Source organism: Pristis pectinata, chromosome 2 (genome assembly GCF_009764475.1).
Source record: "Pristis pectinata isolate sPriPec2 chromosome 2, sPriPec2.1.pri, whole genome shotgun sequence".
Classification (NCBI taxonomy): Eukaryota; Metazoa; Chordata; class Chondrichthyes; order Rhinopristiformes; family Pristidae; genus Pristis; species Pristis pectinata.
The window spans coordinates 104,937,905-105,059,037 of NC_067406.1; the positions used below are offsets into that span (position 1 = coordinate 104,937,905).

The following is a 121,133-nucleotide window of genomic DNA, read 5'->3' on the forward strand; positions in this document are numbered from 1 at the left end:
CCATGGATAATACCTTAAATGCAATGCCATCATCGATACTCTTTGTCACCTTGAAAAATTCAAACAAGATGGTCAAATAGGATCTTCCCTTAAAGCCAAACTGACAGTCCTTAATTAATACATGCCTCTTCAAGAGCGGATTAACCCTGTCCCTCAGAATTATTTTCAATAATTTTTCTACTTCTTGCAGTTGTGTGGTATATCGCTGCTATCCTTCTGGAATAGAGCTACCACATTTGCTGTCCTCCAGTCGGGCACCTCTTCAGTGGCCAGAGAAGATCTGAAAATATTTGTCAGAGCCACAGCAATCTCTTCCCTTGCCTCGCATAGAAGCTTGGGATACATCTCATCAGGCCCTTAATCCTGCAAGGATAGCTAATACCTTTTCAATGATAGCTTTGTTCTAGACTTCCATCATTCCTCTCCCTGCATTCTGCTATGAGAAACTCCTCCATAGTGAATACAGATGAGAAGTATTCATTTAAGACATCACGTGCACATCCTCGGGCTCCACGCACAGGTTGTCACTTTGGGCCCTATTTTTTCCCTGGTTGCCCTCTTGCCCTTAATATACTTACAAAATGCCAATAGATCTTCCCTAATCTGGCCTAGCAATGCTATTTTATGCCCCCTCTTCATCCTCCTAATTAAATTTTTAAATACCCTCCTGCACTTTCTATACTCCTGTACATCTCTCTTTTCAGTTTTCTAAACTTATCATAACCTATTTTTTTTTCTTTATCCAACCTTCAATATCTCAATATCCAGAGTTTCTTGGGCTTGTTGGCCTTCCCTTTCACCATTATGGCAATATGTTGGCACTGGACTCTCAATTTCATTTTTGAATGGCTCCCACTGGTTATAAGCTAAGATATCTTTAAGAGTCGCATATACATTGAAACACACAGTGAAATGCACCTTTTACGTACAGTGTTCTGGGGGCAGCCTGCAAGTGTCGCCATGCTTCCAGTGCCAACATAGCATGCCCACAACTTCCTGACCCATACATCTTTGAAATGTGGGAGGAAACCGGAGCACCCAAAGGAAACCCATGCAGACACGGGGAAACATACAAACTCCTTGCAGACAGCAGCCGAAATTGAACCCAGATTGCTGGCGCTGTAATAGTGTTATGCTAACTGGTACACCACTGTGCCTGCCCTACCACCATTGCATGAAGACTTGGCTACAAGTAGCTGTTTCCTGACCACTTTTGTTGGATCCTGTCTTGTCATTTTGAAATCAACTTTCCCCCAATTCTGGTCTATCCTTGTGCTTCTCCTTAACACTTACAGAGTTATAGTTACTATTTCTGAGATGTTCTTCCACTGACAGTCCCTCCATTTGCCCTGCTATATTCTCAAAAATTAGGTCTGGTACCTACCCCCTTCTCTAGAAGGGCTATCTACATGTTGGCTCAAAATCTTTTGGACACGCTTGGAAAAAATGGGAAAAATTCTGTCTGCTCGGAGCCATTCACATTGAGGTGAAACCAGTTAATATTGTGGAAGTTGAAATCTTCTACTACCATCAGCCTATTATTTGTATACTTCTCTTTGATTTGCCTACATATCTGCTCCTCTATCTCCCACTGAGTGGAGGCCTGTATTTTAGCGCCAGAAAAATGATTGCCCTGTCTTGTTCCTATGTTTCTCCCACACTTGAAGAACTTTCTCAAATATCCTCCCTCATTACTGCAGTAATAGCCTCCTTGCTTAGTATTGCAATGCCACCTCCTCTTCTACACTCACCCCACTATCATGCCTGAAGATTATATACCCTGGAATGTTGAGGTACCAGTCCTGCCCACCTTTCAACTATGTTTCTGTGATAGCACTGAAATCATGTTCCAATGTGTTTAATCCACACCTTTAGTTCATCTGCCTTACTTGTCAGATTTCTTGTTTTAAAATAGATAAGATATTTTTATTAGTCACCTGTACATTGAAACACAGAGTGAACTGAATCTTTTTGCATAGAGTGTTCTTAGGGCAGCCCGCAAGTGTCACCATGCTTCTGGTGCCAACATAGCATGCCCACAACTTCCTAACCCGTATGTCTTTGGAACATGGGAGGAAACCAGAACACCCAGTGGAAACCCACGCAATCACAGGGAGAATGTACAAACTCCTTACAGACAGCGGCCGGAATTAAACCCAGATCACTGGCACTGTAATAGCGTTATAATGCAATCCAGCCTTGTGTTCTTTCCCTGTGCCTTTTCAAATCATGTCTGCCTACTGGACTGACCAAGTTTTCCTCTGATATTTGAAGTTCCTTATCCTCCGCTGTACTACTCTTGTGTTCCATTTGCCTGCCAAATTAGTTTAACCCTTCAACCACAAAGATATCAGCCATTTTCTGGTTCAGGTATAACCTGTCCAGCTTGTACAGGTCCCACCTTCCCCAGAAATTGTCCCAGCAAACCAGAAATCTAAAACTCTCCCTGCTGCATCATCTCTTCAGCTACATAATTATCTAACTTATCGTCCTACTCCTATACTCACTGGCACATGGCACTGGAAGTAATCTAAGGCAGTGATTCCAGCCTTAGAGATCCTGCTTGTTAATCTGCTACCTCATTCCTTAACTTCAAATGGCAGGACCTCATTCCTCATTTTACCATTGTCGACCATGACCTCTGATTGATTATTCTCTCCCTTTAGAATGTAATACAATCAATCTCTGCCATCCTTGACCCTGGCACCAAGGAGGCAATGCCCCAATCTAGATTAACATCTACAGCCACAGAAGTGCCTACCAATTCCCCCACTATCAAGTCTCCTAACACTATAACCTTTGGACGCTTGCCCCTCCCTCTGAATAATTCATAGTGCCATTATCTTAGCTGTAGCTGCGCTCTTCAGAGGAACATTCACCTCCAACATCTTCCAACATGGATAAAAATGGTTCTGGAGCGAGATTCTTTGAGTCTTTCCTGACTACCTGCCTGCCTCCCTCTGCCTGGTGGTCAAACATTCCCTCTCTGACTGCATTTTCTTAAGCTTCTGGATGACCAAAAAACATGCCATCCATGCAAGTTTCAGCCTTGCAAGATACACCACAGTGCTTCCAGCTCACACTCAGCCTCTGAAATCCAGCACTCAAGCTGGTCAAACCAGTGTTACTTCCTGTTTAATTTCTTGTTGAAACCTTTTAAGGTTTTCTGTTTCACCATATGTGCCAATAATTTGTTCCAGATAATTGCTGTTCTTACTCTATGCCCTTACTGCTATATTTCCTATTTTGTTTCTCATTGTTAAATTTGATCCTTTCTGCTCTAATGTATATTTTGTTTTTGAAAATGTAAGAGTGAAAGTTATATCTGAAACGTTAATCTAGTTTCCCTTTTCAGGATAATCTGGTGTACACTTTCAGCATTTCATTGGTATTATCAAAGTTTATTTTTGGTATTATGTTCATCAAGAAACTATCAGTTGTGCAATCTTCACGAACTTCCATGCAAATGACCATGTTCAGCAGTTAAATTGTATCTTGGCCTCTGGTTTTGCAATATTTTGCCTAATTCCAAAGTGGTTAAATAATTGCATTGGATATTTACATAAAATTGTCACTCAGGTTCTCAAAAGTCATTACAAATTATTTTCTATCTTGTATTGATACAAAGATAAGTGCAAAATATGTAATCATGGATTATGGCCATAGCATGCAGTGACCTTATTTTGATCATGCTACTGTGGATCATGTGCCATCTGGTAACCAGAGTATTGGAAGCAACAAGTCTTTATTTAATATGAGTTCAAGCAGACAAGTAAGAGAGGTCAGGAGGGATAGTCTCCCAGAGAAGCAAGTTATATTGTGTGTTATATTCTTTGGATAAAATGATAACGTGAACAGGTGATTGACAACCCATTGAATGGGACTATGACAATTTTTGCTGATGTTGGTTTTCGGGTAACTTATCTGCGACCTCCCATTGTCCAATGCATAAATTTGAGACGATGGACCCCTCTTGATATTTGCATGTTACGTCTTAATTCTGAAATGTATTGTGTCCCTAATGCTTAGTCTATTCATATCTTGTCTGCTTCAATGCTTGTCTGTTCTTAGCCATGTGGTAAATTCCACACCTTTCCAGAACATTCATCAATTATTCTCCTTATCCATATCTCATCAGTGTGCCCTGGCTCAGAGTTTTGAGATATTTCTTAACGTGCAGGTGCAGATTCCTGTTAATGCAGACCTTTGTCTCATCCTTTGACTGACTATGTTTTGTGAATCTTTGGCCAAATACCCCAGAAGGTCTCACGACTATTTGTCCCTATTCTGCACAAATACATAACTACATAGGTTATACCAAGGTGCATGTATACATATCAGCATCTGTATGCGTGTTGTGGTTGGTCTGGAGGATCCATTATGTTATGTCACAGAGTCATACAGTCATAAAGCAGGGAAACAGGCCCTTTGGCCCAACCCGTCCATGCCAATCAAGTTGTCTACGTAAGTCTCCCACTTGCCTGTGTTTGGCCCATATCCCTCTGAACCATTCCTATCCATGTACCTGTCCCAATGTCTTTTAAACGTTGTAATTGTACCTACCTCAACCACTTCCTCTCACATCTCGTTCCATATACCTGCTACCCTCTGTGTGAAAAAAATGCCCCTTAGGTCCCTTTTAAATCTTTCCCTTCTCACCTTAAACCAATGCCCTCTGGTTTCAGACTTCCCTACCCTGGGAAAAAGACAGTGACTATTCACCTTATCTATATCCCTGATGATTTTATATACCTCTGCAAGGTCGCCCCTCAGCCTTCAATGCTCCAAGGGAAAGCGTTCCAGCCTATCCAGCGTCTCCGTATAACTCAAGTCCTCCAGTCCCAGTAACGTCCTTGTGAATCTTTTCTGCATTCTTTCCAGCCTAATGACATCCTTCCTATAGCTGGGCAACCAGAACTACACACAATATTCCAAGTGTGGTCTCACCAATGACTTGTACGGTTGTAACATGATGTCCCAACTCCTGTACTCAATGACCTTGTCGATGAAGATAAGCATGCGGAACACATTCTTGACCACCCTGTCTACCTGTGTTGTCACTTTCAGAATGATTTAACTGTAGTCCTAGGTCTCTCTCTTCTACAACACTCTCCAGGACCCTGCTATTTACTCTGTAAGTCCTGCCCTGACTTAACTTACCAAAGTGGAACACTTTGCACTTGTCCGAATTAAATTCCATCAGCCATTTTTTGGCCCACTTTCCCAGTTGATCTGGATCCTGTTGTAACCCTCTTCACTGTCCACTATGCCATCAATTTTGGTGTTATCTGCAAACTTACTAACAATGCCAACTATTGTTAATATAGATGACGAGCAACAGTGCCAATCCCGGCAGCACACCACTAGTCGCAGGCTTTCAATCTGAAAAACAACCATCCACTACCACCCTCTGACTCCTTCCATCACCAATCTTGATCCAATTGGCTAGCTCACCCTAGATACCATGTGATCTAATCTTACAAACTAACCAACCATGTGGGACCTTGTCAAAGGCCTTGCTAAAGTCCATGTAGACAACAACCACCACCCTGCCCACATCAATCCTCTTCATCACTTCTTCAAAAACTTAATCAAATTTGTGAGACATGATTTCCCACACGCAAAACCATGCTGACCATCCCTATTCCCTCCCTGTCTTTCCAAAAGCTGATGGATCCTGTCCCTCAGAATCCCCTCCAGTAACTTTCCTACCACTGATATGTAAAGATATCCCAGTTAGTTTCAGAAACTGATTGCATTAAGTAGCTAGGTAGTGTAGCGGTTAGCGTAACGCTATTACAGCGCCAGCAACCCGGGTTCAATTCCCGCCGCTGTCTGTAAGGAGTTTGTACGTTCTCCCCATGTGTCTGCATGGGTTTCCTCCAGGTGCCCCAGTTTCCTCCCACATTCCAAAGTCGTACAGGTTAGGAGCTGTGGGCACGCTATGTTGGCACCAGAAGAGTTACGACACTTGCGGGCTGCCCCCAGCACATTCTTAGTAACGCAGAAAGATGCATTTCACTGTGTGTTTCACTGGACATGTGACTAAAAAATAAATATCTTATCTTATAGAGTCTTTGTAAATGTCACGTAGCTGCTATTTTAGTCAAGAGCGATCTGGTTATTCTAATTGCCACTTATGCTTGCAATGTCAATAAAAGACTGGGAGCTCTATGGTATCAATATGGATACAATAGAAATAAGTTGCTGATTGTCAATGGTTGCTCTTAATCTTGCCCTCTGAATCTCTGTCTCTTTGTGTGTGTGTCTCCTTCTTTCTCTCTGCTCTCTCTCTGTCACACAACCCTGATAGCTGTCTTATCTACTCCTATAACCAAAAGAAACAGAAGTTGCATTTTTATAATTTTTGGCCTTTATGCTATTTGAAACAGATTGAAAGAAAGGTTTCTTCCTGCTCAAAAATGATACAGCCTCCTCTAGAATGTTCAAATTTCCCTGGTGACCTGGAAGTCACTGGGTACTGTCCCATGTCATTGTAAACAAAACATACTATAACTGACATGTCTTCAGGCTGCAGCTCATTAATTTAAATTAGGCCAATTTCGGCCCACAGTGGGAGCTTCCTCAACCTTCACAATCAGTGAAGATGAGCTGTGGGAATTGTGCAGCCTCAGAGTACTAATTGACTTGAGCCTGGCCCACCACTTTGGGCAGAACATCCCAATTTTTTTTATTCACGAGGATAAAAGTAAAAAGCAGGTTCTACTGGTTGGTAAATCAGTGACCAAAATATAATCACATGAGAGTTGCGCAATGCAGTTTCTCCCACAGCTTTCAGAACACGACCAACTGGTCGTTGGAAATTATTCAAAAGAGAAATTGAAGAAGTATGCCTTTGTCATCCCTTTTCCAAGGTGTACTGGGAAAAGGATGAAGAATAAAACTAAAGTATCTCCAGTTCAATATGAGGCAAATGGCCATGGCCTAAGCTGTAAATTCTATGCTTCGGAACAAGGCTGGTACATGGAGGTGCTATTCCACAGAAAAGAAACATGGCAGTTATCTAGGATAGCTTTTTCTGAGGTTAGGAAGTATAAGGAATCTAAGCTGAGAATATTGGGCTCATTTCAGGTGCAGCATAGTCTATTTTATTTTTATCTATTTACACCTCCTGATCTTACACTGGGTCAGAAAGGAGCATGATGAAATGACACGCAGTGGAATTTGTACCACATGCAGATATCTTCATGCTAGACTGCTTACGTGCTTGCATTCCTTTGGTTGATTTTTATTAAATGTAATATATAGACAGCAGTTGGCCATTCAGGTTTTTGAGCCTATTGAGCCATTCAATTAGATGATCATGGTTGAAATCCTTTACATGACAGAAAATAAGTCAGTTTCAGTCTTGAAACTGGCAATTGCTCTACCATTAAACCTTTCTGTGAGACCATTCCAGATTTCCATGACCTTCATAGGCTCCTGATTTCACTTCTGAATGGCTTATCTCTAATTGTATGATTGTTTTGAACTTGTAGTGCTGTATTCTGTGTCCCTGTGAAATGGCACCACTTTGTATCAATATGCCAATTTAAAGAAAGTTCTATTACCTGATAGTTTTTCTGCTTGGGAATCACTTCATTACCATCCTTCCTGTCATATTATTCTGATAAATATAATTAAATCATATCCTTCCCAAAGTAGGGAAGTCATGTTGCAGGTGTATAAAACTTTGGTTAGGCCACATTTGGAGTATTGAGTACAGTTCTGGTCTCCGCGTTACAGGAAGGTTGTGGAGGCTTTGGAGCGGATACAGAAGAGTTAAAAAAAAAGCAAGGAGAATTATCCACTCAATTTACCAACTCATCCACTTGTTTTGCATTTTCTCTCTGATCACTCTGCCCACCTACTTATGTTCCTGTGTTTATGTGAAAACAGACTAAGGGAAGATTAATTCTGAATGTTTTCTTCAAGCAGTGAAGACTACATGGGAAGCAAGAGGTTATAGTACCAGTTGTTTGAATGTCATAAGGTATTCTGTATGTCTCATCAAATAAATAACCCAAAACCCTCCGCAGCTGCAAACTAGTAATTTCAACATCCTTTGATTTGAATGAAAATGTAGGTGGGCTTATTCATAAGTTTGTAGATGACACAAAAATTGATGGAATTGTGGACAGTGAAGAAGGTTGTCGAAGGATTCAGCAGGACATAGACCAGTTGGAAATGTGGGCAGAGGAATGGCAGATGGAGGTTAATCCAGACAAGTGTGAGGTGTTGCACTTTGGGAGAGAGCATTAATGTATGGAGGGATATTGGGGTGCAAGTCCATAGCTCCCTGAAAGTAGAAAAGCAAGTAGCTAGGGTAGTAAAGAAAGTGTACGGCATACTTGCCTTCATCAATTGGGGTGTTGAGAATAAAAGTAGAGAAGTCATATTGCAGGTGTATAAAACTTTGGTTAGTCCACATTTGGAGTATTGCATACAGTTCTGGTCACCGCATTACAGGAAGTTTGTGGAGGCTTTGGAGATGATACAGGAGAGTTCACCAGGGTGTTGCCTGGAATATAGAGTATTAACTATAAGGAGAAGTTGAACAAACTTGGATTGTTTTCTCTGGAATGTCAGAAGTTGAGGGCAACCTGATATAAGTATATAAAATTATGAAAGGCATAGATAGGATGGATAGTCAGAGTATTTTTCCCAGGGTAGAAATGTCAAATACTAGAAGGTATAGCTTTAAGATGAGAGGGAAAAAATTTAAAGGAGATTTATGTGGCACGTACGTAGAGTGTGGTAGGTCCTCAGAACATTCTGCCAGGGGAGGTGGTGAAAGCAGATACAATAGTAATATTGAAGAGACATTTGGACAGGCACATGAACAAGCAGGGAATAGATGGATATGGGCCTCGTGCAGGCAGATGGGATTATTTAGATTGGCATGGTTGGCACAGAGATAGTAGGCCAAATGGCCTGTTCCTGTGCTGTACTGTTCTATGTTCTGTGTTCTCCAAAACCATTGGCCTGGAAATTGTTCAACACCTGGAAAAGCGCAGCAACCATGCAGCACGTTTCAGGCCAAGAAACATTTCTTTCAAGTTTGTTGCTGCAAAATTCTGTTGTAAACAAGAGCCAAGGCATTGCATTATAGAAGAGGTCTTGCACACTTAATAACCAAAAGACCTTTTAGAACATCAATGATGGGAAGATCCAGACCTTGAGACTCTTGTTGAGTAATTGGGGGATGAGGTATTCCAATTGCTGCAGCAATTAGAATATGGGGTGGGGGTTATGTTAGGGTCACAACTGGGATTACTTAAAAAGACCTCCCTAAGACAGACTCTCAAAGTCAGACTCAATGATCTGGAGCACGCTCAGGCAGGTCCTTACATTTTGCCAAAGCTGGCCTTGTGTTTGCGTGAAGGCCTTCTTCTGTACGACTGGCCCTTACCATCATACACTAAGAATGCATGATGATAAATCACCGCAGTACTGTCCAAGCTTGAGATGCATGCCCTTGTCCGCACTCTTCCGTACGTTGGTAAATTAGATGAATGGAGGATCGGAAAGAAAAATCATAGTCCATTTGTTCCACTTGGTATGTCCATGATTTTCCTTAAGGAATACTTATTAATAGAAATTCAAAGCTATAGGGTTAATGCTACATGGTCGAACTTCTAGTCTCATGAGAGTGTAGTTGACTCTGAAATTGCTGCCCATCTTTTCCAGGGTGTGTTTGTGTCTCTGTGACAGGCTGCCACGCCTGCATAGTACTGGAAAAGCTCTTATCATCTTCACAAATAACACCCTGAGTGTCTGGCAGTGGCAAGCTATCTATTCCCATCCTTCTTGACCAGTCTACAGTCTTTGACATTGTTTATCATGCTATTTTCCTTCAAAGCCTCTCCACTATTATACAGCTGGGTGTATAAGAATGGTTATCACAGAATGGTTGCAGCAGGCCATTAGGGCTGTTGTGTCTCTACTAGTCCTATATAAAATCAATCCAGTTAGTTACTTTCTCTTACCTTCCCAATACCCCTGCAAATCCTTTCTGGTACTTATCCAACTCTCAACTGAATGCTGCCATTGAATCTGCCTCCATTACTACACCTGTCAGTGCATTCCAGACCCTAAAGCCCTGCTATATAGAAATACAGTATTTTTCCTCTTGTCACTTTTGATCCTTTTACCAATCAGATTCATTCTATGTTGCTTGGTTGTTAAGCCTTGTACCAATGGGAAGAGTTCCTTTCATTCTCCTCCGTCTATAACATTTCATGTTATTAAATACCACCATCAGGTCCCTCACAACTTCCACTTTTCCAAGGAGGACAATTACAGCTTCTCCAGTCTATCCACATAACTAGTTCATCTCCAGAATCATTTAATAAATCCTTTCTGTACCTTCTCTAAAGTCTTCAAATCTTTCTTTAAGTGTGCTGCTCAAACCTGGAAACAATACTGTGAGATCGAACCAGTCTGTTATTGTGACTCATTTGCTCTTCTGCTCTATGCCTCAATTTATAAAGCTCAGTAGTCCATATGTTTTTTTAAATCTGCTCTACAACTTTCAATATATCTCTCTGTTTGTGTACTCCCGAAACAAGTGTGCTTTCTATTGCCTTTTCTCATTCTTCCCACCAAATGTAACATTTTGCATTTCTCAACATTAAATTTCACTTGCCATATATCCACCCATTACCCCAGCCTGCCGATGTCTCCCTGAAGTTTACAACATTTCCAAGTTTTGTGTCACTCACCTGGTTTCATTACTATTAATCCATTGAAACACAAGAATCACGAGCACTGGCTTCTCTTTGCTTTTCCACAGTGTTACATCTGATGTGCCTCAAGTATTGACCCTTGGCCCTCTTCTATTTCATACCTACATGCAGTCCTTCATCCTGACCAGTGGAAATCCACTCATGTGTACTGCCTACATTTCAACTCTGCCATCTCAACTCTACTGCTGTCTCTAAATTGCCAGCCTGTTTAACACTCTGCAGGGTGATCAGAAATTTCCTCCAACTAAATAATGGGAAGACCAAAGTCATGGTCAGAGCTTGCAGGTGCATCATGTGCCCTTCTACCTTATCTCTTCCCACTATCTGGGACCTAAACTCTCCTTGCAGATGAAACAGAGATCACTTGCTCTTCTTTTAACTTAGTGTACTGCATTCAGTATGTACGATGTTGTGGTCTCTACATTTAAGAATATAAAGACAGACTGGGTGATTGCTTTGCAGAACTGTCCAAGCTGCAAAGGTGACCCTGAGTTTCCAGTCGCCTGTCACTTTAATTCTCCATCCCACTCCCACCTGGACCTTTCTGTCTTTGCCCTCTTACACTGTTCCAATGTAGCTAATGTAAGCTTGAGAAACAACATATCTAGCTTCTGGAGGCTCAGCATTGAATTCAACAATGTCAGGTAACCAGCCTTTTCAGTTTGTGTCAGAAGTGGAGCTTTAGGGGCAGGAGCAGAGAATGCTTGCTGCTGCTGATGGCAGCTGTTGGGAGGGAGGTTGGGTTGGTGTTTTGGCTCGATCACTTTTCATGATGGGAGGTGTTGACCCCGAATGTTGACTCTGTTTCTTCCTCCATGGAAGCTGCCTGACCTGCTGAAGGTCCCCATTGTTTTCTGTTCCTGTTTCAGGTTTCTAGCATCTGCAATTACTTTACTTTTCAATTCCGGGGCCAGTTCTGATGTGACTCAGTGTTTTGCTCTCCATTGATGTGGCCTGACCTACAGTGTACTGAAGTAAGAACAGAAAGCACAGACAGAGAGAGAAAATGAGGGTTAATATTTCAGGTCCTTCATCAGATGCTGCTTGGCCTACTGAGTACTTCCAGCATTTTCTGTTTCTCTTTCAGATTTCCAACAACCGCAGTGTTTTACATCTCACCATTCTTTATTGTTTCGCTCTCCTCTGTTCCTGCTCTATTTACACTTCCTCAACTCAGATTGGCTGTTCTTATATAACCCTGACCACCCTCTCTCAATCAACATCAATCTGCCGCATCCTTTTTTCTTGGTCAGACCAAGAGAAAAGGATGCCACAGATTGGTGTTTGGCCCACCCCCCTCTCCCCCTTCTCCGCAATGGAAATTTCTAAAGTTATCCAATTATGATGAAAGGTCCTTAACCTGAAGTGTTAAATCTTTCTCTTTCTCTCTTGTTAGAAGTTCACTGAGCTGCTGAGCATTTCTACTTCCTGTTTTTATTCCCTATATGGGGAATCTGAAAGGAAAATTCTGGACTTTCTGTTCCATGTGGTAAGCCACCATTTTTTTTGTCCTCAACATTTCTTACAGAAATTAAACTGCATAACATGTTGGCATTGTGCAGGGTGGTAGAATCTCTATGCCCGTGATTGTGTAATTTCCCCCAAAATTAGTGCCCATCATTCTCAGAACTCCTCGTCTGAATCCCTCCAACCAGCTTCCTACAGCTCTTGAACAGCACTAATCACCACTATTCTTCATGACTGTAATGTGTATTTGGTCCTTCTCCTGCTCCTTGGCAACTGCCTGGGACTGGGCTGCAACTTTGGCGTCACAATTGGCACTAACATGAGTTTATAATCATGTAACAGAATTAAAATTGTATATTTCCAGCTCCATAACACTGCCTCTGCCTCAGTTTATCTGCTGCTGAAGCCTTTGTCCATTCCTCTGCTACTCCTAGACAACCATTCCTACTCATTCATGTAAATCCTCCTTCATTCTACTCCCCATAATCCTGAACTCACCCAAAGCTTTGAGGTTCATGTCCTAATTCACGTAAAGTCCTCTGCTGCTGTCACACAATGCTCATTTGTTTATGTTGACACTTGGTTAAATTGCACATTGATGATAAAATTCTAATCCTCCCTTTCAAATCCAATCATGGTCTTGTGTCTCTCTATCATTCTTATTTCATCCAACCCTACAACCTATTGAGATATCTGTGGTCCTCCAATTCTGATGTCTTGAGTATTTCTGATTTTAATCACTCCACCACTAACATCTGTGTCGTCAGCTGCCAAGGCCCTAGCTCAGGAATTTCCTTCTCAACCCTCTCCTTCACCTCCATCCTGCGTTAAGGTGCTCCTCCTTAATCAAGCTTTCAATCATCTACTCTAATAGTTTATTGTCTTATCTTATTGGATACTACTCCTGTGCAGTGACTTTGTACTATTTAATTTGTTAAAGGCACTTCATAAATGAAAGTTCGTGTGCATTTATGTAGGCCAGTCTACGCATTCTGCCACTTTTATATGGATTTCAGCAATTTAACAATACATTTTAAAGTAATTTTGCATTTATTTTTTGAGCTTGATTTTTACAGGCATGTTGCAATCAAGCAGTCTCCTTGACTTAATGCCTGTGCTCACTCAAAAAGGATGCTCATCTGGAATTGAGATCCAGTTTTTGCCTTTCAACGTTAACTGTAGTGTGCTTTTAAATTTCAGTATTTAGTCGGAACAGGGTGGGCGTCAGCTAATATAGGTGGCATGATTAGTAAGTTTGCAGATGACACTAAAATTAGTGGTATAGTGGACAGTGAAGAAAGTTGTCCAAGGTTCCAACAGGATCTAGATCAAGTGGGAGAGTGAGCAACGGAATGACTGATGGAATTTAACTCAGACAAGTACAAAGTGATGCATTTGGGGAAGTTAAACCATGGCAGAACATGCACTGTGAATGACACGGCCCTGGAGACTGTTACTGAACAGTGAGACCTTGGGATACAAGTACATAGTTCCCTGAAAGTGGAGAAACAGGTAGGCAGTGGTGAAGAAGGGATATAACATGTTGCCTTCATTGGCCAAGCCATTGAGTATAGGAGTTGGGACATTGTGTTACAATTGTACAAATCATTGGTTAGGCCACACTTGGAGTATTGTATCCAGTTTTTAGTTGCCAGGGTATAGGAAGGATGTGATTAAGCTAGAGAAGGTGCAACAATGTTGCCTGGACCGGAGAGCTTGAGTTTTAAGGAGCAATTGGATAACCTGGGACTGTTTTCCTTGGAGCAAAGGAAGCTGGGGCATGACCTTACAGAAGTTTATAAAATTATGAGGGGTATGGATAGGATAGATAATCACAGTCTTTTTCCCAAGGTAACTAGAGGGCATAGGTTTGAGGTGAGAGGGGAAAAATTTAAAAAGGATCTGAAGGGCAAGTTTTTCACATAGAGGATGGTGGGTATTAGAAACGAGCTGCCAGAGGAAGTGGTGGAGTCATGTACAATTACAATGTTTAAAAGACATTTGGGTAGGTACATGGATAGGAAACATTTCTGGGGGTATAAACCAAACACAGGAAAATGGGATTAGTATAGATGGGCATTGTGGTTGGCATAGACGAGATGGGCCAAAGGGCCTGTTTCCATGCTGTATAACTCCAGGAATCTATGAATCTAACCCTAACAGTAAATTGGTAAATTGATAAATTGGTTTATTATTCTCACATGTAACAAGGTACAGTGAAAAACTTTGTTTTGCATGCCATCCGTACAGATCATTTCATCACATCAGTGCATTGAGGTAGTACAAGAGAAAGCAACAATAGAATGCAGAATAGAGTGTTATAGTTGCAGAGAAAGTGCAGTGCAGGTAGACAATAAGGTGCAAAGCCATAACAAGGTAGATTGTGAGGTCAGGAGTCATCTTATCGTATTAGGGGAACATTCAATAGTCTTATAACAGTGAGATAGAAGTTGTCCTTGAGCCTGATGGTACATGCTTTTAAGTTCTTGTATCTTCTGTCTGATGTGAGGGGGGAGAAGAGTGAATGTCCAGGGTGGGTGGGGTCTCTGATTATGTTGGCTGCTTTACCGAGGCAGTGAGGAGTGTAGACAGAGTCCATGGAGGGGAGGCTGGTTTCAGTGATGTGCTGAGCTGTGTCCACATCTCTCTGCAGTTTTTTGCAGTCTCGGGCAGAGCAATTACCATACCAAGCCGTGATGCATCCGGATAGGATGCTTTCTATGGTGCATCTGTAAAAATTGGCGAGGGTCAAAGGGAACGTGTCAAATTTCTTTAACCTCCTGAGGAAGTAGAGGTGCTGGTGAGCCTTCTTAGCCATGTAATCCATCACTCTATGCTGTTCAAATGTCCTACAAGAGCAATAATCATAGAAGGACAAGACTTAGTCGTGGCAAGCCTATGGGGCATGTATTCTGATTCTTTGTAACAAATCTGTTCTTTTTCAATTCTTTTATTGCTGAGAATTCCCGGAATCCAAAGAGAAAGGAAAGCTTGTATCACGGGGCTTCCCAAAGGGCTTTAAAACCAATGACTTTTTTTTTAATGTGCAGACACTGTGATGTCGAAAATAGGACAGAAAAATTGCACAGAGCAAGTTCTCACAAAGGACAATATGCTAATCAGTTTATTAGCCACATATAGATGGATACTCGATAAGCAAGGAGATGAAAGATTACCACTGCTAGATAGGAATGCAGAGTTGAGGCCGGTCAGATCAGCTTTGATCTCATTAAACGGCAGAGCAGCCTCAAGGGGCTGTGTGGCCCACATCCACTCCTAATTCGTATTTTGTATGTTCACATTAGATGAAACTTACATCAAATTTGGCTTTTAATTAAAACAATATTAATAAGTAACTAGAGCCTGCAGCTGACAGATCAATTCCTAGCAGGCAGTTTCACTAGGCGACATGTTGCAAACAAAGGTTATACTTCTCAACCCACAGCACAATTAGCACACTGCAGCCCATGTGACGGGCTGATAAAAGAAAACGATTGCAGGAAGACTGTTGAAATGTGAAGTGGTTTACACAACCATTACACTTAGATAACTGCATTAATTTGTAGTTTGAAGAGAAAATGACTTGGTATGGATTTGGAAAGTATTGCAGGTGCAAAGGTAGACGTAGGAAATAAACATTGCGCTTAGGCTGCAGAAAGTATAACTGAAAAAATTGCTGTCACTGAAAAAGACGAGAAGCACTTTATTGTATCTTGTGGCTGTAAGTCGTGTGGTTGCAGACCACATAACACATTGGGCCAGATCTGCCCAGGGCCCGCCAGCAGTTAGAAATAACAGGCTTATTGGAAGGCAGCCTGTTGGCAAGGTGCCTGTCAGCCTACCTTCTGGTGAAGATCCCATTGATTCATCAGTGACTTTTCCTGTGAAATCTCCCTGCATTTGCAGTGGTGGGTAGCCTCTGCTATCGGCAAACTCAGCATCATTGCCATGATGGCACACCAGGACTGCTGAGTAAGTAAAGGAACATCCTTGCCTGCTGACTATTGGCCCAGGCTAGCCTAGGCCCAGAGAAGAACTGGCCCACACTGAACTACTAATATAAAAGATCCTGGTATTTGTTACCTGGCATTTATCTTCGAAAGGAACTGACAGATGAACGCCAAATAAATTCTTCCTATTTTTCAGATCTAGTCACATTGATTTGAGAACTTAAGCTAATGCAGAGACTACTATAAGAAATTCTGCTTCTGAAAAAGAGATGATAAGGTTTACCTTTGCTAACTCAAACAGTAAGGGCCTTAAGAGATGGGGTTACACAGCATCTCAGTGCTGCATTGAGTAACAACTCTACATCCATTCAGAAAAAACCAGCAAAATTAATTTGTAGACAAAGCTGTGTTGGATAAGACTTAGTGATATTTTGGTAGTGTTCTGTGACACTTTCAAATATCCTTTTTCGATACCTGTGAATGACTTCTGTTTGGTCAGTAACTTTATTACTTTTTGTTTCCTGACATTATTTCTGTTTTCATTTTAACTCATTTTGAACTTCTTGTTCAGCAGCTGCAGCCTGGATACAGCAAAGTTCAAAATCACAGTACTAAATTATGGGGCCATCCTCTTCTAGCCAGAAAGATTCTGCGCTGGTGGAGGCTTTGGGCGCGCAGTGGAGCAGCTATTAGAGCCACCGCCTCAAAGCCCCAGTGACTCAGGTTCAATCCTGACCTTGTGTGCAATCCATGTGGAGTTTGCACTTTCTCCCTGTGACCGTGTAGGTTTCCTTTGGGTGCTCTGGTTTCCTCCCACATCCCAAAGACATGCAGGTTAATCATCCACTCTAAATTGCCTCTTGTGTATAAAGGAGTGGTACCATCGGGAGGAGTTGATGAGAATGTTGGGAGAATAAAATAAATAGGATTAATGTAGGATTAGTACAAATGGGTGTCAGCACTCAATGGGCCAAAGAGCCTTTTTCCCATGCTGTACCTCTCTATGACTCTATGCGTTGCCATCAACTCAGAGCCTGCAGCTTATTGGGACACTTCATCTGGGAGCACAATGGAAGAAAGAACATACTCCCTAAGGTGAGAGACATCAAAATGTCGAGCCCATTGAGAGCTGCTAATGTGGTCTACTATTGGCAAATGGGTTCAGAACCACTCGCTTAAGTTGAGTGGTCATTTTCCCAGCCAATAGTACCTATAGTTTTATGTTAAATCATATTTCTTCTCTCACAAAGAACTCTCATGATTTGTTTGTGAGAGAAATCAGTTTAGAATTATAGTATTAGGAAACCAAGACCTTAGCAGGCACAGTAGTGTAATGGTTAGTGTAATGCTATTACAGCACCAGCAACCTGGGTTCAATTCCAGCACCTGTCTGTAAGGAGCTTGTACGTTCTTCCTGTGTCTGCCTGGGTTTCCTCTGGGTGCTCCAGTTTCCTCCCACATTCCAAGGACATACAGGTTAGGAGGTTAGGAAGTTGTGGGCATGCTATGTTGGTGCCAGAAGTGTTGCTACACTTGCGAGCTGCCTCTAGGACACTATACTCAAAAGATGCATTTCACTGTGTGTTTCGATATCTTATCTTATCTTACCTTAAAGCCACCCAAACAAGAACCACAATCAGAAATTGAATGCAGTTCCAATGATCCCAAATATTTAGCAGGTTTATCATGGGTCAGACGATTGGCATTTCCAAAGCTGATTTCTGTTGCCGGGTACATCCTACCAGTATCTCCAAGATATCATTGACTCCGGCACCTTAAAATTTCATCCTCCAAAAATATCTGACTGCTGAGAAGAAAACCACATTTGAAGGAATCAGATGATGACTTTGAGAACAGCAATATATCAGACTCACTTGGAGAAAATATTCTTCCATGTGACTGATCTACTCAATTATCTAACAGACATGCCCATATATGCACTGCCCAGTGGCTCAAAACATCATCCATAACATTATTATCGGCAATACTCTGAAACTATCCAAGCCCATCTTTAGATATTGTTGTCTTATTTTGCATCATGTCCATTGTACATTCACTGAACTATTCCGATGCTTCTACTGTTCTTTGGCAGAAGCAGTAGGAGAAGGGTGAGTCAGTTAGTTTCTTTTGACAGTCTTTTGACTTAGGTGGCTATTTATGCTTCCAGCTGGGCATGAGGTAGTTCAGCTTCTGGTTCTGCTTGGTTTCCAGCATATCTGCTAACGTTTAAGATTTGGCTTAGATGGATCAGAGACAGTATGACCCTAAGAGTTTGTGGCTCTGCCTTGTCATGGGCTCCACGCACCAGCTATATTTCTGCTCTCAAATATTCTCTCAGCAATAATATTCATGGGAGTAGTAATACTGAGGTGATGAAACCAGGTGCTCATTCAGCACTTCAAGCCAAGAAAGAAACAGATCTATGGGCAGAATCCAAAAGTCTCTTCGGGATTAGAAAGTACCCCCACTGCCACCAGGATGAAAAAGTAGCTTTTGATCTGTTCTAAAATGTGGCAAGAGAAGGGGATGGGTTTAGAATGAAAGTTCTGCAGAGAAATAGCAAAATACTTGAAGATTTTACCACAATTGATAGGGTAAAAGCCAGATGTCAAATACAGAACTGGCTACAAATGAAGAATAAAACAGTGTTGAATAGGTTACAAGGCAGTAGGAGGTTGTAGAGATAAGATGGGGTTATGTCACCGAGCAATTCAATACTAAATTAAGTATGAAAGGGGACAGATAGTCAGTATAGCAAAGTGGATTGGATGTAATGGGTGGCAAGAGCTTAGATTTAAAATCCTGGGGACACAGTGTGAGTGAGATGGAAACTATAATCAGTCTTTCTTTAGAAAAATATGTGGAGGAGGAATAAAATGCAGTACAATGTTCTTGTGGCCTGGTAGAAACAATGTTGGCTTGCAGCACCCCTTCTGTGCAAGATAATATGCCTGTAGAAAGAGCAGCATGGAGAATGAATACTGCAAATACAGTAGTTCATTATTTAACAAATAATTACTCACTATGTCTTGCTTTGTGTGAGAATATTTTTTAAGAGGCTTTGTCTGGACACAGACAGGTTAATAATCAGTTAATAGTTTATAATTGAATATTCCTAACAATTGCTGACATTTGCTTTGTCTTGAATTGCCATGCTCTGCTCGTTATTGTATAGATAACTAACAAAAACAATAAGTATATACTGGCAACAACTGATAGGAATATTCAATTATAAGACATCGACTGATAATTAACTTGTCAACGTCCAGACAGATCAGTTTGGTGCAATATATGACGAACTGAACACAGATCTACCATGGTGGATATCCATTGCATTCCATCCAGTCTAATCCAACTCAACCTAATCTGCATCTCCCTGCTTTAATCACTGCTCCACATTCGGGAGGCAGAACCTTGGCCTTGTATTGACAGAATATATAGCAAGTCACCATTTTACCTTCTTTGGCTGAGGACACAAAAAATATTGTTGCAAAAAATGATGAACTTTAAGCTTATTGTTTTGAAGTTAGTGATGGAAAAGGATATAAAAACAAAGTAACTTGCACATTAATGTTGGCAGAAGAAAGTACATGATATATCATTACTCTTCGAACCTTCCTTAGAACTCTGTGAGAGAACATTTTTAAGAAGCAACTACATTGCACAATGAATAATTCAACATTATGTTCATAGAATAAACTAACAAACTAGTAACCTACATCAGACTCTTGTTTATTGACTGTAACTCTGTATTCAGCACCCTATTTCCAAACAAACTCATCTCCAAACTCCTTGACCTAGGACTCAGCACCTACCCCTCCTCCCCCGCAACTGGATTCTTGACTTCCTAACCAACAGACTGCAATCGGTAAGGATAGGCGACAACACCTCTGCCACAATTATCCTCAACAGTGGTGGCCCAGAAGTTTGTATTCTCAGCCCCTCACTTTATGCCCAATACACTCATGAATGTGTGGCCAAATTTTGCTCTAATTCCATTTACAAGTTTGCGGATGACATCACCATAGTGGGCCAGATTTCAAACAACGACGAGGCGGAGTACATTAAGATAGAGTGCCTAGTGGCATGGTGTCAAGGCAACAATGTCTCCCTCAATGTCAGCCAAATGAAGGAACTGGTCATCAACTTGAGGAAGCAGGGTGGAGTACATGCCCCCATCTGTATCAATGGTGCTGAGGTGGATGTGGTTGAGAGCTTCAAGTTCCTAGGTATAAATATCACCAACAATTTGTCCTAAAGTACACCAACAGCTCTACTTCCTCAGGATGCTAAGAAAATTCAGCATTCTTCTCTTAGTGAATGTTGAAGCAGGTTTGAGGGGCTGTATGGCCTCTTCCTACTACTATTTCTTCTGTTATGTTCTAGTTGTCAGGCAAGATAGTTAATACATGCATAGAAATGTTCCCAAAGAATCTGTGCTGTTATTATTCTTATTACAGAGTGGGTTTTACTGTAGGCAGAAGCATAAGCTGGATTCTTTGGGAACATCTCTGTCTCTGTGGAGAATTCTTGTCCATTGATTTTCTGTTCAGCATGTTCTCTTTATTTATCCTACGCACCAGTTTGATTGATGTACAACCCTCATTAAATTAAAACTTCCTGCCCAGAATATTTCAATGTGGCTGTAGGAAGGAAAAGTCCTAGCCTACAAAAGTAGCTGGCTGAGTCAATCCTTCCTAAGTGTTGTTTACAGCGGTGATGTATACTGCCAACTTAAATGCAAAACTAGCAGCAGTATGGTACAATAGGAAGTGGAAATGTTGACATCAGCATGTCAATGTTTCTCCTCCCAGCTAACAAAATTTCCATCTATTTCCTACTGTAATAAAATTGAATAGTCATGCTTAAAAGTGCATTTGTAATTTTGCTCACTGGTGTACAATGCTCTAGAAAGATAAGAGGATATTTTTGACCAACAGATTATCAGTATGCGGGGCATTCCATTGACAGCTTAATGTGTGTAAAATGAGTTAATTCTCCAAACTGCTTCAATAATCAAGAATCAGTCCAGTGTTACTTAAATCTGACCTCATAAGAGCCATTCACCTGTACCAATGAGAATTCCTCCACTTCCCACAGTAAACCATTCTGACTGATTTGCTGTGTAATAGTGAATATACTTTCATGTTAAGTTAGTACCCAAGAAGCAATTGCAAGAAGGTTAGATTTGTCAAAATATAATAAAATGAAAAGTGCCAGAGACATGTAGTGAGTCAGGCATCAACTGTTGAGAGAAAGCAGAAATAGTTCTCCAATTATCGCAAGGTGAAGCAATTGAGAGAAGGAGAAACAAACTTACAGCTTGGAAGCCTAGAAACTCCAGGAACGTAGAGGTCCTGCCAAATGGAACAACAGGAGCTTATTGAAATGTCTCTGTGCCAATGGTCAGATTGATGGCCTGGGTGATTTTTGGGCAGGAAAACCTGTCAAACAATGCTTGCTGCAGTAGGGAACAGCTGGATGATCACCAGCAATAAGGATGTGATGGGTGCCACCTGGGAGAAAGAAGAAGGGAAGGAGGAAACGATTGTGATATTGTGGAACTTAGAGAATCACTCACATGGGGCTCTTCTCAGATCAAACAAATGCATATTCGTTCGATCGATCTTTCACCTGCAGGAGGGAGAGAGAAGCCCATTCACCTTACTGGTGTGGTCCACACTCTGTATCCAATTGTATAAAGTATGGAACTTTATGCACTTTTAGAGATAAGGGTAGAGCATCTTAACCAATTTAGAGACATTCAGCTATAATTTCATGACCAATCCAATTCAGGAATGCTCAAATTCCGTCACTGTGACATGATCTTCCCTGAACGACCATCATGTGTCTTACAGACCCCTCCCTTTGGTTGGTGTCTGATGGACTCTTGCCTAAAGAATCTTTGTTCAATTAAGACCTTCATTACTATGGTGAAGTTCTTCCTCCAGGGACTTTCTGTAACTCTTGTGCTGTGTTAATTAACTATCCTTATCACCTGCACTAACTTGTGTTGTCATGATATATTTCCATTATTATCTATGTCAGTGGGTTCTCTCCTAACTCAGACACCTAGATGCCATAGAGACAGCAATGGGGGCTATTCAGGAGCTATCACCACTCACAGAGACAATCCTGGAACTACCTCAATTATCTCTATATGCATTAATACAAAGACTGCCATGGTCTTGGAGTTATTTCTAAGAGGGTATTCCAGTAGGCTGCTTCCCCTGTACTGTTCGCAAACCTTATCTAACTTTTAGGTGGGTTTAAAATATATTCTGTCCTACTAGATGATTTATTATACATTATGCCAGTTAGTCCTACAGACAATTTTCTTTTCCCTGATGCCACAAGTGTAACACTTCAATGGGTAGTTCTTAAGTTTGCAGCAAAAAATTTTCATGCAGGGCGGGCACGGTAGTGTAGCGGTTAGCGTAATGCTATTCCAGCGCCAGCGACCCCGGTTCAATTCTGGCCACTGTCTGTAAGGAGTTTGTACGTTCTCCCCGTGTCTGCGTGGGTTTGCTCTGGGTGCTCCAGTTTCCTCCCACATTCCAAAGAAGTACGGGTTAGGAAGTTGTGGGCAAGCTATGTTGGTGCCGGAAGTGTGGCAACACTTGTGGGCTGGCCCTAGCACACTCTACACAAAAGATGCATTTCACTGTGTGTTTCGATGTACATGTGACTAATAAAGATATCTTATCTTATCTTATATTATCATGTGAGATAAGATATCTTTATTAGTCACATGTACATCGAAACACACAGTGAAATGCATCTTTTGTGTAGAGTATTCTGGGGACAGCCCGCAAGTGTTGCCACACTTCCGGCACCAACATAGCTTGCCCACAACTTCCTAACCCGTACATCTTTTTTGGAATGTGGGAGGAAACTGGAGAACCCGGAGAAAACCCACGCAGACACGGGGAGGACGTACAAACTCCTTACAGACAGCGGCCGGGATTGAACCTGGGTCGCTGGCATTGAAATAGTGTTACACTAACCAAATTCATTAAAATAATGTAAACACTGTTCTACTTCTCCAGAATGAGTTACTCAAAGACTCAAATCCACTGCACCTAAACCAAAGGAAGACATATTTGTGGCAATTTGATGTTGGGTTAGTAATCTTTATCCTCACCCAAATGTTGTCAGGAGCTTAATTCCCACCTCCCCCAAATTTCAAGTTTATAACGTTCCATCAGAACCTCAAAAAATGAGTGTTGCCATTGCTGGGAGCACAGGAACCTTTAAATAAATTTTCTTGGCACCTTTGCAGGCAAAGCACAAAATTCCAATGTCTTAAATATATTTGGAGCCCCCATGGATGCCTCTTAAGAAAAAAAATTCATAGAAATAAAAACAAATCCTAAGCAGTAAATGGAGTGGTTTTAGGGGACACAACCATGGGTTAGGTCACACAGGCAGACTTTTCTCAACTTCTGAAGAGAAAGAAGTTAGCAATGCATTATGGAATGCGGTACTAAGATGACTGAGGATGCGGTGAGGGTGAGGAAATAAACTTGAGCTTTTTGGGCAGAAGATGCTTGTTGTGTATCTGCAATTATCATTCAGACCTTCTCTGGACCCACCTTGTATTTCTTTACTTGTCCATTTTTCTATATTTTTGCCTTGCACCAGTTCTACTTGTATAATCTTCCCTACCTTCCACCAAATCACAGCCTTTGCCTTCTAGACTTTCCACTGCCCATCCTGTCCCCATCCCTTCTCCTGCTCTGTGCTGGCTTAAAGATTGTTACGACATTTTTTTGTGTGTATTCTGAATTGGAGGCATCTAAGAGAAATTTTAATCTGAATGCGCATGTAAGGTAAAACTGATGCAAATATCAGTACGTGGGAAAGCCAGTATCAGCCTGTCAATCACACACATTAGGCTGCTTCTTCACAATCTCTGCAAGTTGTGTTGAATTCACTGCCGCTCATCATTGCTCAGTTAGCACAGGATTACAACTGGCACTCAATGGCTTCCCCAATTTCCTGAAAACACAAGAGACTGCAGATGCTGGAAGCAGATGCAGGGTTTCGACCGGAAACGTCGACATTTCTTTCTTCCCACAGATGCTGCTCGACCCGCTGAGTTCCTCCAGCAGATTGTTTGTTGCTCCCAAGTCCCTGAAGCTGGTCAGTAAATGAAGGCAAGAACACAATGACAATTAGACACATTACAGCCTTCCAAGCTCAACACTGAGTTCAACAGTTTCAGAAAATGATTCCGCAATACTATTTACACCTCCTCTGAACCTTCTTCTTGCATTATCATCCCCCTTTGCATTGCTGTACTTTTCTTATTGACATGTTATCCTGCCTGCCGACTACTCAATCACAGATCTTCTCTGTTGAGTTCAGATTCTCTTCAGGTGGCTTGAGGACAAGGTGCTGAAGGTGGAGGAGGATGATGAGGACAATGGTCAATCAAATAATATCATTATACCTATAACGCCAGTGATGCCCTGTTTGTATAGTTGTGTGAATGGATCAGTATCTCAAGTAGATTCAACATTCACTCTTCCTGTGCCCTTGGCCTTCTGCCCACTGTCTCTGACCCAAAGCCAACAATCCTTTGATCACTCATTGCTTCCCTTCAATTTACATCGTCCCACTCAAACACATTAAAGGACAATTTGCCACCTAGCAATCATGAACAGACAAGGAAGGAAAATGGTAAAAAGAATAATATTTATGTGACCTAGCTCTATAATGGAAACATAAATCCCTTTGCATTCCCTTGTGAAAATGCAGCCTTTTACTCTTCCTCTGTCTACTCTTCCTCTGTGCTCCACCCCTGTGACTTCAGCAGAGGTAGAGGCAGGCTGCTTAGATTCTTACTCAGATGGATGAGGTCTTTTGAGACAATATCCTCTGGATTTTGGACAGAGCTTATGAAAATCGCGCCAAAGACTACTCCATTTGCACCTTGTGCCCTTTGAAAGACAAGAGTCTTCACCTTTATGCCTGCTTCCAACATCATCTATCTCATGCCCAAGTACAGTTCAGTGATAATACTCTGGATGTGATCTCCATCATGGAGATTATAGAGGCATTGTTAGGTTCAAGTTCTGGTTCTGACATCCTATACATCCTGAATCTAGGCATGTTTGGGCTCAGTTCATTACCATTTTTGATGATCCATAGAGCTGGCAACTTATTCACTCACCAACTTTTATCGGTGCACCATAGAAAGCATCCTATCTGGATGCATCACGGCTTGGTATGGCAACTGCTCTGCCTGGGACTCCAAGAAACTGCAGAGAGTTGTGGACACAGCCCAGCACATCACGGAAACCAGCCTGCCCTCCATGGACTCTGACCATACCTCTCGCTGCTTTGGTGAAGCAGCCAGCATAATCAAAGACACCACCCACCCGGGTCATTCTCTCTTCTCCTCTCTCCCATCAGGCAGAAGATACAGGAGCCTGAGGGCACATACCACCAGGCTCAAGGACAGCTTCTATCCCACTGTGATAAGACTATTGAACAGTTCCCTTATACGATGAGATGGACTCTTGACCTCACGATCTACCTTGTTTGACCTTGCACCTTATTGTCTACCTGCAATGACCTTCCCTGTGGCTGTGACACTTCACTCTGTATTCTGTTATTTGTTTTTACCCTGTACTACCTCAATGCACTCTGTACTACCTCAGTGCACCGTGTAATGAATTGATCTGTACGAACGGTATGCAAGACAAGTTTTTCACTGTACATCGGTACAAGTGACAATAATGAACCAATAACCGATATGCCATGCAAGAAGATATTAATACATTGTGCCTTGGAATCAACCCATTCTCAAGGCAGAAGTTAACTGTCCTCAGTTATAATCAATGTATATGGCAGTAAACCATCCATGCATTCCACATTGTCTGCTGGTTCTTCTTTGCATTGACCATCACCAAAACACAACTGCATGTAAATATGCAGTTATCTGACCATCTGGTCCCAGAGAAGAGGTGCAGAGTGTGCACGAATCCTGTGCCAACAACTTCTCATTAATGCCCAGTTTAAAGCTGCCATCTACTCTCCTTGGTTTGCAGTGCTGCACAACCGGATGGAGGGTCTTTCAGTGTGAAGACGAGGTTTGTCTCCACAAAGTTGTGCACTGATCTCTTCTATCAGTGGTGACATGGACATGCATCTGCCAAAGGTAAATTGGTAAGGACAAGGTCAAGTATGTTCATCCCTTCTGTTGGTTCACTCAGTAGAGGAAAACTCGATAATCCAGCACGTTCCAGACTTTAGTGATGCCAGAATAGCAGGTTTTCCAGACTATTGGCTGTTATTTCTATTAATACCCCAACACACTTTTAATTCTCATTTTTAAATGTTAGGTAGTATTATAATAAACTTTACAGATAATCTGGTAGCTTTGAAGAGAGTATAGGAACTGGGACCTGAGTAACTGGAAAGGGAGCTTGGGAACTGGGGCCCCAGTGAGTGGAAATGTAGAAGGGAAAGGGAGCCCTGAGGAATGGGAAGGGAGCACAGGAACCATTGCCCAGATGTGTGGAAAGGGACTGGGGCAAACATTACCTGGTTAGCTCGATGCCAAAACTATCAGGATTTCCAAATAGCAAGATAGCGGGTTCATGGATTTTTTTCCGTGTCTGCCACAGGCTTAGTCTGGCAGAGATGTCTGTCAGGACTTAGCCAGCTCAGTCAATGGTGATGCTACAATACCATGGACATTGAAGGACCCTGCACAGAATACATTTTGTATTTATTACTTGCATCACTTCTTCCAAGTGTTGTTCAACACAGAGGAACACTGATTCATTAGCTGAAGGAAGAGCTTGCCTTCCCCATGTTTGATCTGATGCCATCAGACTTCATAGGGTCTGCAGCCAATGTTGAGGATGACAAGGGCTCCCATCCCCTACTTGTAAATTGCTGTGCCTCCATCTCTGATGAGTTCTGCCCTACCAATGGGATAAGATACCCAGAGATTGTGATGAAGGAGTTTGAGACATTGCCTGTAAGTATGGTTCTGTGTGAATGATTGTGTCAGGCTATTGCTTGACTCATCGGTGGGACAGCTCTCCCAATTTAGACACCAGTCTCCAGATGATTGCGTGAAAGATCTTGCAAGGCTGAATGGGCTGGGAGCAACTTTTCCGTGTTTGGATTCAGTGAGTGAGTCGATCCCAGATGATCTATCTGGTTTTAATTCTTTACTGTTTGAATAACATAATAATGATACAGCTGTGTGGCTTGTTCACCCAGTGCCAGTCGCTTCAAGGGTTTTTAAGAACATAAAAACATAAGAAATAGGAGCTGGAGTAGGCCATCTGGCCCATCGAGCCTGTTCAGCCATTCAATAAGATTGTGGCTGATCTGGCTGTGGACTCAGATCCACCTACCTGCCTTTTTCCCCATAACCCTTAATTCTACTACTATGCAAAAATCTATATAACTGTGTCTTAAATAAATGTAATGAGGTAACCTCCACTACTTCCTTGGGCAGAGAATTCCACAGATTCACTACTCTCTGGGAAAATTTCTCCTCATCTCTGTCCTAAATCTATTCCCCCGAATCTTGAGGCTATGTCCCTTGATTCAAGTCTCATCGACCAGTGGAAACAACTTTCCTGCCTCTACCTTATCTATCCCTTTCATAATTCTATATGTTTCTGTAAGATCCCCTCTCATTCTTCTGAATTCCAGTGAGGGTCAATCTCTCCTCATAGTCTAACCCCCTCATCTCTGGAATCAACCTGGTGAACCTCCTCTGCACTGCCTCCAAAGCCAGTATATCTTTCCTCAAGTAAGGAGACCAGAACTGCACGCAGTACTCCAGGTGAGGCCTCACCAGTACCCTGTACAGTTGCAGCATCACCTCCCTGCTCTTAAAGTCAATTCCTCCAACAATGAAGGCCAACATTCCATTTGCCTTCTTGATAACCTGTTGCACCTGCAAACCACCCTTTTGTGATTCATGCTCCCAAGTCCCTCTGCACAACAGCATGCTGCAATCTTTCACCATTTAAATAATAATCTGATCTTCTATTTTTCCTCCAAAGCGGATGGCCTCGCATTTACCAACATTGTACTTCATCTGCCAGACCCTCACCCACTCATTTAACCTATCTATATCTCCCTGCAGACTTTCTGCATCCTCTGCACAAGTTGCTTTTCCACTCAATTTAGTGTCATCAGCAAACTTAGATCCACTACATTTGGTCCCGTCTTCTAAATCATTAATGTATATGGTGAACAGTTGTGGGCCCAGCACCAACCCCTGCAGCACCCCGCTCACCACTGATTGCCAACTAGAGAAACACCCATTTATCCCAACTTTCTGCCTTCTGTTGGTTAACCAATCCTCTGTCCATGCTAATACTTTACCCCTAACTCTTATGGATAAGTCTTTTATGCAGCATCTTAGCGAACACCATCTGGAAATCCACGTATATAACATCTACCTGTTCCCCTCTATCTGCTGTACTCATTATATCCTCAAGGAACTGCAATAAGTTTGTCAAACAGGATCTGCCCTTCCTGAATCCACATTGTGTCTGCCTGATGAAACCACCTCTATCTGGATGTCTCACTATTTCTTCCTTAATGATAGCTCCAAGCATTTTCCCGACTACAGACGTTAAGCTAACTGGCCTATAGTTACCTGCCTTTTGCCTACATCCTTTTTTAAACAGTGGTGTGACACTGCTGACTTCCAATCCGCCAGGACCTGCCCAGAGTCCAGAGAATTTTGGTAAATTATCAAAAATTCCTCTACTATAACTTCCACCATTTCTTTCAGTATCCTGGGATGCATCCCACCAGGAACAGGGGACTTGTCTACGTTTAGGCCCACTAGTTTGCTCATCACTACCTCTTTAGTGACAGCAATTGTATCAAGGTCCTCACCTCCACTTGCATCCATAACATCTCTATCTGGCATGTTAGACATGTCCTCCACTGTGAAGACCGACACAAAGTAGTCATTCAAGGCTTCGGCTGTTTCCTCACTACCCAATATTAATTCCCCCTTCTCATCTTTCAAGGGACCTACATTCACTTTAGTAACTCTTTTCCTCTTTATATAATTATAAAAACTTTCACCATCTGTTTTTATATTTTGTGCTGGTTTACTTTCATAGTCTATCTTGCCTTTCCTTATTGCTTGCTTAGTGGTTCTTTGTTGCTTTTTAAAGTTTTCCCAGTCTTCCAGTTTCCCACTACTCTTGACGACTTTGTATGCATGAGCTTTTAGCCTGATGCCTTCTTTTATTTCCTTAGTTATCCAAGGCTGGCTCTCCCCACCCTTACTGTCCTTGCTTTCAACTGAAATATACTTCTGTTGAGCACCATGAAAAATCTCTTTGAAAGTCTTCCACTGTTCCTCAACTGTCCCACCGGTTGGGACAGCCTGTGTTTCCAGTCTACGCCAGCCAACTCCTCCCTCATCCTGGTGTAGTCTCCCTTGTTTAGTCATAATACACTGGTTTTAGATTGAACTATTCCATTTGTATGAGAAGTTCAATCATACTATGGTCACTCTTTCCAAGAGGATCCCTAACTATAAAATTGTTAATTTTATCTGTCTCATTGCACAGGACCAGATCTAAGATAGCATTTTCCCTTAACATTTTATGAGTCAATCACTTGCCATAGAGTCGAAGAGGCATACAGCATAGAAACAGGCCCTTCAGCCCACTGAGTCCATGCTGTCCATCAACCACTCATTTGCACTGATCCCATTTTATTCTCCCCACATGCCCATCAATTCCCCTGAGATTCTACCCCTCACCAACACACAAGGGACAATTGACAGTGGTCAATTAACCCACTGACCCACACGTCTTTGGGACATGGGAGGAAACTCGAGCACCCGGGGTAAACCCACATGGTCACAGGGAGAATGTGCAAACTCCACACAGACAGCGCCTAAGGTTGGGATTGAATCTGGGTCACTGGAGCTAGGAGGCAGCAGCTCTACCAGCTACACCACTGTGTTGCTTGTGATGGACCTGAAATCTCACAGAGGCCAAAGCAGGTGGGGATCGCAGATTTCCTCCCATGAAGTATATTAGTGAACCAGATGGGTTTTACAATAATCCAGTAGCTTTCATCATCATAATTATTAAGACTGGTTGCTCAATTTTTTAACCCCAAATGCCAGAATATTAATTGAATTTAAATTCTACAGCTACTGTGGTGGGATTTGAACTCAGATGTTTGGAATGTATGTCCAGATTTCTGGAGTACTCATCCAGTAATTTAACCACTGCTCAAAGACTATTAGAGATGGCCAATGAATGCTGGCTTTGCCAAATTACCCAGATCCCAAAAATGAATAAAGAAAGAGCAACGTATATGCCATCAGTGACATCGACCAGGTAAATTATGTGTCTGTAGGTCCATGTAGAGATTCAGAAAGGGTTAAAGGGAGAAATGGTCACTGAGCTGAGTGATAATAATTCATCACAGCATCTTAGATAGGAGCTGGTCAATGCTGTGGAGAATAAGGAGGTTGAAGAAGGACTTTTTCAACAGCTGGTGATGTTTGTGGCTTTATAAGAGTGGACAATTAAAGTAGAGAAAGGGAAATTATTGACAATGTCTAAAAGCATGGCTGAAGGGAAATGGTTTTCTTTATCAGCTGTTGGGTGAGGAGGAAACACGGGGGACTGGTCACACAGAGGATATTAGAAGGGAAGGAGGAGAAGCTATAGAATCATATGGTAGAGGCAGTGCTATTGGGGAACAAGAAGAAACATGAGGCAAGGAGGGGCCAGAATAAGAAAGGAGAGATTGAATACATTCCCAAAGAAAATCCACCCCCAGATATATGTTGCTCCAAATGAGATTTGTGTGTCTTGCGTTAACTTAAAAGAACATTTTAAAGGCATAATATTCAGTTTAGTCTATCAACCTGAGAAATGTATATGGATAGAATTTTTAATATATTCAACAACACCTCAAAGTAATACAGGTCCTCCTGTATGTTTCAGGCTTGTCTCCAAGGGCCAATTAAACCTCCCAGTGTTATCGGGCCAGTCCTTTCTCAGCAGGTGGGAGCAGCAGAAGGCTGCAGCAACAGTTGCTGATTATACTGTGCTGTTTTTCTTCATAGCAATGAATCAGACATTAGTTAGCAGAATACCACCAAAATTACCATGTTACCATGTCTTTAAGGATGTGGTTAGTGTTTAGAGGAAACCTGAGAGATCATAACCACTGAACATTAGAATGACAGATCAGTCTAGAAACAAGGGAAGGGAGCAAAAAATGTGAATAATGATATGAATTTAGCTATCTTTAACTTCAGTTGTAATTAATACTTCAAAACTGCTTTGAAGAAGATTTTTTCTTCTACCAACATAACAGCCCTATAAAATGTAGCCCATAATACTTCCCAGCTGCATTTTTAAGGTTGGTTGCTACAGGGTTTCAGTTGGACTGACAATGTCCCAACAAATCCAGGCACATTGTGGCTCTGTTATAGTTATCATTCATAGAGCAAATCCAAGACATCACAGAGGATCACTACAATTTGCTTTCAAGTGCTAATGTCTATTAAACCCAGGACCAAAATAATGGGGTTTCTTTTTAACTCCAATGCATCCAGTGCAAGTTTAATGTGAGGTCCATGTGTTTAAGCTCTCGAACTACTTTAGTGATTGTCAGAGCAGCCTCCTCCCTGGTCGTAGAAACATATGTAAGGTAGGCTGACATGTGTAGTCTGTGTGAAACTGCGATGCAAGGAAATGATCTCTGGTGTAAAGTTCGTACTGGGGAGAGGCTTGGAAAGAAATGCTTGAGCTGGAAGGAAGATGCAAAGCTGCAATTGGAAAGGTCTAAGAATTCCTTCCAAGAGGGGCTGTTGCACCTTCTTGCCCAGATGAGTTAAATATAAACCCTCCCCCTGCCCTCCTCTGACCACTCCTGCTGTGGAGTTAAATTTGTTTCTCAGCCCCAGTAATGTCAATAGGTCATGACTTTTGAATGAAAACTTTGAGCTGGATGATCCCTTCATGTCTGTTTTATAACGAGTTATGGTAGGTGGGAACATGGGACAAGTACCCAACCACCATTTTAATGAGGCTATCCTCCCTTTCATCAGGATGGGATAAAATCTACCACAGTAATCTTGAAGTTAGCTTCTGATTGATCTGTTAGCATTAATACCCATTGCTGATACTTTCTTTTTAATTAATTAAAATTATCCCACCAACTGTTTCCTCCTTTGAACCGACCAAACCTTCAGTCACCCAACCTACCAGCTCTACTGTCTTGGTGTGACTTCTTACATTAAAACAGAAAATGCTGCAAATGCTCAGCAGGTCAGACAGCACCTGTGGAAAGAGAAACAGAGCTAATGTTTCAGGTCAGAGGCCCTTGGTCAGAATTGGGAAAGAGAGATAAAAAGGGTAATTTTATGTTACAGAGCAGGTGACAGGAGGAATAGATAGGGCAAAGGGAAAATCTGTGATGGGGTGAGACTTCATCAAATGGGTAGATGGGGCAGTTGGAGGATGATTATGCATCTTTGTCCAGGTTATGTGTTTTTGATTTCCATTTTCTGATGGTCACCTTATCTCATTGCACTTCAGTGAAGCACATGACTTTTTTTTATCGTAAAGGTGTGTTGCTGCCGTTCCTCCCCCTCACTCAATAGATATTGTTCTGTGTGAGCTTAAGGATCGGGTGTCTCAGTCTGCATTCACAAACATAACTAATTGCTTTCTGCAGCAGTTTCTCGTATGTTAAATATGACAAATTCCAAGTAGAATCATACAGAAGGAAAACAGACCCTTCAGCTCACCAAGTCCACACTTACACTAATCGTACACTAATCCCATTTTATACTCCCAACATTCCCATTAATCTTCATACCTGCACTACCGGGCAGGCACGGTAGTCTAGCAGTTAGCATAACGCTGTTATGGCACCAGCGACCCAGGTTCCATTCCGGCCACTGTCTGTAAGGAGTTTGTATGTTCTCCCCGTGTCTGCGTGGGTTTCCTCCAGGTGCTCCGGTTTCCTCCCACATTCCAAAGACGAACGGGTTAGGAAGTTGTGGGCATGCTATATTGGTGCCAGAAGCATGGTGACGCTTGCGGGCTGCCCCCAGAACACTCTACGCAAAAGATGTATTTCACTGTGTGTTTCGATGTATATGTGACTAATAAATATATCCTATCTTATCTAATTCCCTCAAGATTCTTATTCTCAAGACTCACCTGCACATTAGGACCAATGTACAGTGGCCAATTAACTTTTCAACCCACACGCCTTTGGGATGTGAGAGAAAATAGGAACACCCAGTGGAAACACACAGACAGCATTGGAGGTCAGGGTTGAACCAGGGTCACTGGAGCTGTGAGGCAGCAGCTCTGTTAGCTGCATTGCCCAAAGTAGTTCTCTTCATTATTCTCCTCCTTAGTTGAGGCGTATTTGTCACTAATTGAATGCCATCACTATGAAGATGAGTTAATTCAGCATATATGCACCAGATTTCCAATTTCAGTGTTCTCCCCATCTGCTCATCCACAGCTCATACTTTGCAGTCAGTGGTGAAATGGCACACATCAAAAAAAGAGAGCACCCAAAAAATGTGCTGTTTGAGTCAGGCTTCACTTGAAGGGGATTGGCTGCTGCGATGTCATCAAGCTGGCTGAGCAGCCAATCACATTGAAAAATCAGAATCAGACATGAAATTTGTTGTTTTGAGGCAGCAGCACAGTGCAAAGACATAAAAATTACTATAAATCACAAAAATAAATAGTGCAAAAAAAAGCAATAACAAGGTAAAGTTCATTAGTTCATGGACCATTCAGAAATCTGATGGTGGAGGTGAAGAAGCTGTTCCTGAATCATTGAGTGTGGGGCCTCAGGCTCCTGTACCTCCTCCCTGATGGTAGTAATGAGAAGAGGGTGTGTCGCGGATGTTGAGGTCCTTAGTGATGGATGCTGCCTTCTTGAGGCACTACCTCTTGAAGATGTCCTCGATGGTGGGGAGGGTTGTGCCCGTGATGGAGCTGGCTGAGTCTATAACCCTGTGATTATAGCCTTGAAGTCCTGTTCACTCAGACTATAATTGCTTGTATAAAGTAAAGTTGTTGTCATTTATAGCAGTTGTAATATCATTCAGATTCCCTTTTTGTGACACTTTAGGAGAAATCCATTCTCTCTGTGCTGGTTTTGCATTTACAGGCAGAAGAGATTTAGTTTAATTTGGGATCGTGTTCGGCACAGACATCGTGGGCTAAAGAACATGTTCCTGTGCGGTACTGTTCTATGTAAGCAGAACTCTTATTAGTTTTTTTTAATGTTTAACAATATGTAGCCTTTCTTCTGGCACAAACTCTTTAAAAGAACAGCTGCATGACAAATGACTGCTGGTACATCTGTAAAACTGATTTGCAGTCACATGATGCTGCCCCTGTTTCAGGAACAGAGCTTTGGGATTTGTCCTTTGACTGTAGACTAATGTAACATTTGGTGAAGAATGGAGTCCCCTGGCATTCTTGAATACCATCTCCATGGAAGTTCCAGTTCTGCAAGCTGAGCCATATGTGAGACTTTTTGTGCCTGAAGCTTCAACTAAATTCTCACTTTTCTTAGAGTTGCAGTATCTTGATAGGTCTTTCAGTACGATAAAATGATCGATCACTGCTTACCCCATTGTGCCTGACCCTTCTTTATTTTCTCATCAAAATAGTGTTGCCATGCTCTAGTTTCATGTGTCTTTGGACCTTACACAAAGAGAGCAAAAATATAGCTTAGTGTGTCATTAGAATCACAGATTTCACAGAACAAGGTATTAAATATTTTCAGGATATTTTGCAAAGAGACTGATTTGTAAATAGATGTCTGTATTTATCAACTGATTTCAATAGATTCCTTTAGAACAGTCTGCCAACACTTTGCTATTGTTACAACTGCAAAATCTCCATCAAAATTTCTGAACTGGTGATGTCATTGACTTGTGGCAATGTTCACTTTCAGTATGATGGTGAGCACATGATATTCTGGGAAGATATACTGTAAGTAAATCGGAAAATTCTGGAAATATTCAGCAGGTCAAGCAGCATCTGTGGAAAGAAAAAAGAAGTTAATGTTTCAGTAAACGAACTTTCCGAAGTGTCGTGGACCTGGAATTTAATTCTTTTTCTGCCTTTATAGTTGTTACTAAGTATTTCAAGCACTTTCTGCTTTATTTCAGATTTCCAATGTGTATTGTATTTTGCTTTAGGATGCACAATAAATTTGTTTGTATTTGAACATCTCATCAAAGTTCTGGTTCTCAACCATGCAGTAATCTAATAGTTTCAGGATGCAATATCCAAGTTGATATAAAATATATGAATGCCTGTTCATTCAAAGAAGACAAACATTTGGAGACAGAGCGACTGAGGATCATTTTCATTTGCATGACCAAATTCAGCTGAAGAATATACTGATCGCGATCTGAGCCACTGGGAATTCTCTTCCTATATATGGCTGAGGTTTTGAGGCAAAGTATCAGAGCAACTTAACAACAGCAAGAGCCTATTTAATACATCTATTGAAATAATTGAAGGCTTATGTCTTTGATGTAACTCCATACTATACCTTGCTGCACAGCAAATAATAAATGGATCAGTTGTCAGTTATCCTTTTCCAACATATTTCTTTACAGAATAAAGCACGGTAGCGTAGCGGTTAGCGTGACACTATTACAGCGCCAGCGATTGGGTTTCGATTCCTGTCACTGTCTGTAAGGAGTTTGTACGTTCTCCCGTGTCTGTGTGGGTTTCCTCTGGGTGCTCCGGTTTCTTCCCAGATTGCAAAGACGTACAGGTAGGTTAATTTGGGTTTAAAATGGGTGGCACAGACTCATTGGGCTGGAAGGGCCTATTACCACGCTGTAAATAAATTTTTTTTTAAAAATTTAAATTTATGAAATTGGACTGTTAATTTTTCATCTGATCTCAGGTACTGAGTTTCTTCAATTTTGTCTAATTTGAGGAGAATAGACACATGTTAGTAACAATGAATGTTTTTTACACTCATTCTGTGGGAGATGCAAACATCTGGAAGCTCAGATCCAGTTCAACTATATAGTAAGTATAAGTTTTACAAGTAGCACTGAAATATTTTTTCAGTAGAAGGAAATATTTTCACAAAGACAAGCACAGATGAGGAGCCTTTGAACCACCCAAGTTATTCTTCAGTTACCAATTTAATGACTTCTGATTTTGCCTCCACTCACCAATGCATGACACAGTTTTAGATACTCTCAATCCCACTCTGTGCAGCAAAAGGTTTTTTGTCTCATCCACTGGGATTGTCATGTGCAATCTGCAACACCTAGTGGTGAATATGCTGCAGTGCACCTCCTATATCACCACATTTCTGTTGCAGGAAACAATCTGGTGAAAGTCAAAGTCAAGTTTATTGTCATATGCACAAATACATGTATGCACAAGTGCAATGAAAAAGTTACTTGCAGCAGCATCACAGGCACATAGCATTAGAGACACAAATTCACAAGAAAAACATAAATATAAATTATATAAAATTACACAAGAAAGAACACAATTAGAACAAAAAAAGCTAAGTCCATTGTAGTGCAAAGTGGTCATAGTGTTGCAATACTGAGGGAGTGATTAGGGTTGTGCAGGTTGGTTCAAGAACCAAATGATTGAAGGGAAGTAACTGTTCTTGAAGCTGGTGGTGTGGGACTTCAGGCTTCTGTACGTCCTGCCCGATGGTAGCTGCAGGAAGATGACATGGCCCGGATGGTGGAGATCTTTGATGATAGATGTTGCCTTCTTGAGGCAGCGCCTCATGGAGATACTACTGATGATGGGGAGAGATGTGCCTGTGATGTATTGGGCTGTCTCCACTATTCTCTGTAGCTTCTTACATTCCCGCGCATTTGAATTGTCGTCCCAGACCATGATGCAATCAGTCAGGATGCTTTCAATAGTTTGTAGAGAGTTCAGTGACATGCCGAACCTCCTTAACCTCCTAAGAAAGTAAAGATGGTGGTGTGCTTTCCTTGTGATTGCATCTATGTGCTGGGCCCACAATGGGATAAGTTCCAAGTGGTATTTGTACACCAATTTGTAGCAATGGTGAAAAACTAGGGAACATCCCTCCATGGCTTTATTGAGATCAGGGGATTTTCATTGTTGGATTCAACTGGAAGATCATTTAGAAGGTGGATTAGAAATAGATTTTGTCCACACACCAAATACAGCCTATGGACTGAGCTTGGGTACCCAACATCTGCCATGAGGGGTCCTGTAAATTTGGTCCCTCTAGACTATCTGGCCACATATTCTCCTTCCTCAAAGGATTGAAGCAGTATTTGGTAGTTAATGATAGCCATGGCCTAAAATGACATTGTTCCCATCGTTGCAATGATTCTGTGTTCAGAGACTCAAAACTTTGACCATCTAAACAGTGAGACTTTATAAGCTACTACCACAGGTTCTCTTCCCACTCAGGGAGTACAAGGTGGGCAAAAAAAGAGACCTCATAAGGACAAACACATTTTTTAAAGTCACCAAGGAGAAATGGACTAATAATGTTTTTCTCTTATGAATGGACATTAGGTAGAGCTTTGCAAAGGCAATAAGGTACTAAATGCTCTGGGTGAACTAAACAAGGGTGGTTCAGCTTGAATGGGGCAACCGTATAACATAGTCATAGGATAACAACCATATAGGAGGTGAACAAAATTGATTAATGAAGGATATGCCCATTATTAGGAATAAATCTGAGTCACTGAGTTCCATACCAATGTCCAACACTTCACATCATCTGCTCTTTCTCATTCTCTTCCAATGGGCCTTGTCTTCGTCCTTTTGTATGCTCAGCCCACTTTGGAGAGTACTATTTATTTAAGTATTCTTTTTAAATAATGTTCACATCCGGCACTATAATTGTTTTATGAAGTAATCATTAGCAAGTGACCTAAGGGTCATGTTTGTTCCATTACCAATCATGGAAACCAAAGGGAAAAGTAGTGGTTGGGAAAATATGATCTTCGAGATCAGATGCAGATATTTTACACCACTTCCAGGGCTTGGATGCCTACTTTGTAGTCAAAACTGACCATGGTATTCACTCAGTCAAATCAGAGCACAGGGTAACTTCAGTATAATGCCCTGGACTGATGTAGCGGTACCTATAACATCATACTTCCACTGTTAATATCTGTTCCACAGTGGGTGGCCACGATTAGATTTGGGCACAATGTCACCTCAGTCTTTTCCAATTTTTCAACATCACTGTTAAAATTACTGAAATAGTTCAACCAAGTCCTACACAGTACTCATACCCTTAGGTCTTTAGTGCATCCTATGCCACACATTCCTGGACTTTGGAAAAGGATGTTTTGCATTTTCTCTCCATTTTTCTCTCCATTGCTACAAATTGCCACTTGTTTCTTAGCACCAAACTGTTTCCTGCATCATAAAACTCATTCATGGATAGCTGGCATCAGGCAGACCACAGGGTCTCCCCGCAGCAATTGATGTTTGTCTCAGCTTATGTCCCTGAGAACAGCCCATGGAGTCCCATGTTATTGAGTTGTTGCAGGAGAGATACCAACACAAGTGCCATCACAGTCTATTCTCAGTCAACAGCAAAATGTTTTCATCACTGCTATCAAGCAGCAGTTACTCATCAACAATGCACTCACCAATGTCATTTTGGGTTCCATCAGGACTACTGGGCTCTGAGTCTCATCACATGAACCAAAGGGCTGAACTCCAGAAGATGAGAGTAACTGCCCTTAACTTCAATGCAGCATTTGACTGAGTAACATCAAGGAGCCCTGGTAAAATTAAAATCAATGGGCATCAAGGGAAAACACTTGAGTGGCTGGACTCACTAAAGAAGATGGGGCTGATTCCTCCCACATCCTAAAGATTTGGCAGGTTAATTTGCCCCCATGTGCAAGTGAGTGGTACGATCTGGGTGAAATTAATGGGAATGTGGGGAGAATAAAAAAAGGATATGTATAAATGTTTGCTGGATTATCAGCATGGACTTGGTGGGCAGAAGGTCCCTGTTTCCAAACTATACGACTCTATAAGTTGTAGTTGGTATACTCATAGGTCCGTACCGTACATCACCATTCACCATCCGTCCTACATAGGAGCCGTCACCGAGAGATCCCAGTGGGAAGAAAAGGAGAACATCACATTTTTCTAATTTCTGGTTGTACCTCTAAAAGCCATCTTCCTGTAACATATATTAAAAATGTTACAAATGATTTCAGAGTTATAGAAGTTAGTTCATAGGACAACAGGTCAGAGAGGGAATGTAACTGGATTGTACCTCAGGGACGAGGGAAATTATTTATGTGGGAGATTGAAGAAGATTGGATTGTTCTCCTTGGAGCAGAGAAGGTTAAGAAGAGACCAAATAGAGGTGCTCAAAACTGAAAGGTGTCAAGGGAATAAGCGGGGAAAAATTGTTTCCTCTGGTGTGTAGGTCAGTAGTAACAACAACAACAACTTGGACTTATAAAGTTCCTCCAGTGTGGTAGAATGCTATATGGCAACTCAAAGGAGTTTTTGCAAACCTTAACACAAAACTACATCAGGCAATATTAGAAAAGACGACCAACAGTGTTTGTTATTCATTTTTCTGGACCTGAGCATTGCTGTCAAGGTTTGCAGTTATTGACTGCCCCTGACTGCTCGCGAAGGTGGTGGCGAAACACCTACTAAGACCGCTGCCATCCTTCCAGAAAAGGTACTCCCACAATGTTGTTTGGGTAGGGAGCCACAGAATTTAAACCCACTGACAATGAAAGAATGGTGACATATTTCCATGTCATGATGGTGTGTGATATGAAGAGGAATCCAAGCATTTGAAGTCCTTGTCCTTCTAGGTGATAAAGGTTATGGCTTAGTAGATGCTGTTGGAGTAGCCTGGGCAAGTGACTGCAGTGCATTTTGTTGATAGTACACATGGTAGCCACTGAGCACCAGTGGTGAAGAAATGAACATTTCGTGTGATGGAACGGGCACCAATCAAACAGGCTGCTTTGTTCTGAATGATGTTGAGCTTCTTGAATGTTGTTGTGGCCGCACTCATTCCTCCACCCTCTTGTTTTGTGTCTTGTAATAGTGGAAAGCCTTTGGGCTGTCTGGAGATGAGTCACTCACTGCAGCATACCGGGCCTCTGACCTGTTCTTATCACAACACTACTCATGTGGCTCGTTCAGTTGAGTTTCTTAGTAATGGGACCCTTGGAAGTTGTTGGGGGTGTGTGTAGGGGAGGGGTAAACTAGGTAACAGTAATGCCATTGAATGTTAAGGGGAGGTGGTTAAATTCCCCCTTGTTGGAAATAGTCATAATTACAACAACCTTCTTCTGTATAAGATATGACTCCAACCATTGGAGTATTTTCTCCTTGATGCCTATGGACTTCAGTTTTACCAGGGCTCCTTGATGTGATACTTAACCAAATGCTGCCCTGATGTCAAAGGCAGTCACTCTTACCTCAGGTCCAACTTCAGCTAGTTGGCCCACATTTAGATCAAAGGCTGTGACGTGGTCTGTAACAGAGTGGTTATGGAGAAACCCAAACGTGGCATCAGTGAGCAGGTTATTGGTAAGTTCTGCTTGGTAATGCCATCAACAGTGCCTGCCATTGTTTTACTGACTACTAAAATTAGACTGATTGCATGGAAATGACCAGAACTTCATTTTTCCTTTGCGAACAGGATTAACCTTGACAATTTTCTGCACTGTTGGATGGATACCATTATTGTAACTGATCTAATTCAGCTTGGTTAGAGGCACAGCTAGCACAGATCTTCAGTACTACTGCAATGGATGTTGTCTGGTTCCCTTGCCTTGCTGTATTCAGAGTTCTCAGTCATTTCTTGATGTTATGTGGAGTGCACTGAACTGGCTGAAGGTTGGCTTGCAAGATGGTGGGGATTTCAGGAGGAAGCTGAGATGGATCTTTCACTGCTCAGAGTCACATTTTAAGGAATCCCTTAAAGGAGGAAAGGGAGGCAAAAAGGTTTAGTGAGGATATTCCATGCGTGGCACCTCAGTAGCTTAAGTCATAATCTGTAATTGAGTGATTAAACTTGAGGATGTTCAAGAGGCTTTACTTGAAAGCAAGTTAGGCCTTTTTTTAAGGCCATAAATTTAAAATCATTTTCAAAAATGCTGAAGTGGAAATGGGGGGAAATTATTTCACACAAGGGTATGTTATGGTCTGGAACAGTCTAGCTGTAAAGTTGGTGGAATCAGATCCCACAGGGTCTTTTAAAAGACAATTGGGCGTGTAATTGATTGAACTAATTCACTGGCATATGGGGTCAAAGCTAGGTCATGGGACTAAATTGATTAGCGCTTTCAAACACCAGCACAGGTGCTCAGTTTCAGGTTGATAGTACTGTTTAAACCTGTGCAAAGTAAAGATAATTCCAAAGTGTTAGCTGTGTCACTCCTTATCTTTGTTACAGTTATAACCACCAATAACCAGCCCACACTACCTTTCTACAGTCTCTTGTACGGTTTCTGCTGTTACCTTGTGTATACAATATACAAGTCAAACCATATAGAAGATAACGACATGATCATGTGACAAAAGCACCATGTGTTTCTGTGACTTGCTATTGGACTAAAGAAAGTATACACTCTTGGTTTAAAGTTCCTGTGTCCTTTTGGTATTATTGTGGTTACAGCCTACCAGTTTTGCAAGCATAGGTATACCCCAAGATATATTACAATTGGCAATAAAGGTGTTGTGAAGTACAGGCGAACCCCATGTTACGGCTGTTCGGGTTACAGAAACTTGTCTTTACAGAGTTCACAAGTAGCTACCCAAAAATCTGAGTTTCTGAATAACATTCGCTCTCATAGAATTTCTGTGAAAAAAAGGAAATAAATCAACACAATTTTTTTTCAACTCACATTTCTTGACGGATGCGTAGATGGCATGGCTTTGCGTAATGGATAAATCCTGATACGAACTGTTTTCTAGGAACAGAACACCCCCACCACCACCACCCCCCCCCCCCCATAATACGGGAGTCGTTTACACTGATATGGATCAACAACAGAAAAAAAGTTGTTGAGCAAAGAGTTTATTGCAATTCCAAAATATCATTTGTACATCATGTTCACTGTGGGACCCCAGGAAGACTCACTGGTGGCAAAGTTAAAGCAGCAGAATGGTCTCCAACATCAAAACTTCTAGATTCTGTAAATGCCTCCATACTGGCACTGACAAGTCAGTGCAGAGAGAGTGAGGAGAGCAAACGGCTACAATCGCTTTCAGTAGCACTCGATCTTAAAGAAAGACAACCAGTGCTGGTCTACATCGGGGGACTCTCTTTGTGTAAATGAAACTTCAGCATGGCAACACTATTTTGGTGAGAAATTAAAGAAGGGTCAGGCACAATGGGGTAAGCAGTGATCGATCATTTTATCGTACTGAAAGACCTATCAAGATACTGCAACTCTAAGAAAAGTGAGAATTTAGTTGAAGCTTCAGGCACAAAAAGTCTCACATTTGGCTCAGCTTGCAGAACTGGAACTTCCATGGAGATGGTATTCAAGAATGCCAGGGGACTCCATTCTTCACCAAATGTTACATTAGTCTACAGTCAAAGGACAAATCCCAAAGCTCTGTTCCTGAAACAGGGGCAGCATCATGTGACTACAAATCAGTTTTACAGATGTACCAGCAGTCATTTGTCATGCAGCTGTTCTTTTAAAGAGTTTGTGCCAGAAGAAAGGCTACATATTGTTAAACATAAAAAAAACTAATAAGAGTTCTGCTTACATAGAACAGTACCGCACAGGAACATGTTCTTTAGCCCACGATGTCTGTGCCGAACACGATCCCAAATTAAACTAAATCTCTTCTGCCTGTAAATGCAAAACCAGCACAGAGAGAATGGATTTCTCCTAAAATGTCACAAAAAGGGAATCTGAATGATATCACAACTATTACAAATGACAACAAATTTACTTTATACAGGCAATTATAGTTTGAGTGAACAAGACTTCAAGGTTATAATCAGAGGGTCCCAGACTCAGCCAGCTCCATCAGGGGCACAACCCTCCCCACCATCTAGGACATTTTCAAGAGGCGGTGCCTCAAGAAGGCAGCATCCATCATTAGGGATCTTCATCATCCGGGACATGCCCTCATCTCGTTACTACCATCAGGGAGGAGGTACAGGAGCCTAAAGACCCACACTCAATGTTTCAGGAACAGCTTCTTCCCCTCTTGCCATCAGGTTTCTGAATGGTCCATGAACCCACGTTACTACCTTATTTCTCCTGTTTTGCACTATTTATTTATTTTTGTAACTTTTATGTCTTGCACTGTACTGCTGCCACAAAACAGCAAATTTCACGACATATGTTAGTGATACTAAACCTGATTCTGACTGGCAGAAAGTTATTACAGATGCAGGACAACACAGATGGAAAGTGTGCTGGCATGGAGAAGGACATATATGATAACCAGCTTTGTCACCTTCCCTTGGTAAAGAACACATTTTAAAGGTCTTGGGGAAGAGGCAATACATGACGCACAATGATGATCTGAATCTCAAGTGACCCATAGTTGTGGCAGACTATACTGAATGTCCAACTCTGTGGGGTAAAGATTGAGTTGTAAATGCAAGTCAAAGGACATAATGAGCATTCCCATGGATATACCTTAGTCATTGGCCCAAATATGGTCATGCCGACAAAGGTGCATTACTTTCTGAAGAGCTAAGTAAAAGAAGGGATTAAGAAATTGGAAAGAAATTGGTTTTGGTCAGTCACTCATAGTGATTGAGCATCTTTAATGGTAGTTGTACCAAAGGTAGATAAAACAGTAAGTTGGTGAGGTCACTGCAAAGTAACCTTAAATCAGACAATGAAAAAAATATCTTTTACCAGCTTACAAGGATTTGATGGGATCCACATTTTTAACAAAACTTGATTTTTGCATGTTTATGTACAGCTCAGTGTGAAATAGGGCAGTCAGGAGTATTTCACAATCAATTCATTTAAGGTGTCCTCATACACTGAATTCTGCAGAGTCAAATTTACACCAGAGGTTTTCCAGTTCATCATGGCAAAAAACTTCCAGTCTGAAGATAAATGCTAATAGATGGAAGCGTGTTAAAGATAAGTTCAATACAATCTTAAAGGCCAAGGATTCTGAGAAAATTGCAAAGCTTTTCTCCTTTCCAACAATGATTTACTATTATTCCAGATTTTTGTCTGATCTGTTGATGGCTCTAACACTGCTAAATCAAGTTCTTACGAAGAACAAGAAATGGAATTGGGCTGTAGCTTAATGGAAACTGTTTGATTAATGTAAGCATAGTTTGGCTATGGAATCTCTACTACACGATGCTTCAGGTCATGGTATAAGCACTGTCATAGGCCATGTTATGAATGATGGGCAGAAACAACCTATAACATTTGCTTTGCATGCTCTTACCAGAAGCAAACAAAGCTTCCCAGAAATTGGGAAGAAATTAGTTGAAAAATTCCATTAGTTTCTGCAAGGAAGTTTGCAGTTACTTGCTCAGAAGTCACTAAATACTATTTACAGGTTCAAAACTTCTTCAAAGTTGGACTCTTGTTCAATGAGTTTTTACATTTATATAAAGCCACATCCAGAGCAATGCACGCAGTTCTGGGCACTGCAGTTCAGGAAGGGGAAACTGGTCTTGGAGAGGGAGAGTACTGATCTGCTAGAATGGTACCAGGACAAAAGGGTTAAATTAGGGGAAGACATTGCAATGCCCATGAATATAAAAGACTGAAGTACTTAAGGAGCTGAAGACATTTAATGAGATGGTGGGAAGGAACTATTTCCTCTGATGGGGAAGCCCAGAACATGGAAGCATTACTATAAAATTGGAACTAGGCTGCATTCAGAGATGATGTTAAAAAGCAATGAAGTGCTGAAACTCCTGCTGTTTCTCCCCTTGTCGTTCACCCCTGTCAAAATAAGAGGGCTAATTGAAAATCTCAAATCTGTGACTGGTGGAATTTTTTGCATGGGTATTGAATGTTCCAGAACCAGAGCACATCGTCCAGGACCAGATTGAATAATGAGTTTAATGGGCCAGTTGGCCTAATCTTATTCCCATGTTCCTTCCTGGAACTGAAACTATTCAGATGGCAATTTAGCAATTTCATTAAAGTATTAGAATAGGAATGATTCCTGCACAATTAAAATTCCACCGCAGTGAAATATTTCAGCAGATAATCTGTTTTTTATTAAACTCACTTGAAAAGGGGGATGGTGGGGCTCATTTTAACATTTTCTGAGACAATATCTCTGATAATCATGCTTAGGTTGTGTATGTGTGCTAAGTCTGTGCAGCTGACCATGGTTTCCAACCAATTTGGACTTCCCAGCCAGTAGGCCAAGACCTTACTCTGTCAAACCCATGTGGTAGTAATCTTACATTAAAAAAAAGTCTATGTAGAGGCAGCTTCCACTTCTCAGAAGCGAGTCGTCCTCAAACCGAGGAGGAGAAGGAAGAGGAGGACGAGGTGGAGAAGGAGAAGGGGACAAACCAAACAAAAAAATAGGTTTACAAACACCTTCTGTGAAAATGGACCAGGCAGGACAAGTGTCCGCATGAAATTTTTATAATTGAAAGTTGAACTGATAATAAACCAAGAACATTTGAAATGGGGATATGAACGTGGCCGCCTTGACCATTCTAATGAGTCCATGTTGACCTTTGTCAAAAGGTAAATACTTATTTCCACGTTTTCACTGATGCACAGGCAAAATGGCATAAAATGGATCTGGCAGGCAAGATTATGGAAAATCCCAAGAGATTCTACAGGCATATCAAGAGTGAAAGGGTGGCTAGGGGGAGAATAGGTCCCCTTGAAGATCAGTATGACTGAATATGTGTGGAGCCATAAGAGATGGGTGAGATTTTTAATGAATATTTCTTTGTGGAGAAGAATATTTACTGTGGAGAAGATCACGGAAGCTAAGGAATTGAGGCAAATGAGCTGTGATGTCTTGGGCCATATTTGAATTACCAAAGAGGAGGTATTGGTGGCCTTAAAGCACATTAAGGAGAATAAATCCCCAGGGCCTGACCAAGTGCATTGTCAAACCTTGTGGGAAGCTAGGGAAGAAATTGCAGAGGCCCTTGCAGAGATATTTGTGCTTTAGCCCAGGTGAAGTTCCATAGGACTGGAGGGTAGCCAATGTTGTACCATTATTTAAGGGCAGCAAAGACAAACCAGGAAACTGCAGGCTGGTGAGCCTGATATCAATGGTGGCTGAGTTACTAGAGGGGACTCTGAGGGACAGGATCCATCAGCATTTGGATAGATAAGAACCGATTAGGGACAGCACAGCTTTGTGCGTGGCAAATCGTGCCTCATAAATCTGTTATAAGATTTCTTTATTAGTCACTTGTACATCAAAACACACAGTGAAGTGCTTCTTTTTTGCATAGTGTGTTCTGGGGGCAGCCCACAAGTGTCACCACGCTTCTGGTACCAACATAGCATGCCCACAACTTCCTAACCCATACACCTTTGGAATGTGGGAGGAAACCGGAGCACCCGGAGGAAACCCATGCAGACACGGGGAGAACGTACAAACTCCTTACAGACAGCAACGGGAATTGAACCCGGGTTGCTGGTGCCGTAATAGCATTGTGCTAGAGTTTTTTGAAGAGGTAACAAAGAGGATTGACGAGGACAGGGCGGTGTACATTATCTATATGGACTTTAGCAAGGCCTTTGACAAAGTCCCACATGGAAGGCTAGTCTGGAAGGTTAGATCACATGGGATCCATGGAGACCTAGCTAAGTGGATACATAATTGGCTTTATGGTAGGAAACAAAGGGTGATGGTGGAAGATTGCTTTTTCGGACTGGAGGCCTGTGATTAGTGTTGTGTCACAGGGATTGGTGCTGCGCCCACTGTTGTTCATCATTTATATAAACGATTTGGATGAGAATATACAAGGCTGATAACACTGAAGTAGGTGGTATCATAAACAGTGACGAAGGTTATCAAAAATTACAGGGGGATCTTGATCAGTCAGGTAAGTGGGCCGAGGAATGGCAAATGGCAATTGGAGTTGGTACATTATGTTACAGTTGTGCAAGACATTGGTGAGGCCGCACCTGGAATATTGTGTACAATTTTGGTCACCCTGTTATAGGAAACACGTCAATAAAGTGGAAAGAGTGAAAAAAAAGATTTACGAGAATGTTACCAGGACTCGAGGGCCTGAGTTATAGGGAGAGGTTGGGCAGGCTAGGACTTTATTCCTCGGAGCGTAGAAGACTGAAGGGGTGAGCTTAAGAGGTGTATAAAATCATGAGGGGCATAGAAAGAGTGAATGCAAGCAGTCTTTTTCCAAGGGAAGGGGAATCAAAAACTTGAGGCCGTAGGTTTAAGGTGAGAAGGGAAAAATTTAAAAGAGACCTGAGGGGCAATTTCTTAATGCAGACGGCAGTGTGTATATGGAATGAGCTGCCAGAGGAAGTGGTTGAGGCAGGTACAATAACAACATTTAAAAGACATTTGGACAAGTACATGGATAGGAAAGGTTTAGAGGGATATGGGCCAAATGCAGGCAAATGAGGCCAGCTTAGATGGGAATCTTGGTCGGTATGGATGAGTTGGGCTGAAGGGCCTGTTACTGTGCTGTATTACCCCAAGACTCTAAGTCAGACATTGAAGACTTAAGTGGCAGCAGAACTTACCACTGCAGAATTAAGATGGATTGTTGCAATGCATGGACATTTCATTGTCATAGACCTTCAGTCCAGTAAATCTGTGCCAGTCAACAAGAACCTATCGACACTAATCCCATTTTATTCTCGGCATATTCCCATTAACGCCCCTCAGATTCTGCATTCACCTATAGAAGATGAGCAATTTAAAGTGGTCAATCAACCTAACAAACTGCACATATTTAGGATTTGGGAGGAAACTGGGGTACCCTAAGGAAATCTATGCAGTCACAAGGATGACATGCAAACCCCACACAGACAGCACCCCGGGTCAGAATTGAACCCTGGTCACTGGAACTAGCTACACCATTGTGTCTGCCAATAGATCACAGAGAGTTTTATGTGATGTAACGACATCTAACATCTATTTATTTCTTCCTATCATCTTGCTTCCAATGGACACAGCACAGAGTATTGTTTGTGTGTTTAAAAACTTTGAAGAAACAGTTGTTTCAAGGATCTTCTAGTTTCGTGATGAATCCTTGATTGGCTGTCTTCTTCCTTCTCTACTGTATGACACCACAGTCTACTAGTTGTTTTACTCCAACAGAACCAATGCTTCATCATCATCAATGCTCTTCATCGAGTTTGATGCAAACTAACCTGGAGGGGAAGTAGTGGGGCAAAAAACTATGACTCAAGGTAAAAAACAGCAATTTCTACTAGATGAGAGAGTGGGAGCCACCAGAGCAGTTAGCAAGTATGAGAAGCACTGCAATGGAACTACAGTAAGGTAGTCCAAGTCTGTTCCTCACACAAGTATTTCGTGCATATCAGGCACAAAATTAGAATTGTCCATGTTGATCAGGGGATCACAACAAGAGACATATTTGAAGATACTGAAGTGACGTGTCACGAAGAATCTATTCCTGATATCGGCTGCTATTGAAGAGTCAAGGAACATCAATGAGTTCTGCAAAGAGACTGCACAGTTTTAGTTCAAAGAATACAATGTCAGGGCCAAGTACAGGGCTGAGAACAAATAAATTGAGGGAGCCAGTCAACAAAGGGAATCCATAATGCTCGTGTATGTGTGTGAAGAATATTCACACACTTCTATTCAAAGAGAGTAGGGTGGTGTGTTTATGCATCATATGACAAAAAGTCTGTGACTTAGAACATAATGACGTCACCATGTGTGTATAACAAATAAGCACACCTTGGTGTGCCTTGCTGTTAGGTCTGAATAAAGTGCATACCTTTGTTTTGAAGCTTCTGCGTCTGTGTAGCTAAAGCTAACCAGCTCAGCTCTATTCAGGTTAGAGCCTATCAGCACAGTCCAAGATCCACTCAAGATCATTGCTCCAAACACTGCAGTATTTTATTTCTGCCACCAGTCCTTGCAACACCATGAAATGGTCCATTGCTCAACCGTGCCTTAGTTAGCAATCTTCCCTTTCCCTATACAGTCAAAGAGCCATACAGCACAGATACAGGCCCTTTGGTCCCTGTTGACCACAGTGCCCACGCAGCTAGTCCCAATTTCCTGCATTCAACCCATATTCCTCTGAGCCCCACCCCTCCATGTATCTATTCAAGTGCTCCTTAAATGATACTATCGCACCTGCCTCAACCACTTCCTCTGGCAGCTGGTTCCATATACAAATTACTTTTAAGTTGCACGACTTATCTACATATTATTTGTAACTGTAATGAATGACATGTCTATAAAATTCTAAAAACAAAGAAAAAAATGCCAGTTGTCTGCACTTGAAATTGCATAAGCACTGGAGGCTGTGAGGTGGGACAAGGAGAGAGCAGTTGTTATTACCGTTCGCCGCCGCCGGAGGGAGCGCTGGGCGCCGTGGCGCCCTGGAGACTCTGGTGGTGGGAGGTGGAACAGCGGGAGGCGGAGCCGGTTGCTGCAGCGCCCCGTGCGGCCAGGAGGAGGCGGAGCCGGTTGCTGCGGCGCCCCGTGCGGCCAGGAGGAGGAGTAGCAGCCGGTTGCTGCGGCGCCCCGTGCGGCCAGGAGGAGGCGGAGCCGGTTGCTGCGGCGCCCCGTGCGGCCAGGAGGAGGAGTAGCAGCCGGTTGCTGCGGCGCCCCGTGCGGCCAGGAGGAGGCGGAGCCGGTTGCTGCGGCGCCCCGTGCGGCCAGGAGGAGGAGGCGGAGCCGGTTGCTGCGGCGCCCCGTGCGGCCAGGAGGAGGAGGCGGAGCCGGTTGCTGCGGCGCCCCGTGCGGCCAGGAGGAGGCGGAGCCGGTTGCTGCGGCGCCCCGTGCGGCCAGGAGGAGGCGGAGCCGGTTGCTGCGGCGCCCCGTGCGGCCAGGAGGAGGCGGAGCCGGTTGCTGCGGCGCCCCGTGCGGCCAGGAGGAGGAGTAGCAGCCGGTTGCTGCGGCGCCCCGTGCGGCCAGGAGGAGGCGGAGCCGGTTGCTGCGGCGCCCCGTGCGGCCAGGAGGAGGCGGAGCCGGTTGCTGCGGCGCCCCGTGCGGCCAGGAGGAGGAGTAGCAGCCGGTTGCTGCGGCGCCCCGTGCGGCCAGGAGGAGGCGGAGCCGGTTGCTGCGGCGCCCCGTGCGGCCAGGAGGAGGAGTAGCAGCCGGTTGCTGCGGCGCCCCGTGCGGCCAGGAGGAGGCGGAGCCGGTTGCTGCGGCGCCCCGTGCGGCCAGGAGGAGGAGGAGCCGGTTGCTGCAGCGCCCCGTGCGGCCAGGAGGAGGAGGAGGAGAAGGAGGAGGAGGAGGAGCAGCAGTAGGAGGAGGGGGGCGGGGTTACCTACGGAGGCAGCGACGTGACCCGGGCCTGCCGGAAGAAGCTGTGCGAGCCGGTGATGGGCAGATGCGTGTTGGAGTCGTGGGGATTGCGTTGCTGTAGCAGCTGTCTGGCTGCCTGTGGTGCTGACTTTGTTTAATGCTCCGTTGTTGTAATCCCCGGGCGGATGGGCTTGTCCTATGGACCCGGGTTTGCTCTTCTCTTTAGCCCAGTGTCTTGTCGGTGACCGAAGAGTATGTACCATGGGGAACTGCTGGGCTCGGTGCATGAGGTTGTTCAGGAAGGAGGCCAACAGGATCCAGCGGGGTGGAGGGTGAGTCTTTTAATCATTTGTTTCAGGGTGTTGCAAATTCAGCTTTTTGGGTTTTATTCAAGCTTTTCAAAATAAACACGAGGCCAACGTGAGCAGGGTAGCTTAATGGTTAAATTGTTCAGCGCAAGCCCTTTTTAATTTGGTTTATTTTGTAAGACGAAGGGGTGTGTTGTTACTTAAACTACTTGTTTGCAAAATAAAATGTGCTGAAGGTCCTTTTGTGGAGCTGAATCTTTGTCTAGTCATTTGCTGGGAGCAGCGCAGGATTCCCTCCCTTAACCACTCCCCTCGATTAATTAGAGCTCCGTTCTCAATCCACCGTGATGTCACTTTTCACAAAGAACCCGATGATTGAAATGTACGAAAAAAGAAAGTCAAGGAGAATATCTAATATTTAGAATTAATAGTAGAAACGCTTAGAAACAAAATACGTGACCTCATTCACTGGTTATACAAGCTTAATTTAAAATGGGATGTTTTTAATTCTAAAAGTCTTACGCTTTGTGAAGTTGCTATGCAATTTTTTTACATGCTATTTTCAAGAGAACACAACACATTGTAGTTGTTGGTACAGTATAAGGATGAGATGTTTTTCATTGTGTTATATTTGCCGAGCTTTAATATGGTCCATCCTTTTTAAAAGGAAATTGATGACCACTTGCCAAAAAGAAAGTTTGAATTTTGTATCAAGACTGATAGGGAGAAGGTGTACTTGATTTGTTGCTCATAGATAATGGCAATGGTCTGATTGTTTAATTTGACCCTGTTGGATTTGGAAAGATCAGTGTAAATGGACATACTAAATGGATCAGACAGGGCTCTGGAGAGTTGCAAGGTAGCCAGAAGGGAGCTTAAGAATGGACTTAGGAGAGCTAGAAGGGGCCATGAGAAGGCCTTGGCGAGTAGGATTAAGGAAAACCCCAAGGTATTCTACACATATATGAAGAATAGGAGGATGACTAGAGTGAGGGTAGGACTGATCAGGGATTAAAGAGAAAACATATGCCTAGAGTCAGAAGAGGTAGGGGAGGTCCTTAATGAATACTTTGCTTCAGTATTCACTAGTGAGAGAGACCTTGATGCTTTTGAGGATGGCATACAACAGGCTGATATGCTAGAGCATGTCAATGTGAGGAAAGAGATGTGCTGGAACTTACGAAAAATATTAGGATAGATAAGTCACTGGGGCCAGACGGTATATATCCAAGGTTATTACAGGAAGCAAGGGAAGAAATTGCTGCACCTTTGGCGATGATCTTTGCATCCTCACTGGCCACAGGAGTAGTGCCAGATGATTTGAGGGTGGTAAATGTTGTTCCTTTTGTTTAAGAAAGGGAGTAGGGCTGATCCTGAGAATTACAGACCAGTGAGTCTTATTTCACTGGTGGGCTAATTACTGGAGAAGATTCTTAGTCAGGATTTATGGGCATTTGGAAAAGCATAGGCTGATTGGGGACAGTCAGCATGGTTTTGTGAGGTGCAGGTTGTGCCTCATGAGCCTGACTGAATTCTTTCAGGATGTGACAAAGCACATTGATGAAGGCAGAGCAGTGGATATGGTGTACATGGATTTTAGTGAGGCATTTCCTAAGGTTCCTCATGGAAGGCTCATTCAGAAAGTCAGGAAGCATGTGATCCAGGGAAACTTGGCTGTGTGGATTCAGAATTGGCTCACCCATAGAAGGCAAAGGGTGGTTGTAGATGGACTGTATGCTGCCTGGAGGTCGGTGACCAGTGGTGGTGTGCAGGGATCTGTTCTGGGACCCCTGCTCTTTGTGACTTTTATAAATGACTTGGATGAGGATGTGGAAGGGTGGTTAGTAAGTTTGCTGATGACACAAAGCTTGGTGGTGTCGTGGATAGTGTCGAAGTTTGCTGTGGATTACAACAGGACATTGATAGGATGCAAAGCTTGGCTGAGAAGTGGCAGATGGAGTTCAATCTGGAGAAGTGTGAAGTGATACACTTTGGAAGATTGAATTTGAAAGCAGAATACAAGGTTAATGGTAGGACTCTTAGCAGTGTGGAGGAACAGAGGGATCTTGGGGTCCACGTCCATAGATCCCTCAAGGTTGCCACACAGGTCGAAAGGGTTGTTAAGAAGGCATATGGCGTGTTAGCCTTTGTTAGCTGGGGTATTGAGCTCAAGAGCCATGAGGTAATGTTGCAGCTCTATATAACTCTGGTCAGACCACACTTGGAGTATTGTGTTCAGTTCTGGTCGCCTCATTATAGGAAGGATGTGGAAGCTTTATAGATGGTGCAGAGAAGATTTACCAGAATGCTACCTGGATTGGAAAGCATGTCTTATGAGGATAGGTTGAGCGAGCTAGGGCTTTTCTCTTTGGAGAGGAGGAGGATGAGAGGTGGCTGATAGAGGTGTACAAGATGATAAGAGGCATAGATCAAGTGGACAGTCAGAGACTTTTTCCCAGGGCGAAAATGGCTAACACGAGGGGGCATAATTTTAAGGTGATTGGCAGAAGGTAGAAGGGGGATGTCAGAGGTAAGTTTTTTTTACACAGAGAATGGTGGGAGCGTGGAACGCACTGCCGGTAAAAGATTGTGGGGGCAGATACATTAGGGACATTTAAGAGACTCTTAGATAGGCACATGAATGATAGAGAAATGGAGGGCTATATGGGAGGGAAGGGTTAGATAGATCTTAGAGCAGGGTAAAATGTCGACACAACATCGTGGGCCAAAGGGCCTGTACTGTGCTGTAATGTTCTATGTTCTGATATTAATTTGTTTTTTCAGGCCCTTCAATGTCTGCATAGCCACAAAAAGTAGTGTTGCAAAGCTGAGAGTAACCCTAACATGGCATTAAGCAATATTGCACACTTTTCTGGGTGTGTTAATGTTGGTCATCAACATTTGCTCATTTTTGTATAAGATTTTCTTGTTCCTTAGTACTTTCTTCTGAACACTGCACTTGCCCAACTGATAAATTTTGGACATTGTGTAACAACTGTCATCAGTGTGATTTTCTACCCCGTTGGTCTAACAATACATGTAGTTCACTTGCACATTTAGTTCAAGAATTGAGTGTTTCTGAAAAAACACCAGACAATATACCTGTAAGTGGGAGTTCATAGGAATCAGCATATAAAGTGGCATTGAATCAGAAAGTTGCATGTTTTTAAGAAAAAAAATGTAGGAATCAGTGTAGCTGTAGAAGGTGATTAGGATCTCAGGAAATGAGTGCTTGGGGACAAGAACAGGTTTCTAATTTGTATAAATTAGGGAATTAATTCAATTAAGTATAAAGATAATGCATTTAGTGACGATTGGAAAAGCAGTGAACATCATGGATGGAACCAAAAATTTCCAGTTTAATTTATTCATTTATGGAAAAAGGACATTGGCAAAGCTGGCATTTGTTGCCCTTGAGAAGGCAAAGGTGAGTTACCACTTTGAACCACTGCGTTCCATATGACTAAGGTACATCCACATTGTGTGCAGAGTTTTAGGATTTTGACCCAGCAATAATGAAAGATTGGAGGTGCATTTCCAAGTCAGCATAATGTACAACTTGGAAGGGTGTTTGTAGGTGGTGATGTACTGATGTACCTTGGCTTTTTTTGGTGTAGAGTTTGGGAAGATGCTGTTGAGGTAACATTGGAGATTAACTGCAGTCCACTTGGTAGCTGGTACACCGTATAACAATGGGTTCCTTTGTCTTGAGCCTCATCACTATTGTTAGAGCTGCACTCAACAAAGTAAGTGGTGAATATTCCGTCACACTCCCAATTTGAGTTTCTGTGATGGTAGAAAGGCTTTTTATGTCAGGAGGTGAGTCATTTGCTGCAGATTCTCAGCCTCTGACCAGTTGTGTGATGTGCAAACCAATAATGGAACAAAGATCGTCCATAGATATAAAAAAGTTCAGGATTGCAGCCCATATCATCCAAATGTGGAAGCCCTGAAGTTGTTGAAACTCTGTCAGATGTCTGTTGGGGAACCTGGTCCTGGATCCTGCAGGTCATCTGATTTGGTGTACGATCCATGAGCCCATTTATTTCAATAACAATTTTACAACTGCAGGAAAGAAGAATGTTGCATTTTTTAATTACTGGTTCTTAAACTTTGTACTTTTAGTTTTTAATTATTTCACTTTTTGTTTTGGAAAGCTGCTTCTGTTTGTCATGGTAACAAGAGGTAACTAATTTGGCCATTAATCAAGCGGTGCTCAGAACTATTTCAGGGGTTTCTGTTCCTGCCCAGCAGGTGCTGGGAATGAAAGTCAAAATGGTCTTTTACTTGAGATCTCACTGACTGCATTACTGATAGGGAAGCAATTACAAATACTGTGTGTGTTTTCCACAGTTGCTTAGATCACTGGTCATCGACATGCAATGACTCCTGTACTATAATTCTCTTTATCTTCTTGGAAGCCTTGAACACCTAAAGCAGAATGGTGTACAAATAGTATATGGCATCATGTATATCTGGGTTAAAAGATATGGTAAGATACACAGCCAGGCCTCCTTGCAATCCAAGCTCTCCATACCCTCTGCGTACTCTTGTCTATCTATTAACATGAGCAGTTCCGGGACTGTTGGCACCTTCCAAGATATGTATTGAAGAATGAGATCTATAATTCCAACTAGTACAGAAAAACCTTGTTTTTATATAGTATCTAGACACATGGTTGAGATATCCGTATTGCTTACATTTTTGAAGTACAGCCCTATCTCTCCCCCCCCCCCCACCCCCGTTACAGCTGTTCCAGTTATGGAAATTTGCCTACAGAGATACAGAATAAAATTCATTCTTACATAATTGATGGGGGAAAAAATAAACACAATGTGAAAGAAACAACAAATTGTCTATATTTTTTCAACTCGCTTCTTGATGCACACACAGATAGTGGCAGATTTTTTTAAGCACGGTGGTTTCATTTTGCTGTCCAGTAGTGTTTTTTTCCGGCAAGAATTTTCCATATTTGCCCTCAAGATGCCTGAAATGGAGCCAGTAAGTTTAAGTGCAAGTTGTAAACCTAAACAACCATTGTTATTTGTTGTGAGTTATATCATTGAACTATCTATATTTAACAGTGTAGGTCTCCATTCAAGCAGAAGGCTGGAAGGTGAGAAGCATCTGTAGTTGCTTGTGTCTCCAAAGGCAGCTGCTGGCCACTTAAGAGATTGCCTTGTCAGTTTCCAATCTCTTAAGTGCCTCCCCCACTGTGAACCAACAGCTGTGGTACCATCATCATTACTGTTGAGAGAAATGCATCCCATAGGAACACATCTCCACAGATAACATGGGATTCAATGGGAAATAGGGTTTCTCTTTATGGTAAATTGCATTATGGACTGTTTTCTAGCAATGCAACTTCTGCATAACGTAGGGGCTGCTTGTATAATTACTACATTTAGTCAGCCAGTGATGCAGGCAAGTTGCATACATTGTGCGAAGGCAGATGAGGTCTCATTTTAATACCTACATCAGAAAGAGTATCTCAAAGTGCAGCAATCAGTCAGCATTGCCCTGATGCGTCAAGTTTGATTATGCACTCATGTCTGGAGTGGAATTGAATCTGCAGCCCTCTAACTCCAATGAGAGTGTTATCACTAAGTCAAGGTTGCCACCTCAGTAGTTAAATAAGCTGCAGCCAATGGAAATATTCTGTCAATATGCATGTTCATGTACAATTGTTTTCTTAACGGGCACAGTGGATGGGTTACAAGTACAGTTTCGAGGTTTGAGTTTAAAGTACTGCTGCAAAATCAGTAATTCAATTCCAGTGACCCTTACACTTTATTTTAATAGTTTTTAATAAACCTGGAGCATTATATGTGCCTTCAGTAATGTAGTCAGTCAGTTTGTTCGGACAGTTGAAAATACCAGGAGAGTACAAAGTACTTCACGTTTCAAATAGTCTCATTGGCTGTACAAAGGGTTTATTGATCACTATGGGCTATTGCATTATTTTGCACAAAACCATTTGTATTCATGAGTATGTTTTCAATCTAATGAAAATTCCAAGAACAAGAGAGTTCTACTAGACCAAAGGGCAGTAATAAAACAGGTGAAAGCAGTAGGTTCTAAAGGACGGTTGTGAGAAGAGTTTTGGGAAGGCAGTTCTTCAACACAGGGCCTTGGTAGCTGAAGGCATGGGCACAGCTGGTGGATTGATGATGGAGAATGGGCAGGAGGCCAGAACTGAAGGATGTGGGGATCTTGTTATGATAGGGGTCAGAGCTGTGAAGGGGCAAGAGTATGGAGTGGTCTGCGCACATGGATGAGAATTTTTCAACTGGCAAGTTATTGCATTGGGAGCCAATGTAGTTCAATGAGTGCAAGAGTGAACTTGTCCTTTGAGACTTCCTTTTGTACTGGGCAAAAAAATTTCTGCAGAAGTCTAAATAGTAATGACATCACAATTCTATTAATAGGCCAGTATAAATTGCTGGAAACTTTAATCTTGGGTAAATTGTTGGAAATAGTATTGCAGAAAATTATACCAACAAGTCATGTCGGCACAACATTGTGGGCCAAGGAGACTGTACTGTGCTGTAGTGTTCTAATTTTCTAATGAGTAAAATTTGAAATGGAGCCGATGGGATTTTGTCACTATTAGGAGAGACGAAAAAATGGCTTTGGTTCAGACCTGAGAGAGGTGATTCCTTAAATTCAATTGTTTTTATGGAACTCTATTTAAAAGTACTTGAGTGCCTGGACCTCTGTGGTATAGATTTGTATGAAGAAAAGGGAAAAGTGGAGACGTCCTAAATTCTCAATTTGTATTCCGGTTTAACGACAATTGCAGTCTCACTGAGTGGCACCTGGGGAGGTGAGATTATAGAACATGAGCAAAAAAGAATGTAGAACTGGTTTAGTGGTTCAGACCCATTTCCTCTTGCACATGGATCCTGAATTCTTTTCAAATTATAAAGGGAAAGGTGCAATCTGCAACTTGGTCTCGTGTCTCAGATTGATAGTGCTATAAAGATTATTGGTATAGCACCTTTAATGTAATTAAACATCCCAGGTTGCTTGTTGAGCCATTTTGTTTTAATGACATTTACATGATTCTTTGCATGCACACTTTGACTCTATCTCAGGAGCTGCATGCATTATGGAAACTAATTTCTTTCTTTTTCAATCTTTTTATTAATTTTCAAATTAATACAGATTAATACATATAACATCGGTAATTATACACGTAATACAAAGAGATCGGGAGGGCAATCATGACATATAGTCATAAAGAATAAAAAATATATTCTAGGCTCCACAGTTTCTTAGTAAATGAATGTATTACAAAAAAAAAATCAAAAAGAAAAAGATTTATTATATAAAAAAACAAATCAAAAAATTATAAGTAATAAAACGAAACAAACTTTTTAAAAAAAAATTTCAAAAGGGGAAAAAAAACTGGACTGATATTTCTCAATGAAAAAAGAGCATTATTATGTTGTCAACTCTGCCCTTCTAAGTTCAAAGATTATTGAAAAGGGATCTATATCATATGAAAATATTGAATGAATCGACTCCAAACTTCCTCAAATTTACGCGAAGAATCAACAGTGCCACTCTTAATTTTTTTCTAAGTTTAAACTTGATATAGTTTGAGAAAGGAAACTAATTTAAGTGATGGATACAGTATTCAATGAAGAGATCTGTGAAATTGTGCTGCAAGAACAGTTTCTAGAGATTGTTTCAGACAAAAGATTTTGCCGATTGGTGAAGAAGATTAAATAACCTAGCAAATAAGACTCCCATTTTTTGTCCTCGACATCATGAATGAGCAACTGGGAACCTGAGAATGCAGGTAGATAGAATGGCAGTAAAGTTGATGATCTGGGCTGATCAGCTTCTGCTGGTGCAGAGAAACTGATCATTGTGTCTTTGCCAAGTAAGTTTCATGTTTTCACTGATGCAAAATGAAACATAACAACCAATTGGTGTGGGGGGAATAAAAGGCTTCGTAGTGCTATTGCAAGGATGCAAAATCTAGGAATTTATGAGAAACAGAAAGAAGAGGATGTAATTCTTGCACCTGGTAAATATGAGCATGTTCAAGAACAGACCTATGCAGGCTGTTCTGATAATACAACTGCATTATCATGCATAAATGTGAAGACCTTGTGTATTCATTGTTTGTAAAGGATTGAAGTCTCGCCCAAGATGCAGGTTAACTGGGATATTCCTTCTAAAGTAAATTGAAGGAGTTTTGTATCCATGTTAATTGGGGTCAGATGACCTGTTCTGGGCTCAGCACATTGATGCAATCATGAAGAAGGTATATCAGAGCCTCTACTTTCTTAGGAGCTTAAGGAGACTTGGCATGTCACAAAATACTCTAATTTTACAGATGCACTGTTGAAAGTATCCTGACTGGTTGCATCACTGTCTGGTTTGGCAATTCCAATGCACAGGAATGTAAAAGGCTGCAAAGAGTAGTGAATGCAACCTGGTCCATCATGGGTACAGCCCTCCCCACCATTGACAGCATCTACAAGAGGAGCTGCCTCAAGAAGGTGGCATCTATTATCAAGGAACCCTACCATGCCCTCTTCTCGCTGCTACTGTCAGGCAGGAGGTATAAAACCCTGAAGTCCCACATGACCAGATTCAGGGTAAGCTACTTTCCCACAACCATCAGGTTCTTGAACCTACCTGCACAACCCTGAGCCTACCTCAGCAACAGAACACCACCGACCACTTCTTGCACTACCATGGACTTGTCTTTGTTTGTTTTGCACAAAGGTCTTGTGTTTGAACAGTTTTTTCTTTCACTGTATGATATAATTTTATGTATAATTTATATTCTGTGTTGTCTGTACCTATGTGCCTGTGATGCTGCTGTAAGCAAGTTTTTAATTATACTGAACCTTGCTGTACTTGTGCACATGACAATACATTTGACTTGAATAATTGGAATGATTTGGAAATTACACTTAATGGACTAGTTGCAGAAGCACCGGGCTGGAAGGAAAACCTAAACTTGTGATAAATCAGGCCACTCAGCTGCTTTGACTACATTTGCATCCATATTCTCATCCCGGTACATTAAGAGAGCCCTGTTGCTTAGATTCCAAGTACAGCAGAAGTGTGTGCAAAAGCAACAAGTCCTCTTGAGTGTGCCACTTAGTACCCTGCGCTCTTAAGGGAGTCAAGGGTAGTGCTCATCAAACAGGACTGAGAGTGCTGACAGAAAGCTAATGAGAGAGACTAAGGAGCACAAGAATACCGAGCTAGCATCTTTGTTTGATTTGTGTGTATTCCCATGCAAGGTATATGTTATTGATCTCTCGGGGATGCCCACTACAGGACTCAAGTTTACGTTACACCTGTCCATGCCTTGTCTTCCTTTGGAAGAGCCCAAGGCCACATTATTAATCCTGTGGCTCAACCCAGACAGGTGTTTGGCCCAGCAGCAGTTGAATAAATGGAGCAGCTGTTGGTGAGGCCAATCTTAACGGGCTTTGTCAGTTCAGCAAAAACCAGCCAATGAAATCCTGCAGTAAGAAAAGGACTTGCCTTTGCATCTGGTTTAATGAAAGGCTAGTTCCTAAACTTTCCTCAAAATTGGTAAAGAAAAGAAAGGTGGTATTGGTTTTTGGCTTTCTAGGTCACCTCCACTGTAATTTTACTAATTCAGTTCCATAAGTTAATACTGTTAAAGCCAAAATGGCTGAAGATATTGATGGCACAGTAAAAGCATCGATGAATCAATTGAGAGGATCATGAAGATCAAATCTGAGAAAAAGGAGAAAGACAAACCACTTCAGTACTGAAACAAAAACACAAACCCAGGCATTCACTGGATGTGAAAGCCTTGGTGACCTATTGATCATGCTACCATGATTGTCATTTTTTTCTCAATGGTATGAGCTTCTCAGAAAATAGTTAATTTATTTAAAAATTACAATAATTACAGAGAATCCACGTAGTGTCTACTTGTACTAATTTACTCCTTGAATGATGAGATGACCTGAAGTGGTTTATGGAATGTTTCTTCTTAATTGAATGACTTGCATTTGCTCATTGCACAAGTGCAACTTGTGAACATCAACAGCTGGAAAAATGTATATTTTGAAAGAAAGTTTGTGGAATCAACAGTTAATGCCTTGGCCAGAGGAATTAGGGGATTGACAAATAGTGCCAAGACTGAGGAAGTGAATGTGAGTAAGTTAATTAAAGAAAAATACAAGGAAGGAAAGATTATTTAGAGCTTTTTAAAAAAAAAAGTAGCAAAGGAAAGGTAAAACCTCAACTTGTAAAAATGGCATTCAAATCTTGGGCTTCATTTCACTAATTGAGTGAAACTGCACAATTCAAATTATTCACTTTGAAACTCAGAAGCTAATTGCCAGTCTTTAATAATGTTGATATTATTTAAAAAGTTCCTTGAACTATTACAAGACTTTTTGTGACAAGCTTAATGAAGAGTTAATGTTTAAGTGCAGCCACCTTATGACACACGGTGATTAATTGCAAGCTGCAGTTTCTATGCAGCTAGCAGCCAAGGGAAGCAAATCGTCTGGCAGCTTGCGGCAATTCATAAATCATTAAATATGTCTTTCAATGGTTTTCGCATTAATTAATAAATATATGTATCATTTGCCGATTTTGTTTTTTCTTCTCTTCTTCCCCCCCCCCCCCAAAGTTTGTCTGAGATTTAAGTTTTCTGCAGTTAGAAAACAGTTTGTTCATCTAAATAAAAATGTATCTGAGAAGTAATTATCACCTGATATCCAGCTGTGACTGAGGCTCTGATTTGCTTGCAACACAATTATGAAGGGTGAGAAATTAAGAGAGTATTTTTAGCACACACTGAAGGAATTAATCTAGTGTAACCCAGTTCATTATACCTTTCGGCTCAGTTTGTCAGCTAATTGCTTCCTCAGCTAAGCTTTCAGTTATGTCCTCCCTGATCAGTTTTGCATTTGTTCATAAGTTAAGAATATGCAGCTGTACTAATAGATGTATGGGGGCATTCAATTGTAAATTGAAATGGGAATGGCCATTGTGATGGACTTATTCTAGGAATGTTTAACATGTTAATGTCGGTGATTTAGTTCACTGAGTTGTGTTGACCTGTTGGTGAGATTTCGGTATTTTGCAATAAGACTATGACATTTTCTAGATTTGTCACATTGCTAGTTATCCAACTTGGTTATTGCTGTAGCACATATTAAGAGCTATATGAACTGCATAACTAACTGCAGTTTTGCAAATTCTTTTCTTAATTTAAGGTTCTCAGATAGAATTGTTAGGATCTGTTACACCACCAGATTGTACTGAAATTTTTTTCTCACTCCATCCTATGAGAGATGGAGATGTTTCTAATCATAGCAACATAGAAAATTAGCCCTTTGGGCTTGCTCCACCATTCATTGTGACCATGGCTGATCCTCTGGCTCAATATCTTATTCCTGCTCTCTCCTTTGACCTCTTGATGCCTTTGTGTCTGGAAATCTATCTCCTTCTCAAATATACAGTGACTTGGCTTCCATAGCATTCTGTGGTGAAGAATTATGTTGGTTCACTGCCCTCTGAGTGAAGAAATTTCTATTAAACCTGAATATCTTAACATAACACCCTAAGAAACAGAACTGGGAGTAGGCCATTATCCCTCCTTCACCTCCACCACCCCCCCCCCCCCCTCAGTTTGCTCTGCAATGCAATAAAATCATGGCCAATCCAACTTCCCTCCTGCAAAACACTTTCCTGCCCCACTCCAGTAGCACTAAGACTGTGAACCCTGACTGTAGACCCACAGTCAGGATAAACACCATCCCTGTATCCATAATATCAAGCCTTGGCAGGATTTTGTACATTTCAATGATCTCCTCACTCTCTTCAACGGAATCACTTTTTGTGCTATTTTAATTTTCATTCCCAGTAGTTGTCAGTCATAGATTTAATTTTTGTTTGGGGAATTTAACTTGATCATTTTAATGCAGATGGCCCAAGGTTAATTGCACAAAAATTCCAAAGTGTAACATCAAGATGTTGTTAGCTAATCTCTCGTGCTGCTTTTCCAAGCTGCAGAGCACAGGAGTTTTATTTTGCTCTTGTGTGTCAGATTCCTAAAACTGCAAATCAATTAATGGTTGTTCACTACACTGCCTCCAACATTCAAAAATCTTCCTTGTTTATAACTGGATGTGATATTTACCTGCAATGAAACAGGATATCATTCAGTTTAAAATAAAAGTTGGTCTATTTTAAAAATATCTTTTCAGCTTTTCATTTTAGTGAGCCCTGTCGGGAAAATGTCTGCATTCCCAAGCTGGTGGGAATGTGGGAATCTACCTAGCTCTGACTTAATCGCACTTTTGGTAATATTTCATTCTGGTACCTAAACTCAAGTCTACCATCTATTTTCTCTTGTCCTTTATTTTTGAAGCTAAGAATTATTTATATTGCTAAGAACATGAGAATTATTGTAAATAATTTACATCAAGGTGCATGAAGTTCCTGAATCCAACTAAATCAAACACTTAGCTCTGAGTATTGAAAAGCATTAGGGGCATGAAATTGAGGCACAGGAGTCTGCAGGTGCTGGAGATCTGGACCACTGCACAAAGGTACTGGTGGAACTCGGCAGATCAGGCAGCACCTATGGAGAGACCCTTCATCTGGATGATGCCAACAATTAGTGGTAAATCAAAAGCCTGACTTTCCTTTCTATTATGAACAATGGAAGAGAAATTAAGGCATTGTGTGAAAGGGATTGCCAACGAGTGTTTTGTACTACTGGCATTGACCCAGTTGGTCTACCATCATTGACCAATTTCACCACCTTGTACTTTCTGATCATCCCTATATTTACATCAAAAATTAATAGCAAATAGCTGTAACATCACAAAGTCTAAGCTTACACTTTTACTCATTTTGTTTTTCCTCGCATTCTCTGAACAGGTTTCATTTCTTTAATTAGACTGTTTAAAATTAGTTTATCCTTCTGCCCAGCAATATTTCCCTTGGAACTGTTGGGAGAAGCTGCAGCAGTTTATTTTCTGTCTTCTGTGACGTCTTTCAATTTTTATATTTTTATAGATTGTAATTTTAATCCAGAGAATTGCTTTGCAAGTGAATGATTGTTAACTGATGTTTAAAATTCAGTCGGGTGTTGTGAGTGAGATCATTCATTGCCCATCATTAACTGCATTGAGAAGTTATTGTTCAACTAATTGATAGAGTTCCTTTAAGTGATGTGAGTAGCAACTTCCAGGATTTCTGATAAGTGATTCTGAAGGAGCCACACTTTATTATCAATTTGGATGAGAGATGAAGGTGAACCTAGAGAGAATGACAAACCTTTCTGCTTCCATCTTTTCAGAGACAGGCCATAAGGCTAGGAGATGTCATAACTTTTAAACACACAAACTTAATTTTATGCGTAATATAGGTTAGCTGGGACCCTTCATTTTACTGGAATCTAAAAGTAGAATAACGTATGACTGTCTTGAAGAGTTGTTGACTGTAAAAGAAATTTTACTCTCACCATCACCTTCCCCAATCATTGTGGTGATGTGATGGCATGAACTACTCTTTCATTTAGGGTTTTCCCTGGAGGTGGGGAGGGAGATTTTGTTTCCTTTTTCTCCAACAATTTCCTCAGTTCCACACAATTTTTGAAGCAAAAGTGGCATTAATTTTCAGTCTCTATGGAGTTTGTCTTAAGCCAGCGTGTGCTGAATCACAGCTTAATTGGTTGAAGGGAGGTGCTGATTTCACTTGGTATCTTGGCCTAGCTTGACAAAAATCATAGGGCAAATCTTGTGATTATCTCTCACAACAAGCAAGGACATTGTGAGTGGATTACTAAATACGAGTCTAACAACTCTGAATCCACCTCAGCAAAACATTCATACAACTTTTGTTGAACCTCTTACTGCCATGCTTGATATTAAAGCTGCCTAATGTTCAGAACTGCATTTTATTTAAACAATTGTATGAAACGTAGTTGAGGTGCCAGCTATTCATACTGATGTGGTTTGCAATAAATGCAGCCTCTCAAGTAGCCTGCTACCTTGTATATAAAATCATATTAATCACCATGGGCAGTTTTTTCATTATTAGTTTTGTTTGGAAGTAGTAGGTCAGACTACATCAGGTATAACTTAATTAATATATAATTTCCTTATCCCAAACATTGAAATATTTTAATTGGAGAGGAGAACAGTATAGAAGAAAATGTTTCAAGCCATCAAGCCTTCATGAGCTCTCCTGTGCAACCCAGTTATCTCAACAATCACCCCCTTTCCATATCCATACTGTTTTCTTCAAGTATTTACCCAGTTCTCTTGATACTATTGAATATATCCCTCCCAAATCAACCAGACACTCTCATCCTAAACATGTAGCACAAGTTTGTCCTGGTCTCCTCTGGTTATTTTGCAAGTTACCTTAAATCTGTGTCCCCTGATTATCAATCCTTCAGCTATTTAAAAATAGTATCTCATCTTCATGCATGATATATTTGGGCAATAACTTCCAGCTGGGTCACACTTGTCAATTGTATAGATTTAGTTTGATTTTTATACTTTGCCTTTCCTTATAAAATGCAGGATTCTATATCATTTAACTGTTCTGTTCATCTATCCTACTATTCAGTGAAACTTGTGTAGATGCCCTTCACCAGCCACCCCCAGAACATCCCAGTCTGTCTTATTACACCCACATTAAAATTTGCCTAATTAGAATGTATTGTCTCTCTCTCTTCATGCCAAAACTTACTGCTTCATTTTTTTTTGCCATACATTTCATCTGTCATATTCCAGCAGATTGTCTATGTACCCTTGAGGTCTCTTCCTGTCTTCCTCCCAGTCAGTTTACTTTCAAGCTTTGTATCACTCACAGATTTCTAAACAATGCACTGTGCCTCCTTACTCCCCTCCATCCTCCCCACCCCACCCCACCACCCCCCCCTCCCCCCCCCCCCCAGCCAAAGCAATGGTTCCAGTAGTAACTACTGAGGAACTCCATTCCCTACTTCAGTCTGAAAAATAGACATTGGGCAATGTTTTGTGCTTTCAGTCGCAAGGTTCGTTTTGTATCCTTCAGGTTACTGCCTTTTTCATAAGCTTCAGTTTTTCCAACACGCCTAATATGTAATAGTTAATCAAGCATCTTCTGAGAGTCCATATCCAGAACAATTGCATTGCCCATTGCATACCAATTAGCATCATTTGTGACATTGCATTGATTTCTTCTATTCAGAGCTTGGATGAGCAAGGTTAAAATTATACTGATCGGGTGCTTGAAGGATGCCAATAATTAAGATCTATCGCCATCATCAACTGCTTATCAATGTGCTGGATTAATATCTTCACTAAACCCAAATTTGACTCAGCTTTAAGTAATGATGACAAACCAGAATTTTTTATTCTGTGATCAATTTAAGTTGAGAGGTGACAGTACTTCAACAAAATTTCTGACACGACAAGTTTTGATATATCTCATTCTCACAAATTTCAGCCATCCCAGTGGTCAATCCACTGATGATCTGACCATGTATATTTTCTGCTGACTGACCACCCTCCTTGGTGGCTGAAAGGCTATCCTTTAAGGTGGACCTCTCCTGGCTATCATCAGCTGTCTTCGTTCTCTATTTTACGTGACCTTGCAGCGATAGGATTAATTAACCCTTAGCCATAGACCACAAATTTTCCTTGCCCCCTGTTTCTGGCCACAAAAATGCAAGAATTTTTCTCCAACTATTATCTTGTTTACCTTGTGACAACTGAATCTTCATTTTAGTATAATTTCAATAGATCATGGGTCCACAATTAAGTTCACTGCATGTGAGAAAACTACATTGAGTGACTGCATTTTTTTTGTATTTGACCATCGTTTTTCACTTCATTTTATGCCCATGAACCAGTCCATTGTTATAAAGTTAAATGTTTTCATGGCAAGAAGTCTGAGTTTACAAAACCACAGCTTCAAGTCTGGATGTTATTTTAAGGTGTTGACTTGTAAATCTTGACAACCCATCCACGGGTTGAGAGAAGGAAACAGATAATTAAACCTCACAAATACATGTCAGCACTTTCTTTCCTTCAGTTCATAATCTCTTTATTTTCAATATTTATAACAGAGCCCCTTGGTTGCTCACAGCATACAAGGGTATTAAGGTGGCCAATTTTGATGTGCGAAGGCCACAAAATTGCCAACTAAGCCCTTTAACATAGGTGCAACTAAATGTGTGCTTGCTATAGGTTTGGCTGCAGAGCAGTCCTGGTAACACAGCACACCCTCAGTTGAAACCTTTAGTGAGTTAAGTTCATGGAATAATGCACATTATTGTAGGTAATACTTTCCTTAAAGCTGCAAATGTTCACAGGTAGTTGAATTTTTAATTACTGCCTATTCAAAGTTTACCAAAACTCAAATCAACATGACATTTGTATAAATCGCTGCACATAAATGTTTGCAAGAAGGCTCTGTCAAGGAGGGCTGCTTAAATTGTGCTCTGTTATAATTGCCATTCTCTATCAGTGTGACACACCTATGCCTGAGATAATTGTTGCAAAAAATCTGAGAATATAATAAATGGCAGGCAGGCATTGACAGTAACAAACCCATGTACTAATTAACATGCACTAAGTTTAACTTGAGGTTTTAATGAAATATTTGAAACTATAATGTACAGCTATTTTGTGATTGGAATTGATGCTGTTTAGGCAGCTGGTGCTTCACTGCAAGCTTGAAAGGCCCATCACTAATTGACCTACAAACATGTTTAAATTTTTTTAGTTTGATTGTTGGAAATCTATGGCAAATATTTTCTGACTTCTGCTTACCCATTTTCACCTGACAATTAGAGCGGAGGGTACCTCATACATCTGTTGGACAACCCTGCTTTTTGTTTCATGATTTAGACTTGAATATGGAATGCATAATAAAGAAGCTTGCAGATGACAAAAATTGCCCATGTGGTTTACAGGAAGTAGGGTGGAGAGGAGCTATTTCATTGATGCAAGGATCAGGAAACTGGATGAGAATGAAGAATGATTGACAGAAGGACCAAGAGTGTCATGAGCAAAAACACCTTAAGCAGCAAGTGGTCAGGATTTGCAATGCATTGCCAGATAGTAGTTGAGGCATTTTCAATTGTTATTATTAAAAAGGGAGTTGAATAACTATCTGGAAGGGAAGAATTTTCAGGGCCATGGAGAGGGTAGGGAAGTAGAAGTAGCTGGATTGCTCTTTCAAAGAGTTGGTATAGAAATGACAGGCCAAATAACTTTCTGTACAGTAACCACTCTGATTTGGATTTAAAACCCAAGGTGAACCAACTATAACTTGCATTTGGAGCTTGTAAAACAAAAAGCACATGGCACATTCAGGTGGACCAGAGGCTAAGTTTGTGCACATTAGGCTTCTTTAACCTGAGTATTTTTTTCCCCCCAAAGTTCAGGTAGAAAAAGATGGAGTGTAGGTCCTGCACTAAGAACCCAGATTTATTGCTTCTAAGATAGATGGTGTTTCTGAGAGTGCAGCTTTCCCACAGAGGCGTAAGAACAGTGCCTTTTGAGATAAGGGTGATACTTGAAAGTTTCAACCCCTGTAGTACAGCCAAATAATATCTAGCAATTTTGACATGATGCTTTATTAGCATTTCAAAAACTTGAAGATTTAATAACAAATTTAACATTGAGTTATTTAAAAAAAATCAATTCTTGTTCTACTCTGGTATGATCTCTTCTGTTTTCAGTATGCAGGCGAACTCTGTTACAGTTGTTCGGGTTACAGAAATTCACTCTTCAAGGAATTCGCAAATCACCATCCAAAAACTTGAGATGCAGAAAAAAATTCACTCAGGATCTGTATGAAAGAAATTAAATAAATCAACACAAAATTTATCTCTTTTCCAACTCTCATTTCTTGACGCTTGCATAGATAACGCAGCTTTGCATTGAGAAACCTCAATATGGGCCATGTTCTAAGATCGCAACCCCTCTTTTCTCTCCACCACCACCACCACCCCCCCCCCCCTTCCCTGCCCATAACATGCCTGTACCTCTAATTTGTGAGAACAAAGATTTTAACAACTCTGGTCATTGGCATGTGCTAGTTACCTTTTTAATTAATTACAATGTAACTCTCAGTATAAAATGGATACAGGTCACAACATTATTACCTTAGGGTAGCTTTTGAGACTTTTATTATTTATGGTCAAGCATTCATCGCCAGCATTGGGAATGCTGGCAGATGAATTTTGCAGGAGAAATCCATGGAATTATCTTTCATTCCTGACATTAAGCTAGATTGCTTTACTTGTTCTCCTGTGTGTATATATAAAAAACAATTTCCTGGGAAAGTAAGCCACATTCGCCAGGAAATTGCTTACTAACTTCTGCTGGTGTTAAAGTTGGTCAGTGTTGGAAAACTGTAAAAGATCAAAATCTTTAATTGTATCGCTCACTGAACACGGTTATCAGGTTTACTGGTGTTAGTTTCGGGGCAGAGTTCTCTAATGATCCATTCCCAGTTGTGGCAGTTGCCAACATTTAGCTTCATGTGTGTGGTCTCTGTAGCCAGCTCTTAAAGGTGTATACCATATTAAAAGGAATGCTCTTCTAGTTGGTAATGTTGATAATGAATGGATGCATTTGGGGAGTCAATTGGAGAATACTCCCTGGGAGTCAGGAGGACCTTGCCTAACTGGAGAAAAATGGAGCCTAAGAAGATAAGTTATTTGTCCATGAGGCCACAGAGCACCCTCCTCACCCCCATGCTCCTCACTCCCCAGAATTGCAGCAAAGTATTTTTGGCGGAAGATTGCCAGGGAGGTCTGGGTAAGGACCTCCCTGAAAACACCTCTGCCAGCACCTTGGGGAACCTTGGGCCTCCCCTGGTGCTCCTGTGAGCTGAAGAAACAGTAGATGAAGTCTTTTCTCTTTTGAATATGGAGTCTTTGGGACCTCCCTACCACAGCAGACTCTGAGAAGTGGCAGAGATCAAGTGTAGTAGCATGGAAAGATCCTGAGGGTAAGAAGCCGAGAGCAACTGTGATCTTGGCTTTATAGATAAAGCAGACAAGGCACATGAGAAAGTACTTGAGGTCAAAAATCCATTCACGTCTCAGTGAGGACAAAGAATGCAGTTTTGGTTTTGCTACAGTAAATAGCACAATTTCTGGGAAATGAGTTCAAACCTGGCAGTTCTGTACTTGTACAAGAGTTGTGGTTTTGAGACTTGAGGCTGAAACTCTCTGTGAATGAATTTGGCAATTGCACCATTGTTGATATCATTTGGGGGACATTTTCCCCAAGTAAAAGTTGCTAGGGCAACCCAAAATTCTGCTGAAGAAACAGGAGTTGAATTTCTGTATGGATGCTAAGATGCTCAGAAATGTGTGCAGAATTCCATATTCAATTGTGCAAGGAAGTTCTTGACATTGTTGTTATCACTATTATGTCATCTTGTCTTTGACTCCGTATGGTCACCAGATTTGAGCTTGTTCCCCTAATCCCAAATCCTATTGCCGGTTTTAAATCTTGTTCTGGCAGGATGTCTTTTTGCCAATATTTATTTTAAATATTGAGTTTTGGGAAAGTTGAACTTTGTATTTTATCAATTATTCTCCTGAAATTTAAGCTGTACAAGGACATTGCTGAAATATTTTAACAACTGTTCTATTGGTCAGTAAGATACAGTTTTTCCAAAAACAATGTTCCTTTCCTTCTCCAAAGGAAAATCTGAAGCCTGGCTTTAAGCAGTAATAGGAAATGGGATCTGTATTCAATTGTTGCACATAAATGATTTGTTTTTAGAAGTTGAAAGTGCAGCGTTAGCATTTTCAGAGATCTGCAAATTGAGAGAGAGGTCAGAGTGGAGGACTGCATAAAATGTATACAGTTGCGCTTGTGAAGTAGCGCAACATTTACCATTTATTTGCCTAAAGTCTATGGTGATTTAGTTCGGTAGGAATAATGAGGCCATTTGTTCCTTGAGATTTAACCTAAATGAGGTAGAGGAGTATTATCTGGTATCACAACTACATAAGAAATAAACATGGTGATGTAAGTTGATATGGCCATGAAGATATAAATAGAGTATTAAGGTGTGTTAGTAGAAAACATGGTGCATGATACAGGATAGATCCATCTGGTTCATCGGCACTTGCCCAAGGGGTTTGCTTCTATCCCATCAGGTTGTCTGCAGGATTTATCCTCATTCCATGTGGCTGACTTCCTGCTTATGCCTGCTTCACTACCTGCTCCAACTGCCCCGTGAGGTCAGCTCCTGTCTCGTACGGCTGGTGGCTTGCACCCTCCATTCCCATTTCCACACCCCCCCCATCCCCACCCCATCATGCTTGTGTTTCTAACTGTACCACCCACCCTGTGACATTGATACCAGTCTAAGGTTTATACCTGGCCCAAGCTCTGCAGGACTCTGATGCTAACTTACCAATCTTGATTGGTCCAATCAAATGGAAGCCCGTTCTTTGATCAATCAAGAGAAGACTCCAGTCCTGTGAACACACTGCACAGCACATGAGCTGCATCAGAGTCTCCACAGTGCCCTGCTGACTGTTGATTTTTGGCTGGACTCTTCAAATTAATACTCTCTCCCTTTTCTGATTAAGTTGAGTTTAAAGTGCTTTTTAAAAAGAACAAGGATGACATTACGGTATTAGGCAAAGTGGAAAAGAGAAGCAGGTAGAGCAAAGACTACAGGACCAGGCAACATTCCAGCTGTAGTGCTGAAGACTCGTGCTCCAGAAGTAGCTGCAGCTCAAACCAAGGTGTTCCCATGCGATTGCAACACCAGCATCTACCCGACGATATGGAAAATTACCCAGATATGTTTTTAAAAAAAAGATGCATCCAGCTAGCAAATTACTGCCCAATTAGTCAACCTTCCATCAGTGAAGTGATAGAATGAATCAACAGTACCATCAATGACATTTATCCATCGTTAGTCTGCTCTCCAGTGCCCATTTTGGGTTTCAACAGGACCAATAGGCTTTGCCAAAGAGTTGACTTTCATAAGTGAAGTGATGGTGACTGTTCTTGCCATCAAAGCAGCATTTGATCGAATCTGGTATTAAGGAGCCATAGTAAAACTGAAATCAATGGGCATCAAGGGGGAAAAAATTGCAATGGCTGGAGTCCTATTGTGCACAAGGGATCATGGTTCCCATTGCTGGAGTTCAAGCATCCCAGCCCTAGAACATTACTGCAGAAGTTGCTCAATCCAATGCTCTAAACTCCATCTCCAGCTGCTTCATCTAGGATCTTCCTTGCATTCCCATGGGAAGAATTATGGATTTTAATGGACAATCGCACATGTCCAATTCCATTCACAGCTCCTCTGTAAGTGAAGCAGTCCATGCCTACTTATGGCAAAACTCCAGATAGCATTCAGACTTGGGCTAATAAATGGCAAGTAACATTTGCCCGGCACTTGTGTGGTGTGAATGACCATCTCCAACAGCAGAGTAAAGCCACCCTAACCTGACATTTAGGAGTTACGCTGCCAAGTCTCCACCATTAATATCCTGGTGATCACCATTGATTCAGAAACTCAACTTAATCAACAATACTGAGTGGATGCTATAGTGAGTGTTTTGTCTCCTAATACCCCATAACACTTTAACTACAAGGTACAAGTCAGGAGCATGATCGAATATCCTCCACTTGCCCAGATAAGAACAACACGAGGAAATTCTACATCATCCAGGACAAAGCATTGCACTTGTTTGATGTCCACCAGCCATCCTAGACATTCATTCCCTCCGCCAGCTTTACACTGTGGTTGCAAGGTGTAACATGCACCACAGTTACTCGCCCAAACCAATGACCTCTATCCTAAAAAAGACCAAGGTGAACAAAGCAACCCGCAGGTTTCTGCCTATGTTGCACACTGTCCTGATATGGAAATGTATCACTTTTCCTAAATCCTGGAACTCCCTGTCCAATAATAAAGTTCCTTCACAAGGGGTCTGTAGTGGTTCAAGAAGGCAGCCTGTCACCATCTTCGGAAGGATGTTTAGGGATTGGCAATAAGTAGTGGTCCTGATCCAGCAATGCCCACATGTGGAAAAATGAATATTTTGTTCATCTAGGATCTTTCTTGCATCCTAAGGTAAGAATTATGGATTTTACTGGACAATTACACAATATCCAATTCCATTCACAGCTCCCCTGTAAATGAAGCAGTCCATGCCTACTTATGGCAAAACCCCAGATAGCACTCAGACTTTTAGTATATGGAAATATGAATTGTTTATGTTTTATGTCTTGCACTGTACTGCTGCTGCACATTTCATTACATATGTCAGTGATAATAAATCTGATCCTGATATTTTTAAAAAATCTGTGTTGAATTGCTTGTTCCTATGCACTTGATACCACATAATTCCTTTGTGTATGGATAATATATTGAGTAAGGGGCTGCCTCTGATAAGGTGAAACCAGGGTGACCATGGGGATAAGCTACAAACAAAGGTGTCTGGCAAATGAGTAAATGGGAGTAGTTAGAAATTGAATGGTTGGCAGGGAGAGAACTGGGTTTTGTATGGAGACTAACATCAAGGGGAAATTGCATCCATCTTCTGGTGACATTATAGTGTCCCAGCCAAGACAATACTAATGATAATGAATGGTCATTCATCTGTTCCTTCTCCCAGACATTCATCTGTCTGCTCGGGAAATCAGCCAATGTGGCTGGGATCAGCACCTGGGGTGCGTCTGTATACAGCACCATAATGGCAAATATGGAGGAATCTACAGAGCTACTGAGGAAGTTGCTCCATGGAAGGAAATGAAAATGAATGCAGTGAAACCTAAAATTAGACATTATTCCATCTTAATTACACCAAACTTCACAATTTACTCATGCAGTATTACAAATTTGCAGTTTTGAGGAAAAGATAAGATTTGTCTTTCTCTGGGTAAACTGTTTAACAACGGATGAAAACAGTTGTGTAGAAGATCTAACTAATTAACTTGGAGCGCACTGCATTTTATCATCACCTCCCCTTCCCTCCGCTATTTTCTCCATCTCTTTCCTGAACTCCATTTTTTTCACCAGTTTTTAACTAGCCTATCTTCATTACGCTCCTTGAAGTGTTCTGTTTTACATTAAAAGAGCTGTAAAATTGCAAATGATGTTGAAAACGTGATGAAGTGTAAAAACGAAGTGTTGATAGTTTCCTGTCTATTGCCTTCCAATTATTGTGGTAGCTATTGCAAGAAACCTTCAGGTGAATGAGAAAGGATTCAACAACAGCATTTAAAACATGTTAAGATTAAGTATGATTTTTGATTTTACCACCCAACCCATTCAATTTTAGTTTATTGGTAAATATAGAAAACAACTGAAATTGTATTTCTTGTGATTTTCTTGATAGATCAGATATATCAGTCAGACTATAACACGTGCATTCTGCTGCATTTCTAACATCTAGTAAGTGTTGTGATCTTGAAAGCTTTGGCTACGTCCTGTCATTTTGTATCAGTAATTTTTTTTGAGATATCGTAAAGCTTTCGTGTAAAGTTTAACAAAGTATTTTATCCCCCCCCAGATCAAAGTATTTTAGAACAACTGCTGTTGGAGAGCACTTTACCATAGAGGTATGTGAAATGCTGTTTATTACATCACCTGAATTGTATATAGTTCACCTTTCTTGACGAACATGCAGTGACGGATGGCTTAAATACTATTCAAAAATGTTTTTGTTACCGTTGGCATGATCAGTATTGGTGTAGGAGAGGGAATTGTTAGTGAATAATGTCGCTATTTGGGGAAATAAGTATGCCATATCTGTGCTATAAATGTAATATTCAGTTCATTGTCAAGATGCATGTCTGTACCTTTTTTGGCATGCTCTGCTGCACGCATAGAGATGATGCTATGCCTTGGATGAATGGTTGTGGAATATATCCAGTTTCTGGATCAAAGCTTTGATGTGTAATGGTGTAACTTTGTGATTTCCCATGCCACCACCATAAAAACAAAGTACTTTTGTTTAGAGAAAATGTTACTGAATTATCAGAGGAATAACTGTGCAAGATATACAGTCTTCATTTCAGTCTAGCAAGGTTTTTGACCCTATTAGTACAATTGCTGTACTGAATTCTCATTTTTTTTCTAGTTTGTTTTAGATTTAAGACCTTCAGGTTCAGTCAGGAGATTTCTTTTTGCCTCTGGAGGATTTATTTGCAGTTAGAAGACCATAAGACATAGGCTAAATGGCCTCATTCTGCTCCACCATTTGATCATGGCTGATTATTTTTTCAACCCCATTGTCCTGTCTTTACTCCATAACCCTTAACCTCCTTACCAATCAAGAATTCTGCCTTAAATACACCCAATAACTTGGCCTCCACAGCCCTCTGTGGCAATGAATTTACCACCCTCTGGCTGAAGAAATTCCTCCTCAGCTCAGTTTTAAAAGGACATCCCTTTTATTCTGAGGCTGTGCCCTCAGATCCTAGATTCTCCTACTAATGGAAACCATAATTTCCATGTCCACTCTATCCAGACCTTTCAGTATCCAGTAGGTTTCAATGAGATTCTGCTCCCCCCACCCCCCCCCCCCACCCCATTTCTGAACTCCATCGACTACATGCCCAGAGACATCAAATGCTACTTGTATGTTAAACCTTTCGTTCCTGGGATCATTCTTGTGAACCTGCCCTGGACCCTCTCCAGGGCCAATGCACCCGTTCTTAGATACAGGGCTCAAAATTGCTCTCAATGTTCCAAATCTTTGCTTTTTTTATGCCAGTTCTCTCGAAATGAAGGCTAACATTGCACTTGCTGCCTTTACTACTGACCCAACCTGCAAGTTAACCTTGAGGGAGTCCTGAACTAGGACTCCCGAATCCCTTTGCACCTCTGATTTCTGAATTTTCCCCCTATATAGAAAATAGTCTACACCTTGATTCTTCCTACCAAAGTGCATCACCCCACACTTCCTTATGATGTATTTCATCTGCCACTTCTTTACCCACTCTCCCAACCAGTCCAAATCCTTGTGTAGACTCCCTGCCTCCACAACACTACCTGTTCCTCCACCTATTTTGGCATCGTCTGCAAACCTGGCCACAATGCCATCAGTTTCTTCATCCAGATCATTATTGTATAAAGTGAAAAGTTGCAGTCCCAACACTGACCCCTGCAGAACTGCACTGGTCACAGGCAGCCATCCTGGAAAGGAACCCTTTATGCCCACTCTCTGACTTCCACCAGTCAGCCAATCTTCTATGCATGCTTGTACCTTGCCTATAACCTTGCACCATGGGCTTGTATCTTGTTTAGCAGCCTCGTGTGTGGCACCTTGTCAAAAACCTTCTGAAAGTTCAAGTAAATAGCATCCATTGACTCTCCTTTATCTAACCTGCTTGTTACCTCCTCGAAGAATTCTAACAGATTTGTCAGGCAAGATCTCCCCTTAATGAAACCATGCTGACTTTGTCCTATTTTATCATATTCTTACAAATACTCAAATTTCATCCTTAATAATGGACTCTGAAATCTTACCAACCACCAAGGTCAGGCTAACCGGTCTATTATTTCCTGTCTTTTGCCTCCCTCCCTTCTTAAACAGCGGTGTTACATTTGTGATTTTTCCAGTCCTCTGGGACCCTCCCTGACTCCAGTGATTCTTCAAAGATCACTACTGTCGTCTCTAAAATTTCTTCAGCTACCTCTTTAAAAACTCTGGGGTGTAGGCCATTTGGTCCAAGTGATTTATCCACCTCCAAGCCTTTCAGCTTCCCCAGAATCTTTTCCTTGGTAATGGCCACTACACTCATCTCTGTCCCCTTACTCCCTTGAATTTCTGGCATGTCACTGGTGTCTTCCACTCTGAAGGCTGACGTAAAGTACTTATTTAGCTCCTCTGCCATTTCTCTGTTCCCCATTAGTACTTCTCCAGCATGGTTTTCAAGCAGTCCAATGTCCATTCTTGCCTCTCTTACCCTTTATGTATCTTAAAAGAGGATTCCAAAAGTATTTTTTATATATTATTTGCTAGTTTATCTTCGTATTTCATCTCCTCCCTTGTAGCTTGTTTAAGTGTCCTCTGGCTTCCCACTAATCTTTGCCATATTGTATGCCTTCTTTTTTGCTTTAATGGTGCCCCTGACTTTGCTTGTCAGCCATGGTTGCCTTGTCCTCCCCTTAGCGTGCTGCTTCTTTCTTGGGATGAAATTCTGCTGTGTCTTCTGAGTTACTCCCAGAAACTCCTGCCACTGCTGCTCCACTGTATTCCCTGCTAGGGCCCCCTTCCAATCAACTCTGGCCAGCTCCTCCCTCATCCCTCTCTAGTTACCTTTACTCATCTGTAATACGGTTGCATCAGATTTCAGCTTCTCTCTCTCAAACTGCAGGGTGAATTTTATCATAATGTGGTCACTGCCTCATAATGGTTCCTTCACCTTAAGCTCCCTGATCAAGTCTGCCTCATTACCATGAGCTGCTCTTTAAAAAAAAATCATCTCTAGACATTCCACAAATTCCTTTTCCTGCAGTCCACCACCAACCTGATTTTTCCCAGTCTACCTGCATATTGAAGTCCCCCATGATCACTGTAACATTGTCTTTCTCAGATGCCTTTTCTATCTCCTGGTGTATTTTGTACCCCACATCTTGACTACTATTTGGAGGCCTGTGCACAATTCCCATCAGGGTCTTTCTGCCTTTTGCAGTTCCTCAACTCTTACTGTCAAAGATTCTACATCTTCTAATCCTATATCGCTCCTTGCTATCGATTTAACTTCATTTTTTACCAGCAGAGCCACCCCTCCCCCTCTGCCCAATTGAAGCATTCTTTGCCTGTCAGGTGTTCATCAAAATCCTTCCTCGCCAACAAAGCAAAATATTTGCCTGATGTATTGCACAACTGAGCAATATAAACCCCTTACATTTTGTGATGAGCATGGAAAGAGAGAATGGAATCAATGCAGGAAAGTGTGCAGCTGGTAAGTGTGATTTGTTGCATGTTAACTACATTAGATTATGTTCTATTCTCTTCAGCTAAGGATCAGACTTCAAACTGTCGCTGTGAATTGATAGTCTCTCATCTAAACAAAACTTAAGCATCTATGTATCTAGTAAAGAGTACTCTACCATTGCTAGATTATTTATAACAGTATACCAAGAAATCCAGCCCTCAGAGACATTAACTGCTTGGATTCAGACTGGTTCCTCGGTCATCGACTGTGCCCTGGAGTGTTGCAGACTTGTCTGGCCCAAGTGTCAGATTATCCAGTTTACCACAAGAGGTTGGCTCTTATTTTACCAGGTTACATTATCACATGTATCATTTTGCTGCCTCCACTCCCAAGAGACTCTGTTTATCCCTTCCCCTTCACCACCCCACTCCACCCAAGCTGCCCAAACAAAAATCATGGGCCAGCAAGCTAGTCCTTAGACAACTGATGATGAAGGTTCTGAATCCATATCACCATTGTTGTTTGACCATGAGGTCAGACATGCCACCCCCATCCAAGTGGTTCCACCAATGAGTAGTGCAGCAGCTGCTCACTGTCCTGCATTGAAGACATGCCAAGCCTGAAATAATTTCCTTCACTAGGGGTCGCTGTTGAGAGATGCTTGTACTGAATCTGAAGCACAGATTAGACATCCCTTTGATAGATGTCCCCATTTATTTTTGAGGGTGTGGTTATTGGCAATGTATTGTGTAATATATGTAACATCCTTATTCCTATTGAATGCTTATACATGTACTTCTTTCCTGTAAAATTTAGTATCACCGTGAATTTGAAGCCTCAAATTTCAGGAAGGAACATTGGCTGCAAATAAAAAATCCTCTTTGCAGTTTTCTCTGAAACTGGCAGGGCTTTGCCTTAGCAGTCATTCTAAGTTCACTGTCTTCTTGTCTGATGTCCTTTTCCTATTGGATTGCACATTTGAGTAAAAGCATCTCTTAATGATACATGACACTAATTAAAAATTAACCGCCGCTCTTTTTTTCTTACAGTTTGAGAATTTGGTGGAGAGTGATGAGGTATGTTTACATCAGCTCTCTTGGGAAATCTGACAAATTGCATTTATGGCCATCAGTATGTAACTGTATCACAGATATGTTCTCAGCAGAATTGAGATCACCATTGAATATCTAATTCTATAATTGAAACCAGACAAAATATCTCAACCTGTGAAATGGCAAAGGAGCTTCTATTGTTTTTGTGTCCAAACTTTGGAATTTGAGAATCAGTATGATGGTGGGGGAGGGGTGATCCATATTTCCAAACATTGATTCCTGTTGTTGTTTTATGGGAAGATCATTCTGAGTTTTTTTTAACCTAAATATTACAATTGTGTTTTGAAGTACTTTGATAGTTGTGAATAATGTGTTTTGGATCTAGATTTCAAAATGACTTCTGTCCTTCACTGATCTGATTTGTAATTGCATATAAATGCATGACATTAAGAGCATCTGTGATAATTGGTAAATCTCCTTTGGTATCATGAATGACAATCAATTAACACATTACCAAAATTTGTATAGGATAATGGTTTCCTTTGGTTGTCCATCATTGGTAACCAAGAAATGGGCTGTTTGTAAACTTCACCAGTGCTGTTGTATCCTTCAGTCTTATGCCTACAGTATGGTATAGATGTTACAAATGTGGTGGTTTTACAATATAAAATGTAAAAAAAAAAAATGCATTCCAAAGATATTTCTGTATAAATATGACAGATGGTTATTGGGTTAATTCAGCCTATCTAACTTTAGGTTTTGTCTTTTGTCTTCAGTTAACATAAAATATTCATAAATAAAAATGTTTTCAAGCCTTTTAATTTTGACCGAGGCTATCTTACTGAAATGAAAGGAAATCGTACAGTGCTAATACCGCAGGCCACAAGACGAGGACTTCACAAGCTTTACAGTACTTGAGTTTTGAGGGAGATAAGAAAGTCTTTGTATGTCAGCTTTTAAGCTGCTTGGGGGAAAAAATGACCAATAATTGCTTAAACACTAAAATATTTTTAAATGTGATTTGTTTTCTTAAATATTATATTTACAGACTGAAAGTCCAGGATCCAACCAGAGGTAAGGAGTTTGACCTTTTTTTTGGTGCATTAAATGGGTCCTGCATTTTGTGCCAGCATGCAGTCAGATGGCCCATACAAAAAAAAATCTGTTGTGGGCAGGGACTCTGTTTTTAAACAAAAATTAGGAAGGTTTTTGTCCAGATTTATGTGATAAAACTGATTCCTGGCAGCAGCTGCCTGCATATATCGCATCTATGTGTTGTCAAGCTAGCCACTGGAAAGTACATTGGGCTTTGAGGAACAATTTCTGTGATAGCCACAGTACATCAGTGTAAAATCCTGTCACAAGGAAAAGAGTTGATTGGGTGGCGGGGGAGGAAAGGTTGTAGAGTTTGTGGTGAAGAACTTCATGCACACAAAATGTTACAAACGTGAACGTTTTTGTTTTGTTCTTTGCCTTAACAACTACGGTGTTTCTGATGTCTGTCAGTCACCGCATTCTTTGCTGTTCCCATTTTTTTTTGCAGACCAATTAATGAAGATGAAGTTCAAATCCTTCACAATAGGCAGTATGATACACTTACTCAGAAGCAACTGGTAGCGGACACACAGCTCCAGTCTGAGGTACAATGTGGATAATTTGGTTTGCTCTTTGGAGCGTTAAAATGTTTATAAATTTGCTGGGTTTCAAAATACTTATGTCAAAAAATGTATTAGAACCTATGGTGAGCTGTTCCATTTTTGCAATGAAATCTGTATATTTAGTCCATAAGTGGTAATATAAAAACAGAAGTGTCCTGTAAGATCTTTTGCAATATTCCACTCTTCCATTTTTCTATTCAGTTTGCTTTCAACCTTAAAACCAAGAGACATTGGATTTATTTTGTATAAAAGAAACAGAGAATATGTAAGACATAATAAGTCCTACTTTTAATTAGAGAACAAATTGCCTCTGTATAATTTGTCAGCTGAGTGGGCAACGGTATGTACTTTTCAGCACCAGCCCATTCTAAAATTGACAGAAAAATGTCTACTGTAGGTGAGAGACCAATTTTTGTTGTGTCATACATGAGATGTTATTCCTATTTTGTCTGGTGGTTGAGACTTGAAGTACCATTTGCCACATGCTAGTAATTCTGGTGTAATACAATGTAATAATTCAAAAGCTAATCAGTATTAAATTGCAGAAACCTTCACTATGATTTAACCTTTCCAAAAAAAAACACTTTTTGTGGATTGCAAGAGCATGATTTATTCTTGAGCATAATCCCATGTTATTAATTCCTATTGTGGCAATTTTTAGAAATGATTTTATTGACCCATTTTTCATAATGTGTATAAGCTTAAGGTATTTGAATATACTTGGCTTGGGGAACAATTGTAATCTGAAAAGATGAAAGTTGAAGCATTGTGCATGGAGTTTCCATATTCCATTTAGCAATTTATTTTCCTTAAACAGGTATTTGAAATACATTGGAAATTCATAGAAAACTAAATTCCAGTAAACCAAATTTTAGTTGATTTATCTTCTGTGAATATTATGTTCAGTACATTCTCTCAAATTTGGGCGATGCAGTACTCTATCTCTTGTTCCAGCTGACATGAGCAGGTTGAAGTACTGAGCAAGGCGACCCTGGCATCACAGATGAAACAGCAGAGTTTCCTGAATCAATCAGAAATATAACTAAAGTATTGATGAAAGTCGCAAATTGGGTGACCTAGCAAATTCCAAGCATTATCCTTTCATCATTTGAATATAAATTTAGACTAGCATGGTTGCTAAAAGTATATTTTCTCACATTGCACCACTTTTTAAAAACAAAAGTAGGAAAGTATTGCCCAAGTACTGAGTGCCTGCCTAAAATCCTTCTCTAGGCAATAGCCTAGAGAAGGATATGGACTCTACTGCAATTCAACTGTGGTGTACTTGAGCTTGGGGCTCATGAGTATGAGTCCACGCTAGATTGTCCTGTGACATAACATTTTTCTATCCTATGTTTTCTTTATAACTGCTAATATTTCTTCAAAGTTCAACAGTTTCATTTCAATCACTGTTAGATGAATTGAGATTTAAACCATGTTACTGGAAGATGCAGTATACATTTTACATCAATAAATAATGGGAAAATAAAAATACCATTTTGTTTCTCTAACACTTCATTGTCCCCAAAAAATCAGTTTGTATTTTTTAGAAGTCTGTTAAAATATGAATGTAAAATTCCAAATATCTTCCAGAGTCTTGTCATGTAAACAAATCTTAATGTAAGACAATTATAGCCAAATAATTTTTACATAAATGAAGAGATTCAATTATATAAGATGTGACGAAAACATCCCTGATTCACATTTTGGGGACTGCTCCAACTGCTGTTTATAAAATAATTTGAAAGCATGGATCGGAGTTCTACAGCTGTTTCTTGGCATATCCATGGTACATTTTTTTCAGAAGGCTGAGGGTATCAGAGCAAGGAGCTTGATGCTTCTCTGTTCACCTCATTCCTCTGGACTATACATGTTAAATATAGAAATGTATGATTGACTGCTGGCTGGTATCTCCCATTTAGTTAGGTTGTGATGAGTGCCACAGTGGGAAATTGGGCATATTGGCCCTCCTGTTGATCAACTAGCAAGTTGCCCCCAGGAGCATCTTTTGAAATTAGAGTGCTTGAAGTTAAAATGATGGTATATAACTTAGAAATATGTAGGATGTTATTTAGTTTTGCATTTAAATACTATTTTATAGGTTCTAACATGTATATTGGCAGTTCCTCAGTTGGGATAATGATGCTAGAAGGCAATACAGCCAGGCTAGTGTGATTAAGAGTGTGTTAGCCAATGCCATCATGCATGATACTGGAATTTAAAGTGAATGCTGTTTTACTATTCTCTTTTCCTGACAAATCTGAGGGCGACTGACTCGCTGAATAACAGCTGGAGAATTAGCTCTACTCTTTCAATTACTTGTTAAAGCAGTGTATTCAAGGACAAATATGCTTAATTGCTGTTGTGTAAAGAACAAATAAAATACTGAGTTGCACAACGAATGAGGAAAATATTTCAAAATAAAGTAGATGATAGTGTACGGGATGTGGTTTGCCCCATCTGGAGTTCTGTAAAGTTTTGCCCCAACCATGGAAAGGATGTGACTTTGAGAGGGTGCAACATATTTTTTTTTTAAAAATGAGGCTAAAACTTAATCTGTTTTATAACAGTGGTTGCAAAAGCTTTTTTACTCTGCATTGTAAAAATGACTCATGATCAAAAAGATTTCTGAATCACAGAGGCGATTAATATTAAATTGATCTAAACTATCAACTCTTGTTTTTAGAATTTAAAAATTGACAAAAACAATTAGTAGGCTAGAAATAAATAAGATGTTTAGGAAGTCCTATTTCACAAAAATGGGAATAGATACTTGAAATAAATGCAAAAAGGAAGTCCATTGAAACACATAATAGGAATGCAACATATTTGCATAGAAATTCAAACACATAACCTTTTTAATTTCAACATTCCATGATTGAAGATGGACATTTTCTGGAGTGAAACATGGTAACAATATCCATGTTTGATGTGCACCAAAAGGTATCTTCCCCCTTGTGGAGTTCCTTTTGGAGCACTGCAGGAGAATTGGGCAATGTGGTTGAAGAGTGCTAATCACTAGTTATTCACAATACAACTAGTGCTGTGCTGGACTGGAACTGCACCAAGGTAAATCCTATTATGTATCTTTATATCATTTGCACCACTTGGCTGCTCACTAATTATCTAATTATCACCCATCCTGATGACTCTTTCTCCACCCCCCACCCCCATCTCCCCAGGCCTTGATCTGCCATTAGCTCAGCTGAACCCAGTCCCTCCAGGTTCATGTGATCAGAATTTCCCCTACCCCAAGGTTCCCACAGCCCCTCTCTCTCTCTCTCTCTCTCTCTCCCCTCATGCACCCAGCCTTTGACCTTTTCCCTAAGCTGCCAGCATCTTGTATCTGATCCTTCGGGTACTCTTTCCTGAAGCCCCATGTTCTTATCTTATTTAAAAAAAATCGTGTATTTGTGCATTATGGATTGACATGAGCCATATTTCACAATATTTTAGAATATGTTAAAACTATGTATACACTAGTCTCATTTTGTTTAACTTTGTTTACCCTGCCCCCCCCCCAATTTATTACGATATCCTTTTCCTTCACTTTAATTTCTAGTTAAGTTATGTATTTTGTGTTGTATTTATATTGCCGCTCAAAGTGCTTGTATTTTTTTTCTAGAGAGGTTTATCATTTTGTTAACCCCTTTTTATTTCATTCATATGCAGTTAGCTGCACAAGAGGAACAGTTAAGGATAGAAGAAGAAGCATTTTATGCTGCACAACGTGAAGCAGCCAGGGCAGCAAAGCAGAGAAAGCTTTTGGAGGTGAGGGCATGAAGCCCCTATTTGGTTTCTCAGCTGAAAAAGTCTTTATCCATATCTTGTTGATGGACCACATTTAATACATCTGCACTTTACAATAAGCTTTTAAAGTGATCAAAGATTTCATCTTGTTTAGATTGCACCAGAAAAATATTGGCTGTGCTCATTTCTAATTATTGTTTACCACTCCAAAGCTACAAAACCTGCTTTCTTTATAGTAGGTCATCACCATGCATTTAATTGGGCAGATGTGGTGATCAAACAGAGCAGCAACATTTGTTTCTATATAACTGCAGTTTGATGAATGAAATGTAGAATTGCATTAATTTGGAGTTGTCAGTATGACTATTTTCAGTTATTGTTCATTCCATTTTTATTTGCATTTAACAATGATCTTTCAGCTCTTACTCATTAATGATGTACAAATTTCACTGACATTCCATCATTACTGACCAGAGTGTTTGAAGAACACAACCAGTCAACTACTAATGAACAGATACAGAAGTGATGATATAATTATGCTGCTCTAAATATTATTTAGTGTCTTGCTGCAAATGCCACTAAGTCACTGAAGACTTCTGCCAACCTAACTACAATTCTTATTTCATAATCTCAACACTGGCTGTAATCAATACCAACCAATTCTCCCAGTTATGATCCAAACACAGTAGAAAGAATGTACCCGTCTTTTGCTACAACTTGAATTCTAATCCTTTGAATTTGATTAAAATTAAAGTTGTAACAAGGTTGGCTACATTCTTTCTACTGAGTGCTGATCATAACACTGGAAGAATTGGTCTGTGGGTTACAGTTGATGTCAAGATTATCAATTAAAAATTGTAGTTAAGATGGCAGACATCTTAAGTGACTTAAAGTGGCTCCTGCAGTAAAACATTAAATTACATTTAGAGCAGCACAAATGCACCATTTTTCTGTCAGTTCAATAGTACAGGTCTACGGTTGTGTTCTTCAAATACTCCAATCATTGGTGGAATGTCAGTGAAATTTTTATGTCATTGTCTGTCACTACTTGATTATAGTGAAATCTGACACAAAATGAAAGCAACCATATATACATCTGCATCACCAAGAGACCTTTAAGCTCTGTGGCCTAGAAATTCAATCACCCAGCTCATGTTTTTCCAAGTGTATGGAGCTGAATTGCAGGTTAAAATTGTAGCACTCCTCGCATGATGAAACAGTCAATTGTGCTTTTGTGCATGCAGTGGTGATGTCAGTCATCTGCACTGTCCATGTAATGTTATTCATCTATGTGCAGTTAACATACATTGTGGCCATGCATAGGACATTGAATATCTCTATAATAGGAACAACCCCATCACCTGAGCTATTTAAAGTGCCCATCATTGAAATGGTAGTTAGTCAGACCAGAATTTGTTGGAGTCAGCAGCATTAAATTTTGGAGTTCAATTGCTTCTGGAAACTTCAGAACCTTTCAGTGAAAACTTCTTGGGGGCGGGGGTGTTACGGGGCGGTGTGAAGGAGAAAAGTGTACTTCTGTGTTGTTCTTACTGAACCTCCTCCAAGACCAAAAGCAGGAGTGGATCCAAAATCAAGAGTTTCTTCACAGTGAAAATCGAGGAGGAGCAGAGGGCCTGGTGGGTCTATTCTGAGTCTCAGGGAGCCTTAATCTGGCATCTATCCATCTGTGTAGCAAGACCGCCGGAGGCTAAAATTTTCAAAGGCATTCGTGACAAGATCTGTCACCTGCGGGCTGAACTACTCTGCCTGGACAATTCTGCTTGTGAAGATGAAGATCATTGCTCTAAGGATGCTGAAGAAGCTTAGTCTCATTTGGTAGTAATCAGTTCTGACCCAATCTGAGCATTCATAGCAGTCCACAATTTACCCAGTGCCCACACCGTGCACCAAATAAATGGCAGCAATTTGTCAATACTTCCTCCCTATCACAAGGAAAATCTTTGCCTTGAACCATCCAGAAAAACCAGGGCAACTGTCTCCTTTGGTTTTCCAACACCTGCAAAGGAGACCCCAAGTCGCATACCATCCTTTGTTGAACAAGTTTTCAATTTGATCAGTCATTCACTGTTGGAGTTGCCCCACAATGTTGTTGGAGTTTTCTCACCACAAGTGCTGTAGCTAGTCAGGATGTTGTCTCTTCGCCACTTTGGTGCCAGTTAGGGATGCTCAATAAATGGTGTATTTTGTAGCAAATTTTGTCTTTGCCTGTCCTTCTGCTTCACAGTACAACTTGTGTCTACAGCCAAGCTGTTGGATGGTTGCTCACTTGCAGTGGAGGAAGTCACTGTGGCCATTAGGGCCAACCCTGAGAAAACAATTAAGTGGGTCACCTTGTCCTGGATGGTGTTGAGCTACATGCAAGTTGTTGGTCCAGGCTAGTGGAGAGTATTCCATTAACTTCTATGCCTTGTACATGATGGGAAGACTTTGGGGCATGATGTGAGCTACTCATGCAGGATACTCTACTTCTGACCTGCCCTTGTAACTCCAGTTGTGGTTACTTCAATTGTTTCTGGTCATTGATGACCTTCTCCCCCGGATGTTGATCATGTGGGGACTCAGCAGTGATAATGTTCTTGCAAGTTGGGTGACTTAAGATCTTTTGCTCTTTGAGTAATCATTGTTTGGCACTTCTGTGGCACCAATATTACTTGCTACTTAGCAGCAAGACAATATTCAGGCATGGGCTGTTGCGTTTGCAGAGGAATTACAAGTGGAATGGAACACCACCATTTCTCGCAGAGAGCAGCTGAAGGGCCTTCCCTGAGTAACATTCTGGAGCTGGGTTGTTCGATCTCTGACAACCACAACTGACTTCGTTTCATATGTGATGCCACCCTTAATCAAATGTTGCTTTCATGTTGAGGGTGGTCACTCTTAGCTCTGCAATTCATTCTCTGGTTCATTTTTGTACCAACCCCATGAAGTCCAGAGCCTGTTGTTGCTGGTGAAACCCAAACTGGGTATTGGTGAGCAGGTTAATGGTAAATAATTGCCACTTGATAGCACTGTCAATAATACTTTGATGATTAAAAGTAGACTGATTTGGCAGTAATTAGCCAAATTAGATTTGTCTTGTTTTTTGTGTATAGGACATAACTGGGCAATTTTCAACATATCTGGTTAGATAGCAGTGTTGTAACAGTACTGGAACAGTTTGGCTGGAGATTTGGACCATTCTGGAGTGCAAATCTCAGAACTGCACATGGATGTTGTCTGGTGTTCCATTGTTTCTGCTGCATCGAGTGGACTCAGCAGTTTCTTGATATCACATGGAGTGAATCAGACTGGCTGACTGAGTTTCTGTGATGGTGGGGCTCTCAAGAGGAAGCGGAGCTGAATCATCCACTCCACATGTCAGGCTGAACACGGTTGCACAGGCTTCATCTTTAAGCAATCATGTGTTGGACCCCATGATGGGTGAGAACAAGGATGTTTCATTACCAATTAGTGTCACTGATCAACACCTCCACTTTAAGGTACTGATGTGAATTAGCCCAAGACAGTTTCACTGGTGGACAGAATTCCTAACATTTCTTGCAGTTTGTGGAACCCTTGGGAAAACATTGATTGCCACCTCTTATGTGCACAGAATTATGTGATGTGTGCATGTGAAAATCTAGTATAAATAGAACCTGTAAAAGTTGGCACAAGTCCCACACGCAGCTTCATTTTATTGCATGTTTTCATGTGTGAGTGAATTCCTAGGCCTCTGCCCAAATCACTGAAGGGAATATATTAGAAGTTTTAAAAAGCTGCAAAGAATTAAATGCACTTGAAGGAGAGAAGAGAAAAGAACTGAACTTCCAAAGAGAAACTACTTTCAACAAATTAAATCCAGACCCTGTCTGGTTCTTCTCTTATCTATATGGAGTCAACAGAATCTTCAAGTGCTTCTCTTCCCACTTCTCCACTGATTCTTTAATGCTCCCAAAGATGTAATAGGGCTTTCTCCTTTGTGCATGCTGCTGCTCACTGACACAACCAAATGACAAGATATGAGTTGAGATGTACAATGATGACTCCTATCTCACTACTTTTATTGTCTTTGTTGTCAAAATCCCTGTCCGACATCCAGTCCCAGTTGTGCCACACGTTTCTCCACTAATACACTGAACAGATCAAAGACGTATTGTTTGTGACTTCTACCTCAAACCATTCCCTCACTACCAGTTTTATCCCCTTCTCTGCAGATTTTTTTGTTTGGCTGAACCAGACTCTCTCATCGTGACCCTGAGCTGAGCTTTACTGCTGTCGTTAAGGTGGTCTTCTTCCCCTGCCTCTAACTGCAGCAGTTTATGTATGCTGGAACCCTCATCCATGCTTGTGTTACTTCCATACTATTCCAATGTTGTCCCAGTTGGTTTCTGTCTTTGCCATAAATTGCAGATTTTCTGCCATCTATATCTTACCTGTCATTGTCTTGCTCACCTATGACCCTCTGATATTTTGTCCTTAAATCTGTAATACTGAAAGTCATTGTTGATAATAAATTAGACAGATGTTGCATACTGTAACACAAGTGGAATTACAACTATTAGTGTATAAAGAATGCTTGTACAATTAGTTCTGATTTACATTGGCACCCAGTATCCCAAAGGCTTTCATCTTTGTGTTCAAATCCCTTCGTGGCTTTGCCTCTCCTTGTGACATCCTTCAAGCCTACAACCATCCATGAACTGTGCATTCCTTTTAATTCTGGCCTTCTGTGTGCCTTCCACTCCTTTTACCCCTTTACAACAGCCATTCCTTTAACCTTGTGGGTCCTAACTTCCAGAACTCCCCCTTTTTTTTAAGCCTGTCCACCTCTCTCTCCTAAAATTCTTAAATTGTGCACTCTAACAACTTTCTGACCACTTTACTCACTGTTTGGCTGAGTGTCAATGTTTTTGATTGTATTGCAAGTCAAAATTCAATAACTACTAAAATCGTTTTAAAGTTTTACTTCTATTTATTCTTCTGCCAATTATACATAAAGCTGTCCACTTCTCTCTGTATTTATGAGTGGAAGTATTTGGAGCTACAGATGCTTAAAATAGTCATAAAACAGTAATATGCAGGAAGAGAAAGGCAAGATTAAATTGGGTTTAGGCTAATTCTGTGAAGAATTACTTAGTATGTTCATTCTAAGGTGCAATATGAAAATGATCTTGTTTTGAAACTATTCAAATTTCTTGACCTCTTGCTGTGCCCTTTACAGCTGTCTAATACTTAATCTATTCTAAATAACTGTCATTTGCAGAATCACATATAAACTATTGCATATATTTTGTTTCTCTCCCTCTGGTTTCTGCTTTGCAAATCAAGATGTAGCATTCTATATGCAAAGATGATGCACTCATCAATCTCTATGCTTTATAGCAACAAAGGCTACAAAAGATGAAGCAAAAGACCAAGTCTGCTGCAACCCCTGACCAGCAAAAAAGGTGAGACCTCCTTAATATTAAAGCTTTTCCAGTGTCACTGCATGTTCCTCTTCTGTTGTGCAGGCAGCTGGGGAAATGAGCAGCAGAGCTATTAAAAACAATGATCGGTAAGTTGCCCAATCTTAGCCAATAGTGATAGCAGTTTCATAACTGGCTTCAGCACGTTTGAATTCAGGGAAATATTCGTTCCTTCTGGGTTATGTTTGTTATCCTTCTCAGCCTGCCAATGCACATTGAAGCATGCATCAAGGCTGAGCTAAGAGAATGCTGCGTTGATAGTGCCAGTATTGGAATAAGTACTAGTTCAAGTCCCTTTGAACTAGAAGAAGTGGGAGTTTGGCGACGTGCTTCTCAGAACATAGATGATTAAGGAAGTACAAGCCTAGCAGTCGTCTTTGAATTTTTAGTCTGCGATACCATTTTGGTGTTGGAGGTACACATTTGAAGGGCAGTGTAAATATCTTGAAGTGGAGTGCCTGGAACTGAATACAGTGGTGTGGATGTGATCAAAACAGAACTCTGTGCAACCACAATACCATGTTATTTCAGTACCCTTGAATAGTTCAGCATTCTATTATCCTTTCTAAATTTGTTCTGTCTATCCACTTGATCTTGGTAACTTCTCTGCTTGGATCCCTTAAATCTCTGCTCACCCGCAATTCTTGGCTTCTTATCCTTGACTTAATATTCACGGTCATTTTTCATTTTCTGTCTTTTTTTTGTCTGAAGTAGATCCCCTCAGACTTTCGACAATGAACTCAATCTGCCACAATTTTTCTCACCCAGTCAATCAGTCAGTGCTTTCTAATTTACCATTCCCATCAACATTTTTGCAGTTCTACCTAATTCAGTGCTATCAGCTAACTTGGATGTTTGGTTAAAATAAAAAAACAAAATTCTGGAAATTCTTAACAGTCAGGTAACGTCCATAGAGAGACAAAATTAACATTTCAGGTTGATGACCTTTAATCAGAACTTTGGAATACTTAGCTCTTTGCTCCTTGATCCAAGCCATTCGTGTAATCAGTGAAAAGCTTGAGGCACCGATATAGGGAATACCCTTATGCCAATTTGAATGCATACATTTTATCCATTTTGTTTCCCATCTTCCAACCAAGTCAAGGTTATCTCCAGTTCTACTTCCATCTTGTTAACAATCTCCAATGTGGAATCTTGATGAATGGTTTCTCAAAGTTCACGCAATATCCATTAGATACTTCTCTATCTGCCCTGTCTGATGTAACCTCAAAAGTCTCAACTGAATTCATTGGACTTGATTTAACTTTTGCAACTTCCTGGTGGCTCTCACTAGTAACTTTTGTTCAAATGATTCTTCAGACTCTTTTAACTGCCACAGCTGACCTTTGACTAATGGGCCTACAATTGCTGGTTTTATTTTCCAAGTATAAATAATGGAATATGTAACATGTTACCCAAAAAGGGGTTAATTCTTGATTCAGGAGTCTTTTGGCAAATCACAGCAAAGTTTGGGGGGACAAAAATGTTTCCTACCTTTTTATCATCTTGGGAAAGAAACATCAGGTCTCAACAATTTGTCAATCTTTAGTTGCATCAGTTTGTCCATTATACTTTTTTTATTACATATTGAATCTGTTGCTTTTTTTTTATTTTAGTTCTTGCATCATGGAAATTTTAACATCCTTAACACCAAGATCAGTATATATAGCTATTTAGTAATTCCTGATTTCTGATCCCAGGAAGTCACTGAAAAGTTAGGTTTCTTCCTGTTATCTTGTTGGGAAGTAGACATCTTTGCCAACCTAGAACACAATCAAGAGCATATAATATGCTGGCACTTAGTGCCTAGCCAAAAACCTGATGAAAAGCCTAAGATACAATAATATCCAAATGATCAGTCTCCCAAGAAAGTTAGAGAAACAAAGGACTGCAGATGCTGGAATCTAGATGAAAACACTATGAAGCTGGAGAAACTCAGCAGGCCAGGCAGCATCCGTGGAGAGAAGCAGGCGGTCAATGTTTTGGGTCAGGACCCTTCTTCAGGACTGAAGATAGGAAAAGAGGAAGCCCAATATATAGGAGGGAAAAGCAGAGCAGTGATAGGTGAACAAAAGAGGGGAGGAGGGGTGGGCACAAGGTGGTGATGGGTAGATGCAAGTAAGAGATAAGTGATAGGCAGGTGCGGGGGAGGAGGGGAGAGCAGATCCACTGGGGGATGGGTCAAAGGTAAGGAGAGAAAGGGGAAAAAATAGTTTGAAAACAAAAGAGACTAGGAAAGAAAAGAAGCATGGTGGGGGTGGTGTTGTGGGGAAAGAGTGGTTGGGGGGAGGGTGGTGTGGGAATTACTTAAAGTGGGAGAATTCGATGTTCATGCCATTAGGCTGCAAGGTTGCAAGACGGAAAATGAGGTGCTGTGCCTCCAGTTTGCGCTTGGAATTCTCCTGGCAGTGGAGGAGGCCGAGGACTGTCATATCAGTGATAGTGTGGGAGGGGGAGTTGAAGTGACTATATTGGGCTTCCCTTTTTCCTATCTTCAGTCCTGAAGAAGATGGGGTCACTATCACCACCTTGTGCCCAACCCGCTTCCCCTCTTTTGTCCACCTATCACTGCTCTGCTTTTCCCTCCAATATATTGGGCTTCCTCTTTTCCTATCTTCAGCCTTGAAGATGGGTCCTGACCCGAAACATTGACCACCTGCTTTTCTCCATGGATGCTGCCTGGCCTACTCAGTTCTTCCAGCTTCATAGTATTTCCCAAGAAAGTTAGCAAGGTTTGTTTTAAAATTGAGTTTGTGCACTTTAACTGCCATGGTATTGTCAGAATGCAGACAATAACCATTTGAAATAAAACTCTTCCAATGTGACTTCATGAAATGGGAGTATTTAGTGATCCATTGCTGAAGTGACCATTGAGATAAGCCCCAGCTTTTTCCTAGCACCAGCTACTTAAAACCTACTTCTCTGTTTCTTCACTTAGCTCCAACAAGTGAGGAGTTTATGAATATCTTTGTTAGTTGGACTCTTTTTTATTATTTTTTGGTCACTCACTGGCTCCAGAATTTCCCAGGGTCTTGTGACTAACCATTAAACCTCATTTACTTTCTCACTTCCTTTTTTGAGATATCAAATTCTGCTCATCCATGAGATCCAACTTCTGTTGTACAGACTCCATTTTCATAGAATGCTGATCTGTTCAACTTTTCAGATGCCCTTTTGGGGGCCAAAGAAAGCAAGGCAGCCTTTCAAAGAAAAAATTGGTCATGGGTGTTAACTCAATATCCTTGCCCAGATTTTCATTGTGAAAAAGGATATCAGAATATTTAAATACTGTTGATTAATGTTTTTAAATTTTATCATGGTGTCTTCCAAAAGAAAAAGGAATTGTTCCCAGACAAGAGCAATTAACTCTGCTACTACTATAGGAAGTGTGCTCCTGCTTACCATACACTGGTACCTTGTTCAGCACTACCCTGGAGAGGGCTGATTTGGTCACATTGCTCTTCATCCTCCAGTCTGAGCACTCACAGGCATGTGCTTTTCTCTATAAAACAAAAGGCATCCACTCAGGCTGTGCACTGCTGCACCAGCAACATGGTGCTCCCCAGCAATGAATTGCCCACACCATGGTGTGGATAGCTGTCTGTGATGGCTAGTGTCAGATGGGCTGTGGGGCAAGTGGTGTGGCAGCTCTATGCTGAGATGTGAGGCTCACTGCTGCACATTGGCTGCCATAGTCAGTGCAGTCATTGCTTTGACTGGTAACATCTGCTCCATGTGTTGACAGACAACCGGGATCCTACGGGCTCTCATCGCCTCCTGTAGGATGTGATGGAAACTGCAGTCAATTATTCTAATGCTAAATGGGAAATGTATTTTTGTAACATGTTGAGATGGATCTTCCACCCTGGAACCATCCCTTCTATTGGACTTGCAGACATCCCAATGTCCATTTCTTATGTGGCCCTAAGCCAGCAGTGGTGTTTTCTACTATGCCACCAGTGCTGCTGTCTGTTCCTGCTCTGGACACATGAGTTCAACAGGAGAACATGAATTTCCATTAACTTCCCAGGTACCTTGCCCACTGATCCCGTATCTTGGCGCCAGTACAGGGTTGCCCCATTCAAAAAAGAAATTGGCTTCGGAGAGCTTTTAATTTGATTTTAATTTAGTTTAAATGTATTTACTTTTAAGTGTGGTTCCCTTTTTTAATTTTTTTAAAGTTTTAATTTTTTTTTAAAAAGTTTTAATTTTTTTATTTGGGTTCCTAGTTTTTTTTTATTCACCTTCATTGACAGCTTTAAAGGGCAAGGCCTTGGGGTGAACTTCTAGCTATCAATACCATACTGGGAGTACAGGCAATTTCTTCCTGGGCCTCTCCCTGTATGCTGCATTCGGCCAGGCCAGTGCATTGGGAGCCAACCTCCCAACAGAACACTGTCCAGGACCGTTTGGGGGATAAAGCAGTAATCCAAGGGAGGACAACTGGTGTTTTGAGCATCATAACCATTATGTTATCTTGTCACAGATGTTAGTTTTAATGAACTATTACAGTGATCATAAATGTTATGTCAGTGTAGCATTCTGCTAGTGAAACAAAATGCTACAGAACCAGTCCATGACATTGTCTGAATTGTGCTGCTGGGCAGCAATCAGCCAGGCTATTTCTCTTATCATTAATTTTAATTATGAGGAGTTTGCCTGTAATTTCTAGATTTGCTCTACTGGTTGGCATGACCCCTACTGAGACCAAACATTGATCAAATCATTTATAAATGTCTTTAAAATTGATGGTGAACTTAACTCAATGGATTGTTTATTCTTCTATTGTTTTGTGCAGTGAAACGGGGGAAGAAGACTTTGAATCATATCTGCAGCATGCAAAATCTCAATCTGAAGCTTTCCGGAACCAACACAGTAAGTTTTCCTGCTGGAAGATAAGGGCAAAATACTCTCCCAAATACTGTCAGCCTCACAAGCACTTTCTTAAAATATAATTATTTTGGCTACCTGTGGCTGAATGTGCATTTGAGCTTGAAAGTAGATCAGAGTACTGAGCCAAAAACAGCTGAAAATTGTTCAATTATTGTCAGCTGGGGAGTACTTTGGGTCGAGTGACCATGGTTCTATTAGTTTCAAAATGGATATGGAGAAGGACAGGATGGGACTACAGGTTAAGATCCTAAACTGGAGCAGGGCCAATTTTGGAGGTATTAAGTGGGATCTTGCAGAGGACATTGGGTGAGACTGTTTGCTGGCATGTTTAAGGAACTCTGGCTGACGAGAGATACTGAGATCCTGTTCAATAAAAAGGAGGCATACATTGGGTCTAGACCCCTTGATGTAATCCCTTAATGACTATAAGAAGTGTGGGAGTACACTTGAGGGAAATCAGGAGGACAAAAAGAGGGTATGAGGTGGATCTGGCAGGCAGGCTAAAGGAACATCCCAAGAGATTCTATAGGTATATTAAAAGGGTGACTAGAGAGTGAATAAGTCCCCTTAAAGATCAGCATGACCATCTATGTGTGGAGCCAAAGGAGATGGGTGAGAATTTTAATGAATATTTCTCATCAGTTTTTATTGTGGAGGAAATGATAGATGTGAAAGAAATGAGGGAAATGAATGATGATGTCTTGGACTGCATACAGATTACCAGCAAGGAGCTATTGGCAGCCTTAAAGTGCATTAAGGTGGTTAAGTTCCCAGATCCTGACCAAGTGCATCCTCGGGTCTTGTAGGGAGCTAGGGAAGAAATTGCAGAAGCCCTTGCAGAGATACTTGCTTCATCCTTAGCCACAGGTGAAGTTCTGAAGTCTGGAGGGTGGCTAATGTTGTACTGTTATTTAATAAGGGCAGCAAAGACAAGCCAGGGGACTACAGGCTAGTGAGTCTGCCATTATTGATGGGTAAGTTACTGGAGGGGTTCTGAGGGACTGGATCTGTCAACTTTTGGATAGACAAGGTCTAATTATGGACAGTCAGCATGGCTTTGTGTGTGAGAAATCGTGTCTCATTTTTTCAAAGTGGTAACCAAGAGGATAGATGAGGGTAGGGTAGTGGACATTGTCTATGTGGACTTTAGCAAGGCCTTTGACAAGGTCCCACATGGCAGGCTCTGGAAGGTTAGATTGCATGGGATCCAGGGGGAGATAGCTAATTGGATTCATAATTAGCTCAATGGTAGGAAGCAGAGAGTGATGGTCGAAGGCTGTTTCTTAGACTGGATGCCTGTGACTGGTGGTTTGTCACGAGTTGGTTCTGGGACCTTTGTTCATTATCTGTATAAATGATTTGGATGTGAATGTACAAGGCATGGTTGGTAAGTTTGCTACTTAAAAAAAAAGTGGTATCATAGACAATGAAGAAGGTAATCAAACATTACAGAGGGATCTTGATCCGTTAGGTGAGTGGGTCGAAGATTGGCAAGTAACTTTCAATTTGGATAAGTACAAAGTGTTGCATTTTGGGAAGTCAAACCAGGGTAGGACTTGTACAGTGAATGGTTGGCCCCTGGGGAGTGTTGTGGAACAGAGGGACCTAGGGGTACAAGTACATAGTTCACTGAAAACAATGTCACTAGTTGAGAGGGTGGTGAAGAAGGCATTTGGCATACTGGCCTTCAACATTCAGGGCATTGAGTATAGGAGATGGGATGGTATGTCACAGTTGTACAAGACGTTGGTGGGGCTACACTAGATGTATTGTGTACAGCTTTGGTCGCCCTGTTATAGGAAAGACCTCATTAAGCTGGAAAGAGTGCAGAGAAGATACTGCTAGGACTCGGGCCTGAGTTATTGGGAAAGGTTGGGCAGACTAGGGTGTTATTCCTTGGAGATTGAGGGGTGACCTTTATAGAGGTGTACAAAATCATGAGGGGTATAGATGTGGTGAGTGTACCTAGTCTTCCTCCTAAGAAAGAACTAAAAACTAGAGGGCATAAGTGTTAGGTGAGAGGTTAAAGATTCAAAAGTGACCTGAGGGGCAACTTCACGCCGTGGGTGGTGCATATACGGAATGAGCTGCCAGAGGAAGTGGTTCAGGCAGGTACATTGACAGAGTTCTTTCCTGTCTTCACTGATATCCACCCTCGTTTTGCACCCACTGTATTAATTTCAGAATCTTTGCATGCAAATGCCACGTTGACTTCATTGCAATTGCTAAAAGCTGTCCATTCCAGCTTTCACTCTTTACTATTCTGATTTTGGTTTCTGTACGTCCTCATTCCCCCAGACCAATATTGGCTGTCCCCTAGAATTCACTTCCTAAATCCTGCTGCTTTTCTAGGTTTCAGTGCGATTTCAGAAACATGTTCAAAATGTACCACTTAAGCCATATCTTTAGTTATTTCCTCTAACTAGTGACTTATTTTTTTCCTCCCTAAAGAACCGGTCTTCTGTTAAAAGTTGTTTGAGCCACAAGGATAAGATGATCTTTGTACTAACTTGAACGCAATACCAGACTTTACAGAATCTTCAACAAACCATGACATCTTTCCATTATCATAGCATGGTATCAATATTGAGTGCTTGAACTCATGCCAGAAAAATGTGTAGAAAACCCATCTCGCCTTAATTATTTGCAGATGGTACTATTGAATACTGCAATATTCATACAGCACCATAAATATTTTGCATGCTGTTGTGTATATCTGCTAAATGGGTGTTAAGGTGTATGAATGGTTAAACTAGAATAGATTTAAATCACATTTTCTGTTGAATTCAATAACTGCTTAGAGCTTATTAATGCAGCTCCAGTGCATTTTTGGATTTAAAACGGTGAAGGATAAATGGGTTTTCAGCAGTAAGATCATGCCTGATTTTGATAGTGGATAACACAAAGCGTAGTGTAATGAACTGCTCTTTAACTGAAGTAGTGAATGTAGGGGCAATGAAGTATGTGAATTTAAAGCTAGTCAGTGTGAAGATCAACAATTTATAGCTGTGTGTAACTGGAAGTTTCCTTATTGTATTCGGTGCTTTAATATTGGGAAATAGTTGCATATAGCAAAATCCCACAAAAAACCAATGGGATAAATGACTAGATATGTCTAGTGATGTTGATTAAACATCAAATAATAACAAAAGTCCCTGCTCCTCTGAATAGTACAGCGCAATTCTTTTTTGCATCGAGGCAATAGAAGATCAATAACATCTGAAAGGCAACAGATTGGAATGCTGCAATTCTCTCAATACCGCACTAATGTGTCAGCATTGATTACCTGCTCAAATCTCTGAATTGGGGCTTGGATGTGCCCACCTGACTTGGTGACAAAAGTGCTATTTTGAGCCAATGCTCAATCTTGAAGATAGTTGGTTAATATTGTATGATGTACTGACAAAATACTAGCCAGTTGTAAAGGAAATAGAGATCAACTATTTTTTTTGTATGCTACCTCCATGCCATCTTACTGTGGTTGTAATTAACATCTCAGACGGTCATTCATGGCGGTGGAGGGGGTGGATAAGCAAAATTTATTTCCAGCTGGATTTTGGCCTTTGAGGGAGTTCATCTGCATTTGGAAAGGCTTTTATTTATCCTGCAGATAAAATTATAAAATGAATATGAAGTGAACAAACAGTTTGATCCTTGTGGAAAGTGAATCATTGTGGGATTTATCACAATCGTTTTGGTAAGTTTGACCAAGGAAATGGAAATGTGAAGTTTGATATGTGCCCATCAAGAATATTTGCTGTCTAGGGGGCAGGGTACTTGCAGTGTTAGAAAACAGTCTCTGAAGGAGAGAATCTTGGAGATTAGTATCAGTTAGTCCACATCCTCAAAGGATGTGGGTTTTCAAGCTTCCAGAATGTGGCTATTTAAGAATTAATGCTGAACTGTTCAGAATATCTAAAATAGAAAGAGGGAAGTTGGTGAAAAATCACAAGGGTACTGATCACTCGCATAATCCCCGAGTTACTGGAAATGTCAATTAGCTAATTAATTATGAATATAATGAAGTAAATATTGACTTCAACTTCTTTGCAATCATTAATCTAAAGCCAGAATGAAGGAGATCATGGAGCAGATGGGAAAAATCCTCCAAAATCATAACATAATTGTATAACAGAGTAGCACATATCTACAGGCTTTTTAGAGTCTGGGTGCTATTCTGGTAAATCTACCCTGCACTGACTTCAGGGTTGTCTATCCTTTAAGCTTTGGTGTCCAGAACTGCTCACGGTATACCAGGTGTGATCTAACCATGGTTTTATGTAGCTGTAGTAAAACCTCCACCATCATGTATACCAGTAGATATAGACAAGTCAATATCCTACTTCTGGCTAGTTTCTGAATTCATCCATAATTTTTTTTTAATGATCATTGTACCCCCCATCTCCTTGGACTTCTGCCACTTTTAACTTTTCATCTTTTAGAAAGTACTCTGTCCTTTATTGGTCTGGAGAGGACTATTTACATTTGCCAGTGCTGAAGACATTTATACAAGTTTTACCCACTTCTGTACTCTAAATAATTCAGCCAGGTTTGTTGGGCAGACCTACCCTTCACAAACTGATAGGACTCTGGTCAACAACAGTTTTTAATTTTTTCTGTTATTCTAGACTTAATTGTAGGCTCTCATAATTTCTGACAATGTATGTTTCATTAGCTGATCTATAATTCCCTGGTTTCTTCCTGTCTCCTTTCCTACATGGCATTTACATTTTATTATTTAAAGGAACAATTCCCAAATGGAGCATTTTGGAAGATTATGGTAATAATGTCTGCCAAACTCTGAGAGAGTTCCTTTAAACAATGGGGTGAAAACTGTCTGGAGCTGGAGACTGGACACTTTTCAGTACCACAAGGGAGTGGTGAGGATGAGTTAGAGTGGGTGACTTGTCCAGTAAAGTACAGAGGAAAAAAATTAAGAGTAATACAAATATTGACAGGAGTGAAAATAAGAGGCAAAGGGAAACAAATAATTTGGTTATGAAATAGTTAATTTCAAGCAACAATATGATTTAAAGAATTTGAAATGATCTGCTTCCTGATTATTATGCTAACAATTACCATGTTAAAATTGGTAAACTTAACTTTTTACAGGGAATTAATGGGCATTTGAGATGTTTATGCACAGCAAATTGAGAGTGATTGTAAATCGATCCCACGACATTCTGGGACTTTTAAACAAGGCTAACTTCTTAATACCCTGAACTTACTTGTTGCACCCAATATTATTAGTATCCTGTTACTTGAAAAATGTTGCGTGATATTTTTGATTGCAGCAATGTTAAGGGAGAGGTAGAAAAATGAAAAGGAAATCTAGCCCAAAATTTATGGAGGGAAAGAGATCAAGCTGCAATGGACATTTTCAAATAAGAAATGCCTAAAAGTGAGGAACTGCTTTGAAGTCAAGCTGTTATTCTCATCTTGCATGGAACTACATTGGAAGGTTAGCTTTAGTGTTGGTGCATGGATCAAGACTGGTGCGTGGGCTGAAACTGAAACTGAAAGTGAACAACAAATAATGTAATAGCTAATAATTGTTGCTGAAAGTGAACAACAAATAATGTAATAGCTAATAATTGTTGCTTGATGGCAATGCTAATAATTCCTTCCATCACTGCTGATGCTTGAGGGGAGGCTTGTGAGATAGTAATTGAGTGAATTGTTGTATTGTGTTTCTGTGAATATGGTGAACTTGGGCACCTTTTCATTTTGTTGAGCAAGTTTCAGCATTACCATGGTATCAAATAAGTGGGCTGGTAGCATGTGGTTACCTGAGGGAATGGCTTTTATCTAACTACTCTTAATTTAAAAAAAAGCTCTCATCTCCATTAGTCAGCTCAGCCTTCTCTTTTCCAAGCTGAGTAGACCTGACTCTTCAACCTTCATGGTTGAAGTCCTTCATTCCTGGTAATATTCTGGTCAATCTCCTCCATGTTCCTAGTGTTCAGAATACACCTGACATCTGAGGCTGAACCAGATATTTATGATGTTCCAATATGATCTCTTTGCTTTTTATATTCTGTTATTTTGTTTATAAACCCATGTAACTTGTACAATTTTATCCTCATCAACTTGCTGTGCCACCTTTTTAAGTATTTTTGAATGTAAACATTAAGTCATTCTGCTCATCTGCACTCTTCGTAATTGTGTCTTTTATGGTAGACTGTCACTCCTTATTGCATCTCTCAACATGCATCACTTCACGTTTCTTCACAATGAACTCCATCTGCCATGGTTCTTCTCATTATTTGTTTTTGTTATCTGAAAATCTATAATCATCAACCACTGTGTCCAGTTTTGTCATCTGCAATATAATGATACTGCTGTTTACTTCTGAGACTAGGTCATTTGTCAAAAATTAAAACAAAGTATTGAAACTGGCCCTTGAGGAATTCTAACAGCAAGCCACATCTCAGCCTGAAAACCCCTATCCACCATCTTCCTTTTCACATTACAGAGCCAAACCTTTACCAAAATACCACTTTTCCCTTAATTTTATGGGTTCCCTTCCTCTTTAGTAAAGTGCTTGATGTCTTCTTATAAAGGCACTTTGTTGTTCTAATCAGGCAAAATGCCAAATGAATAATGGTAATGCTCAGTAGGTCAGCCAACATTTATAGAGAAAAAAGTTAACTTTTCAGATTAATGATTTCTCTGGAACGTGAAACACCTGTTTTGGGGGGGGCGGGGGGGGGGGAGGGGGAATCCACCATATATATGTTGGATCAACTATAATACAATAAAGCATTGTATACCTTTGTGTCATAAGTGAGGAATAGAGTGTTTATAAGTTGACCATGAAGCTCTATTTTTCTGAAAATGAGTTTTGTGCACTCGTTACGATTTGTTCCTGCCTTCATGCTAGGAATCTTCCCAGAGCCTACTCTTCTGACGCCAAACACTGAAAGCAGTTGTGACCTGACAACAAAAACCAAATCAACAAATGATGATAGTACATCACTGGACCTCGAGTGGGAGGATGAAGAAGGTAAAGCTATTTTGATTTGTTAACTTTTTATTCTTGGTTTCTAGTGTTTCATTGAGCAGAAGCCGGGAATCTGACATACAAGTGAAACTGGCTCTAGTAAACTTGTCTGGTAATGGCAATTAGTGACGAAACTTCTGTAAATTATTATCCCTTAAAATTTGAACAGCATATATTTTACATTTTGACCTTTTAAGTCTTCGAAGTTACATAAGCAACTAAACATAGAGACCACGTTGGCTTTATTGGCAACTTCTTCAATGAAGATGAAAGTTGTGGACTATAGGAAGATATCAGTGTGGATTGATCAGGTTGACACAAAAGTGGAAAATGAAATTGAATCCAGGGACATGTGAAGTAGTGCATTTGGGAAGAGCAGACAAGACAGTGGAATACATCTACTAAGAACTGTAGAGGAACCAGAGAATCTTGGGGTGTATATCCTCTGATTCCTGGGCAGGTCATTAAGATAAACAGGATACTTCCTTTTGTTGGCTGAGGCATAGAATATAAGAACTAGGTTTTCTAGAACTCTATAAAATGCTCGTGTGTGACCTGCAGATCTAGACACCACACTGCAGGAAGGATGTGATAGGGAGGGGACAGAGGAGATTTATGACAATGTTTCTGGTACCGGAAAATTGCATTTATAAGGAGAGAGAGTCTAGTTCTGGGTTATTTTTGTTGGAGCTAAAAAGTATGAGTGGAAATTTAACTAAGATGTATAAACTGAGGCCGAGAAAGGGTGAGTACAAGGACCTACTTAGCAGAGGGGTTAATAACTAAATGACATTGATTTAAATTGATGGCAGGATTAAAGGAGATTTTGGACTTTTTTTTAACCCAATGGGGTTTGGCACTCACTGTCAAAAGGGTGGTGGAGACAACATCTCCCAACACACCTGAAATATTTACTAAAAGTTAACAAGTGACTTTTTTAGCTAGCATGGACACAATGGGCTGAATAGCCTTTTGTGTACTATAAAATTCTGATTCTGGGTTGTGTGTGCTCCTTTACATGGTGTCACTGCCTACATAAATGAGGAATGGCTCTCCACATGCAGTTTCAACTGCCAACCAAACTCTCCCCTGCATTGCTAGTCAGCTGTTAGTGTGCTTGAATCAAAATAATTTGGTGCCTGACCAATATAAGTGAGAAAAATGTCTTTGTGTATTAGCTGAATGAGCAAGGTTTATCCTTGGACTTCATGGCTCAAATCAAGTATGTGCTATCATGAGATAATTGCATTCTCTTACGTAACCATGAGCATAGAAGCATGTTGAAGCTATAATGCACATGCCTGTAGCAGGTCTCAGTGAATGTTTCACGAATTGTATGCTGCACAACTTCAACCTGCGGAAGAGCTTCCGAGAACATCAAGGAGACCACAAAAGAAAATTGAAATTGCTTCCAGCACAGAAGCCAGTATATTCACAACATTGATTGTAGCTCACATGTTCCCTATGCCTTCTACAAACAAGCAGTTGAGCATTACATTCACTTCTGAAATTCAGTTCCATTAATTCGACAAAACTGACTTGGAAGTGGAATGGAATGCACATCTACTACTATATTGAGCATTTACCACAAATGACTAAGGACAAGTTTCCACCCCTTCCTGTTTTCTTCCACATGACATCATAATGTGTGATCTATGTTTTTAAACTTTGTCTTGTTTCATTGAATTCTCTCTGATTTAAGAACCGAAGATGATTCACTATTGTACATGCAAAACAGCTTCTTGTGTTTGAGGTGCCTTTCCTGTCAGCAAAGTCCTGAGGTGAAACTGCTGCAGTGAGGCGGTACAAGTTTGTTTTTTATAAATCCAAATGAGGACCTGATGTATCTTTACCCCTGAGGGAAGAGGGGTGGAGGTCAATACTCGTATTCTGCCTTGAAATTACTTGAAATTTGAGAGGAAGGAATGTGTCACAATTGCAGAATATGCTATACTTTTTTCCAAATTTCAATAGAAGGATGGTATGTGTAGTAAGTGTTCACAATTGACCAACACGCCAAGATACAGCAAGGCATCCGTGTTCTATATTTGTAAATATTTTTATACCAGCTAAAAGCAGGATTGTCCATATGATTGGGTCGCTACCAGTTTCTATCCACTGCTGGATGCCATCCAAGAATTCAGAGTTAAATCTGTGCTTAAGCTCTGACTCTGGCAAGAAGGGTACCACTACACTAAAGCATCCCTGCTAATGCACCCCCTTAATGGAAGACCATAATCCTTCAATGGCAGAAAAAGTTACCAGTTAATGTTATTTTTTTCTTCTGGAGTGATCAAGACAACATGCTGCCTGAGCTGCAGCCCTCACTGCCAGCGATTTTTTTTTTCTTTTTCCACACTTCCAGAAATATATTTATGGCTAGTGTCTGAGGACTAGTGTTTCACTTCATCTTCTGATGTGCCAGGTTTTGACCAACTCTGTCTCAAATTGAGCTTGTTGGAGAGACTTTAAATTGAAAATACTCCCTTTCCTCTTCTATTTTGAATTGACCCAGACTTCTTTTATAGAAGTAGTGCTTTCACTGTTCCTGCCTCACTACGTTACCATCTCATTCAGCTATACTGAATTCTGTGTAGGCCAAGCTGGATTATTTCTGATACCATGTTTACCATAGCAGAAAGATTCCAGAGCTATGATAAGCAAGAATCCTACAGTATAACTTGGGACAGGAGGTTGTTACACCTTATCCTCTCTCCATCATAGAATTTTTGCTGTTCAAATCTACCAATGTCAGTCATTTAGGGAATACTGGTAGCAGTACAAATGCAATGACTGAAACATTTTGTCAGAGTTTTCACAAGTACAATTCTTTGTTGATCATAAATCTTCACTTTGATCAAACCTGTTCTTTTAAATTTGAAAGAACAACACTGCAAAATGTGTCAAAGAACAAATTTTATGTCTATTAATCAAACATACACTTTGGCTTCTAAATAAACAATTAAAATTTCTGTATCATTATGCAGCATTACATTAAGTTAGTGTTCTGTACAGGAACGTCATTATAAAGGAAGGAAAATAAAACCTGTTGCTCTTGTCACGAACCAGCAACAAAAGAAACACACTGAGCATGATTCAGTGTTAAAAACTATTTTATTAATCACTACTTATGATAATACGTAAAATAAAAGTAAAAATGTTAGTATGTTAGCATTCAAAAATGTTAAACCTCGAACGTTAACCCCAAAAACTAAACTCTTCGTGTGTGTGTGTGTGTGGCAAAGTCCAAAACTCCCAGTTCAGGAATGGTTCTTAAAGTTCAGTTCCGCAAGCCATAAGGTGAAACATAAGCAAGGGCTTCTTCAACAACCACCGTTCTCAGAAGATAAGACGTAGACATAGAGAACATAGGGAGAGTAAATACGAACTCCAAATGTTCCACGATGGAACCCAAACGACACTTCAGGGTTTACTCGGTAGTGACTTTCTCACCCCGAAAAGCATCCGGATCGTGGTCGTCCACACACAAATACTTGTTTCCTTCTACAGGTCAGCAACAAAGTGAACTCCACCGGATTACTTCCATACATGGATTTCAGTGGCAGACACAGTTATTGTTTCTCATCCATCGATAGAGAAAACAAGCAGGCTGGTCTCTCCCTCTCCCTCTCCCTCTCCCTCTCCCTCTCCCTCTCCCTCTCCCTCTCCCTCTCCCTCTCCCTCTCCCTCTCCCTCTCCCTCTCCCTCTCCCTCTCCCTCTCCCTCTCCCTCTCCCTCTCCCTCTCCCTCTCCCTCTCCCTCTCCCTCTCCCTCTCCCTCTCCCTCTCCCTCTCCCTCTCCCTCTCCCTCTCCCTCTCCCTCTCCCTCTCCCTCTTCAACAACGTCATTACGTCCTTTATCTTCTATTGACGTAAGCACGCCCCACACACACATACACACACACTCTCTATCTTAAAGGGACTTTCACTGAGTCCGTAACACTCTACCATGTAATTGTTGCTGTCTTGTGCTCTGACCTAGTAAGTTGCTTTTACAAGTTCAATTTCAGTATAAGAAGCAACAAGTCTTAAAATGCCATGGACCTTGCAATAATTTTTTTCCCCAAAATAGATGAATATTAAGAAAAGTGAAGTTAAATCGATTACTACACCCTCATAAATTTTACCTATTGTAGTACCAATACTGGTTATTAATAAGTGTGACAATTCAGGATGGGGACATAACCTCTCAATTTTATCATTGTTTTCTTTCTTGCAGTTTTACCATAAGGATAAACCTTCTGTCAGTCTGAAATTGCTGTCTGTTTCCCCTGGGCCAGGCTGGTTTTTTTTCCCCATTGTGGCTTTGGTCACAGTTTTCCACTGGGAGATTGGCTCCCAGCACTGTAGTGCAACTGACTGCTATTCAGGGACTGCCTCAATGCAGACAGTCCGCAGCACTGGTGCCACCCTGTCCCTAAGCTATCTATTGTCAATGCCATTACTGTTACCAAATGTTTGAAAATATCTGTAACATTCAAAAACATTTTGTTTTGCTTGTACTTATTGAAAAGTTTCTAGTTTGCCCCTGCAAACAAGACCCCGGGCAACTGGACAGAAGATGCCACTGCCAACTGAGGTTAAAAACTTAATTGCAGGGAAATTTTGCCTGTAGAATGGGTGCATACCAATTCTCTTTTGGATGCCAAGGGTCTTGATGGTTTGTATTGTGCTCCCACCATATATTGTGAACAGTGTTATATTTTATTGCCACTAAGCAGTTTCAGATGGCGGCTGCTTCCAAGTGGGAGAATTTCCACTAGTGGGAGATAATTATAAAATTAAAACCTGAGGTGCATAGAAATGTCTTTTCACAGAGGGTGATGAAACTCTGGAATCCTTCACCCAAGAGGATTGTGGAGCCTAGATCATTAAGTGGAAGTAGATAAATATTTGAGGTATCAGGGCATTGAGGGCTCTGAGGAGCTGGCACAGAAGACAAGATGAGGCCTGAAGCAGATTAATCATGATTTTATTGAATGGTGGGGCAGGTTTGAGTGGCTGACTGACCTTCTCCAGCTCCTGTCTTGTCCTTCTGTACTGGTTTGTGGAGACTGGTAGTAAAAGGAGTGGCGTGTTCTGCTGATCCCTTCAAGGAAGCTTTTGGCCTCTGTTCTGTCCATGTTCTCTTGCATATGTTGTATGTATGTCATTAGCCCCTAAATGATTGTCCTGGTCATCATAAAGCGGATCCACTCAGAATAGGAAATGGAGAGTGGGAATTCAAACCATGTCCATTAACCTTGAAGGCCTTAGTAATGAAAATGTGCAGGATGGACGGATGAATGGATTTGATCTGTAGAACCTAATCAGTATTGAATTGGGATCCAATAAATCCTTCCGTGGCCTTGCTCCTCAATAACCTCATGTTATTCTGCAACCCTTAAACAATTTACCTTCCTCTAATATTGGTCTCCATTGCATCCCTGGTTACTTTACTCCATCTTTTTGGCAACCATGTCTAAAGATGCTTAAATTATAAACACTGGGATTACCTCCCCAATCCCCTCCAACTCACCTTATTCTTTAAACTTATTTACTTTGACAAAGCTTTTGGTCACCTAACCTGATATCTTGGCCCAGAGACACTTGTTCGATAACGCACCCATAAAGTTCCTTATTGCTCTGCTAATGTTAGATGCTTCGGATTATGTGGTGTGTTGATGATTGCTTTCGTACTGTTATAAAATATTTAAAATTGTATGAGTTTCTCCATTTGTACAAATGAAATAGGAAATAATTCTCTCAGTGCACTGCTGTAATATAAAACTTGTTCTTAATCCTAGTATTATACTACTCCCCATGTTAAACCAAAATGCATGCATTTTTTGTATATTATTCAAGGAATTAACAGAATGATTCCAATGAGAGAACGTTCTCGAACAGAGGAAGATATTCTTCAAGCAGCCATGAGGCACAGCAGTCATAGACCTGGAAGCAACCCCTTGTCTGCATCAGATGATTCAACTGGACTAGAATGGGAAAATGATTTTGTCAGTGCTGAGATGGATGATAATGGGAATTCTGAATATGCTGGTTTTGTGAACCCAGTTCTAGAACTCTCTCCTAGTGATGTGAAAATTACAGATGCTTATCAGCAAGCTAGGTAGTGTTCTTGCCAGATAACGTGGAATGGTTTAAACCAAAATTTTAAGACACTCTAAAAATGTTTTTCAATTTTCATGGGACTTCTGTTTGTTTTTGACTAGTGGTCTGACTCGACATAGAGTGCAAAACAACACAACTGCTTTGTATTGTGCTAGCACATACAACTTATAATTAAGTGCAATTCTTGTAAACTTTCAGCTTATGAATGAAATTTTTAAACCATTACCTTTTGGTGTTGATTAAAGTGTGTTGTAAAGGGGAAATGTGATGAAATGTAACTGATGAAACTTTCTAGCTACATGGTGCATGTCGGTAGGTATTCATTGCTATAACTCATTGCTGCTGTAGTTGTACAAGGAGTAACAAAATGAATGAACACACTGGATTAGTAAACTGTTCTATTGACTAAGTTTGGCAACTACTGTAATGAAAAATTTTTTTTACAGAAATGAGCCACCTTTTATGTTGTTGTTCTATTGTTCTTTTTATTGGAAGGTATTCTTGGTTGAGTGTTAGCCGATATTTCTCCAACCTATCAAAGAGCAAAATACTGCAGATGTCAGAAATCTGAAACAAAATTAAATACTCAACAGGTCAGACAGTATCTGTGGAGAGAGAAACAGATTTAACAATCCAGCTCAGTGACCTGGAGAATTCTGCTGAAATGTCATCGACCTGAAGCTATAGTTTTGTTCCTTCTCCTCCACAGATGCTGCTTCATGTTGAGTTTTTCCAGTATTATTTCTCCAATATATGCTTTGTATTTTTTTCTTCAAAAAAGATTATTCAAGTGTTAATTCATTTTGTCATCTTCCATATTTGTTAAATCCATTGACTTTTTTCCATCTTCTGGCCCTTTTTAATCTAATAAAGTAGATAAGGTACTAGGAGGTTTTTGTTGTTAAGTGACAGCTCCCAACAGGCCTTTAGCTAAACTAGCTTTACTTTAAAGTGCAACTTCTAACTTCACCTGTTTTGCAGAATTCACAAGAAAAGTTGACGCATCGGTTAGCATTACATTTTGGTCTCCTACTACAGAATCTACAGAGTAACAACTCAGCCTTGACCCTGTGCACTTAACACGCAATATTAATAATTTGTCTTGTATTCAATTTCTGAAGTTCGGTTCCATTTTTCAGTACTTAAGTTAAATGCATGTACCTAGAAAGTTACCAAGGATAATGGTTTAGTGGGTAAATGTATTGTGCTGTTGTCCTTAAATGTGGATTCAAAGATAACTCTGTGATTTTCCACCTTTTTTTTTCGTGCTGGCTGCAGGAGTCCTGCAGAAATTAGTTTACATGATGTTAACGTATACCTTTTTCTAGTAGGAAGTACAACAGACAACAACCCTTAACACTAAACTAACCTTCTCACTTAGAGAAGCCATAAGGATATCTTGCATAAGAAATGGATTAGAAGTCATGCTAGCATACCATAGGGAACAATTCTGGCATAAGAGTGGCATCTTGTTTAACACACAGCCTTTCACTTTGCACCTGTGCAAAATCTGACCTGGAGTACTTGAGAATAAAGAATTTACTGTTCTATTCTTCATCTCTGGCATGTTACATTGAGCACAACAACATTTCTATTCTACAATTTGTTTACTTGCACAGATTTAGAAGTTAAATATAAAACTGGTAGTTTTATAAGGAAATTGTATTCTAGAAGTGATTTGTTCAGCAATTGTAAGTTGAAATCCTTTAAGTAGTCCTCCAGAACATTTTCAACTTTGAATTATTTTTAGGCTTGTTGGTGGTCCTTTTATCTGGAATCCAGGCAGCTGCCCTGTAAAGAGAAAGAATCTCCATGCTTACCCTCGTATAGTTCCCATTCTCCTAAGTATGATGGAAGATCTTGTGGAAAAATTCACTATGGGTATGAAATAAATGAATGTAAAACCAGTTTTGCCATTCAGTGGAGCACTGGGAACTACAGCTCAGGAGACCCATGGAAAGGAACTTAATGCTTGGAAGTTCAATGACTGTTGAGAGAAGTGGTGAAAGATGAAGAGTACAGGACAGGAATAGAAGGATATGTCTGCAGGGGAGATGTAGCAAAGTGGGAGGAAAGTTGTTTGGACCCAAATACCAGCACGGACCTGTTGGGATGTTGCTGGTATTTGCTGTAAATTCTGTTACCTGGAGTTGAATGCAGTCCAGCCTTTACTTCCCAGGAGTGTTTTGTTTTAATGCAGTTTCATTTCTATAACCTTGCCCATGGGAACTGTTGGCATATTCGCACACTTGATTATTTCCATCACTCTTAAACAAATATCCTTTACAGCATGTAAGAATTCTTACTAAAGTCATTGCAAAGTTTGAAATACTCTGTGCTCAATTGTTCCAGTTTCAGCAGAACCAAATGATTTTGCTTAGTGCATTCTGGCAAATGGATTTTGCATTTTGTTGAAAAGGAAGTTGTGACATTAAATTCTCCTTAGTGTAACATACTCATGAATTAATATATTAACAATGATAAAATAAATGTAAAGGTGGATTTAGAGTAAAATATATAATTGTTTTAAAATGTGCTTTGATCACAGTCCAAGCATAAGAGTAACTTTAATTCTGTTTTTAATGATGTGACAATTAAGGATATTTCTTGCTCTTAATGGCAATAATGAACTCATAAGCATTTTGGAGTGTGTTTCTTTTTAAATACACCACCAGTTGTTGCAGTTGGCTTTGTTTGCTTTTTGTTTATATGATCCACTGTAATGACCTAATCATTTGTGAACCTAAACATCTTTAATATAAATATTGCACATAGCATTAAACTGTGTGTGCAAATGTTGAACAAATCAATTCATTTAGTCTTTTACACCAAGGTTCTTGGCACCAAGCCAAAAGAGTAATCTGTTCTTTCATAACTCTAAGCCTCATCCTGGTTTCTGATGCCACCCTTCCAAGCAAACATTCCTCCTACTGTAATAAAGATCGTCACTGTTCTAACCTTTATTTGACATTCTACATAAGAAAAAACATTGTAAGCGCATTCTCCTCTTAGCCACTGCGTATATCTAATTAATGATGGGCAGATGGCTGGACCACTTGGTTCTGAACCAAAGTGCAGCCTTTTCTTTCCACCACGTGGCACCACAAAATCTTGGCTGTAGAAATGTGGTGTTATGTTTCATTTGTCTCAGGCTATTTTCAGCACCATTTCTCCATGTCAGTGGTTTTTATTACATGGCTGCCTTTTGAGTTTTAAATTTGCCATAACCAAAGAAGCAAAATTAAACCTTTTAAAGTCCCTTCTCAAAGGCTTTTAACTTTCAAACAACATCCTTTAGTGTTGTTGTTCCAGCCATAATTGGATTCTGATAATCATGAGACCATTAATATTTTTTTAACACATTGCTGAAGCATTCAACACCAATTCTCTTAAGTATTTGGTGGGGGGAAAGGAAGGTAACTGCAAAATGGCAGTAATGTATGCATTTCCTGATGGACGGTGATGGGGCATGTTCTATCAGTTATTCCCTGTTTTGGGGAGTGCTGCAGAAGGCCTTAAATACAGGGTGGGAAATACAGCCAGCCTTCACAGGACGAAATCATCAGACCCATAATCGATGGATTTCATTTGACAGATTTGAAATATGGCATTTCCAGTGATTTGTAACACACCTTTAGTTTCTGCTGTTTTCCGTAGTCCTTTAGAATTTGATAGTAAATTTTTCAGCCAGATTCCCCTTCAGCAATCAGATTCACAGCGTGACATCAGCAACCCTGCGCAAATGCAGTTGCTTCAACTGCTCCAGTTCTAATGAACGACCATTGACTTGCAATATTAACTATCTTTCTCTCCACAGATGCTGCCTGACTTGCTGAGTGTTTACGGCATTGTTTGTATTCCTGTAACAATACATTCTAATTTTAATCAGTTTCATGAGCTATTTTATTTTCCCCATTTACACACAATCCCTATCCAAGGAGAGGTGAATTGTTTTCCCCGTGGAATTTTTCAAAGAAAACTTCTAATCAAAATTAAAAATTACATCTGTAATATTATCTCTCAAATTTCAGTCCTCAAATTTATCCCAGTAAAGACTTTATAAAAAGTAAACCAGTAAAGGACAATATGGTTTGTCTCCATATTCGCATGACTTCCATCAAAGCACGAGATAAGCTCCCTTTGAGAAATGCAGTGATGGCATCAGAACATCTTGTAGTTCTTTGAGTCTACATACAGTTGAAATTACTTAATATCCCTTTAAACAGTGGGCTTGCTAGTGCTACTGCTGCTTTTTTTCTTGTGGGATTTAGTCTTCACCACCCATATACCAAATGAAAGTATCTCCACAGTAATCTGAAAACACAATCACATACTGAGGAATTTTTATATTGGGGAAAATAATTTCACTGAGTAACAGCATCTGGGTTTACGAAGCATTGATATATGGATGTGGAGAAGGTAATTTTCTCCTAGTCGCAATGTATTTTGTTTTACTTCTCCCATTTCCTGCCTCACCCTAATGTCTGGTATGTGTTTCTCTCCTTCTCCACCACTTATAGCCTAAGGTGATTGAAGTTATCATTTTTCAGATAGTTGGTTAGAGTAGCAGGAATCAAATTATGCAATCTAGTTTCAAAGTACTGTAGTCCAGGGTACAATGTGCAGGTGAAGCTATACAATCTGATCATTTCTTCAGAGTTGCCAACAACATCGTACAGAAGAACAATCAGTAAAGGAAGCTAAATCCATGAGTTCTCAATTGTGAAGATATGCTCATTAACCACAGCCTGGAGCTTGTGCCAAGTCACAAGAGTTGGATTGCCTTCATCAGTTCTTGAGCAAATCTGGAGAATTCCCAACTGTAGTTCTCCCTCATAGTAAGTTTTCTGAGAAATGCATAAAGAAATAGGTTTTTAAATGTGATATCTCAATCTATGGTTGCAAACTTCCACAGAAAAAGTTATGTACACATGAAAACTAAGAATTATTCTAATCCAAGGATGATACTAACAGTATATATAATCTTCCATGAGGACTTAATCACAAGAGTTCAAACACCTTTCTCTGTTGCATTTTCAAATATCTCCAAGAGAACACTTCTATCCAAGGTACTACTAAAACTGAATGATCAGAAGATGATTTGGAGCCCAAATTGAATTACTGCCCACAATGCTTTATTGGGTTCTCCCTTCCCAATCTACAAAATGGTGATATTGTGATTAACCATTGTTACCAGGGTAGGCTGATGAGATTGTAGTTCAAGCTCATAGGGACATGTAACACATGCAAAGGGGTTTTGTTAGTGGAGACCTCAAGAAGATTGTGTTGATGTTGCATTATTTTCCATGTCCTTGATAAGGAATGTGTGTGCACTCTGGATGTGGAATGCAACTTACAAGTTGTATTGTAAAATCCCTGATTTATTGGTGGATTTATATCCTTGTGATTGATGATCCAGAATATAATTAGTTACAGTTGCAGGTATCATCTGAACACAAAGTTGAATGTTCGTTTGTCCCCCACTTCTCACCCATGAACAAATAGGGCACGGTCTGGTAAAATCCAGTCAAGATAGTGCCTTTTAAGCACAGCAATACTAAGGCAAGTGCAGGTAGCCAGATTGATTGCCCTGTAGCAGGAGCTAAATTGATTAGCCAATGATTTTTCTGGGACTTGGAGAAAACCTTGGTAACATGAAGATGTGAGTTAATTTGGTGGAGCAATCACTTAATTTGTCTGTTATCCGACCAAACAATATGCTTTTAACTAGTTTGGTCAATTTTTTAGCTATTTTTTTTCCTGCCAATAACCATGATGAATGCTTAACATCACTGCCTTAGAGGCCTAAAATCCGATAATTTTCCTTCTGAGTTCAGACTAAAGCCATCCAGGTGGGGTAAAACTCTGTACATCTCAATTAGAAGTTCAACCTGGAGCTCTTTCTAAAAGTTTATTATATTAACACAATGAAATATCACAAACTACCAAAACATACAACAAAATACCATGTCCTAATATAGCTTTTATATTTCTAATAATATAACTGTAATTCCAACTTGCATGTGTGTCTACAGTATCTAGCTCTGATTCTGAATGTAACTTATCCCAGGAATCACTCAAAACAGCCTGCCATCTATGCAGATAACCATTTCTGTCCAAAATCTCTCGCAGATTCCCCACACGTTTGTTTACAAGATACAAGTCAGACACTGACTATTGATACAAGCACCTTCCTTTTGTACCATTTGTGTCCAGTCTTTTCCCTAAGTTGTGCATTGTGGGATTTGATTAGTCCTTTCCATCGATTTTCACAGGTGGTTTTGCAGGGAAGATCTCTGAGCTTACTTTAACCTCAAATTAATTCTAATGACCTATTAATGCAATAAATGTTACGTAGACAGTCATACTGTAGAAGCTCAGTGGAGAGAGTAGATAAGTAAATTGTGTCCTAGGATTGGTCTTGGTGTAAAAACAATTTTTTTTCAACAAGGTTTCAGCTTGCTTGTCTGTTTTAAGTTTCTTCTGAAAAATCTTGTGTTTCATGGTATGCTGAGATAGAAATTTTGATCAATTTTTAGTCAAAGTTGGTTTTGTGCATTCCAGGTACATCTGGTTACAAGTAATCTTTCTGATTGTATAGGATTTTGATCATTTTATCCTGGCCTATGTGTTTAGCCTGGATTATCTCATAAAGGGACAGGGGACTCCCCAGGCCCTTATGGATCTTATCTATATTAACTTTATTTTTTTCTAAGTTAGTAGCTCCTTTAATTGTCTTGCAGCATCTGTGGAAAGAGAAGGAGTTAATATTTCACATTAAAGATGCTTCATCAGGGTCATTGACCTGAAAAGATAACTGTTTTTCTTTCCATGGATACTACCTGATCTGCTGAGTGTTTACAGCATTTTATTTTAGATTTCTAGCATCTGCAGTTTTGTTTTGATTTTCCTTTTAATTATCTTGTTAATTTCAATCAATAATAATGATCTTTTTTCCCATCTCTTTAAATAGTAACAGGCATAGATAGTGAATGTGCATAGTCTTGTATCCAGAGAAAGGGTACCAAAAACTAGAGGGCATAGGTTTAAGGTGAGGGAAAAAGATTTAGAAGGGACCTGAGGGGTAACTTTTTCCACACAGAGGTTGTGCCTATGTGGAATGAACTGCCAGAGAAAGTAGTTGAGGCAGGTAGCATAATGACATTTAAGAGGCATTTGAAAAAGTATCTGCATAAGAAAGGTTTAGAGGCATATGGGCCAAACACAGGCAAATGAGACTAGGGCACCTTGGTTGGCATGGACCAGTTGGGCTGAATGGCCTGTTTCTGTGCTGTACTACTCTGACTCTGAGTGAGTTGTTGGGTGCAGGTCATTTGTCTACATCACATTTTTTTCCTTCCTTTGTGACCCTGAATTCATTGGAAATCATTTTGTATTTAAGTTAATTATGAGCTTAGTTGGTACATCACCTGGTATAAATTGTCATCAGCTGAGATTACATCATATCTCACATTTTTATCATTTGAAGCAACAATCCGCAAAGCAATCTGAAAACAAACTGGGTTCAACTTCCTGATATTCTCAATGTACTGCATCCTGCATTATTTTAATATGTGAATTATGCTCCTGGGCAGCTACTTCATCCTGCATGAAGAGGTGGTGAACCCTACCTCTGAATGCTCAGTGTAAACTACCTTGAATAGTGTCGTGGTAGGAGGTATGCCACCTTTGTTAACTAATGAATGTTGACCTCAAAGACAAGACTCAATTACACGCCATACTTTCAGGCCATCAGAGATGGATTTGTCTGTTGATGGGAATTAACTCCTAAAATGGAACAACTAGTTATGCTATATTCCCAAAAACAAGGCAGTGTCTTCCTTGAAATAACTGTCATTGCAGGTACTTGTCAAAATAATTTGATTGGCAAACAGCAATGAGTGTATTTTCAGAGCAGGCTGCCCCCCAAATCCCAGTGATAATGACATTGAGGTATATAATTATTAAGATCAACAACAACAACAAAAAATGTGTTCCTTCAGTGTGGCTAAACCATAATGTCACTTCGCATTCATGTTAACCCATCAGGTTTTGATGCTGAACTGCAGGTACTGAAACGAATACTGTGCTGTCGTGAGGTAAACAAAGGAAAAGACTGAAGGATGTTCTCAAAGTTTCTTCAAAAAACAAGCTGCAATATTCACACCAACTCTTGGGCATTTCATGCCCATGTATTGGGAGCACACTGAATGGTGGAAGGAGTACACTGCCTCTCAGACCATCCACCCTCTCTTCTCATCTATGCCTCCTGCCTCACTTGTGGTAGAATCTGTGGATCCCACATTGGCCTAATCAGTCATCTCAAAACTTGTGTGCAGACATTGATGCTAATACACTGCCTAGCCTCACAGAGCCAGCCACCATGACACCTCAATGAGCAATCCTGCTGTGGGTATGTTATGGGCTCTAATTCAGTCTAACCAGCATAGTATCACAGGTTTCCTTTTCTAATATACCTTCAGGATCCTCTTTAAATTTTCTTGGGGCTGCTAAAGCATAAAAGCTGCAGATGTTGGAAGACTGTGAAGTAAAAACAATACAGGTAGTACTCATGAGGTCAGACAGCATCTATAGACCAAGAAACTGTTTCTATTTTAGGTTAATGACCATCACCATGACCTTTAATAGCTTTTCAAACTATATTTTATGTGAAGTTAAAACCAAAATACCCCAGATGTCAGAAATCTGAAATGATGCTGGATATTGTCAGCAGATCAGGCAGCACCTGATGAAACAGCATTGACCTTAAACATTAGGTATGATTCCCCTCACCACAGATGCTGCCCTGATGTGCTGAGTAATTCCAGTATGTTTTTGTATATGTTGCAGAGGCTGGAAATAGAAACAGAAAATGTTGAAAATATTCAGATTAGACTGCATCTGTAGAGGGAGAAGCAGGATTAATATTTCAACTCTGAACTTTCATTAGCATTGGGGAAGGTTAGGGAAGCAAGATATAATATCCAAAGAAGGTGGTGTTGGGGGGAGGTGGGGAGGCAGAATTAAAAAAACAGAAGCTAGAGGGCAGAAGAGATTAAATGACAAGTGATACTGCAAGATGATGATGAAGGGCTATAAGGGGACCAGCAGGAGAACAAAATGATATTCTGGAGGAGATGTCAATTGGGAACAGAACAATGATCTGAAATTGCCCAAAACAAAACCTTGATTCTGGAAATCTGAAAGGCAGATGATTATGTAAATTTGTTCAACCTAATGTTGAGTTCAGAAGGCTGTAAATTACTTATTTTGAAGATGAAGTGCAGCTTCTCAAGTTTGTGTCAGCTTTGCTGGAACTGTGTAGGAGCTGGAGAAAAAAAGGTGATAAGTGACTGGAATCTCAGAGACATGTTTGCAGACTGAACAAAGATATTTCATAAAGTGATCATCCAATTTGTGTTTTGTCTCTCCACTATAAGGAAGCAGCAGCTACAGTCTTCCTTTCCCTCAAGGATGACTTGCTTCAACTCTGGCTCATTGACCACCTTTGAACTCGTGCAAATCAATGTGGGAACCACAGATTCTTCACATCTGGGGCAGAATCTGCCTGAGGAAATATGTAAATGGGTTGTTTGTCAGGTAGTGCACTTTCTGTTACCTACACAGGGCTTCTATGTGCTCCCCATGCATAGGCTAGAAGTTCTCAATACCATCTCCAATGCTGTCCCCCTATGTTGAATGGTGATAGGCCAAGAAATTCACAGGAATCAGTGGGGGTGTTGCATTTATTCAAGGAGACTTTGATCACATCATTGACTCTTTTCCTCCATCTACCTGGTTATCTTTTCCTGTGAAACAGATCTTATTTGAGAGTCTGGTGTCTGGCCTGTAAACAACCTGGCCCTGTGTGGCTAACTAAGTACAGCAAGGGGCTTGAGTTTTTGGCCTGGGAGATGACACTGATATTGGTTCACTTGTCTTTCCAGTGAATTTTGTAGAGATAACATGAGTGGTTTCTTTGCAGTTCCTTGAGAGCTTGCTATAGATAGCCCAAGTCTCAGGAACATATAGGAGGGCAGGGATCACTGCTTCCAGGTAGGCAATGTGTCAGTTCTGAGATCTTGATCTTTCAGATATCCTTTTCCTCAATTGAACAAAAGCTGTTCTGGCACATTGAATGCAATGATAAATTTCACTTTCAGCAAGAGGTGGCTACCAAGATATGGAAAGTAGTCAAAATTTTCAAGGATCTTAAAATGAACCTTTATTGTTGGAGAGTGGTGTGTTGTGGGCAGGTTGGTAACAGACTTTTGTCTTATGAATGTTCAGTGTGAGGCCCATACTCTCATGTTCTCCAGTGACAGCATCAACAATGGCCTGTACAACCTCTGAGCATATGCAAACAAGCATCATCTGCATACTGCTGAGCTCAACTACTGAGGTTGAGAGTGGAATATAATCACTAGGTTGAACAGTTTCCCATTAGTTCTGAAGATTAACTCCACTCGTATGAGAAATTTGGAAGTAAGACGCAGGACTGTGGTAAGAAAGGTTGAGAGAAATGTTGGTGAATACAGTATTCTAAATTGAATGTACAAGTAAATCACTGCTTCACTTGTTAAAGAGTGGGTCTCAGGACACGTGGGGAGGTGAAAAAGCAGCTGTTGCACCTCCTGCCTTTTCCTGCTTCATCAATATCCACATACCTTCCCATGTAGAGTGAACCAGAACATCCTGGAGGAAACAGTCCCTTCAAAGAGATGAGCGGAGAGGGGAAGCAAAGATGTATCTGATGGTGGCATCATATTGGAAATAGCTGAAAGATGTATCTGATGGTGGCATCATATTGATCCACTGAATGTGAAGAGGATGGAATAGAAAGGGATGACGTGATTCTCCAGAGGAGAGAACAGTATTGTAGTAAGATGGGGGAGGGGAGGGGAAGAAGGCATGCTGGATGAATTGCTTTGGGAGCTGACGTCATCAGAACAGATGTGATGAAAACAGGCTGGTGTGCATACAAGAAGCAAATGAGAGAAAGTCTAGTCAAGGTAGCTTTTGGTGTTTGTGAGTTTGTATTAGACACTGGTTGCTAGCTTATCCCTTAACATGGAGATAGAGAAAGCAAAGAAAGATCTGCAGCTGGTCTATTTGAAAATACGAGCAGGATGTAATTTGGAAGCAAAGGTGAGGAATTTTCTAAATGGGAAGTAAGCATAATATGACACTGATCCTGTCATCAGTGCACCAGAAAAAGTGAAAGGTGTCCTCAATAGGACTTTCAAAGAATGTTTCACATCCCATTAAGAGAGAGCAATAGCCTAGACCTAAAAGGGGCAGTTGTTTTGAGGTTACACTCAGACAGGTGGAGGAGGGTGGTTCTTGAAGGGGCTTAGTTCTCTGTTCAAGGAAGAAAGAAAGAACCCTTGTAATATCCTGGTGGGGGATGGGGGCGTTCTGGTTTGGAGGAGGAAACAAGAAAGTGTTGAAATAGTGCAAGGCGTGAGAAGTGTTGCAAGCGTCGGTGAGAAGAGACTGAACAAGGAGTTAAAAAAATAAAGATGGAATGAAATGAGTCCTGGGGGACAAGAACAAGTTGAGGCAAGTAAACATGGTCTGGATTGAGGGGCAATCTATCGAAGAGGTGAGGCCTGTATATAGATTTCTGGAAGAAAAGTGGTAGTGAACTTAAAATAAAACAAGAGCAAATCGGATCCTAGAAATCAATTTCTAAGGCTGATTATTTTCCTTTGGAAGAAATATATCTGCCAGATTCAATCCACTCTCTCTTCCATGGTCAAATCATTTGCATTTGGATTTCCCTCACATGAAGGCTCATTCTAGGCTTGCCACTCGTGTTTCTCCAGATATTTCCTGAGGTCTGTTTAAAAGATGCTTTCAAATCACGAGTATAGGATAACATCCTTCTGTGAGCTGAATGGAAGCCTTTTCCTGACCAGAAGATACTTTTGTCAGAGAATTACACACATACTGAAAGTCTAAATGTACACTGAAGGGAACTGGGAGCTCAGCTGCACGTGTAACCACGACTGCTGCAGCTGCCAGTTCATCTCGCTGTGCAGATATGTGCAGGCGGTTTAATCACTAGAAGACTATATCCTGTTTTTCCTACTCCTTTCCTGGCTCAATCTATATTTATATCTTGAGTGTGAGGCAAGGCAGTTGCTATTATTTGACCTTCATTTTGGTCTTGGTTGACCATCTTTCACCAATGTTCTTCTCACTGATGGATCAGTTTCCATGCCAATCTCTGTGGATATGGGTTGTGTAAGGCTCTAATACCACTACCCTGCATTAACTTGATATTATTATTGGCCCACAATCTTTAATGAAGCAAAGGGAATACTTAATAACAATCAAGGTCACTTTTAAAATAAGATATGGCTTTCAGAGAGTAAAAATTCTCATGTCAATTAAAATAGCATTTAACAGTGTAAGAAATAGAAGCAGGAATAGGCCATTCAGCCCTTTGTGCCTGCTCTACTATTCAATTAGATGAAGGAAATTTCTTCTGATTCCAGCCCAGAATGGTTGACCCCTAGATTCTAGGCACCCCAGCCCTGTCTACCCTGTCAAGCCCTGTAAGAATCTTGGGGACATGAGACTGCAGATGCTGGAGTCTGGAGCAACAAACAATCTGCTGGAGGACCTCAGCAGGTCGAGCAGCATCTGTGGGAGGGAAAGGAATTGTCGATGTTTCTGGTCCAAACCCTGCATCAAGACTGAGAGTGGAGAGGGGAGATGGCCAGAAAACGAGGAGAGGGGAAGTGGTGAGACAGGGGCCAGAGGGGATTGGTGGACCATGGAGGGGTGAAGGATGATGGGCAGATCGAGCCAGGTAGGGGAGGGGCAGGGGTGGAGTTGGGAGACAAGAGGCAGTTGGATGATAGATGGAAGCAGACAGAAGAGGCAGATGGAGCCGGGTGGGGGAGGGGAGGATGATTAAGCAGGAACACAAAGGCTACCAGTGCTGGAATTTGATAAGTGAGGAAGGTGATAACGGGAACCATTAGTGGAGAGGTGAAGGGCAGGTGGAACCAAATTGGGAGGTGCAGGGGAGCTGGTGGTTGAATGTCTGGGTAGTAGATGGATGGAAGCAGGAAGGGAAGGCGGCTGAAAATGGGTGATGGGGGTATGGGAAAGGGGACAAAAATGGGAGGACTGAAGGAGGAGGGGTAAGGCTGGAGGGTGGGAACACCTTGGAGTGAGAGTTACCTGAAATTGAAACAGGAGAGCGAATAGAACACATGGAAATTGTTTTAGTTGCTGTATTTAATCTGTTTCTGAATGATCTTTCTTGCTTCTTCATTCATTGTCAGATCTTGTTTCACTGTCAAGTAAATTAATTGAACAGTAAATAAGTGTTACAAATATTTGTCTTTAAAACAAAATGTGCAAATCAACTTCTTAAAAG

At 40.7% G+C, this 121,133-nt stretch overlaps 1 protein-coding gene across 2 annotated transcripts; it reads left to right on the forward strand.

Annotated features, from left to right (window-relative positions):
* The first annotated feature begins 50,606 nt into the window (after positions 1-50,606).
* ap1ar (adaptor related protein complex 1 associated regulatory protein) lies at positions 50,607-110,706 on the forward strand. Of its 2 annotated transcripts, XM_052010448.1 has the most exons (10): positions 50,607-50,921; positions 74,434-74,482; positions 78,859-78,885; positions 79,910-79,935; positions 80,405-80,501; positions 84,192-84,290; positions 89,652-89,716; positions 94,533-94,609; positions 101,511-101,633; positions 107,474-110,704. In XM_052010448.1, exons 1-10 carry the CDS (start codon positions 50,788-50,790, stop codon positions 107,737-107,739), a joined length of 963 nt encoding a protein of 320 aa, XP_051866408.1. In that variant the 5' UTR covers positions 50,607-50,787; the 3' UTR covers positions 107,740-110,704. The 2 variants fall into 2 exon arrangements, with proteins under 2 accessions (XP_051866408.1, XP_051866409.1); XM_052010449.1 differs by lacking the exon at positions 84,192-84,290 and having other exon boundaries at positions 107,474-110,706.
* The last annotated feature ends 10,427 nt before the right edge of the window (positions 110,707-121,133 follow it).

Coding starts and splice junctions, on each gene's coding strand:
- ap1ar (XM_052010448.1), top strand. CDS start 50,788: ATGGACCCGGGTTTGCTCTTCTCTTTAGCCCAGTGTCTTGTCGGTGAC. Junction 78,886..79,909: donor ATTTGGTGGAGAGTGATGAG/GTATGTTTACAT, acceptor TTATATTTACAG/ACTGAAAGTCCAGGATCCAA. Junction 89,717..94,532: donor ACCCCTGACCAGCAAAAAAG/GTGAGACCTCCT, acceptor TGTTTTGTGCAG/TGAAACGGGGGAAGAAGACT.